At 38.3% G+C, this 134,860-nt stretch overlaps 2 protein-coding genes across 2 annotated transcripts; one reads left to right on the forward strand and one right to left on the reverse strand.

Annotated features, from left to right (window-relative positions):
- The first annotated feature begins 7,055 nt into the window (after nt 1-7,055).
- On the forward strand, nt 7,056-69,677 carry DCDC2 (doublecortin domain containing 2). The gene is made up of 10 exons (XM_035319119.1): nt 7,056-7,735; nt 11,167-11,218; nt 29,990-30,066; nt 30,180-30,311; nt 35,202-35,348; nt 36,494-36,548; nt 39,058-39,259; nt 58,614-58,714; nt 66,574-66,927; nt 68,153-69,677. The coding sequence occupies exons 1-10, from the start codon at nt 7,443-7,445 to the stop codon at nt 68,240-68,242; spliced, it is 1,503 nt and encodes a 500-aa protein (XP_035175010.1). The 5' UTR covers nt 7,056-7,442; the 3' UTR covers nt 68,243-69,677.
- A 9,116-nt stretch (nt 69,678-78,793) lies between these two features.
- NRSN1 (neurensin 1) lies at nt 78,794-85,871 on the reverse strand. The gene is made up of 3 exons (XM_035318580.1): nt 85,715-85,871; nt 81,287-81,484; nt 78,794-80,337 (listed from the first exon to the last, which is right to left on the reverse strand). The coding sequence occupies exons 2-3, from the start codon at nt 81,473-81,475 to the stop codon at nt 79,939-79,941; spliced, it is 588 nt and encodes a 195-aa protein (XP_035174471.1). The 5' UTR covers nt 81,476-81,484; nt 85,715-85,871; the 3' UTR covers nt 78,794-79,938.
- Nucleotides 85,872-134,860: the final 48,989 nt, after the last annotated feature.

A 134,860-nucleotide genomic window follows, 5' to 3' on the forward strand; every position in this document is an offset into this window, starting at 1 on the left:
CAGCGCGCTGCGGAGCATGGGCACGGCGCGGCCCGGCACGGCCCGGAGCGGCCCTGCACGGCCCCAAGCGCCCTCAGCGGCTCGCAGCGCGCAGCCGCGGCGGAGGAGGAGCGGGCGGCGGCGGCGCTGGGCAGGCCCCGGGCAGGCAGCGCGGAGCGCAGGCAGCAGCTCCTGCCGTCATACAGTATTTTTAAACGGCAGCTTTCCCTGCAGAAGGACAGTGCAGGCAGTGGGGGCATCTGCCTTGGTTGGGCCTGCTGAAGCATGTGGATTGGCGTGAATATGAATCCTGGGTTCAGAGCCCTGCGTCGGTGTAGAGTATCAAAATAAAGCGCTCGTTACTCCTTACCGTGGAAGTAAAACTAGTGATTATGAAATGATTCGTGCAGTGTGGCAGCCCCAGCTGGAGTGCACAAATGCAGACACTGTCCTGAACTCTGGTCTCAGTCTCAAAGACGGGCATTGGGGCCAAATTTTCCCTCAGCTGCGCTGGATGTTAAAGGACTTTGATGGAGGTGACCAGAGGACAGACACTGCTCCCTCCGTTTTATCTATCTGTCTATCCATCTATCCATCTATCTAGTTATTTTCTACAGGTCCTGATTCCACCACAGTGTGTGCCTGTACATAAACGTGCGTACACGAGTGTGTGCTTTAAGTGGATTCACGTGGAGTCAGGAGAATGTCTCACGCACACTTTGCACAAAGATAGATGACTTCACGAGGAAGTAATTAAATAAAAATATTCCTTAGTAATTATATATAGCATAAATGTGTAGGCTGAAGCCAACATAGTTCTTCAGTTTTAGGCGTAAGCCTGGCTCAGTGCAAAAATGCCTGCCCCGTTTGCTTGATAAAATAATAATAATAATAATAATAATGAAATCCACTGAAATGAATAGTAGTGTTTCCGATTTGGTTAACCACAGCAGGTGGCAGTATGTACATGACTAATTTAATGCTCTTGGATATGATAGATACTTGAACAAAACAAAATCTGGAAATACCAGACAGCACAGAAAACACTGCAGGAGAGCAGGAAGTTAAGATGTATGATTGTTGGCAACTACTTGCAGCTTCTGTTGACTGTATGTTTAGAATGCAAAAGCTAGGGAAGCATCTGAGGAATATCTGCCAGAAATTTACATTTAATGAATTTGCAGCAAGTCTTACACAGCTGATGCTTCACTCTCCTCAGTAAAAAAGGGGGAAAAGATACTGGTTTGATCTATTTGTTTTTCTTTGTCCATCTGTTATCCTGGCTTCTTATACAACAAAAGTGTTAGAAATAAGATGACATAACTTCACATCAAATATATATCGGTGTGAAGTCTGACATGTATGCAGTAATAGGCAAACGTACCACTAAGTATTGGTATTCTGTCTCATTATATCTGTGTTACGCAGTTATCATCGTAATTGTCTGGAAGGGTGGACAACAGCTCTTATTTTTGGAGTTGAAGGTAACGCATTGGTGTGAATAACTTACCCCTGACAGCCAAGGATAAGTTAGGAAGCACAGATACAACGCCCAATTGTATACTGCTGCTGACAAAAGATAACTGGAGATTCAGAACCGCCATCTATTTGTTGCAGTTCTAAATAGCAATGAGCTGCTTGTTGCTTCTGTTGTAGGCACATTTCAGGTATCTGGTGTCTCCTGCTAACCTTTGGGAGGAATATGCTGTATTTCATCAGAAAAAATAATGGCTCATCTGCTGTTTGTTGGGAGTTGAAGAAGCTCATTGACACAAATAGGCGTGATGGCTATTTTCCGTTTATCTAGAGTGGATAGCTCCTGCACAGCTTTGTTTAGCCATAAAAATGCCATCCAAAACACAAGTCATTTATGAGGATGAATTATGTGAGCAACTAGTTCCTCTGCCAGCCTAATGTCAATGCAGACATGAGCTGATCTGATTGCAGATGGGGTATGTGAAAGAAAAAGAGCAGAAACACCAAAGAAACACAGGCACCAAAGAAAAACACAGAGAAGAACATCAGGTATCATCAGAAAAGACCTGAAAATTCTGTACTGAGAACTTTTGGGTAAAATTATGGTAGAAAAAGATACAGACTTATATCTCCCATTGTTTGATTTGTTCCATGTTCAAGGAAGACAGGATTTGTACATTTAATCAATTTGGAGATTCAGATTTATTTACAAAGATTATTCAGATTTATTTACAAATACGTGCCTGAATCCGTTACCCATTTCTTGTCCTGAAAGAAATAATCAAAGGAGCCCCATTTTGTTCATGTTAAGATAAAAATAACAGATTAATCAAAAAAATAAATTTGCTTCCAGACGGTAGATTCATGTCTGGTAGGTTATAAGTGTAGCTAAATCATAATATGATTACAGAGAGATAAAAGATAAGATCCCATGGAAAAAAAAAAAATACATAATAATCATATTTAGAGTATTTTTTATTATTTTTTATTTTATTTTATTTTATTTTATTTTTTTTTTTTTTTGTGAAAGAATCAGGAATATTCAGCTGATACTCTCAGGTGCCTGTACCAGAGTTAGCTATAATAAGATACTGAGAGGTCTTTGCCTAGAAGGCATGACTTCACTTTCATTACTTTAAAAAAGACACGATGAAAGATATTTTTCACCTTTTTCCCAGCTTAAGATAGCCACCTGGAATTTGTTTCTCCATGGGGAAACTATTTCCTCATTGGTCTCTAAGGGTTCCCAAAGCCCTTTCCCAGGGCAACCCCTTAACATCTGAGCTGTCTCAAGAATACTTTTTAAAGAGACTTGTAGCATCAAAACAAGTAGCTTAAACTGTAATCTTTTAATCTTCTTTACCAAAAATAATTGCTCATAACATGCTAAACATTTTTTGATCTAGCGATTGTATCATATAAGCAGGTTAAATTGCTCTGACACAGGTTTTAAAATGTAAAACTGCATCAGTACTTTATTTCTTCCAGTTAGAGTGTGTGCATGAAAGCTGAACCACCTGGTATTTAGGTATTTAAAACTGTAAGTGCAAACAGTCCAACTTGAATTACAACTGAAAATGCAGTGGCTGCTGTTGCTTAGTCTAAGTTTTAGATAAGCTTCACAAAGGTCTAGTTATTATGTGTGATTCCCAGCTTGTTGTGCAACACAACAAGCTGAATTTAATTCTCTGTGTTTAGAAACTTAATCCTTACCCTTTCTGTACATTGTCAGTCCTTTCTTCTGGACTAGGACACTATGTTTTCAAGACCTCATGTTTTTCAGTCACTGAGCCTTGTTGTCAGGATCACGCAACAAGCTGCAAATTCTTTCCTGGTCCAGGAGCGGCAGAGATTTTGAGGTGTTTTACTGTGGAAAAAGGGACACTGCTTGATGCTGTGTCCCTATGCCACAGCGTTGGAATCATCACTTGCTCCAACATGCACTGGTTATATGACCTCAGGTCCATTGTATGATCCCAATGCACGGCCTGACTGACGTGGCCTCATGCATAGACCTCCAGTAAGATGAGATGTCTGACATTACTCAGTTAAAAACCGATTATGCATCTTTTCACATTTATCTTAATTGTGTGAGGGGGCTGAGCAGCTTGGCTTGTTACTGTTGAGAATGTGATAGGAGACTGCTTAGAAACTGAAACAATAGCAGGAATAAAAGGTCAGGCCCTGGAAAGGCTGGAAGGAGCAGATTCTCATGGATGAAGGCCCTGCTGTCAGAGGCTGCAGTGTTTAAGCTTCTCCTAGCGTTCAGGCAGTGGTCAAGATGGAAAACATGCTGACTTTATACTTAAGGTATTGGGAACACTTTTTTTTTTTTTTTTTTTTTTTTTTTTTTGGTGTGTTTGTGTGTTCCTATTACTGCTATTAAATAAAATGTTCTATTCTAAAAAAAGTTGATGTGAAATGGTGGGCTCTGAAGACCATGATGAACTGGACAGTCATGATTGCTTTTCAGAGACTGAATTTCAAGGTAATAGTAAGAAAATACAGAGATTCCTATGCACTACAAGTAAACAAAAGAGGGCAGAATTGCAACTAGTTGCATTTGAAAGATGGAGTTTTCCGAGGCACACCTATTAGCTAGGTAAAGGTTAAAATACGAGCAACATTCTGCATTGCAATTCCTCAAAGGATTCAGAATCTACTCACAGGTTTGGAAAAAGGTTTTGCCCACCAGTTTTAGCCTTCTTTAAGACCAGCAATGCTATTTCATTGCAATCTGCAACAGTGGTTGTTACTAGCCCGGTCAGATGTAAAGAACAACAGTATTTTGATATAGCAGAAGTGTCAAAATGAGTTTAAGAGTAAAATATTCAGTGGCTTAATCCTACGACAAGGCTGTTGTGTGACTGCAAATTTGGCCCCAAATCACTGAAAGTGATAGAATCTGGCAAAAAATAGTAGATAGTTGACATAGACTACATGACTGCAGAACAGTGTGAAGGTCATCAGCACTTGTTTTTTACGGATAAGTAAAGCATGTTTTCTAATATAAATTTTAATTTCAGGTTGCAATAGATCAGTGTTAAACAGTATTAAAACAAGGCTGGTATATGCTTATTTCTCTTTATTAACTATAAGAAAGCCAGCAGTATCTACAGAAATTTAACTGTTAACCAATAACAGTAGCATATTTGACTTCACTCACCCTGAAATTGCTCCTTTTGTAATGGTTAACTGCCCTGTTGTAACTCACAGCAGGGGGGTAATTTTCCCATCAGAGGAGGTAAGATAAAAGGAAAGAAAAATTCCTGACATCACATGTGTTGAAATCTATTTGGAAAAATCATCATTACAGTACACTAAAAAATTCCAGGCAGGAAGTCCAAAGCAGTTGTCGTCTTGCAACAATTAGTGGGGAAAAGGAGATGTTAAAGGAATTCAGATTTAATTTAAGGCATTTTCTCTTTATTTACTGCCAGGCTTTACGTTTCCTTGTACCCAAGGTGTGGCAACAGTCTGGTAGAGTCTTTGTATTGCATTATGCAGCTTCCTGGACAAAGCAAAACATACAGCATTAGAAAGCAGAGCTTAAAGTCATGCATGCCTAAAGTGTTTTCAGGAAAACAAAACTTATCTGTAGTCAGAAATTGCTTGGATACATGAAAGACTCATCTATTAATTGAGTAAGCCCATGAGATGCATGCTTGTTTAATTTATTATCATTTTTAATCGTCTGAGGAGATAAAACAATCTATTATTCTGGTAATGTAATATCTAAAATTACTTCCAAAATACTGGATAATAAGGAGATCATGTTTGGCTGAAGATGAGCAAGGAAAATACGGCTTCAAGTGGATCATTTGTTTACAAAGTGTTCTAAATAGCTTAAAGTTGAAATTATATCATGATGATTTCATGGTCTATTTATCAGTGAAATCCAAGGGAATCTTTTTATTATATTAGAGGTTGGATCTGGTCCTTAGTATGTATATTAATACAATTATTATATCTGCAATATCATGTTTACTACATAGAACTGTGGAAAATGTTTGACTCAAAAGAATGCAAAATCAACCTAATTTGACTTTATATTACATTCTTTGAATCACAAATTATTTTACTTTTTTGTCTGTTTTATTCTGTTGGTTTATTTGTATAAACATAAATAAATAAATAAATAAATAAATAAATACATACATAAAATTGTGCCCAAGGATATCTTTGTGGTCTTTGGCATTTGAGATTCATTTAGTGAGGTAATCACCCCTGTATCTGATTAACTGATTGCAGGTTTGGGCCAGCGCAGTAGAATTGATATTAACTCTTGCAATAGAGCCCTGATTCTGAAGAGAACAAATTGTATCTGATTTGCTCAACCAAAGAATGATAAAAGTACTGAAAAGCTTTTAAATACTTCTGCAATGCAAATAGCTAAATAAATTTACTCAATTACTAAGAGGGTGTGGTTTAATTTTGTGTTATTTTCAAATTTTGCCCATTCATATAGTAGGTTGGGGGAAAAGCACCCAAATAGTATATGTAACATTTACATATCATCTCAAAGAGACATTCAGAGGGCATCATGTGAGTAGGTTCATTAAAAAAAGAAAATTGACTGACTGTATATATTTGCAATTAATTTGTGAAGTGTGAAAGCCTAATTTCAGCTCTATTTATAGTCTTTTTTTTTTTTTTTTTTTTTTTTTTTTCCACAAATATCAAGGAATACCAAAAAGAAGACACTGCCTTTTGTGAATTTGATCTTGAAGATCTAGTAAAAGTCTGTTTTATTCTTGAGAGGGAAAAAAATGACCACTTAACAGGTAATCCCAGGATGAATTGGTGAGATGTGATCAAAGATGTGTTTTTCACCCGATCTTCTCATGATGTCAAGATTATTTATTTTTTAAAAAAGACAGCAAAGTTTTTCCAGATTTTAGTATTCCAAAATTCTGAGGAGCAACCACGTGGCCATCAAGTTTAAAGCCCAGCCCAAGCTCCCACCATCCCACCCCACAGTGCTGCGGGATGAGTGCCCAGGAGACCTTCGCTTAGGGGTACACCCATGGCAGGGCAGCCCCTCCAACGACTGGCCGTGGGCAGCGGTCACCCGCCAGGACTGGCCACTTACCCCATGCCACCATTTCACAACAGCTCTGCCTTGCGTGGCCTGGCCTGGCCTGGCCGCCCCTCTCCCTGCCCACCGCCCTGGGTGGCTAGTTGCCCCCAGCTTGCTGTGGAGTGCCCCTCCACAAGGGGGTGGCCCAGCCACCGGGGCAGAGAAGCAGGGACTGCCCTCGTCTGTCCTCCTTGGCTCTGCTTGGTCCTGTTCCTTTTGCTGCCAGTGCCTTGTGCCCTCCTGTCCTTCTGCCCGCCTCTGGGCACAACGTCTCTCTCTCCTTCCCCCAGCCACCGCCTGGTGAATAATTCAGCAGGGTTTTGTGCACACTGTACACTGTCCTGCTTGTGGCATGACCGCTGCTTCTGGGCTTAGTCTGCCAGCCGCCTGAGGGGCTCTCGCCTGACGGGGCAGGGAGGAGGAAGAGCAGACATAGGATGAAGTATCCAGAGGGAACTGGCGTGATAGAGGCAAGTTACTTTCCGGGACAGCAAAGCCAGAAGATAAAGACCCTGGGGAGCTATGGGTCCCCAGCAATCCCAGTCTATTATTTCCCTGCTGTTTGGGATCCACTTCCATGTGATGTTTTGTTGCGTGGGTGAGTGCAATCTGTGTGAACCTCCTGTGCACCAGGGAGTAGCAAGACCTGGTTGCCTAGGAGGAGCTGCTCTTTGAGAGGCAGAGCAGAGCCGTGCTGGAAACCCAGGAGAGGCTGAGATCCCTCCCCACAGCTGCCGGCTCCCTCCTTTGCCTCCTGGAGGTGGGCCCTCCTGCTGCAGCCCTGCTGTGGCAGTTCTCAGGGTGAAGCTGAGAGGGGTGCTCAGGTAAGAGCTCTCTCCCAAATAAACAGGTGCAGGCAGTGCTCCACGGTGGATTTGGCTACACAGCAGGTCCCGGGCCACCGAGCATGACTAGTCCTGGCACAAAGGGGTCGTTCCTCTCGCAGCCGATGGTGAAGAGTGTGCTGGTGTATCGCAACGGGGATCCTTTCTTCCCGGGGCGCCGCATTGTCATCAATGAGAAGAAAGTGTCCAACTTTGAGGTCTTCCTGAAAGAAGTGACAGGTGGGGTGAAGGCACCGTTTGGAGCCGTGCGTAACATCTATACGCCCCGGGCTGGGCATCGTGTCCGGCAGCTGGAGGAGCTTCAGAGTGGAGAGCAGTATGTGGCTGGTGGCAGGGAAGCCTTCAAAAAACTGAAGTGAGTGGCTGAAAATTAACTTAAGATTTATATGGAACTTGAAAATCAGCATTTGGAGTTTTGCACTGTGGCAATACTTGAGACCTCCCCCCTTCCCTGCACCCCTTTTATTAGGCATTGCACAAAACAAACCAAAAGGCTGTGTTCCAAGGTAACAAGAAAGTTAGGCATTTGTGACAGAAAATACTACAAAAGAGCTTCAGAGGTGAGCCATAGAAAGCCTGCTGTAATCATTAGTCTCATAGTGCCATCTCCTTGACATGGTAATAGAATTGGAGAAGCAGTCCTTTACCCTGAAGGTCATGCTATATTGGCATGTTGCTGTGATGGATGTGCTTCACGGAGGGATAAGTGTCAGTGTTTGTGCTCAGTGTTAATAGGGAGAAAGCTCTAGAAAGGTGGAGTGTTGACAGTGTTGTAGCAAAGTTGATGAGCCTGGGAATTTAATTCCCATTTTTTCATTTCTTGCTTATTTTTCGAAAGTCTAAAATATTCTACTAAACTATTCACATCTCCATCCATTTATGTTCATTTGGCTTTCTTATGGCCACAATAGCTGAGTACTTCCTGTTCTTTAAAATATGTCTTTGCTTTGTTTTCCCTGTGAAGACACCAAGAATTAAACTGGTATTTTCTGTTTTCTAGTGACTGACTAGGAGAATATCATGGAGCAGATCTGTGCTTTTATGTGTGGTTTCCTCAGTGGCTCTGAATATGATCAGTAATGATTCTTAATTCTGGCAGTGAATTTTGTTGTCTCAACTGCCTAATAACAAGTTTTGTTCAATCTTTGTGTGTGTTATTTGTACAGCTCATTTTAAAAAATAATCTCATAATTAGCAACGCCTTTCTGGGGGTGGTTGGGAATTTATATGATTAAGTACCAGCTCTACAGAACCTTGCTGTCTTGATCATGTAGCATTTTTCTGGAGAGCTCAGTATGTTTTATAATAAAGCTCTGTGTGTAATGAACAGGTTTTCTATCAGCAGCCTTACCATTTTTGTCAGTGTTTCTAAAAAGTTACTGAAGTGTCTTGGGCTTCAGTGGCAAAGTTAGAGAGAAGATCTATGACAGGTTAAACATAATCCCCTTTCCCAGTCTGCTCTTCCATGTCAAATGCAGTGCTCAACTCAAGAACTACTGTATCTTTTGGTATTAAATTTTGTGGTCCTGTGAATGGGTTAAAGCTGTTAGTTGTCAGCTAGTTTCACCTCTCTAAATGTATTTTATGGTCAAGAGACAGTCTAAAAGTAAGTAAGTGTTTGACATTAGCATGCATTGTGTATAGAATTGAGTGCCCTGGATTTATTGTTGGTGGGAAAAGGCATTTATTTCTGTCATTTCATATTTTACAATCAGAGTTTTGTGGTGAGAGCTTTTTGGACTTTTATAATTGCACCATTCAACTGGATACTGAAGTATTTAAGGTCAATGAGGAGAGTACCTTCAGAAAGGCTAACCTAAAGCACTCAGTAAAAGCAGGCTTTTAGATATATATCCCTTGATAGTATGTGATAGTCCTATGCTGCTGGAAGGATAAACTGGATGACTTAAGATCTTTTCTGTTCTTGTGTTCAGAGTTAGGGTTCTTCACTATTAGTATGTATTTATATAGTACTGTAAAAGTAGGGAATACTTTTACAAGCATTATTTAAGGCAGTCTGGATTGTTTAATGTTGATCTTGTTCTTAACTAGATTGTAGACAATGATAATTGTCTTACTTCTTAGCCAGACAGGTCAGAGGAGAGGAGGGGTCAGTTGAAAGGATTGCTTTCTGGAAGAAATTGAAAGAATTAGAGAAATGAATGTACGTTTCTGTATGTGTCATGGACAAAGATAAAGCAGTTGCATCTGTGCGAGACCAGAGCTTCTGTCATAAAGGATCTGCCTCTGGTCTTATAGCAGCAAGAAGTTTGTAAGTTTTTTACTTTTTTTTTTTTTTTTGCAGTGATGCTTGTCAGATTTAATTGTTGTTATGATAGACTAAGCAGGGCTGAACTTTGAACTGATCACTCGTGGCACCCATGCATGGGAGCATAACAGAAAGAATATCCAAGGAAAAGCAGGAGCTGAAATTGTCATTGTTCCACTTCAAGTGGTGCATTTGTTTCTTCACAGATGCCTTATGCTGAGAAGTGAATCTTATTTTTCCCTGTCCTCAGTGAATTCTAAGCTTAACTGCTTTCACCTTTAGCACGTGAACCTCCGTCAATTTTAACATCTTGAGATAGATACTTCTGAGGTGTCTCATTCTACAGCAGTGACAGCTATGAGAACTAGAAACAGCTTGATGTGCCTGTAGCTGCTGCAGTCTGAATTCATGAGAAGACCAGCTCTCAAAGCTTTTAGAGTTCTGACAAGGGAACGGAGTTAGTGTGGTCTGGGTACCTGTCTGTTGGCCAATTTCAGGGTTACTCATGCTTGAAGGCTTACTTAATTCCTTTTCTTTGGAAAGGCAACATACACTTACAATTAATAACTTACTAATATTACTAATTAATAACTTACTAATACTATATATACTATATATACTATTACTACACTTACTAATTAATAACTTACTAATAACTTTAATAAAAGTTATTAATACAATAACTTACAATTAATGTTTTAATTGTAACTTTTGTGTTAATGCAGTGTTGTTGTGGGAATATGTACCCTAATGGAGTGCAGTAATGTTCAAACAGATACATTTTGTTTTCTTGTCCAGTCTTGTATTTTATTTTTTAAATAGTTGTGAATATTCTGTTCTTTCATCACAACCGCAGTAAAATAGAATATACAGTTTTCAGGTGTGTCCAAGTCATGTTGAAACACAAGTGGTACAGATCCTCTTAAACTAGCCAATGTCCTGGTTAAACTTGGATATGGAGGGAGGCTTTAAATATATCAGACTTAAGGTGAGAAACTAAGAGGCAAGATGATGAAACCCTGACAAATTGATAACATGCTGAGGTTTATTGATCCACCTCACAGTATTGCATGAGCTTCTTTCTGACAACTAAGTTACTGACAGTCTGTACTAATCCCCAGTGATGTGAAGTCAGATGGTTATCTCTCCCCCATCTTTTGTAATGGCCCAGAGACAAATGTTTTGCTTGTTACTGAATGGAAATTTTCTTGGCATCTTATGGGTTTTGTGTGGTGACTTATTTTTGTTGGACATATTTTAATGACGGAATGGATCGCCACCCAGCTCTGTATTTTTAATATCTTCAGGTTTTAGTTTACCAACTTTTCATTCTTCTTATAACTGCTACCTTGTAGATTTATATTAACATTCCTTTAAAATCTTGAATTAGTTACTGTTTGTGCTATAATGAGGCATGATAAATTTTAATAACTTCAGTGTCAAAAAAAGTGTAAAAATATTTGTACTGTGTAAGTTAGATGCTTCTGTAAATAATCAATAGTGTTGTCCTTCCACAGCTATTTGGACATAGGAGAAACAAAGAAAAAACCTGCTGAAGTCAACAATGAGGTAGGATATCTGAAATATTTAAGAAATAACCCTGTGGTTAGTATTAGTGACATGCCTGCATTTACACCTGTTTTTTAATATATATTTATTATGTTCAGAAGTAATACAATTATCTAGCATTCTATTTATAATATTTCAATGACTATTACTCTGATTGCTCTGAACATAATGAACTGATTGTCTTCCATTCAGCTTTCTGAATTGCCACATCCACTCATAAGTTTTCAGCAAAGAAAAATTCATCGTGTCATCACTGGTTATTTATTTATTTATTTATTTCATTCAGAAAAGATTATTGGAATTAGAACTTTGGGGGTTTTGGACCAGGAAATTATATTCAAAATGCAGTATTTTCTCTGGGGTGAGACATCTTTGAAAAATCTCACTTAGTTGAAATGTTTCTTCCAGTCACTGCCAGTGTCAGCTGCAAATTTCTAACTAGTTCTAGTCCATGATCTTCCAACTCACCAGTTTTGTATAAATAGCATTACACAATGACCTAATGACACAACTGCAGGTTTCAAAAAACTTGGTGGGTTTAGGTTTTTGAGACACATGACTTTGCCTTATTTTTACTTTTTTTAATTCTATATATGAATAGCAATGATTTCCAACAAACATTTGAATTTCAGCTTCTGCCTGACAAGAAGTATCAGCTCATAAATTTTTCCATTTCTTCAGTCTTGTGCTCTCATGCCATGTTTCTAGCAATTTAATGTTTTGTGTAGCAGGTGTCTTCGGACAGTAGGACACCTTGTAATAGAAGACTCTCAAAATGGAGGGCTTATTGCCATAAGGACATTTCCTGTGATACTCTGACTCTTTTTATTCAGAGGTTCAATAATGAAATATGACGCATGCATTTTAAAAATGATCATAACTTTGTAACCTGTGTTTGTTTGTTTGTTCAAATGGGCACAGTCAACACAAAGATCAAATTCAACAGGAAGTCAGAGATTTGGCCCTGAGTCTCCTTTGATCAAACTTTGTGAATTTTGCTAAAACTGTTTACTCATGATACTGTAAGGTGGACAGACAGAATCAAGTAATTCATCTCATTTTTAATAGTGATCTTAGTAACAGATCATATTTTTTCTTTTCAATGGGAAAAGTTTTGTACAGTAACTGAACTGCATTTATCTGAACCTTCAACACAAAAGATAGTTCTGAACCAAAAGAAACCCCAGCCTTTGGATGTATGACCAGTCTGTACTATTTTTTTTCCGAACATCTAAATGTGTGGCTAGTACCATACTTTATGCTAAAACAGTATCTAGGTGATAGGTATCTAGGAAAAAGAAAATGTATCTAACAAAACTAAATACTAAACAACACTAAATACTAAACAATGCTAAAAATGTATCTATCAAAAAAAAAAAAAAAGTATCTATCTAGGTATCTAGGAAAAATAAAATGATTCCTATATATCCAGGACAATAAAAAGATAACCTGAGACAATTGGTTCTAATTATCTCTAAAAATATGTTGGGTTGTGTTCATTAATTTGTGCAACTCCCATTAATAGTGTGCAATGTGACTGATTCCAAATGCCCCTTGATGAGAAGGTAGTTGTCTTCATCAAAGAACATTAACCAAGTTCTGATATTACCACTTACCAGGATAACCACAAGGCTTGCTACTTTAAGGCTAGTTTTAAATCTGTTGCTTTTGCTGCAAATCCTTAGCAGACTCTGAGGATTATTTTATTATACATACATTATATGTATATACGTATAAAGAGATTCTGAATATAATATAAATTCTTGTCACTTAGATAAGTGTTTGTAGAAGTTGTTTCCATTATTTACAGTTGCGTGTTTGGTAAGAGAGGCTTCTGTTACTTCTGTATTCAGTGCTTCTTGTATCCTGAACACTATCTCAGGGCTTTGAAGTAAACCAGTATAAGCCATTCATTATATCAGATTTATTTCCTCCTTTTTTGACTAATGTCTGCGATCTTCATGGTCTCTGTGACGAATTTAGCTCTCCACATTAAGTTTAATTTATGTAATTGATTTATTTGAAGAGTCCTAAAAATGAAATAAAACATAGTACTGGTCTACAGATTTTTATCTGGGCCTATGAATAACACATTTTTTTTTTCATGCCCTAATGATTTAATTCTAGGAATGAACATTAAGGAGGCTAGTAACAGAAGTTTTAAATACCTAAATATATTTATGTTAAAATGATTTGAGGATGCAAGTTCTCTTTTTACTTTTTTTCTAGCATTCACTTTGAAATCAAAAAGCTATATGTGTTCTAGGACTAGGGCAGCACTATTTCTGCATTTTCATTCTCTTTGATTCCGCCAGATTTGCATCACCAAACAAAAAATCACAATTTTCCATGGAGTCTTGTAGGAATCTTTGATTCTAGCCCTCAAAGATGTGTTGCTTTCATAAGGCATCATTTCAGATTGAATTTCAGAAATAAAATCCTCCCTGTTTGCTTAATTAGAAGAAAAAAATGAATGTATGTGTGAGTGACAATGTATATATATATATATATATATATGGCTCAGTCCTACAAGCACAGCAACAGGTACTTTTAAAGAAGTGAATTTCAATGACTTCAGTAAGAGGAGTACTGTGAAATTATAAATGTACAGAGAAATTTGTAGGTCACATCTGAGTCATAGTGTTCTGGTGGGCTAAGAGGGTGGGGGCAGGCTCACTAATGTCCTCACAGACAACTCCAGGCTAAAATCAGGGTGTGATCTTTGCCAGGACAATTCCTGGTGCTGAAGTATTAACCAGCTTTCCTTCATTAACTCCACTTCTTTTTTCTTTCTTCCTTTTTTTTTTTTTTTTTTTTTTTCCATTTTTTTTCCCCCAAACATTTTTTCAGATGTGGTAGAATTTGCCAGAGCTCTGGACCTCTGGCTATTCACATGATCTCAGTAAAGCTGTGGTTTGTCTGAGCCTTGAGACAGCAGTAACTGCTCTTAAAGCATGCTCCTCAGGGTTGTCTAACACTTTTCTACCTTTCTCACCTGGCAGCTACTCAGGTCGCACAAGAAACTCGTCCTTCTCTGCACATGACCTCAAGCAATCACAGAAATATATATTTTTTTTCTTTTGCCTCTTTATTCCTAGTGGTATGTTCAGAACTGATGATTTTTTAAAAATTATGGATTTTTTTTTTGTTGTTGTTGTTCCTCGTTGGAGGAGATAGTCTTGAAGCTATTAGTGCTGGCTTGCTCTAGACCAAGTTCAGGAATCACACTGAGCCTGGCCTAGTGGTGATGACAGTCATTTTTCTGTACCTGCATAGTACTGTTCATCAATGATCTGGAAGGTTTAAATAGATGGCACAGGATTAGTATTTGGAAAATTCATGATCAATGATTAAGGATTTTATCTTCATGCTTTTGTACAAATGGATGAATTCCGGTTGTATGAAGCACACCTTGGCATTTCTACCTGATAAGCGTTTTTCAGTGTAGGTTTTCCTTCAGTATAACAATTACAAATATCTACTTCCAGTTCTGGTTATTGAAGAGAGAACCAAAAAGAATAAAATCATTAAGCCACTGTACATTGTGTATTTGTATGCAACTGTAGGTTATTAGTTAAACTGCTAAATATTTGACATCTGCTTTTGCAAGTACTTTAATGTTGTTCTTTGAAGGCAGCATCTCACTTAAATTTGCATATAACTAGAAAATGTGTGTCAAAATAGAATTAAAAAGAAGGAATTCTTGTTCAGGATATGATGTAAATACAGTGACCTATATTCAGAAAGAAGAATAAGAAGAATAGATGGGAAATACAAAGCATTAATTTACTAAGCTCTCTTCTAACTTTTCTCATGGAGTGACAAAATAGAATAAGTACTCTATCAGAAATAGGTTTTTCTACTGAAGTCTGTAACTGTGAGTCTGGTCTTCTAGGAAAGTGTTCCTGAGGAAAAAAACAAGCACCACCACCACCAATAAATTAAGGAATCTTCTCTATCTCAGGGCTTCCAAGAGCTTATCTAATGAAATCCCTTAGTGTCCATTCCTGTAAGTTGGTGAGATTTAACATTTAGGAATGGGTTCTGTCCCTGATGAGAGCAGTATTAGTTCTCTCTGTTATGCCCTGTTTCATTTATAGCTGGAGCTTCGCAGATACCATGGTCCTGCCTTTGGCTTACCTGACGTGTTTCGTGGTAATAAGGATGTACAGCTTATAGCTAGTAAGTTAGTGCCTTTTTTTTTTTTTTTTTTTGGTATGTCATTTACAAATGACAAGAGGAGCTTTAGGGAAGGTTTGGTCAAGAAGTTTTTAAAGTAGGTTTATTGTTACAATACATCAATGAACAAATGATGTCACACAATAATTCATTGAACACTATCCATCTATTTAATGTGAAAAGTGGAACATGCAAATAGATGTGATTGTCTTTGAGATGGGTCAATGTTGAAATAGCTTGGGAAAGCACATTTTTTTCTGTCTAAACAGATTTATAGATGAGAGTCTATAACACAAAATGCCTCATTATCATATCATCAGCAGACTTCATGGGCTGTCTTTGGTCAAATAAAAATGAGGTGGAAAGAGTATACTATATATTCCTCACCAGTAGTGAGGCTCAGTCAATGATAAGAGTTGTGTCTTCAAAAATATTTTAACAGTCCACATTTGCTCTACTGATATGAATGCGGGCTTCAATGAAATCATGTCATTATCTGATAGTATGTATATCAATTATAGATTTATTTTATCCAGTGCCTTAAAATATAATTCTTTAGCAGTCTAAAGCCTGCAAATAACTGAAGTATGTAAGTCAAATGTTCAGCTGATGGAAAAATAGTTATTTTTATTCACCAATCTATGCCAGAACCTGAGTGTGCCACTCAGCTCATTTTCACAGTGCTGCACCTTCACTTGAATGGGAGTGTGTGTGATGGTCAGAAAAGTGAGCTGCAGGTAATGAAGAGGGAGGAAGAAAAGAACAAATCAGAAATAAGTCAATGAGCACCAGTAGTAAAGAGAGACAAGCTGTCTGTATGAGTGAATTTTTCTGGTTCAATTTTTTTTACTGAGGTAGTAGTACTCTTTCCCTTCTTTTTTGCTGTTTAGCCCATCAGACAGGCGACAACATATCTTTTGCACTATACCGTGTTGTGGTAGTTAGTCTGCATGGAAGACTGAAGCAAGCTTACTACAAAAAGTTTGATTTCCAATTTCCTTTTGGTCGCTTCTGCAACAAGCAAATCCCCCAGAAGTGTCACATCCCATCTTAGTTTAGACTTTCAGGGGACATTGTGGTGATAGAGAGTAAGTTTGGATTTCTCCCGTCTTCCTCTTTCAACCACAGACACCAGTAAGGATGAAAGAAGACACCTGGCCCATGAGCATGGGAAAATTGTGTGTCACTCAGCAGATGGCAGCCAGGTTCTTGGCCCCTGTCAGAGCCCTAATGCTGTAATAATACGTCTCCAAACTTTTCATTGTTACAGCACTGATAGAGAAAGTAGTAAAAATATTTCATCCTAACCCAAGCTAAAGCTTTGATACAAAATATTCTTCAGATATGTATCTGTCCTTTGTGTTTTTTTTGGCAACTGAGCTTCATGTTTTGAAAGAGAGATTTGTTTTGTAGTGAAGGTGATCTGCAAGTATAAATACATGTTAAATGATGTGCTTGAGGAACTTAACAAATCTCTTGAGGAAGTATGGACCAATACAGTTACCATTTGCTTGTTATAAGCTTAATTGTTTGTAAAAGGTACAGAACATTATTTTCCAATTATAATGTATAAAGAAAGACTGGACATTAATATTTTTTTAGGCACTCTCTCTAATCTAGATGGTTTCTCCTTGTGCCCTCAAAAAGATGAATTGGCCTCGGGGCTAGTTTGTGCTGAAGAATAAAACTGGGCTTTTGGATTTGCAGATTCTGTAGGCAACTATTTGTTTTAAGTTCTGTGTTTGAAACAAATGCATGTGCATCTGAAACCTCCTTTCTTTGTCCGACTTCTTGTTACCAAAAAATTTTGAATATACGGAAGTAAACCATCTTTGCAAGTCATTATTATAAAAGTAAAGAATTGCAGAGTTCATGTACTTTGATATCAAAGAACCAGTCTCTTTCAACAGGAAGAACAAATGAAGATAACAGTATCTCTATGAAACAAGTTTGATTTCTTAAGTTTATAGTAGGCCTGTGTTAAGCTGCATTACTGGCCATATAGATAGATTTGCCCTTGGTTGATAGCAGACAGATTTTCTTAGGTAGTAACAACACAAACTTTTTGCTTGTTCATTTGTTTGTTTGTTTGCACTTTATTTTTTCTCCTGGGCTTATAGGACAGGGTGATTGTGTGGCAAACACTGACACAGGTATCTTTTGTGCAGCTCAGGATTCGTTGTCATTGCACTTGGATCTCTCTTACCAATTTATATTCCAGAAAAAGTTTTATAAAGGTATTTAAGAAAACTTTACATATATTTCTTACTCTACAGAAACCATATCTAGATCTGGATCTATATTATAGAGAAACAAAGATGATGTAGACTCCTTTTCTCAGGTTCACCATTGTATATTATGATGTTTAAACAGTTGGGAAAATGCTATGGAAACATCATGCTCCACACTTTATTTGCCTACTGATAGTGTATTTATAACATTATCACCCTTTGATTGGGAGCAGTAAGTATAGGTAATGAGTATGAAAATAGGCACTCTAAGGGCTGGTTGGTTGTAGGCAAGCATTGGGCTAGTTGAGGAAGGATCTCATTAACCACATTCTTTGAGTGGTGGGTTCATTCTGGAGTGCTGTCATTTAGCATTACAAGTGACTGTGTATGTATGGTCTTGGACTGCCAGATTCAGTGATGCGTGTCAGGGGCCCAGGTGTGAGGGATGCACTAGGGTCTCTCTGTCAACCACCCGCCAGACATTATCCTGCATTTCATAGAATCACAGAATGGTTTGGGTTGGAAGGGACCTTAGAGGTTCCTCCAGGAGGATCTGTTCCATGATCTTCCCAGGCACAGAGGCAAGGCTCACCAATCTGTAGTTCCCTCGGTCTTTCTTTCAACCCTTTTTAAAAATGGGAGTGATGTCTCCCTTTTTCCAGTCACCAGGGACTTTGCCTGACTGCCAGGACTTTTCAAATATGGTGGAGAGAGGCTTGGCAACTACATCAGCCAATTCCCTCAGGACCCTGGGATGCATGGCATTGGGCCCCATAGACGTGTACCTGTTAAGTTCCATCAGGGGGTCTCGAACCTGATCTTTGCTTACAGTGGGTGGGATTTTTCTCCTCCAGCCCTCATCTATGTGTTCAGGGAAACCCACCACCTTTCCACCTCCAGGTTTCTTGCATGATCAGCCTGGGTATCCTTCTGCAATGTTATTGCCTGAAACTTAGTAGCTGTTTCTTGGTCACTTTTTTTCTGTGATTCAATCTTTTTTTTTTCACTGTTTTAAGTAAGCATGTTTTGCTGTTACGTTGCTCTATTTCATTTGCAGATTCTTCTTTTATAGGCTGGTTTAGATGTGGAAGAGTATTTGTAGAATACAACAATCAGCATTCTCACTAATGATTTTTCAGAGGGTTAGTAAAGATTCCTCAAAACTTTAATGCATTTATGACCTGAATATTTGCGTCTGTATGCAATCCCAGAACATCCCTCTGTAGTGAAACAGCTTGATAATTACAAGGATTTGAATAAGTGCTTTAATATATTGAACTTTTTCATTTCCTTTTCTGAAGCAGTGCCTATCAGTCCCTCATGCTGACTGCACTCTGGATGACACAGTCATGTGCTGGAACATGCAGTGGAGTGCATTTGCCTGCTGGGGGACTTCGCAGAGTGTGTCTGGTCCTTTAATGAAATGTGACTGCAGAACAAGATTGTGACTGGCAGAATGTGCCTCCTGCTGGTGGTCTCGAGCTGCAGCACATCAGCTATGGGATCTTATGGGGCAGGCATAGTTTATCAGCGCATCACAGTCTAGGTCAGTTAGATGCTCCATCCTTGGTGGGATACTGTATCAGGAAGGACTCCCTAGCATTGTCCAGCGTCAGTTGAAGAGCCAGGCACCTTGACAGGGCAGTGTGAGATGGAAAATACAATGCCTGAGACTTGATAGATCAGAATTTACCATTAGATTTTTCCTCAAAATGCATCTGAGAAGTTGCTATAAAAATATTTTGAGGAGTTGTCATTTCTGTTTCCCTCTGTTCCTCCCTCCACATTTTAAAATGTAATTTTTGTAGTATCATTTGGCTCAACTATTTCTTCTGTATCCATTACATTCATTTTTCTTGCTACAGTGGAGTCTCCACTCATCTGTGGGCAATTATATGATTGTATGAATCTGGAAATATTGAATTTTTAAAGTTTATAATGTCTTGACTTTACAAATGATTTTGATATATTAATGCTGGATATACCTTGTCTCTAACACACTCATATATTTTTCAAAGTATGCTCTCATGAAAAATCTCAGTACTTGTAATTATTGTTTATTTCAAACCTAACATTTATCATATCCGAGACTTCTAATCATGGGGAAAAAGTGGCTGTTTTTCAGTGAGTGGTCTCTTGATTCATTTTAATTTTTAGCTGTCAATGAGAAACATTTCATCCATATTTTCTCTGTACAGGATACGATTTTCTGAGGGTAGAGTGCCTGGAAATCACAAAATGGTTAAGGTTAGAAATGACCTCTGGAGGGCCTTTGACCCAACCCCCTGCTCAAGCAGGGACACCTAGATCAGGTTGCCCAGGAACATATCCAGGGAGGGAGACTCCACAGTCACTCTGAGGAATCTATTCCAGTGCTCAGTCATCCATTTAGCAAAGCGCTTCCCAGTGTTTGATGGAACTTCCTGTGTTGCAGTTTGTGCCCACTGCCTGTAGCTCTGTCACCAGGCACCACAGAAAAAAAGCCTGGTTCCATCTTCCTCACACCCTCCCCTCTGGTATTTATAGACGTTTATAAGACCCCGCTAATAAGAGCCAGCTCTTCTCCAGGCTAAACTTCAGTCCCAGCTCTCTCAGCCTCTCCTTAAAGGAGAGGTGCTTTAGTCTCCAGCATTGTGGTGACCCTACATTGGACTCTTTCCATTACGTCCATGTGTCTCTCTCGTACTGGGGGGTCAAGAGCCGGACACAGTAATCCATGTGTGGCCTCACCAATGATGAGTAGAATGCTGTCTAATAAATATCTTAGAATTGATCCCAGTGTGTGAAAGCTACAACATTTTGATGCCGAAACAACCTATACTCAACGGAACAAGTTTTTTCCTAACAGTTAGAAAGAAACAAACACAAATTGTGGTACCCAAAATTACTGTATACAGAATATTCACGTCTGGAAACAAACTGTCTATAAAGGTCCACTTTATAATTCTATGCCAGTATAAAAACCCTCTTGGAAGTTCACGTCTGAACAGCTTGATTTCTTCTGCTGCTGGTAGGATACTGAGTGAGGTACTTCTAATTTTTCTGATGCTATATACAATTAGGAGTTCTATAATTAGGAGAATGGGGAATAAGACTATCAAAATGCAAAGATTAAATAATTATGATATACATCTTTAATCTCCTGAGCAGCATCTTTAATAGTTAAACTTTATATTGCATTGTTTGGTATTTAGTATCCTGGTAACATAATTAGCAAAACAAGTCATACCAAACAGACTCTTCCTGAGTTACATCCAGTTAAAACAGAACTGTGTCCTTTTTTCTAACTGGGCCTGCAGATTTATAAAATTACTGTTTGTATAGTTCTGTATACCTGAATTGTAAAATTCTGAACTACCAAATTGCTTACAGATTGGCTTTAGGGGATTTTGGAACAACAGAAAGACTTGCAGAGGACTTGGTTCATGGCACCGGAGATTTCATGGTGTGTATTGCATTTGATATGGAACTTGAAAGTTTGTCATTTCCTCAGTTGGCACAGCTGCTTCGTTCTGTAGGGTTACTGTGAAGAGGGTGGAAGGAAGGGAAGAGATACCAGAACTGAAGCTTTTAATGACGCATGTTGGTTTCATTAAAAACTTTTTGCTGCATGTTAATTTTTCTTGCTGGAAGCATTAACAACTTTTACCTTTGAAAAATTTGATCTTTTTGGAGTTGCTTTTTAGTCTTCAGCTGTCACTGTTCACAGGTACAGGCCCTTTTAATCAACCACGAAAGTCAAAGACTTTCTCTTAGTTTAAATGTGTAAGAAATTCAGGGAAAATACTCAAATCATGAGAGGTAAAAATTGTGACAATTGACAATACTATCTATGTCAGTGACAGAAATAAACGTCAGGATCTATTTTGCTTGGATAAAATACACATTATTGATCCCATCATTGTCTGTGTTGTAAGCAGTGTAGGGTATAGTATCATACAACTAAGAAGAAGAATATGCTATTCTTGGGATCCAAAAGTAACACGGATGTGATATATTTTGGAACACTGCACAGGCTTAGTGCCTGGGCAGATAAGGACATGCAATTGACTAATCTAGGACAACTGAAGATTTGGCCTATTGCACAATGCCCTAAAACTATGACAGATCCTGAATGAAACTTTTCTTTCTAGAGTTTAGCTAGATGGGCCAAAACTTATCCCCCAGATGCACAGGGCGTATATCCTCCACCTCACCTACCATGGCTGAAAAGGAGGGTGGTTTACCTTGGAGGTAAACACAAGGACCCCAGATATTTCTTTTTTAAGAGAGTGACTTTAAACACTTTCGGAGTTCTGTTGGAGCCTTGTAATCTGGAAGTCTCAATGTAAGTGCATTCTGGCATAGTTCATTTCCAGTTCACCTGTTTTTTGTGTGGGCTGAGAAGTTTGTGTACAGCTGTGGTGGTGTGACCTATTTATGTAAACTTGGAAATCCTGGCAGGTAATAGCAGTTTGAGTGGTGCTTTGTATTCATTCGAGAAGAAAAGCTAGTAGTCTCTTGCTCAAGGCTGTTTTGTACTATCCAGTGTACCATCTAGCAATGCAAAGTGGCAAGGGAATAGTAGATTATCCAGGTTTAATACTATGTAAGATAACCAAAATGGTTTTGTACTGACAAAACTCCTCTGTGAATCTGACTCTTCATCTTTATTTAAAGTGTTTAAAAATGCCTGTTTATAAGAAGTCATGTTTCTGTGAAGTAGGTAAGGAATTTCCTATGTTGTAATAGCTTTAGAAAAAGTAACTTTTATCTTTCTAATTAGCTTTTGATCACTGAACCTTGAACATTCCTTTCTTTCACATCACAGGATGGTGATGGTGTGTATAAATGGGGTTTTGGTTCTTTTGACCCCAGTTCTACCCTAAGGGAATGCAAATATTTGCTCTCAATTTTCCTATGCACATTGATTAACAAACAGGCCATTGTAACAAAGTGGTAAAGCCATGGGTCATTGCATGAGCTGATAAATTTGGTATGTAACATTGTGTTGAAATATTTAAAACTTAAGTTAGTTATAGAAGGTTAGTTATGAAGTGACGTGAGTCGTGAGTAGGACGGTAGTAGCACCCAAGGCTATATTAATACACTAGTAAGAAAGGCAAGCTCTTAAACCAGATTTATATCAAACTGGCGCAGAGCACCTAGTTCAGTGAGGTTAGGGTTTTTGGCTGTTGTTTTGCTGCCATCCAGAATGGCTTTACAAATACGTGTAAACCTGTAAATCTTTCAGTTGCTCAGTTTGATGCCTTTGACATGGCTCTCTTCTGGTAAGAAAAGGAAATAAATCAGTTAGTTATACCATTTCCTGTCTAAGGATAACTAGCCCATTTCTTCATGGCAGCCTGTAGAATTGCCACAAGAATTCTGTATTTAGCTTGTCTCTAAGTTTTTGATGTACACTGGAGGGAAAAGCCAAGCTAAGAAAGTCACATTTCTACTTAAAACTATTCTCAAGTGCATTAAAATCACCTTGTTTTTAGAAACTGAATACGCAGCATGGTAACTTCAGAGGACAATTAAAATACTATTTAGTGAACTGTATACATTTCTGGTATAGGATTAATTCGCCAAAGTGTCATACACCTTTTGCAGGTCCTGAGTACCCAGCAGAAATGTTGAATAGTTTGCTAGGTCTGTCCTACCTTCTGGTCTAGGTTTGAGTAGAACAATGAAAAGTACACGGTAACATTCACAGAAGCAAAAACTTTATACATAAGGATAAGCAAACAGCTTTACACAAGACAAAATAAATATATAACATTTTTACCAGTTATTTATGAAGAAGTGTAAACTGTTCTTTTTAATCTGTGTATTTCAAACCAAAATATGGGTTGCTCAGAGACCTTACCTGAATAGCCATTCTCAACGATGATCTTCCTACAGTGCTACACTTCTAACCTTGTCTTCTCTGTAAAACATTTGAGTTAGAAGCACTGCACTGCAATGTATTCTTGATCTTCTGTTGACGGCTGAACCCATCCATAATGCTTGAAAAAAGTAAATTTTTAGCTGATCTTCAGTATTTCACAGCTGAACAAAAACATAATAGAAATTTTTGTATGAAAGGTGTATTAAATTAATCTGTGTGTATGTATGCATATATATACACACAATATAAATGTTTATATGGTAAGTATAGGCATGATAATTCAAAGTGATTTTCATAGAAAAACTATTTTTCATATATGATAGTATACCTGAGGTAATGGTTTGGCTGCTGAGTATTTCTTTTATTTTTTATTTTTGCCAACAGTCAACAGTGGAAGATGTAAGTACCTAAAGTAGATTATGTGGAGTGTGGTATATGTTTGCTAAGTGTGTTTGTTGCATGTGTTAGTTGAATTTTGTGAATATTTAGCATATTTTATAAGGGAAAATATGGTATAGAATGTTGCTATAAAGCAATTTGATTAATTGTCTCTGACTTGCTTAAAGCTTGCTTAAAGTTCCCTCTAAGTTTCAACTAATACGATGCTTTCTTCTTCCTGTTCTAAATTCTTTGTGTTACTGCTATATGTTGTCATTTAGTACCTCAGATGAGTATCTCATCACAAATTATGAAATGTTGGCAACAAATTTGTCAGTAGGATATGGAAGCTGCCCTTGGATGGATCTTTTGAAACAAACTGAAAGTGTACAAAATTTGAAGATAAAATCATAATGGGACCAAACCATTGATTAATGTAAATCTGCCTACAAAAGCTGATGTAAATGTGAATGTGCTGATTTACATCATTTGAGAGCGTAGCTGGTGAAATTAAAAGAAAATAAAGGATTTAGGGGTCTAGTGATACTGTTCTGTTAATGTAAGCACAAACTTTCACCCAAGACCACTTCCTTGTTAATATGTAACTCTGTAGTGCCAGAGGGTCAGGCTATTCCAGACACTGCAATAATGTGGTACCTCCTACAAGAGAAATATGAGCAGTCTGATGAATTCTTTAATTAAACCCTGGATCAGGTCTTCCACTGGGGTGGTTTTGCATAACTCTGTATACTTCAAAGGAGCTATGTTGATTTATAGTAGCTGAGCACTTGGTTTTTTATTAATGTCTACCTCTGTATATTTAAATTATTTGTCTTGCTTTAGAAAATAAAGTTCTTTTCGTACCCTTAAGTATTTTAACATTGGTCACACAAGTTGTTCTAAACAATATGAGGTAGTAACTTGGAGATAGTATAGGAAGAAAAAAGTAAGAAAAATAATAGGGCAGCTAATTAGAAGAATGTTGTATAGGTTGTTTTTGTTTGTTTGTTTTTTACAGTGCAGTACAGATCTAACCAAACTGCTTTTTTATAAATGTGGGTAGAGTAGCTTGTGCTGTGTTTTTGTTTTGTACTTGGAGAGCTTTATATGAAATGCTGTAGACAGAACATACATTGAGCATCTGTAAGAATGATATCTTCAGCATTGTGGAATACTGTTTTATAGTTGCTTGCATATCTGCATGCTTTCTAGTTTAAAAATTGTAAATGTTGTGCATGCCCATGTGCTTTAGCAGGCTTTCCCTTCAGTTTTTTTTTTTTTTCCTCCTACGATTTATATGTTTTTTTCCTCTCAGAGCAGGTGTGGACCTCAAGGAAAGATGCAATATTCTTGCCTTCACTGTTCATGCTGGGTGTGACAAAAGACTATTTGGAGAGTTCTGTACCAATATAGTTCAGTACCTGCTTAATTTACTTTGGGCTACTTTGTTCCAAACTCCTAGAAACAGAGGTGTCATCTATGCAGTGTGCCAAGTACCTGTGAGGTGTTTTAAGCACATTAACGTTGTCAGAGCCATCTTAGCATTTGAGTGTGTTGATTTTTGTGGTCTTACATTAGTGAATTAGCAAATGTTGCATTAACATATGCTTTTTGCTTTTTGATACAGTAAGGGAATTAGACTTAAAGAACCTTTGCAAAGTAGCACAAGTTTGTATTTTGCTCTGGTTTAGACTACGTTTAGGTAGAAAAGGAAACAGTTAAATTTCTGCCCAAGCTGCTCCCATCTTACAGTTCCCTGAGGCTTTCTTATTTAAGACCAGGGCTGTCTTTTAGGCCACAGAAGACTGTCAGAAATATTAATGACTCTTTGAGAGAGTAACCTAAAAGACAGACTTGCAAGCTGATGCCACAGTATCTATTGTTGGCAGAAATACAATCCTCCGAATAATAAATGAGCCCTTAACATCTGTCAGGTTGCTTGTTTTCTCAGGGGCCCAGTGATTGGGCTGTGTGCAATAACATGATGGCCTTCTGAGGAGCCTACATCAAAATTAATGGTTTCATCAGCTCGCAGGAACAAGTAAATAATTGGACGCACCTGGGACTATCCTAAAGGGCTTCTTTATATTTACTGAATGCTTTCTAACTAGTTCCAGTAAAGTGTGGATCATTGAAACTTTAGTGTTGCAGACTGGATCAAAGAACTTGGCTTTACGGTCAGTTTTGAATGCATGTGAGCTTGGGTGTAGGTATCAACTGCAGAACTGAGAATCAGAAATGGATAAAGAATCAGCTTTTAGGAAAAGTTCTGTAAAGCTTTTCTGATGGTGGAGATGTACATGAACAGCAAACCCCAAACTAATCAGCTGATTAGAATCCTAGATCAGCCCAAGTTGGAATAGACCTCAGTAGGCCATCAGATCACAGAATCACAGAATAGGCAGGGTTGGAAGGATCACCTAAAGCACATTGTGCAGGATGACATGCAGGAGGGTTTTGAATATCTCCAGAGAAGGAGGCTCCACAACCTCTCTGGGCAACCTGATCAGTGCTCTGTCACCCTCACAGTAAAGAAGTGTTTTCTCCACATGTTTCATTTTGTGCCTGTTGCCTCTTGATCCATCCTTTCATGGAAAAAGGGAGTGTAGTTGATATTATCTAGTACCCCATCCCTGCTGTCTGTTCCCTGATGGCTAAAGGAACACTGCTTAAACCTTTAGGGCTTTCTTAAAAAAGTTGAGCAATGCCATGTCTTCAGGTTGTAGCTTGTTATCTAAATAGTATTCAGAGGTAAAAGTATTTAGCACAGTAGTTTTGAAACAGTTAAGGCTTTATATAGTGCCTCAGTCACTGGGACCAAAGTGTTAGTTCTTAAATATTACTAGTTCTTAAATATTACTTAGTTCTTAAATCTTGCTATGACAAACATAACATAAGGCAGGAGTTCAAAATTCATTTACAGTGTTACACATGAAAGGTGGGTTATTCTGGGAAAGTAAAGCAGATACCAAAAGAAGGACCAGGAGAGCAAGATGTGACAAGGACCCTTAAGAAGTATCCCTACTGTCCTTAAAGAATTATGAGGTGTACTCAGTATGGGTTTCTTGTGCTGTTGTTTCTGGATATCTTACATTGACCTTGCTGTGGAAGGCTGAAGAATTATTAGATGCTGGTAAACAGAGGAAGAAATTTTAATATGTGCATTGTATCACAGATGGGAAATACTTCCCTTGTTGGAAGTGAGAAGCAAGTTTAGAGGGACAGTGTTTGTACCTGGGAGGCAGTGTGGTATTGAAGATTTGAGTGGGATTTGGGAGGCATAGCCCTGGTTCTTCCCGTGGGTTTCTGTGTCATTATTCCAGTGTTTGTTTCTTTGTCATTAGAGAAATCAGTATCAAGTGCTTTGAGGTTTACTAATGAGAGTACTACGTGAGCAGATTTTTGAAAGGGCTAACAGTCCATCTCCTCTCATTGCTCTTCTGAGGTCTTCAAATGCAGCATTTTGGATTTAAAGAGGAAAAAGTATTCCAGAACTTATTTTCCTTTTACTCTCTAATACCTATGGCTAATGTTGGTTAAGGATTTATGTAGCGATCGTATTATTAGTTAGGTCTGGAATTTCTACAATCGTTGGATCAGTCAGTCTTTTAGCTTTGTAATCTAGTTATATATCAAGTACTTTATAAGGGATAAGCCTGGCAACCTAGCAGCTATACAGGGAGGTGTAGGGGCAGCCTGAGTTAAGTCATTCCCATTTTGGATGTAACCTGTGTTTGGAGCCTAAATATTAGGACCAGATGTAAATCAGTATTACCTTAGCCTTCAATAACATGCGCTTTAGAAAGTTACCTTATTTTTTCAAATTCTGAAGCTTTCTATTAGATTCCTTACAGTGTGCAAATGTCTCAAGCAGCAATAGAAATGTTTTCAGATGTTACAGTTTAAGGTGTGTTTTCTTAGTCTTCTTGTGACCTAGTAAATTTTCATCTCAAATTTTAGTGACCTAAATGACAAGTTATGCCCTGAAAAATATGCTTTAAATATTTCTGCAAGAATGGCTGAGTTCCTCCATTATTTGGCAATCTCCAAAAATATCTTTGCCTCCCATAATTATGAGAAATATAGAATAGAATCATTAAGGTTGCAAAAATATCAAACAACCTTCTTACTCACTTCCAAGCCTGTAGTCATAGGTGTGAATTTTCCAACCAGTTCAGAGCACACTGGAATTAATGTCAAGTCTGGAAACCAAAATTACTTCAGGCATTAGGGCATAGTTTACATACAGACTAATGCAAATGACCTTGTTATATAAGGGCAAGACAAACATGTATCTATGAAACAGATCTTAAGGTGTAAATATGCTTGACGAGTAAAGGGAGGTCCACAGTCATGCCAGGGGCCCGTTTCCTGGACTGGTCCAGAAACAGTGCTTTAACAATGCAGCTATATCTTTCTTTCTGTTTCTCCTCTTGAAGAAGAATCTGACTAAAACGTCCCTTATACTGGTCTTCAGATCACCATGACCCTATGCTGCTGATTGTTTCCATTTAGTTACTTTGCTGTGCGAAGGCTAATTCTACCTTTTTCTGTCCACAACCAGAGCAGGCTTTCAAGTCCTCCAAGACTCAGAAAACGGAGGGTTGGGAGAGCTATAGTGCTTACAAGGGCCTTGGGAAAGGCAAGATACTAAAGTGAATAAGTCAGAATAATAATAAATAATAATAATAATAATATAATATAATTAATAATAATAAAGTGAAAAAGTCAGAATAGAAACACCCCCTTTTTAGCAGAGTAATGGAGAACAGTTTTTGTTCAAAAGGTTTACCTATTGCTGTCTTTTACTTGAAGTGATTGTACATCAAGGAATGCAAATTTTGCTTTTGTTTTCTTGGTTACTTTTCCCTGAGAAAAATACCTAAGCCCTGGAATTTATGTGCTTGATGCAGAATTTGCTGTGTGAGGTTATTTGCATTAAGTGGGATGTCAGATCTGATTATTTTAAAGATCATTTTTAGCCACTTTGGAATATCTACTAGACTGGGCATCTCTTATTGTTTTTGTGTTTGTTTGTTTGTTTTGGTTGGTTTCTTTTTTTATTATTATTATTTTTTATTTAATGGGAAGTATTGGTTAAGTTAGCACAAAATGTGACAAAGCTGTAACAAATCACATCATTAGACTGCTTTACACAGTGATTGGGAACATTGCCAATTTAAATAAACTTTATACTTTATATCTCTATTTTAAAGAATGTCTCTATCTGATCATGCCAGTTATTTAATCCTTTAAGTTTTTATAGTCTTCTGTAGAAATGTTGCCAACTTGTTAATGCATTTACCTTGTGACTTTTGGATGTTTGTTTGGGACTGACACATTACTTTGATTTGCTAATTATGGAGAATTAGGAAATTTTCCTAATTATTTTGGAGTTTGTTTTTATTTTCCCACTTTTTTCTTTTTAAAATTGAAAGCATGCTTATTAATTCCAAAGGGAATCGTATCTAGGCAGTATTGCATAACCTTCTGTTCAATATAATGGGATTAATGTTGAGCAACCTTACTGATCTCAACGCAGTATCTGTACAAAAGGGTACAGGGCATAATGCTGGAATGTTTGTGTTTTATTCTGCAATGCACCTCATTTGAGTTAATTCTGTAAAATGAGGATAGTATTCAGCACCCTTTGTAAATCACTGATGTATTGAGAGGTAAAGACCTATACATGAGTAAAAAAAATACTACATAATAGAAGAAAGATCCAGAGATTGTACTTATATTTAAAAAGATAAGAGTTTAATTGTCTGAGCTATGGTTACAAGCAGTGAAGACTAAGAAAATAACTGTGTTTAGAGGTGTTTCCTTGTGTGCTTAGGAACATTGATGGACAAGTCACAAAAGATGCCCATATAATTCTGATTTCTCACTGGACACTGTACGTTGTAACATGCTGTGGTTGTTATTCAGCAATTATATGAACTTGCAATAGTAATTATATATGCTTTGTAAAAGGTGAAGGTGGAATGGAATAAAATACATGTTTTAAAAACAGGACTTATTTCTCCAGATACCCTGCACTTCTTGCTGGTGGTCAGCTCTATCCCAATGTGAAGACAGAGTAATTTCTAATTCTCTTTGTCCTTACAGGTCAAGCCGGTTACTCATAGTAGAATTACTGCATCAGCGCGGTTTCGAAAGCCACTCCAGGAGCCCTACACTATTTTGTAAGCAGAATTTTATGTTAGTAAAATATCTGTCTTGTTTTATTTCTTTCTTAACTTCAGATGGGTTTTGCTTTAAATACTCTTCCAAATTATTTTACTTTGCTTTATTTCAGCCTGATTGCTAATGGAGATCTAATTAGCCCTGTAGTGCGACTCCTTATTCCTAGGAAAACACTGAATCACTGGGACCATATTCTCGAAATGGTTACAGCAAAAGTTACCCTCAGAAGTGGAGCTGTTCACAGGTATCAGGAAGCTGAATATTTGTGAGATACAGTTGATATGTTTAGATATGTTTTTAATACTCCATAAGTAGCTATAATGGATCCTTCTAGCTTTATGGGAAATTTATAAGAAAATTATCTTAAGAGCTACCTCCCAACTCAAACCATTCTATGATTCTATGAAAATGGAAATACGTTTATTCCAAGTCACTTTCATGTTTCATTGGAACTGCTATTTAAAAAGAAAAAAGCCCCTCAATTTGTTTCAACAGTTATTTATTGATTAAATATTTTATTAACAGATATGGAATAATGCAGTAATAATGCAATATATTTAACGTTAATAATAAAGTTACATGTCAGTATAAAATCAATAACCTCTGTAAAGTCAATAAAATGTTTGGAATGTCCAGTAATGGATGCAGTCCATTTTGACTGACGTTATGGAGGTAAAATATTTTATTCTGACATGTTTTCCTTTAATTTTGATGGCTCTTTAAAGTAATTGGGGCAAACAAGTTCAAGAAAAATGTTTTAGATCCTTTGGTTTTTGAAGACCTGTGCTCAGTGAGTTCAGCCTCCTAATAAGAACCAGGGCCAAAGCTGTAGTTGAGGGTTTTCCTGTTCCAATATTTTCTGCTGGTCTGAATTGCTGTGGTATCCCAAGAGTAGCAGATGACAACTTGGATAGGTAAATTTCAATCACCTTAAGGCCTGCAAATAAGCTCTCTAAAATAAGATCTGATGGCTGTTGCAAGTTTTAGAGCAAAATGATATGCAGTCTCCATGACAAACTTTTGCAGAGTAAATAGTCTGCCAAGGTGTGTACTGGCAAATTACTGACATTCCAGCATTGCCCCATGCAGAGCACATTACAGAAATCCATTCTTCAGACAGGAAAGGGCCTTTTGTTGGAATCATTCTTTACAGCTTACACAATGTCTGATGCTAGTCTTGCAATCTTTTTCTCAAATCAATGAAGATAAAATCTTCATAATCTCTCTCAGTTCTTCTGATTACTTTCCCAGAGCTGATACAGACCATAAAAGGTTAAGCTAATGCTGTCTGCTGACTGTTAGCTCTCATCTGTTTTTTCTTTTCAGACAGGCATTTCCTTACTTGTGTTATCAGGCTACTTAGCACTTTTGCTTCCGTGAAACTAAACTTAAACACATTTTGCAGTTTTCTGGATCTGATTCTCAGCTATCGTAATTCTGAGGTGAACAGAGTAACAGCTGTTCACAACATCATTTTTTTCCTGGTTCCAGGTTGTTTAGGGATTTACAAACCTTTTCTATTTTATTCTCTTTACTTCATATCAGTCCTTGAATGATGTATATGAAAGCATATATAATTATATACATTTTTTAGAATTGATTTTAAGAAGTTCCCTTCTGTATTCAGTTTTAATCCTTTAAAAATAAGATAATGTACATGACTTTTTAAATTATTTAATGTTTTCTTTTTTTCTGGTTTTCTTTTAATGCAGTTTTCATTTTATTTTCCTTAAAATGCTAGGAATGCATATTAAATACTTTAGTAAAGTGATTGTTGTTCTTTAATAAGTTATACATTAATTGCTGGGGTTTATTGAAACTATGTCAGTGTTAGGGGAGGTCTTGTAAGACCACTGATTCTGGGAAGATATAATTTCTCATTATAGAAGGGTAAGTGGAATTACAAGAACCTGCATTAGGTATATGGCAATGTTTCTTTTCTGGGTAATTAAATGTCATACAAAGCTGCCAAGTCTTACATAGTTTCACATATGGCTTTAAAAGAAAAAAAAAAAAAAGGAAAAAAAAGAAAAAAAAAGAAAAAAAAGATCATCCCCATCAGAATAGGGACATAAATAAGAAATATGAGAGAGAAGACAATGAGGAAGTAGCCTTTCTCCTTGCAAAATTGTGCTTGGGGATGGGGTATAGCAACCTGGTTGGCAGGTATCTAGTGTGTGGACAGGCAGGTATTTGGGGATACTAGTTCCACAAGCTGTATCTTTGCTGTCTGCTTTGTTGGTCTGTATAGCTTGCTTTGTTTTGGCTGCCATGTTTTTGGCTTGGACTTGGGAAGGAAAATGGAAGTCTGCTGACAGCCCACAGGACAAACCTTTGATTATCCCCCAGTGACCAGAAGACATGAACGCACGGACACCTTCTGCGTAATACTAACTAGGGGAATATAATCAAACCTAGGCTGTGTTTGAATGGTTCTAACGAGGTGGGTGGGTAAAAGGCTTCAGAAGTGTCGCAAGAATTGTGTGATACTTTTTAAGTCAATAGTTACGTATATATTTCTCTAAAGTTCCTTTTTTTTAAAAAAAAAAAAATATGCATTTTTAATTCCCTTGTCATCTTCAGTGACTGATTATGTTTCATTCAGTTATTATGATTATTATTTTTAGGATGAAATATACATCTAGAGATTGCTAGCTATTTTTCCATTAAAAAAATAGGAGTTGCATTAAGCAAACAACTTTTGTACTTCAAATATAATATTAAAACATAATCAAAGTGAAAGATCAGGTACAAAAACCCACAGTAATGTTTGTAAGTACCTCTATGTACCTGTACATGCAACACTGTACCACTGTACAAATATATAAAACAATACTACAGCACACCGGTTTGCCTTTTTTCAAGGAAGTTCCACAAAGCAAAATATAATCTAGCAAAATACAGTCAGATTAATTCAGAAATGAGCTTTTGCTTATGTTTAGGTGGCTTTTTTTTTTTTTTTTTAATTATAATTGTATGTAACTGATGTTATCTGAATGGTAGTGAAACATATTTTTTTTCTTCAAATTGTTGGGATGTCTGTGAAATGTTTGCACTATAAAGTAAATATGAAATATGAGTAGTACAGATGGAATGCTTCAGAGTTAGTATATGTTTTTTGCAAGGAAACAGCAATATGATTATGATTTTAAAAAGCTGCAATTTCTCCTTTGAGAACATTTGGTCTTTGCACTTAAAAAAATGAAGTACTTCTAGGTGTGGTACTTTTCTAGGTGTAGGATGCACCTAGAAAATCAAAGTGCTTTCATTTGGAGAGCATAAGAAAGGCATGGAGATGGTGGAGCAAGTGTAGCAAAGGGCCATGAAGATGAAGGCCTTGAAGGTGCATGTAACGTGAAAAAGGGCGGAGAGAGCTGGCACTGGTTAGCTGGAGAAGGCCCAGGAAGGATCTTACCAATATGTATAAATATTTATTGGGGATGAGCGAAGAAGTGAGAGACAGGCTTTTAGTGATGTCCAGTGGCAGAACAAGAGACAATGAGAGCAAACTGAAATACAGAAAATTCAAATTAAATAGAAGAGAGAAAGAAATTTACTTTAAGAGTCCTCAAACACTGGAACAGGTTGCCCAGAAAGTTTCTGGAGTCTCCATCCTTGTAGTTTTTCAAAACACAACTGGACACAGCCCTGAGCAACCTGCTATAGTTGCTCTTGCTTTGTACAGGGCACTTGGACTACACAGTCTCTAGCAGTCCTGTCCAAACTCAGCTTTTCTGTGGTTCTCTAGGTGGTTCTACACATTGCATTTTTTTTTCTGTATTTATTCAAGGTCACTATGTGTATGAACTTAAAAGGCAGCTTTTTCTCTGTTAAACTGATGGTTTTTGCATTTTATAAGTAAGGGATGTTCTCAAGGCAGGCTATTTATATTATTCATAAAAGATTCTTAGCATACATGCATGTATCTTATTATATCTCTTTATTATATCTCCTTGCACTATTAAAATTTATGAATAACATATAAAGTAGCTCCTGTAGAAGGCTTAGAGAAAACCATTTAAGATGGCCATTCAACATTCCTCTATTTAAAAGACTTAGAATCATAGAATCATAGAATGGTTTGGGTTGGATGGGACCTTAAGGGTCATCTAAATCCAACGCCCCTGCTATGGGTAGGGACACCTCCCACTAGACCAGGTTGCTCAAAGCCCCATCCAGCCTGGCCTTGAACCATGGGGCACCCACAACTTCTCTGGGCAAATTGTTCTATTGCCTCACCACCCTCAAAGTGAATAATTTCTTCTTTTTCTACTCTTTTTCAGTTTAAAACCATTATTCCTTATCCTATCACTAACCTCCCCGACAAAGAACCCCTCCCCAGCTTTCCTGTAGCCCCCCCTTTAGGCTACAGGAGGTTGCTATGAGGTCTCCGTGGAGCCTTCTCTTTCTCCGGGCTTCTCTTCTCCAAGTCCATTAGCCTGTCTTCATAGGAGAGGTTCTCCAACCCTTGGTCATCCTTGTGATCCTCCTCTAGACTTGTTCTAGTACGTCTACGTCCTTCTTGTGCTGGGGGCCCCAGAATTTTAATGCAAAAGTGTTAATTTTGGCTTTTCAATTTAAACTTAGATATTGTCAAATTTTGGAATGTGCTTCATAGGTAAGAGTTTATTTATTATAGGATGTTTCCTCCTTTCCTTATTGCATTGATCACCCTTAAATAAAATTACAAATTTGACAGAGATCCCGATGAAGTGATTGGGATAGCTTAGAAATAATGTGTTGTCATGCATACTCCCCACACCCCTAAGTCCTTGATGTTTCTTCGTTCTCAGTAAAGTGTGTGAACAGAAATGATTATGGTGAAAATCTGTCTGGTGTTAAAGACCCAAGTACAAAGTAATTGATTCTCCGTACTTATGTAGAAATGGTGAGAGTATTTTATCTGTCATAGTGCTACATATTTTATTAGTTTTAACTATGATTAGTTTAACTGTGCTGTAGGTCATTTTGCTGTCTTTTCTTGTCATTTTTTATGTAGCAACTTATCATTGTATCCACTGTACTTTATTGGGTTTCAAAATGTACATGATTAGATCAGCATAGCTTTCAGTGCTTTTAGTAAACACGATGGACTGATAAGGTTTATTATTTTAAACCTTTCTGTATTTTTCAGACTTTACACTTTAGATGGAAAACTTATTCAGGATGGGTCAGATTTGGAGAATGGGCAATTTTATGTTGCAGTAGGGAGAGAAAAGTTTAAGAAGTTGCCATATGGTGATCTGCTGTTTAGCAAATCCACAATAAGAAGGCCACAGGGGTAAGTTCCATATGTGTGATATGCTTCTTATGCTTGTTTGTGCATATATCAATTTATTTACAAAGTACCACCACTAAAGTACAAAAATCATAATGTCAAAAATGTTCGTAAGGAATGGATGTGTGGGTTTGTATGGATGCAAATTTTTATTGAGCACTTTTAAGAAAGTTGAGATAGAAATCTGTAATAAAAGAGCAAATGTAAATTCAAAGAATTATTTCACCTTGTAAACATGCCATTGAACATGTATCACAAAATTCTTGCCAGATAAAGGTTTATTTTGGCTTGGCTTATTATTATTATTATTATTATTTCCCTGGAATACAAATGAGATTATGAATTATGAGCTGAATATGATTATGTGTAACTACACCTGTTGAAATCTACTCTTATTTGGTTATGTTTTAAGGAATATGTACTCCTTTAAGGATGCTTTAGGTTTGGGTCTTTTTTTATTAGACAGCATTATCGCACAAAGGAGCCCTAAACAGGGTCGCTGTAAGGAAAAACATGGGCTTTTAGTATCTTTGGAAAATACAAAGCTAAATAGGGAGCCATTTCAATGAAATAAATGGAAAGAAATGAATGGAAATTTGTCACACAGATTGCAATAATTTAGGAGATTTGTGCAACAGTCTGCACATAAACTGGGGTGCAATTTATTTATTTATTTGTTTATTTATTTATCTTAGCGACCAACTATAGACAATATGGATAACAAAGTATTTTGGGAAACAACATATACAACAAATGAATTTAAAGACAGTAGGAAGTGTTGCTGAAGATCTGTTGATCAATTGATATAAACAGAATTTTACTGGAATTACTGAAAGTTTTCATGAGATTAGTTTTAAGTATCTTGCACAGTAATTCACTGAATACTGCTCTGTGAATTTACATGTACATGTACATGTACATAAAGTGTGCATTGTGGGGAAATGTAATGCCTTTGTTTGAATAAGTTCATGATTATGCATTTAAATATAGTCTAGTGAGCAGAAATTCCTGATTCTTAGCAAGCTGTGCAATGGATAAAACAACTCTGTTGGCAGAGCTGACTTGGTGTTATCTGATTGGGTTATAGAAGGATATTGTCTATGATAGTGAGAGTGTACAGAATTCTAAGATATGACTTATTTCTACAGTTCCAAAGCATCAGTACTACCTCCAATTTTGGGATCTCGAAAATCTAAAGGCAGTGTAAGTATCAAATGCCATAATAAAGTTTGTTTCTAATTTTGCTTAATTCCAGCAGATGGAAAGACCTTGTCCTTTGGGTTTTAATTAAATATGAAGATAAAAAATCCCCAGCCACCTGGTGTAATGCTTATTAATGCTTGATGTATCTGTAGCTATTTGCAGTGTCAGACCAAAGAAGTCTGAGAAAATATTACTGCAATAAAGGCTATCTTATTTTTTATAAAACCTTCCATAGCAATGATCAACTGTTTCCTTGAGGTCTTTTCTAGAATCCTTTTCAACTTTTTAACTTTTTTTTTTGTTGTTGTTGTTCAAATTATACACCAAAAGGAAAAACACAAGACTTTTTAGAAAACTTATTGCAGAAAATGGTGTTTCTGTATGCTGATTCTGATTAACTCCCTAAAACTGTTTCCTGGCTGATCAGTGTTTTGTCCCTAGCTAACCATCACTATACAGAGCTTGAGTATCCACTGTTTTGTGTCCTGTATAGCTACTTATATGCCCAAAATGAGTCCACTGTAGACTTCAGAAAGTGCCAGATCATAATAGAAGTGTCTGCTTGCACCAGTTACATACAAGTGCAGTTTACTGTACAAGACAGTACAAGACAGCACAGCATCAGACTCGCAGTCTGTCATTTTTCTCATGGCATTTGGTAATATCCAACCACTATTAACAAACTAAAAAAAACTACACCCACCCTAGAGTCACTAAACAAAATAAAGTATACAAGTCTTTGTTCCATTTTGCTGAAATGCAGAAGATAAAATTTCAATAAAGAATATAGTTTCATTTTAAATGTGAGTTTTACAATTCTAACATTCTTAAAAATAACTCATTGTTAACTATTTTAGCTACTTCTTATAGTACTTAATGACATACACAAAAAAAAAAAATTATAATCAGTTATATTCCATAGGGATTGTAACAAAAGACCAGTGCTTGATTATTTGACACACTGATAAGTTTAAAAACTTAAGGAGGTAGGAATATGTCATACTGCTCTTAAATATCTAATGCAATACTTATGCTGATCTGGTATAGATCATGAAATTATTTATTTCTGTTGGGTTTCTACATTTTTTTACTACTATTTCTTGGGAGTAACAGTTCGAATTAGAAGAGGCTGAAATAGTGCTGTGACCTGATTTTTCTTTATATTGACAAGATAAATGGTAGATTCAGTAGTACTGGTAGATAAATGTTTTATTAGATGGTAAAACCTAGGTGGTACTTAAGTAAAATATTTTAAACAGAACTGATTTCTACTGATTATATGTAAATTAGAAGAAACACGTTAAAAAAGAATCATGCATGTGAGTTTTTTTAAGAGATGTAGGACTTTATTCAGGAATTATTTTTCTGAACAATTTTCATTTTATATGGACACTGCCTTTTAACTTCAGCAGTGAGGTGAAAAGAATTGTCCATGACCCTTGCACAATGAAAGGCCTTTCTGGTGTGCAGTTTCTAAAATGGCATAAACTGTTCATGCAGCTACACTAAGTAAAAGAATAAAGCACTGTATACTTGTCTTCCATGATTTAGCTATGTTTATGATAAGGTGAATGGTTCCAGATGCTGGTAAGGTTTTCTATCCTCTGCTCTAGTGTTTTGTTATTATATTGAACATTTTGACAGAACTGGATTAGTAAGAAACTACACATTTGCCTGGCAGAAATAGGAGGCTGACAGCCTCTAATGAGAGGCAACAGTGAGGGTATTCAGTTGGTAAACTCTTAACCCAGCCTAGTATAATATAAACAGCACCCTATAGTGCTACTATGTACAATTAAGATTTTTATATTTCTTGTGAACAGATTTAGACTCAGGAAAAATTATAAGTTAATAAAATATCTTGCTACTAGAATTATTGATAAACTCAGGATCATACATACATCAGACTGAAGAAAATCAGGACCAGGTTTCTGTTCTTTTTTCTAGATACACAACAGAACAAGCAGAGGAACAGGCTGATTTCCTTGGATGTAATTCAGAGGTTACATGCTGACAGACCCATTTCTAAGCATGATCCTGCCACACAAAGACTGTCATCCTCTTCCGGCCATTTTTGACACTTAGCAGATTAATACCCATGTTTCATTTACACAGGCCATGAATTATTCACAAGTTATATATGCTGTATCTACTGACTTTCTACACATACGCATGGATGAGATATAGTTGTATATTATATGTATGCACGTATAGATTTGCCTAGCCATTTCTTTCATCAGATGAAACAATATTTCCTTTTAGTAAACGTGTTGTTTTCTTCTGAGAATTGTTTAGGAGCATTTAATCTGTCAGATCATATAGCAAGTTGATAAAACAGTTATGGTTTTTCAGATTGAATTAGATATCATTCAACTGGACTGATTTTAAATTAATATGATTCTGTAACACCTGATACCAACCCATAGATGTTAAAAAGTTGGAATAAAGTTACGATTTAAAAAAAAAATGTAATTGAATTTATTAGTGGTAATTATGAACACTTTTTCAGGGAAATGATCAGCAGTCTAAATCTACCGTTGGATCCAGTGATCCTGGAGAGAACAGTTGCTCACCTCAGCCTCCAAAAGGGAAGGACAAGAAATGCCATAATCCAGAGGATTCTGTGTCTAGAGGACACTTTTCTAACAAATCTACAAAAGTAAAACAAACAAGAAGAGTAGCAGCCTCCACAGGAGTCCTTCAAGATAATGGTCAGTACCGAGATAAACTCAGTCATAGCATAGTGGCTTTTTATCTTCTGTTAAACCAATGAAATACACTGTTGTCAGTGTATTGTCAGCTTACTCTGGCTGATTTAATTTACATAAATTCTTTTTGCTTAGGAAATGTACCTATGCAAGATATTACAATTCAACAGGTGGCTGTGTACAGTATTTAGGATATCTTGCAAGTGAAATAAACTAATATAATACTTATTCTTTTGATATAAGAATAATAGAAAATATGTTTTGACCACTTTCTTCCACTGTTCTGCACTGCAAAAAAAAGTGAAGACAAGGAGCTGGCCTACTCAAAGGACACTTCACTTTCTGTGAGGATCCCTGGTTAGCAATCTGGTTCGGTATAATAAAAAGACTGGGGAGGGACCCTGTCAGGGAGCGTAGTGAGAAGACAAGGAATAATGGCTTTAAACTAAAAGAGTTTAGATTAGCTATAAGGAAGAACTTCTTTACTCGGAGTGTGGTGAGGCATGGGAACAGGTTGCCCAGAGAAGTTGTGGATTCCCCACTCCGTGGAAGTGTTCAAGACCAGGTTGGATGGGGCTTTGGGCAACCTGGTCTGGTGGGAAGTGTCTCTTCCCATGGCAGGGGTGTTGGACCTGGATGATCTTTAATGTCCTTTCCAACCCAAAACATTATAGGATTCTGTGAAATGAAGTCATCAACATCCTCTTTCATAAACTGTTTTTCTTGTCTTGTGCTTTATATTTACCACCACAACCTATGTTTTTTTATTTAATGGCTAGAAGACTGTCCCCTCACTACAGATACTGCTGACATACTGGAATGGCTATTTCTCCTCATTGATAATAGTTTCAAAAGTAATTAATAAAGGCCAATTAATATCTATCAGTAGAAATAAATTATAATTTTCATAGCATTTGACACCACTTCGTACTGCTGTTTGTGTTCATAATTAAGTGTGCAATAGTTAATCATGGTTGAAAAATTCAGTATACATCATCCAACAACACAATTCTGTTCATTTGCATTTGTCTAGAATCATGAGTTGTAAATTTACTTCCAGTGTCAGGAGCATTCTGTAAATTTGAGTTTTAAAAGAACAGTGAAATACAATCTTTTTGTAAGGTAACAGTCTTTTTTTTTTCAGAGTAAGATTCTTGAATTTCTAGTTCATTTCAGTCTTGAGTTAAATACCATTTTATTCTGTTGTTGATAAGTGGATATAATTTTAGCCAATGCTTTTTTGATCGATTTTTTTTTTTTTTCTTGCTGAAGAAAGGTGATTATATTAAAATGAAAGTGACTGGAAATGTTCATCCCTTATAACTCAGGAAATGAATGAATAGTTCCTTTTGCTTGAAATTATCATGGTGTGTCCCTACTTTTTATGGATTTAGTGATGCATGCTAAAAACATTTAAGAGAGCAAGTAGCAGAGCTGACCTCTCAGAGAGTAACTTGCATGTTTGGCTTACCTGTTTTAAAAGATCAGTGAAAAGCTTTTATATTTAATGGTTATCCACTGTGGATACCTCAAATCATTGATAAGTTTTCAATTTTTAAAAAATTGATGCATTGACCTATGTTGGGAAATAATGCTACAGAATTCTTTACACAGAGCCCCAAATCCATATGTTGTGGTCTATCCTCCTCTTCATAGTACTGAACTTCTCTTAGTAGAGACTTACCACAGAATCACAGTATGGTTAAGGTTGGAAGTGACCTCTGGAGGTCATCTGGTTCAAGCCTCCTGCTCAAGCAGGGGCAACTAGAGCAAAATGTCCAGGACTGTGTCCAAGCGGCAAGGCCATCTAGGCTGTAATTGGGTAGATCTCAGACAGATCTCTTACATTAAGAACAGCCACAGCAGGTAACTTTTCCTGACAGGTATAGTGACATTATATTGATTTTCTATATACATATATATATATAGAAAGATATATTTCTGCCTGCACATTTTGTATGTAAAATTTCTGCAGATGTCTTCTAGAAGCAAGCAGACCACTCTTGCCAAGGCAAGAAAGATGTGCTCTATGCCTTGTGGACCTTGCATTAGTTTAACAGGCTTCTGATTGCTTCCTTTCTATTCCCAATGGTGAAAAGATTACTAGAAGCAGTAATAGGTTTTCCTGTCCTTTCAGCAGGCAGTGACTGAGAGTCGAATCTTACTTTGGAAATATAGTGAGACCTCTCTCTCTCTCTCCATATTTTGCATTATTGCTTCTCAGTATGGGTTGAGAAATAGAGAGTTGTGCAATAAGTTTCTGATGGTGTGCAATCCCTGGTCTCAGCTGATGAGAAGGTGTACTGTTGATGAGAATGGCTTTCTTTTACAAGCACATAAACCAAACCATTTCATCTTCCTGTAAGTCTTTAGGCTGTCGCAAATATTGCAGACTTGTGAACATTTACTTTCTTTTCCTAATTCAGTTCCCCAGTATTTGTTCACTTGGATCAAGTGGAAAACATCCCAGGAATCAGTTGCCTTAAGGTTCTTATTATAAGGCCACTAGTTCAAAATGATTTTCAGCCCTGCTTGTATTTTAACAAGTACATCCTCATTATTTAATTCCTATAGTTCAGCTTAGATGTATTTCTTTGCCAAATGATTCAAACTGAATTTCATGGTGTTTTAATTTTTTTCCCCTCCCTTTCTGGCTCCATTTTTTTTCTGGTACTCTGCAGTAAGTCGGATTTACTGTTTATTATTAATAATATTATTAATAATAACAATAACAATAACACTAATTGTAAACTATTAGTGTGATAGGAGTTTTACAACTGGATTTATTTTCTTGAGCATATTTATTCTTGAGCAACCTACTAGTGGTAGGTTGTACGTTACTCAGATAATAACTTTTCTATGCTTCATGCATGCAGAGAGATATTTTTTTCTCTGTTGAAACCTAGAAATGTAAAAGAGGAGTTAACACACTATGCCCTGCTTGGTAACCAATGTCTATCACTTTGTTTTGCTTTTCACTGTTCTTTTCCATGAAAATGAATAACAGGCCTTTCTCTGTAGAGTCAAAAATACTAGGAAATAAACATCTTTATGTGTGATACAAAGGATTCTTAAATGTATTTTGAACATTTTTGCCCATATTTTTCTGCTTGTGAATGACTCCAGCATTAGCAGACAAAATATGGGGAAGGAGCACAACCCTTGAAAAAACAGAGCAAGTGTCTTTTCACTTAAGTCTGATCCTGTGCAAGAGCTCCACTGCTGTTAGAACATGGGTAGCTTGTAATGACAGTTTAAAGAACGTGTACGATACATGGCCCCAAAGAGTCATCATCTATGCAGGTGTTGTCTCCTGATTGTTTCTTCTAGTCACACATTAAGATGGAGTGACCTGAAGCACAGGCCAGCAAGGCTGTGGGAGCTGAGAGCTGTTAGCTTGGAGTGCTACAACTTCAGTATCCTCCGGCCCAGACAAACCCTCTGTGTCAAAGATTTCCCTTGACAGAAAGCCAATTTCCTGGCATTCTCTCAGCTTAATGTTGGAAATCCTATATGAAAATATAGGATTGCAGAGGTGAACATTATAGCATATTTCTGTTCTCTAGCATTTGGAGTGACTGAACTGCTGTGTGATTTGTGATGATGTTAAACTTACTGCCAAAGGCATAGTGTTTTGTGACCTCATGCCCTGGTTTATATCAAGCTTTCTTCTTTATTTCTCACTAGCTGAATATTTTGCACCCATGGCACTATCTGTTGAGTTAAATATAGTACGGAAGCTTGATTAACTATTTCCACCAAATCATCTATCTATAGATCGTCATGGAAGTTCTTAGTTTGTTGATTTAATGTACATTTTGGATCAGAGATAGGCAGTGAAATAGTCCCCTTCAAAAACTTTCCCTAGAGAGACTCTTCAGCCTAGTGATCATTGTGAGCCTACTGACTGAACTCTGGCAGTGGTGGATCTGAGAAATGACTAGATGTATCAAAGTAAGCAAAATCTGAAACATTCTGTCCTCATCAGTGTTGGTGTTGCTTTATATAGTGCATCATATGAGGGTCACCTGGCTCCATTTTGACCTGTGCAGTCCTTTCTTTTTACCAAAAAGAAGCTCCCAGTGATTAATTCTTACTACATGGTTACTTGCTACCCAAGGAAACAAACCAGCCTCCTTTAAGCAGGCCATGTTGTGGCTGGCTTCTCTGCCTGCTTCTTTTGACATACTAAATTAGCATACCAGTGAAACAGGACAGACAGATGTCAAAAATATGCAAACATTGAAAATATTTTCATACTCAGATGATCTAATGTGTCTGTCATACAGTCTGTTGTTCATGGCTCAGTAGGCTGCTTGGGTTCAACCTGCCTGACCATCCATTGTTCACAGGGACATCTGAATGTACTTCCCACCTTAGTGGGAAAAAAAAAAAAAAAAAAAAGAACAAATATGATGATTGTCATTTTCAGTGTTCTTCAGATGTACTGATGTGGTTTGGCCAGCAGCTCCTTACTCATCCACTCAGGCCTCCTGACATTTTTGATTGACTTCCTTTCTGTTCAGATGCATTACTCTTGAGCTTAAATATTAAGTAGCTTTCTTGTGCCTGTCTTCTCTATAGGTCCTTATCCTTTGTGACTCTTTATGGTCTTTATGGTACGATCTTTAAGGTCCCTTCAACCCAAACCATTCTATGATTCCCTGGTTCTTGCAGGAAAAGATGTAGGATTCTGCAGGAGATAGCATGGAGTACAAAATCAAGATGAACCACTATCAGAGCACGTTTGTTTCTATTTCTTTAGCCATGTGATGCTAATATGCATGCTTCCATTTTTAAGCATGCAGCTTTAGTTCCATTTGTGTCACTGAAACTCTGACGCTTTCTTGTTCAAAAGTAAAACAGTGTGTTCTTGAAAAAACAAAATCTAGTGGTCACATACTTACTGTGTCTTTGTTAGACTTGCACATGTGCTTAAATTTAACCATGGGCATTTGGATTAAGAAGATTAGGATTTACTCGTTGAAGAAGCTATTATCCTAAGCCTAATATATATATTATCCTCCTATATTAACTCCTATGTTTTCCAGATCATGAGTGCATACATATATATATATATATATTAGGCTTAGCACAGGAGTTCATTTAGTCTTATTTTTTAATATTTAATGTCAATTTTTCACACACATTCTATCCTCTGTATCATCATTTAACAGCGTGGATAAAACATTTCATATGACAATTTATAATCTTTGTTACAAGAACACAGCTAAAAGGTTATGATAAAACATCAAGAAAGCATATAATTCCTATACAAATTACTAGTGTGTGGCATATATTTCACAGAGACATATTCCACGTCACATAAATTATTCAGCACATATGTGGTCATTTGAGTATATCTGCATCACAATATTAATTGAAAGAATCTATTCATGTCAGCGATATTGATATATATTATTTTAAAAATCTGTTATAAGCCCTGCCTTATGAAACCCTCTTATCCATACAGTGATCCAGTGTAAACATATGCTCATTTTTACCTTTGTGTTTTATTCTCTTTTTTTTTATTTAGTGAGTAATAATGTTGTTAAGGATGCTTCTGTCCATTGTAAACTGTACAATTTAAAATATAAAATGTACACCTAAATTTTTATGAAATGGCTGTGGAAATATATGAAAATCCTTTTAATAGGGTGGTATGAATGTTCCATTAGTGTAGTATTAGGCTTTCTGTATTTATTTATTGTTCCTTTTGACAGAAATATTTTTAAAAGGACTTACAGGTACTTTATCAGGAATGTAATGATAGAACAAGGAGTAATGGCTTTAACCTCAAAGAAGATAGATTTATATTAGATATAAGGAAGAAATTCTTTACTATGAGGGTGTTGAGGCACTGGAACAAGTTGCCCAGAGAAGCTGTGGATACCCCATCCCTGGAGGTGTTCAGGGCCAGGTTGGATGGGGCTTTGAGCAACCTGGTCTAGTGGGAGGTGTTCGTACTAGGGGATTGATACTGCATGATTTTTAAAGTCCCTTCCAACCCAAACAGTTCATAGAATTGTAGAATCATAGAATATCCCGAGTTGGAAGGGACCCATAAGGATCATCAAGTCCAACTCCTGGCACCACGCAGGTCTACCCAAAAGTTTAGACCATGTGACTAAGTGCACAGTCCAATCTCTTCTTAATTTCAGACAGGCTTGGTGCAGTGACTTCTTCACTGGGGAGCCTGTTCCAGTGTGCAACCACCCTCTTGGTGAAGAACCTCCTCCTGATGTCTAGTCTAAACTTCCCTTGCCTCAGCTTAACCCCGTTCCCGCGGGTCCTATCACTGGTATATATGAAGGTCACCCACCTCTCCACTCCCTCTCGTGAGGAAGTTGTAGACTGTGATGAGGTCTCCCCTCAGACTCCTCTTCTCCAGGCCCAGCGACCTCAGCCACTCCTCATATGTCTTCCCTTCGAAGTTCTATGATTCTAAAACATTGGCATTTCTGTAGTTCCTAGCTAACATTTGAAAATTCTTGATCTGAATTAGACTTACTTAATGGAGAGGATTGAATTTGTCCAGAGCCAGGATCCTGCTTTTTTTTATGGAAAGAGGAAAAACATACAAAGTCCACTAGTATTTATCAGAATTTTGGAGGTTTTTTTAGTTCCAAGTCATTATGAGAGTGTAAAAGATAACTTTCTTCTGACTAATACAAAGTTATTATTTTAAACATGTCCATTAAATGTATGTCCCAATGCTCTTAAAAAAGTTCTTGTCTGAACTTTTCATGGTTGATTTATGCATGATGAGTTGATAAGTTTTTAAAGCAAAAGTAATTTTCTGTACAGGTAGTTCATATTTACAATAATGGAAGGGTTGCGACAAGAACTCGCAAGAACAAATAATATTGGTGGTTTTTTTTTTTTTTTCATTTTAAGTATTCAGTAGATGTTAATGTGAATGCTGCACTACAAATATGAAACAAGAATAAAATCTAACAGAATAGTCAGAAAGGACATACAAAGATCATTGAGACCAGCTGTCAGACTACTTCAGGGCTGATCAAAAGTTAAAGCAATACCATTAAAAGCATTATCCAAATACCTCTTAAACAAGGACAAGCAGGCATGGGGCATCAATAACCTCTATAGGAAGCCTGTTTCAGTGTCTAACTGCCCCCTGCATAAAGAAGTTTTCCCAACGTCTAGTCTGAACCTCCCCTGGTGCAGCCATTCCCACACATCCTGTCACTAGATACCAGGGAGAAAAGATGAGCACCTCCCTCTGAATTTTTAACTCAGTTAAAAGGGGCAGGGGGGGAAACCAACAGGCAAACCCTGGACACATTTTGTTTAAAAAATAAAGAACTATTGTTTAATTTTAAATTAAAAAAAATAGCTAACTACCTCATTGAAGTTAATTAAAAGAGTACAAATGAGTAACTATGGTTTAAACTGGCACCCAGACATGCAGCAGTGTTCTCTTCTTTCATGTGCCTGAATCAGTACTTAACCTGTGCGTGTGTCCTTTATTTGCATCCATTGCACTCCCCTTGGGTGTGAAGGGAACTTACACTGCTGAGGGGATATGATAGGATCCAGGCGGTACATGCGTGTTTCTACAGCTGTTGTTTTTCTTCACTTGTTTTCAGTACTTCTTCAGTTTCTGAAGACCTGAGTTAACATCCACTCCAAAGTGAAAGAGCAGAATATAGGCTGTTTCTCTGTGTATTAATGCAAGCTCTTCCCCTTCTTCTAACCTGTATGCTTTTAGTGCTCTGAAAAGTCTCTCTGTCAATAACCATCTTTTCCACACTCTGTCTTGCTTTGCTAACTTGCCTCTGAGTGTGATGGACTCCTGTAACTGTTGTGTGATGAGTGAGACTGAAGTGGATGATGAAGTTCCTTAAAAGATGGTAATGGGGATGTTTTTTTCTGGTATTAAAGCCCTTGTATTGTCCCTGAAGGTGACTGCTTGAGATACAGCTTTTATGCAGACAACCAGTACCATACATTCAAGTAGTTGTACTATTTTGGCTAGGTTCAGTTAGCAGAAAGGAGCACTGCAGCTTTCTTCCTAGTTCCCCAGTGCTTTTTGAAGCCTCCTTCAAACATGTTTGAGAACCAGAAATTGAGAGGGAAAGGAGCAAGGGTCTCTTGCATTCTCTTCCTACCTTTGCCCACAGATGCAAAGCTGTAAGAACTGCACTTTTGGGGGTTAAGAGCAAAAATAAGAGTGAGTACAAGAACACCAGACTTAGCACATCCATTTTCCATCTGCATTACTGGCTGTTAGCCAAAGTGCTACTTGGGCTAATTGCATTTGAACTCCACATAGCAAGACTAAAATAGGATTATTTGCAAAGACTTCAGCTGTAGTGTACTTGGCCTCACCTTTGTGCCATCCATTCAGAAGGCATGTACAGAAGTTTTGAAAAAGCTTTTTATTTGGAGAGGTATTTGGTCATATCTTTTTCCCTGTGACAGCAAGAAAAGAAAGATGCAGTAAATCCTAAAGGCTTCTTGACCTTGGTAAAGTTTCAGACCTAAGCTGCTCCTGGAAACGTGTTGAGGGCAAGACATGTCTTGCCTACCTCCCATTGTATGAGGGTCTGAGGATTAATTCAAGCTTGTATTCTAGGCTTCAGCCATCCAGGAGAGACAAATGTGACTAGAGATGCCCATTCTCTCAGTTGACAATGAAATTTGAAATCTAGCTTACACTAGATACTGGATTACTGGATGTGATTCCTGCCTTACATTATGACATTATCATTTTCACTTTAGAGAGAAGAATTTTATTCTGAAACAGAGACGGATTTTTGATGGTGAGCTAGAAGACAACTCCTGGTCTTTAGTGATGATGATTGCTCCCAAATATTGTTTTGCAGTATAGCTCTACTCTGAAGGCTTGTTGCAGTTTCTCAGTTGGCTTTGCAGGGTTATTCCAAAAACCTCATTGAAATTCAGAGACTGGACTGAGTAGGGGAAGCATTTATCAGTGGTTTACGGTATATTTTTTTTTTCCTGAAGGACAGTGAAAAAGCCCCTTTGCATTTTATTCAGCTGCATTTGTCTGTCACTGATGTGGGATTAATTTTAATCTGCTACTAATAAACTATAGTGAGTCTGTGTCATAATCCTCTCAAATAAAGATGATTAAAGAATGACTCAATTTTGAAAGCTCTTTGTGAAAATTTTAAAGACACCACTTCTTAGAACAAATTCAGTAGTCTGCAAGCTGGTGCTTCAGTTTTTGTAAACTTTAAGGCTTTAAAGAATATTGAATATATTATATGCAACAGTAATTGCAACTGGAAATATGAGGTTTAGATCTTTGATTAGTGCAGCTGTTTCAGTAGAATTTGGGCTTATAAAAGTGATACCAAAGACATATTTAGTTATCATTATCTTGGTTTAAGATTGAAACAACAACAAAAAACAATACCCTACTAATTTTTTGGTTTGCAGCACTCTGTAAATAGTGCTTTAAGAAACTGAACAGGAAAGTAGTGAATTTAGAAGCATAATAGAAAATTCTTGTAAGGGAGCACCCTCAATTTTATGGCCTATTCCATTCAAATACAGTAGGTTAATTGTGGTCATACTGTTTGCAAATTAACTCCCCATTAAAACTACCAAAAAAGTTATAGATGTAATAGAATGTGAAGTTTTACTTTGGGCTATAATTTGGAAGAGTATTATTGTGGAGATCGGCTGAATCACTTCACCTTTTTTCACATCTAGTTTTGAGTATTATGAGGCCTTAGAAATTAGCAATCATTTTAATTTCTTGGTGTTACTGTTGGCTAAAAAATGGAAGAAAGAGGCCAACCCTTAATTAAAAGGAAAGCTGCACATGACATCAGGTATGGCAGCTGCTCCTGCTGTAATGCTCTGAATTTCTTTCAATAAAATTGTGAACTTGTGAAAGAGTAGAATTCTGGACTACTGAATGTCAGCTGTGCATTGTGAGCTAGAGCTGCTGTTGTCCATGTTGTCCTGCTGACAACCATTCTGACTGAAAAACTGTACTTAAAACAGAGGTGTATAGACCAGATAATTGTTGCTTTGTTGTTAGTGCAGATAATAACTATGCTGAAAAAAGGGAGGTCATCTTTTTTTTTTTTTTTTTTTTTTTTTTTTTTTTTTTTCTGCAGAGATTTTACAGGACCTGAAGGTTTATTCCATGCATAATAGGAGATAGAATTGCAGTCCCTAATAAGAAGTGAGAACCCTTGTTGCTGTTAGTATTTATTGTTATTACAGAATCACAGTAGCCAGAATATGCTGATGCCAGTGGGGAACTGAGGTGATGGTAACCCTTGTGGCCTTCTTCTTCAAGCACATCATGCTTCTTTAGGTTTGCTTTTGCTAAGATGAGTGCATTGAAAAAGTGAGCACATAGTACTGGGCAACAGGTAAGCCATGGTGCCTAACTCACCACAGGATAGACTGTAGTTGTACTGACTCAGTTTGGAGTGACTAGAACAGAACAGACTTCTCAGGGCTTTGCTTTGTGACAGTTAAGACCTTAGGACCAAGCTGTACCCAAGCAAACACTGACTTATGGAATGGACATGGAATTTAAAAAGCTAATGCTAAACAGGATTTGCTTTATTAATTGCAAAATGCAAATGATCTTAATGATATGTCATTTCAATAAATGAATAAATTATGTGCTTAGAAACAAAGAGAATAAATGAGGTGAACAACCAAAGCAGGGGGAAGGAATTAAAAACCTCATATTATGACATGCAGTCCTTTATTTTTGTAGCTGTTTATGTACAAAGATGAATGAGCTTTGCAGCTGACAAAGGCAGCTTTTCCTCTGCACTAACACTACCACATTTCCATCGATAAAGGGAACTGCTGTGTACAAGGTCAAACTCTAGAAGCACCTTTGGTAGTTTCTGTTGTGATATACAGAAGTCTGCAATCTGTAGAAGTGTGAAATGTTACTAGAATTTGAATATTTTCTGCATAGAGAAAATAGCTGCTTAGCAGCTTGAGGCTGCAATATTATCAGGTGAAGAAAAATAATACATATTTTTTAATATTCCCACCATTTTCATATGTATTTTGCTACCAGCTTCTTTTTAATTCTGCTACTTTTTGATGATAGAGGTCACAGGCACACATACAGATCCTGTCACCAGGGTGGTGGCTTTTTGTTGGAAATAGGCCTTGATACTTTGAAAATATAAATAAATAAATAACAGAAAATTATGTTGTAGACAAGCATAAATGCATGTCCTCCCTATTCCTCATAGCAATCTATTCTATTCAATTTAATGAGCCACAGATTTTTTACATTTTGTTTTTAATTTGACTTAACATTTTTATGAGACAGCCTCTGTGGTAAGTCACATTAATTTTTTTATAGTCACATTAACTTTCTTGCTTACATACGGAGCTTGCAGTTAGTAAATGCCTCTGATTTCCATAAAATATTCAGGGCAGGCTATTATTATGATGATTTTTTATCCCTACTGCTAAACTTCAATCAGTTTCAAATTTGAAATGCATTAATGACTGTATAATGTTGTAATTTCTGCTGCAATTTTATAGTTAATGCTGGTTAGGAAAGGAGCTTATACAAGAGCCATTAATTGCTATGTTTAATTATTTAAAATATATAGATTTCTTATGAGTTAGCTCAATGTATAACTCAATTACTATTTAATAAACTCATATTACTTTCTTGTTTATCAAAGAATACAAGATGATTCCAGCTGAAATACTGAATGGCATTAGACACAAGATGTTTGTGTTGTAGCCAAGGTTTGCTCAAATTATATTTGCACCAATTCATTGCTTATTTCTCTACATATTAAACTGAACAACTGCACAAGACAGTGAACATCTGTTTATGTAGTCAGTTGACAATATGTATCATGTAAAATGTTGTTGGTCAAAATGTTTGGGGCATTTTAATTTTACCATTGCTGATTAATGTGCTCTGTACCTACTGGGGGATTAGCCAGAAATATAAAATATCTAGAAAATGGCCCTGATCAGCCAGTGGTGGACTTCCTTTTCACACAAGTGAATTCTCAGGTGCTACAGTCAGTATAGCTGGCATGGGTCGGGGAACTGGACAGAGTCGGAAACTGCATATGAAGATCTTTTTCTATTAGAGCTAATACCTTCTATTTTATTGGTTTTATTTTCTTGTTTACAACTAAGTAATGGAGGTGGAAAAGTAATGTCAGTAATACAGTTCCACCTGTTCCAAACTTTGCTGAAATCAACTGAGGACCAAGGCACCTACTGTGTGATATAGACCTTAAACCATACGGTAGGTGCCAGTATTTCAACAGCCATATCAACTGACTTTGTTTAGGGCAGCTTCACCACTACTTTGAAACACTTGCCACCTTTCTTCAGTAGAGCTGTTATCAGGCTCCAGGTGTTCACTTTCCCATTAACACTCACAAGGCTTTGGGGAATTCAGAGCTTAAAGCAGTCTGGATTCTCTTGAGATTTCATAGGTCTTTCTCTCTGTGCAATTATGAAGCTGGAGAAGAGGTAAGGCAGAGCACAACTCTTGAAGAAGCTCCATAGGAACACACTCACAGTTAAAGTTTTCATTTACTCCTTCAGCTTGAATTAAAAACTAAATATTCTATGAATTAATTTCCCAGAGTTTTACTAATTGTAGGAAAAACAATAATAATGAGAAGAAATCAAGAAAAATACTTGCCTGAGAAAAGTGAGTTTGTTTTTTTTTTTTTTTTTTTCATTGTTGCTATTTGCAGCACCTCTGTCACAAACGGGTATGTATGGGAGCATCTGAACATACAAATTCATTTGCAGATAGGTACTAGGAAAATGTCATTCCTTTTCTTAGGATTTCCTGAAGGAAAATTCCTTTAAGATGTTTAAATTGGTATGGGTACCTGCTGTTTTGTTCTTTCCTCTCCTCTAATTCTTTCAAGTTTCTATTCTTCCACTGCACATAACCTGTTTATTTATTTATTTATTTATTATTTTTATTTATTCCTGACAGTGTGTTGCATCCCATTTCTTCACTTAACTTCCACCAGTGCTTCCTCATCTTCCTGTTTGCTCTTGCATAGTTCCTCATCCTGCATGTTCCTTCTCAGGTTATTCTGCATTCATATTTTCTTTCAGGGTTCATAACCTCAAGCCTCTGTATATCCTCTCTATCAAGTTGACTGCTCCTCCTGAATTCCTTTTTCCTCTTATGATCCACTCTGTGCCCTTCTGTGGATTCTTCTTTCTCCATCTTGCCTGATTACTGAACATGACCCTGCTTTAAAATAATCAGAAATAATGGGATATGACATTGGTGTTTGTTTAGGTTGTCTCACTTCTCTCTGTACAGGATACAGAGATACAGGAAATCTTGGTTTCTAAATTAAGGCAGTCTGTTTTCAGATACTTACTGGCAAAATCTTTAAAATTCCAGTATCTTCTCATTGTCTGGACACAGAATCGCAGAATGGTTGAGGTTGGAAGTCATCTGAAGGTCGTCTGGTCCAACACCTCTGCTCAGGCAGGGACACCTAGAGCAGGTTGCCCAGGACCATGTCCAGACAGTGTTTGAAGGTCTCGAAGGAGAGAGACTCCACAGGTTCTCTGAGCAGCCTGTTTTATTGCCATGGAAAGCACCATGGAAAAAATATCCTTGTAGAAAATCAGGAGCCTCTCAGTAATGTTTTGCTTGGCCTATTGTTTGAAGCAGCACTTAGTTTGGCATAGGGAGAACTAAGAACCTAAATGGAAATAAATCCTCTAATTTATACTTGGCAGCAGGCAAAGCAGTAGGGAGATATTTGAGTCTTAAAGTGACCTTTAATTCCTTGCTACTATCATCTTCTGCTCGACTTGGAGCAAATTGGTAGAGTATGTCACAGCTTGACTGTAGGCTTGGACCTATCTTCTTTTCTTACCTCCTTCTAGAGCAGCATTGCCAGGACCCTGACTTTTGCCACCTCCATCTTTGAAATTTCCAATTAGTTTGAGGCACAGGAAGCTGGAACTAGCTCTTGCATGAGGAGCATGTTTAACCTACAAGATTTTATTAACCATTTGGGGTAGACATAACTGTTCTATCTAATGGAAGTGATGGGAATTCTCTTTTCAGTGAGATATACTACTTATTTCTAATGTTAGCAGAGGTTGTAATATAAGCTTAGAACAGAACAGAATGATGATTTACAAAAATGTTATTTCATGTGATTTATAGTGGTTGGTAGAATGCCTTGTTTTTTTCTTCCCTTAGAGAAGTGTGTAGAAACTGACTAATGATTTGGAGACAGAGATGTAAAATATTGCATCAATAATATATATATTTTTAACCAAAAAGCATTTCTGAAATATTGTCTATAAAATATGATGTAAAAATATCCAGCACAGCACATATACATAACATAATTGCTTTTGAGGAGCTGAGTAACTCACGGAACTGGTAATAGCGATTAATATGATCTGCAAATACCTGCAAACAAGATCTTGACACAGAAACACATAAACAAGGAATGCATTGGCCTTTTAACTTCCCTCCTCCAGATATTTTAGATTCACATGCAAAAAGTGTAAATACTTCTGTCCAAAACAGACTAGCAACATTAATAATGTTTATTCTTTGAGCTATTTTCTTAACGTTCTCTTTATTCAAGCTAAATATTTTTACTTTATTTTACAGATTTTGTATTTCTTTTCACTTCTGAAAAGAAAGGTATGTGTCCCAGTGTAAGCCTAATCTCATTCCTTGCTATTTTCTTTAGAATTTTGGATTTGTTCCACTGTTACAACTTTCCAATTTTTCAGTTAATGGCATTTTTAGTTCACACATTTTGGCACATTTCAGGCCTAAGTGTTTTTTTTTTCCTTCCCTGACTATTAATGGTACATGTGTTTTAGACATTTGTCTTCCATACTCTTAATGTTTGCACAGAGATAAATAATTCATTTCTCTTTGGTTGCTGATTTTCAAACTTCCTTATATATTTTTGTCTTTTCTGAAACCAACTAATGATATCTTCTGTTGTATGCAATTGAAATATGCTATCGTTTTAACTACTTGTTTTCTTTAGAGAACACAGCTGTTCTGAAAATAGTATGATTTTCTATTTTGCCTGAAAACACCATTCTTGAACTTTTTCAGTGATTTTTGTGACACTTTCTAATTTTTTAGCATCTACCACAAGCAACTCTATGGAAAAGTGGGAATGGTATTTCACTTTAGCGTGCTTTCTATGCAAGACAGTAATGTCCTGACAGTGATGTCCTTGAGAGCTGCTAGAAGATTGTGCAGGGCTCTTTTCAACTAATGTATTCTAATTTATCACCAGCTTTCTGAGCACACACTTGTTAGAAAATGCTCAGTGGAAATCACATTAAGTTTTCAGTTTTTGTTTGTTGAATCCCCCTGTTATGAGTTTCTTGGAAACACTCGTCAGAATGGGAAAGTCAGTTGCATGACTCAGGTAGAAAATGATTGTCTTCTCCTTTCCTACAGATTGTCTGTTGTATGGATATTAGTTTCAGGGTTATTCAGCATAGCCCTGAGGCTCCTCTGCTTCTCAAAGGAGAGGTGCTCTAAAATTAAAACCCCTCAACACTTGAGATGAGTTGTGTAGATTTGGTCTCCATGGCCAACATATGTTCATTTCCCTTGTACCTCTTCTCTTGCCCTGCCTGAGAAGAGCCTCAGCACTAAAGTCCTTTTATATGTAGAGGACAGATCCCCATTTTTGGTTAAAATAACTGGAGAACTTGAAGATAAAGAGTGTGAAGTGGATTATGATGATATTAAAGGCAGTTCTCAGATGCTTTTACTTCTTGTAGTTCAGTGAGCCAAGGAATCTAGAGCAAGCCACTGAGGTTATTTTCTCAAGATTCTTAAGAGAAGGCCTTGAGTTAGAAGGGTCATCAATGGTGGCTTTTAAGGAACATGTTACATTTTCCTCTCAGAATATGGTTGTGATATATATCTCAATGTAATGTCTATGATGAGAGACAATAATAACAACATAGAATAGAAGAACTTCAGTTGGAAGAGACCAACAAAGATCATTGAGTCCAACTGTCAGACTATTTCAGGGCCAACCCCAAATTCAAACATACAATTTAGAGAGTTACTCAGATGTCCTTTACGCAAGGATAGGAAGGCACGGGGTGAGGCATCAACTGCCTCTCTAGGAACCCTGTGTCTGACTACTCTCTCAGTAAAAAAGTTTTTCATCATGTCTGGTCTGAAACTCTCCTGGTGCAAATTTGAGCCATTTTCACACATAATTTAACTAGACACCAGGGAGAAAAGATCAGTACCTTCCCCTCCTCTTCTCCTCCTCATATAAGATCACCCCTCAACCTTCTTTTGTCTACGCTTAACAAACTTTGTGTTCTCAGTGTATCCTCATAGGATATGCTTTCCAGACCTTTTAACAGCTTTGTTGCCATCTTCTGGATCCTTTCAGGCATCTTAAGATCCTTTTTATATTGCGGAGCCCACAAATGCACACAATAATCAAGGTGAGGCTGCACTAGTACTAAATACAGTGGGAGAATTACCTCTTTTGACTGGCTGGCTATGTTGGATTCAATGTGCCCCAGAATATGGTTTGCCCTCTTGCCTGCCAGGGCACACTGCTGAGTTATTTTGAGCCTATTGTTGACCAGTATCAACAGTGCTGCATCCTGTCTGTACCTGTGTCCAGCATTACTTACCATATCCTGGACTAAATCAAAAGAAGCTTGGCCAGCAGGTTGAGGGTGGTTGTTCTCCCCCTCTGCTCTGCTTTCATGAGACCCCATCTAGAGTCCTGAGTTCAGCTTTGGGGCTCCCAGCACAAGAAGAAAACAGACCCATTAGAACAAGTCCAGAGAAGGGCCACAAAGATGATCAAGGGGCTGGAGCACCTCTTCTGTGAAGATAGGCTGAGGGAGCTGGGGTTGTTCAGCCTGGAGAAGAGAAGGCTCTGGGGTGACCTTATTGTGGCCTTCCAGTGCCTAAAGGGGGCCTACAGGAAAGCTAGGAAGGGACTCTGTTAGGGAGTGGAGTGGGAGGATAAGGAGTAATGGCTTTAAACTAAAAGAGGATAGATTTAGATTAGCTACAAGGAAGAAATTCTTTACTTAGAGGGCGGTGAGGCACTGGAACAGGTTGCCCAGAGAAGTTGTGGATGTCCCCCTCCGTGGAAGTGTTTAAGGCCAGGCTGGATGGGGCTTTGAGCAGCCTGGTTTAGTGGGATGTGTCCCTACCCATGGCAAGGGTGTTGGACTTAGATGATCTTTAAGGTCCCTTCCAATCCATGACATTGTATGATTCTATGATTTGTTCTTGTTAAATTTCATGCCATTGCTGATGGCCCAGTGCTTGAATCTATCTAGATCCCTCTGCAAGGCCTCTCATCCCTCTGAAGTGTCAACAGCACCTCCCAGTTTAATATCATCAGTAAAAGTACAAAGGATGCATTTCACTCCTGCATCCAGATCATTGATAAAAATGTTTAACAGAACTGGCCCCAAGTTTTAGCCTTGTGGAACTCCACTAGTGATTGACTACCAGCCAGATGTAGTCCCATTCACTATAACTCTTTGAGCCCTATCATTCAGCCATTTCTTCACTGTGTACCTGTTCATCTTACAACTGGACAGTTTGTTCAGAAGGATACAGTGCAGGACAGTTTCAAAAGCCTTGAAAAATCCTGAAAAGCTACATCCACTGCCTTCCCTTCATCCACTAAGCAGGTGATCTTAACATAAAAGGATATCAAATTAGTGTTTTTCTTTCATGAATCCATATTGGCTGGGTCTGATGATTGTGTTATCCTTCAAGTGGCTTTCAGTGGTGCCCAGGATAATATCCATAATATCAGGTAAGAGCAACAGAGCCTTAAGTCCCTTAGCTCACAAAAAAATGAGAAATGTATGTATTATTTAGGAAACTACAAGCAGCACCCATTCAGGTGTGTTTTGTTGCTGCTCTGAACCACTACAAGTTCTTACTGCTAGATTTGCTGAAAATCCCCAAAGGGGATCTGTAATGAGACATGTGCATGTATGTTGTCAAAGGTTTACTGTACTGCCAGTGAATACTGTATGCTCTTAGTTGTCTCTGATGGAACATAAAACAACAGGTGTGTTATATTTAATAATCCACTAAAAAAAGGAAAAAAATAAAGTGAAGAAAAGAAAATGGCTATTTCCATGAAAAGTATGAAGATAGGAAGAAGGACCTTTTTCAAGTTGTATGAGATATTTAGGATAAGAATTCAGCCTGTGATGCCCTGTGGTATTCTATATTCTGGTACTTTCAGAGGACAAGTATTATAGGCTGGGTGGGAAGTTCCAGCAGGACTAACTCCAGGTACTCGGGCTATTGTGTCCATCACAAAATCTCTCCCCTAGTATTCCCAGTCTGGAATATCACTGTGGATATTTCTGCCTCTTAATTTCAAACTGTGACAATACCTTACATTTCTGGTACTTTGGTCAGTGGTTTGACAACAGACATATAGGGCATAATTTGGCACTTTCCCCTGCAGTTATCCATTTTCAGTGGTATAGTATCTCCAAATGAAATAGATGAAGACAGAGGGAGGTGACTTAGACTAACCCCTGTGTTTTTAATTTCTGGTTTGGAGGGAGGGAAGAAAGGAATGTGTGTAACTTGGAAATTGGTTGTTTTCTGTATGTACTTGTCTTACTTTGCTAGTTAGCTGATAGAGAAAGACCCACGTTAGAAACCTCCTAGACCCCTAGTTGTTACTTACACTTTAAAAAACAAAACAAAACAAAAAGCCACACACCCCTAAATGGTGTACAATATTTGCAGTATTGAATATTGTAACCATCAACCTTGTTAGCCAAGTATGAGCTTTTAGTATGAGCTTTTTAAAAGCAGATGTGGAGTTTTAGCTATAACTCTTCTTGTACAGGCTCAAGGGTTGGGGGCAGCATGAATCCCAACTGTCTTTGTTTATCTTTTACTCCTGTCTTGGTTCGCTGTGTTTGTTGTTGATTCAGAGCCTGAGATTTTTGTTAGATGTGTGTTATTATGCTAATTTCATGAGGGTGCTATCACCAACTATAGAACTAGAACTAATATTATTATCGTAACATATTAAGTTCAGCTCTACTCCCAACCTCTCCTAAAACTGAAGGGACTTGAGATCCAGGTTTTGCCTAATCAGTTTCCTTTCCCTTCCCCAAATGATGTAGCATGTAATTACTTGTTATTAAAAAGGAAAGGAAAACAATTTGAGAGTAATGGGACATTAAAACCATTAAAAAACTATATAGAGAATGGTGGGTCAGCTCAGAAACCTGCTCTAAGCAAAACCAAGTGCAGTTCAGTAGTTGTGCCACACAGTGTCATAGTTGGACTTCACTTCCTTCCACTCTGCATCTTTTCCCATTGTAGGTGATGGGATTTACAAAGTTAGAGAAGAGCAGTCTGAAATGTGGGGGGCAGCTGAAGTGCAGGAAGATGAAGACACTCATGTAGAAGTTCCTCTGGACCAGGTATTGATCAAATTTAAATAAATGTTTTGTGTTTGTTTGTTTTACAGGTTGCACATGTTGTTTATTCTTTCCCCGGTTTCTTTCAGGAGCACAGCAGCATTTTGTGGGGGGTGATTATAACTGCTCAACAATACAGTTTCACTTATGGGAACTTTAGCAAATGTGAATTTCTCTGTTAATGTCAAACATCAGTTACCTTTTTATCATACATCTGTTTCAAAACTGATCTGAGAGCCTTTAGAGGGTCTCAGGATTATTTACCAACTAGATGAACCTTTTATACCAGTGTAACAGCACGAAGGGACTATGGCATAGGATCATTGTCAGAATTCTCTCAGTCTTGAGCCAAAAACAGGCATGGATTTATCAGATTTTTATTCAAGTTGCCAGCACTGTCTTCTGTTGAAACAACCCAGTACTTAATTGGCTATCAAGACTGTTCTGGTTCTTGACATAAGGAATACTGCAGCTGTGTGTGTCTTTTCCCAGTGAATACCTGCCCTGGCCTCAGAGAGTTGTGTGCTAAGCACCATTGGGATTATCAGCCCTGTTAATTGCAGTTGTCCTTATGAGGTGTTGTGATAATTAGGGTGTGTTGGATTGTACTGGTAGTACTGAAACTGGGGAAGAACATACTGCCTGTCCTCTTAATCTTTGTTCCTTATGACATCATGAAGCACATTGTGCCCTGGGCTTAATGTGCAATAATTGAATTGAGAAATGATTAGACTGTTTATTGGCCTCTGAAGGCGTGTACAGAATTCCTTGGGGTAGTGTAAAGCATTTGATAGTAAAAATTGGGTCCTCAGGTCTTAGTTTTTAGGCTGAATGTGATTCTTATGAAATCCAGAGGCCCTGGAAACACAGCTGTACTCCTCCACAGAGATGCTAGAGCGTAGTCAAGAGCTTTGCCCACTCTACTGACAGTCTTGCCAGTTTGCCTCAATTACAGGATGGTTACAGTCACTGGAGAATTGTCTGCTGCCTCTTCTGTACTTGGCAGTGGGAGCTGTGGTTGTTGATACATTTGCCAGTGAGCATCCGTTGTGCTGATAAGCTTGCAATGCTAGGCAATTGCTTAATACCTCTAAGTTCATGTTCTGAAGCCAATGAGTAGTCCACAGATGGAAATATTTTTCAGTTGCTACCAACTGATTTTGATACCTGGACAAGGAACTATCATCTCTGGAAGCAGGTATGGGTATGAGGGAGGGAAAAAAAAAAAAAAAAAAAAAAAAAAAAAAAAAAAAAAAAAGGCATGCACACTATTAATCTGTTTTTTATGTTTTCAGAAAAGCAAAACAGAGCACCAAAATTTATTGAGAACCCAAGTCATAGTTTATTTCACATTTTAAAACTGCATGTTTCCTAGGTAATCTGGCAAGAAGCCAGGTTCTTCTGAGTAGCACTGAGTACTCTTTATTCCCAGATAACTGAGGTTACTCAGCTCTTGGAAACATATAGCATTTTAAATGTTCAGATTCTTATTAATGAACATTTTAAATTGTTTTTAATTCTGTGATATAAAGCCTTATATCTTTTTCTTATCTGAAACGCACTTTCTGTTATGTGCTAGAAGTATGGAAAAGGACAGGCAGACAGGTCTTGACTATCTTGCATAATGCATAAATATTTACATGCCAGTTTTCACTAAAATGCTGACACTTCTGATATGCTATCATTTTTCCATCAGCCACATAAACGAGGTGGTGAGGATAGAGCTTAGTTTTTTTTTTTTTTAATTATTATTATTATTTTTATGCACCTTCTCTGTCTTGCCATTTGAAGTACACAGTTGAACAAATGCCAGATTAGCCATTAACTAAACTTAGTGTAATACTGGCTAGACACCCGCTTATGTCCTGTTCTGTAAAATGCTGTCTGCCAGCTGAGAACACATTGAAAGAACAGGATTTGCTTTATTCCAGACTAGCTGACAGTTGTAATTGAACATCAAGGAGGAAAAATCAGTGTTTTGCCTAAAACCAAACCATAGCATTCTGTTCTGTATTCTGTACCAAGACTTCAGCTTCCAAATACAAAATGGATAGTTTCATCTTTTGACATGGAGACTTACTCCAGGTTGGTTATTTACATCACTCTGTCAACATCTACGGGAACTGATGACAGACTACGAAATCAGCTGTGCAAATAACAAGGGAACAATGTGGTTCTATTGTAGTTCTTGGTAAGAATGAAGCAAAGAACGTTTTATATTTGAAATGCTAATTAAATATATTACTTTGAGTTTGCTGTCCCTAATATAGATATATTTAAAGTAGCTTTTTCTGAGAGATAAAATTTTCCAACTAATGAAGTTTTGGAACAGACTACTACTTTTTATGTAAGCTGTGAAATACAAAAACAGCATTTGATACTAATACTACTGAAATAACACTGGAAATTTCCATTGATTTATCTATTTCCATAAGTCTGGTTGTTGTTCTCCTGCACTGAGCCCTTGGGAAGTGGGGTAAGCATGAGAGTTACAAGATACGAAATTGTCCACTGCATGATCCCTACAAGGAATTCAGGCATGTTCCTGTGCCAGCCTTCTTTGCCTTGGGGGATATGATACCGACTATTAAGATCTAAGTGATGCAGAATGAATCTGAACTCTGTTTTTTTCCCCTCGAGATTCATCATCCCCATCTCCCTCTCTATGTCTGTGTTTATTTGTAAAAATCACTGAATGTTAAATTTGTTTAATGGGCATTGATTTGGGGATCTGTTGCTGATGTTCACGCTCCTGGTTCTTTCACTAGCTATTTGCTTTCCATTATTCCAGATGTGTCCACTGATTAATGCAGTCCTTGATGCCACTCATTATTTTCCATTTCCTGGGCTGTGATGTGAAATTGTGGAGCTCTCTTAGGTGCTCTCTCTCTAGGTGGAACATATAACCAGTAGCAGAAAATTTGCACCTTTCATTGGCAGTTTTCATTATGGAGTATATGTTTTGCTTTGGAGACCCAAGATTCACCTCAGTGTACAGAACACAATGTTTATATTCCATGTTGCTGAAGGCAAAATGTTGAAGTTTGCATTGATTAAACACTAAAACAGACTGACTGCTTACAGAGATGTTCCATGATTAAAAGGCTAGAACTTTTCATGAGGAAACATTTTGTATTACATTCATAAGGATTTGGAAATGGCATTTGGAAAAAATACACAAAATCTTTTTAAGCTGAAGTTTTGCTACAAGTGATGCCACTGTAATTTAAAATTTCTGGATTTTGAGTGCTGACAAACCAGCAGATAATACACTTCTCTGCCTGTTTTTCTTCCAGCTCCACAAATTTCACTAATTTACAGTTAGCTTTTTTTTTTTTTTTTTTTTTTTTTTTTAAATTGTCTGTGCATGAGATACGGAAACCTATTCTGGTTGGTTACTTACAGCTCAGAGTGAGAACAGAGATCTTCCCTAGTTTTCTGCATTAGATAATTGTGACTTCTGAAGCTGTAACAGGCCTGATCTTTTCTTTATAGACCTGTCCAGCCAACTGTTGGAGGGCCTAGATTCCTCAGAGCGAAGACTGCAAATACAGTTCTATTATAAAATTAGTGTTGATAGCACTTTGAAAGAAGTTTGCTCTTTCCATGTGCACCTGTCTGGAAAAAAAAAAATAATAATATCTATCAATCTTAGAGCAGACAGTTTTTCAAATTGCTTAACTTTCAGGGTGGTTTTCATTCATTAGAACAGTCTGTTTAGTAGAACAGTCTGTTTATGGGAAGTATATCTGCAACCTTTGTAGGGCTTCTTTTGAAATGCTTTTAAATTTTCTCATTGTCTATAGGGGTGAAGGTATGAAGTTTAGGCAAGTTTTAATGTACTCCTGGAAAATGTTGTTATGGAAAAACTAAACATGACTATCAATGCCATAGATGGAGAAAAATACTCTTGGCTTAGGTACATCTTAGAAAATTAAGGATCTGATCAGACGTTTTCTCTCTTCCATGGCCTTCTACCGATTAGGGAGCTGTGCCCACTTCCAGTTAACACACAGTGAAACTGAGGAATGGATTTTGAAAACCTGTTTTCAGTATGCTTCAAGTTACATCGCTTCCATTCATTCAGGTTAGGCTTCTGGGTGCTATGACCTTACAAAAATTAGACTCTATGGACTCAGGTGTTGAATTTGTTGTAAAAATAACACATCCGACCCATAAAGAGGTTGGAGTTTAAAGTTTGTTGTGGTGATAAAGACATTTTTTGCCTCCAGGAACAACAGCACATTTAGTATGTGAGAAGTGTAAGACTGATGAACCTTAACTATTCATTTGCTTGTTTTTAAGTGCTTGGGTTTTGTAAATGATGTGGAAGAGAAGAGGGCTGCTGTCACTTAGCAACCCTGCCTGGTTCAGGAACAAAATGTTTTGCTGCTGGAATCTGTGCAGTGCAGCTACAAAGCATTCCTGGCTGGGTGGGAGCCGGTAGCTCTGTTCTGGAGACAATTGCTGCAATCAAAGTTAAGTGTTCCTGATACTTCATTTGTGAGATGCATTCATGCTGATATATTTGTGACCATTAAGATTTTTGTTGTCTATCTCATTGTTTGTCTGTTGTGACCATTAGCCAAGTAAACATTTACAAATGGTCTCAATAAAGGAAAATCATATTTTACATTGATGGTATAAAATAATTTCTACCTTAAATGATTTGTGATACTGCACTTTTCAGTATTCTAGTATCAGTCATGTACAAACCTACTGAGAGATTACATTAGCATCCCTCGAGGAAAAGAAGCCAAATGCTTCAATGTCTAAAGATTTCCTGACTTATTGCTTTTGAACGATGATGGCATTTGGTAATGTAGCTCTTAATGAATGATAGCATGATGAGTGTAATTAGAATACATCTTTCTTTTTTAAACACTGTGTTTTTGTTGAGATTAAAAATACCATCAAGCAATCATACTTCTTGAATGCAAAATGAAGTTCACTCTGTTCCTCATCAACCTGCTAGTAAATCAGCAGGTTTCCAGAAGGCGAGCTGGGGCCATGTTGTCAGCACGAAGTTGAGATTGATTTCAGTTGTTCCTTGTGCCTTTGGTTGACTATACCTTTGAATATATGCAATTCTTTTTTTGGTGAGTCTTTTTAGTGGTAGTCTATGACAAGCAAAGAATTGTGCTTACAATCATGGAGATATGGTTTGAAAAATAGTTAACTAGTGTAAAAACAACGAACAAACAAACAAAAAAAAAATACACAAAACACCCTAATGTAAAATAAATAAATAAACAAAAGCTAGTGTTATAAAAGAAAAAAAAATCCAAAAACCTCAACTGGGTGACTGCAAAAGCATTGTCTTCACTTAAGGAATGCAGTCAGCTGCAAAAGGAAGAATGTTACTTCATATTTTCCTGCAACCATACAGAAGGCAAAATATAACCCTTATTATGAATAGCAGGAAGAATGAATATAGTCCATCACAGTCACTGAAAAAGTTTCCTGCCCTAGAAGTCACTTAGTCCTCTATGATTATTACCCCAAGGAATAAGAATGTAATCAGCTCATGCTTCTCCAGTCCTAGGTTTATTGCTGTTGGGTTCAGGTTGTCCCATGTCCACATCACAAAGAACAGCAGCATAGTAACACAGGAATACTTTTTCTCTACTTCGTTGCAGTATACTTGTTTAGTTACCTTCGGCTAGATCTGGCTGCGTGCTTCCAACATAAATTTTAAAAGTGCCATTTGCTTTCTATTGTCATCCTGGAATCTCTCATGTTAACACGTTGATATTAATATTTGTTATTCATGTTTCTTTAGTTGAAGTAGTAGACCTTAGTCACTCAAGTCTGGAGATATAGTTCTGGAGATAGCAATATAATATTTTAGATCACTGCAAGAGCTGACTGAGAAAGCATGGGTTTATTTTTATTATTTTTTAATGCTGTCTTTTCATTTGATGGTTGTAATGTTGTAGCAAGCAGGTAAAATTAGGCAAAACCAAAAATGCTTTTAGCTGGAAGTGTCCAAAGTGTTCAATTTGTCCAGTCCTCCCCTGCTCTGGTCAGAATCCAAAGTTGCTAATTTCCATAGCAGATTGAAAATAAATTAGTAGGTCACATGTTGTGTAGTAGGTGGACTAGATCTACAGATTCTTTCCTGTCTTTATGTGCTGGTAGTTACAAGAGTTTGCTCAAGTTTGCTTTGCTTGGTAGCTTCTTTGAAGGTGTCTGTAAAGACTTGGCTTGTTGAATTTCTATTTTAGTATTAACAAGGCCAGTTTGATGTTACCAAGTGAAAGTAAATTAGGAAAATAAATAGTTCTAATAATAATAGTTTAATAAAATAAATAGTTTCTAATCAGACAGAGACCACTGCACTTCAAAAAGTACTTCTGGAGCCATTATTTATCCGATCAGGTGACTATGTAATATTTCTAGTAATTTGTCATGCTATGGATCATCACAATGGAATAACTTGTCCTTTTTGGTACTGTGTCAATGGGGTGTTTTGCATTGGCATTGTACAGGTGCCTTACATTGCTACTTAAATATCAAAGCATAGGCAGGGTGGTTCATCAAGAGGCTCCAGTCAGTTAGTGGTACTGTTGAACTGGCTCTTACAAATATGCCAAAGATGATGAGAGATTTCTTTTGAAATGTTGCAATTAGTGAGGTAAAGAGGTTTTTAAGACAGACCTTACAGATTGTAGGAGATTCCTGTCTCCTTAAAGGATCTGCTAATGATAGTAGAATTCCAAACATTTTTGATTAAGTGAGAATCTGTCTTTTGGTCTCAGCTTGTTTGCTTTTGATTTAGGCTGATGAGGCTGTGTGAGAGGTAGACACACTTACTATCCTGTGGGATTTTTACTCTTCATTTTGATTAAAACATGAGCACAAGTACATAAGTCAATTTGGCAGTAGGGGCAATGGTTCACTGAGCAGTCAGGTGAATCTTGAAAGCTGAAACTAGAAGACAAATGACAAAAACTAGATAGCGTGCACATCAGCCTTACAGGTTGTCATGAAATGATACTACTAGCAGCATTATCTGTAGTGAGTTTCTTCTTAGTCTTCTTCAATATGGGACAAGATCCTATTCCTCCCATCTGATGATCTGCTGATGTAAGAAAGATGAATTGCTAAATGTCAAACAAATCCTAACTATGCAAACCTACACAGGTGTTTTGGGTGAAGAGGAATGATGTTATCTAAGTGACCAGTAGGTCTACCTCATCTCTCTTGCTACTTTTCTGTGTATGCAAAAATGACAGGTTGCAACCAGAGTGATTGGTATGGCATGGTCTGGTCCATACATAAAACTGGGGAACAGTTTGTGGAAAATAACAATGAGGTTATTTTATTTTACAACAATATTTTATTGTGCCAGGAGTTCATAGAAAAATATGTACCAGATGCCAGAATGTTGGAAAACCTGGAATAACTAGAAGAAAATAGCAGCTTCTGGAATAATGAAGTCACAGAATCAGAGAATGATTAGGGTTGGAAGGGACCTCTGAATATCATCTCCCTACCATCATCAGTCCAACCTCCCTGCTGAGCAGGATCACCTAGAGCATATTGCGCAGGACGGTATCAAGTCGGGTTGTGGATATCTCCAGGGAAGGAGACTCCACAACCTCTCCAGGCAGCCTGTTCCAGTGCTCTGTCACCCTCACAGTGAAGAAGTGTTTTCTCATGTTCAGCTGGATCTTCCTGTGCTTCAGTTTGTACCCATTGCCTCTTGCCCTGTTGCTGGGCACCACTGAAAAGAGACTGGCCCCATACTCTTCACACCCTTCCTTCAGATAAGATGATACTGATTCAGATATTTCTGAACTGTTTGGTGTATTCTGTTCAAAAATGGCTGGTAATGCTGCTGTGTTTCCTTTCATCAGAGGCCAGCAGAAACTGTAGATGAAGAGGAAAATGCAGAAGAGGAAGATGACAGGGAAGAAGAGGAAGCATATAAACTAAAAGAAGAATATCCAGAAATGAATGGAGAGGAAAACAGGGAAATTGTTAAAAAAAGAAATAAAGTGGAAGAAAATGAGAAGAAACTAAATGAGAATTATAAACACAATGCAGAAGAAACAGAGAATGTTGACCAAGCAGAGGAAGAGGAACTCACCCATTTAAATTCCAAGATAAATGAGGAAAACGGTGAGGGAATTGAGCAGTTGAACAGCCAAGGTAATTTTCAGTCTAAAGAGGACGTAAAAGAAAAGGAGTATTTTGACAGTCAGAACCAGGTAAATGTTTATTTTTTCTGTTTGTTTTTCTTAAGTTACTGTTCCTCATTTGCATCTGCTTTAGGCTTCTTCTCAGCTTGTCTCTAGGTATCTTACTACTGATAAGTCTCTGAGTGTCCTTAATAGAACTATGTGGGAAAAGCTATTTCCCATTAATATAGATTTGTTATATCAGTAATTACATTATATGCCCTCCAACTGAGAAAGCAGATGTTTCTCACTGTTCGATGAAACTGCATGTCCTGCTTCCTGAGTATGTTAGACTTTGAAAAAAAAAAGAAAAATCTTGAAATTTCCAGAAAAGCATAATCATTATATATTTTCACACTTTATTGTCCTTTAGGACAGAGGAGAAAGATGTGTTCATGAAAACACAATGCTTTATTGACTATATGAGTTAACTTTCACAGAAGTTGTATTTCATAAAGGGTTCTTGCCATTGCTTTGTGGAAGCTTAATGTCTTTTTCTCAGAAATCTGAAGAGACAATGGAGATGATCAATGTCTCGAAAGAAAAGGGCTTTATTCAGCTTTAAATCAAATGTCCTGTTAATTTAGGATTGCTGGTAACATGCTGTTGGCTTAGATGGAGTTATGCAGCCCAGAAAAATCAAGTGAACTACCTTGAATGTCAGAATGTGGGAAACAAAGTGCTTGATAGGAGGAATCCAGCTTTTCCTAGAGCTGGATCAAGTGTTAGAAGCAGAACAACTTGCTGCATATAACCTGCATATAGACTGCTGAAAACCAGACTCTGCCTCTTGGGATACTGGGAATGGTTTCTTGCTTCCTTGCTACTGTGCTTGCTTCTGTTCCTGTATTACACACAAGAACATTTTTTGAGGAAGTTAAAGAGAGCTGATTAACATGATGTTTTCTTCGACCCAGAATTTATTTTGTGCTTGATATATCAATGGATATTTTTGTTCGTTTTTAGAAAAGCTGAAGTTATTTATGGAAAGGGAGAAAGTGAGTGAGCATTCACTTAAATAGATGTGTGAGTAACTGGGTATTTGATGAATTGGGAGGAAAACCTCTCATTTGAGTACTTTCTCCTTTGGAAGGTATATAGTTAAACAAAAATGTTAATGTGATCACTCTCAGAAAACATTTTTTAATGTTAAGAATTCCCTGTGGAAATGTTAGTACAAAATAACAATCTGTTGAAATGAAGTGAAATCTTTGTTACCTGATGAAGTTAACAATACCTCTTCTTTTTTTTCTAGGTTGATTCCCATATTGAAAAAACATCCAGAAATCCAAGAGTGACAATCACCAGCCCACAGGAAAATGGAAAAAAAGGACCAGAACAATGACTATGCTGCAGTTGCATAGATATAAAAAATGTAATGAGTGGAAAAAGAAATACTACAATACTTTAAAACATTTTTTTTTGTGATTGATAACTTAAAATGGGAAGATAAGTTGAGTACCCATGTGTTGCATCTTGAGATGATAATGCCATATGGAATGATAGAGAAAATAAATGTTAGTAGGTATTATAAAAGAGCATTGAATTATTTTTTACAACATATGACTTTCTGATGGAATTTGAGAGGGAAAATGTAAGACTGTTCTATATTAATATTAGAAATAAGTGAACTATTCTGTGATATAAAATGGTTAGCAGTAGCAGAGTCAAACATATATATGATATTTTTGTTCCAGAAAAAGGATAAATAAACAAGTTAAACGTCGTAACATCTTTGCAGACTTGTTTAAAAAAAAGAAAAATAATTTGTGACTTTTAATTAGGACATATGTAGTTTTTCCTTTAAAATTCCATGATATACATGATTCCCAGGCATAACAGTAAGATATGAACAGAATACATTCCTCAGTTATAGGACACGAAACATGGTGTACTATAATGAGGAGCCAGTCCTAATATTATTGAATAGTGGAATTTCAGTATATTAATTTGATCATTAGGTTTTGCGTTCTTAAACAGCACTTATTTGGCATTGTGAAGATATTGACAACCTACAATACAGCAGTTTCTTCACACTTGCAGCAACAATTTTGTTGATTGTCCTGCACCGATTTACTAAACAGTGAGTTGTTGTAGTGAAAAAAGAATAAGGGAAGGGTATGTAGCAGATCAGTTCATTTCTGTTTCAGTCCTTGTGAAATTTAATTTATTATTGAAAAAGATGAAGAGCCTAGATTCAGACTGAAATTCCGTTGCTATCAACGGAACCATTTTAACATTAGGATAACACACTGTTTTTCTGTAACACTCAGAAGCTATTGTTGTATTTATGAATCTTTTAGATGCCCTTAATGCATGAAAGTATATTACTATATTTTTGAGTAAGATGGTTCCTGATAGGCTGTGGCTTAATTTGCATTAGTAAATAAGTCATTGATCCACGGTATTAGTTCTCTTAATGACACCAATCCCATTACTCTTATTGTTTCTCTGTTAGCGATAACTTGTAGTTCATGAAATACAGCCCTGAGCATAATTTCATTAATTATACAAAAGAAATAGTGAGTTTCCTTATCATTAATGCCGGTAAATTATTACTATGAGAAATTAAATGTCACTTTTGTTGATTTCATGCCATTAAGACAAAAATTACATTCATGAACAAATTGAACTTGAAGCACTGTTTGAAGAATGTGTAGAACCACTTGTCATGACTGAAACTCACACAGATATCTTTGCTTTTCTACTAACTAGAAATGGAGTAGTTATTCCAATGGAGTAAAATATGCAGAGTATTGGCAATGGAAGTGTAAAAAAAATGTAACGTTAAAAACCATAGGAACAGGGTTAGAGTGGTATGCCTATGGTAACTCTGAAATGCCTATGATTTGTGTGTCCTTTGTTGATCTGTTGAAGGTCAAAGGGAATATTACATCCGTGGTTCAAAACAAGCTGCTAATTTAGGCAAGCTCTTAAGCAAATATGTATGCTTCTTTTAGTTGATGCAGCAATTGAGCCTATGCTCAGATGTCTTTGATTTCATTGGGATTTAAGAAGACACTTACAAATAAGCAGAAGTAAAACCAACCAACCAACAATGTAAACCCCCAAACTGTATGAATAAAATAACTCTAAGTGCTAATGAAGAAAATGACACACAGCAATCGTCTAGGTAACTTTGTAGCTAATACTGCAGTGAAACAATGTACACAGCAGCATAGAAATCCATCAAACAATGCTAAACTGTCCAGATCAGGCAGCTCTATTTCAGAGTACCTGCCAAACTTTCTGTGCAAAGACCACCAAGGAAAATGGCTAACACTGCATCTTTGCTCACTTAGAGCTGAATAGCTCATGTGGTTAACAGTAAGCATGGTCTAAAATATTCTGCTGAATCAAAACAAATGACAGTGAGCTTGTATTTACCTTACTATGAATTAGCTCTTTGCTAGAAGTTAATGGTGTACCCAAATACAGGACTTGTTGCCACTATATCGCAGATTAAGACTTGAACAACCTCTGAGATGTTCTTCATCCTCAGAAGTTTGAAATTGAATTGACATCCAAAAATATCTAATGGAGATACTTAATTAGGAGAACATTTACTTCAAAATGTAGTACTTAGAAAAAATATTGAGAAGAAACAGGGATTTGTATAGTGACTCTCTCATTGCTTTATATTTGTAGCTTCTGTCTGCCAATGGTTTTTATAATTTCTTCCTTTTTCCCCCAAAGTTCGGTGTCTTTCATGCTTAAAGAACTACAAACATCAGTAAGAATTATTTAAATGCTTAAACTAAATTCTAGAGAACTGTGATATTGTAATTGTCTTTAATAGGAACATGAAAGTCCCTATGAGTGGTATTCTGCCTTTAAAATGTTTCCCCTCTGTTGTTTATCTTGAGAGAAAGACAGAATATTTTTCTTCAGAATAGCAAACTGGACTTTCTGAAAATGGAGATATAACCATTTTATCATTCGTTCTTACAGTACTGAAAACATGTATTTTTAATTGGATTCTCTTATACAGAAAAAAAAAATAACTTATGCATAACAATTCTGATGTGAATATAGTAATTAAGCATTCAGATTATCTTGCTAATGTTTTGTGTGTGTGTGTGAATTTGCTGTGTGGTAGCTTACATCAGCTTTACATGAGAAATATGTTATTTTGTTAAGCTTATAAAATATTATCTTCTTAAGCTTCTAATATTCCTAAGTTTTCTTTTTTTTTTTTTCTTTTTTCTTTTTTTAAAGAATTGTTTTCTTGTTTTGATGTTATTTTTAAAAACAATTTGCTATTAAAAAGAACTAGCATACAGACACTCCCGTTTTTGTTTCATACCAAGGCCAGTTTGACATTAAGTCTATGTTTGGATGAGTGATATTATTTATAAACCTGGTGATATTTTTAGCTGTTCTAGGTACTTCCATACCTAGAACTTAAATAAATAAATAAATAAGATTTGTTAGTTATGGTATTGCAACTGTGAAAGAAAATATGCTGACAATTTGGCTATTATATAGTCTACAAATCTAAGAATTAATTCCTAATTTTCAGCACAACACTAAAGCATATACTTAAATCCCATAAGGCTGCAGTTTTCATTACATTTTATTTAATGCTTCAGTGCTCTAACATGTCAGAGCCAAAATAAAGTTAATTTGTCGAAAGAAATGGGTGAAAATAAGGAAAATGTGTTCCTCCCTCAGTCTCATTTAAAGTAAAACTAAATAAATCTGCACAAATAAGAAAAAGAAATAATAAATGCAACTATTTGGGTTATTTGAAAATCCTGAAAAAAGGAGCGTTTCTTGCGTATTTTGATGGATTATCTCAAAGGTACATTAAAGTAAGTATTAGATAATAAATGTAAGTACAAAATGTAGTATCTTGAGGAAGAATATATTTATTAAATGGTAACAATCAGAATGATTTAATGAGATGCATCTCAAGGACGTATTGTTTTGGGTGGTTGATAGTCTTCAATCTATATTTTAATCAAACAAATTGCTTTAGACATGACAGTAGACATCGAAGCCATCCAATGTATTTGGGTTATTCTGTATGCACATATTTGCATGCATTAACTTAAAGGAGTGTGTATGAACATGGTAACTGAGTGCATTTTTGTGTGCTCACACATACTGCACACACAAATAATTTGCATATACAATAACCTTGAAGTGGGGAAAAATACTATTAATTGTAGCTGAAATTTCCTATACTTATACCAGAAAAATATCAGTAAATCTAGCAAACTTTATAAAAGGGTGATATTTTTTAACATTATGTGTGTACTTTGGTTCTTTGCTGAGACAGGTTTCAGAATACTCGATGCCCTGAAGTAAAATGGAAATAGCAGCCTAAAATTCCCTGGGAGGTAGACGAGTCATAAGGAATTGGAAAGGAGCTGTAAAATTCAAGGAAAAAAAATAGAAAACTTTGCTACAGAATGTAACACTAAAACATTCAAAGTTCTTTAGTACTAACCTACTCCATAGATAACTTCTATTTTAAGCAACAGGATACTTTTGAACAGTAGGCAGACATCCAGCAACCTGTGCAGTTACTATGAATGCTTTCAAATGTTCATGTTTTCCTTGCAGTCATCTACAGCTATTTGCCAGGCTCCAAAAACAAAACACAAAAATGAGAAAGTAATTAAAAAATGTTCAAGGCTAAATTCCTCTCCAGAACACCCAATTCCTAACAAGAGTGATTTCCAGGAGAGTGGCCCTGCTCTGCTCCAGAATTCCAAGTGTACAAAAAGCACCAGCCAGATAATTAAACCACCTAATTCAACACATTCAACCTCGGTGGTTATACTAGTATACTAGCTCAGTTTCTCTAGGCTGTCCAGTTTGTGACTGGAGGAAAATTGCCCTCCAGAGGATGGTACGTAATACCTGAGGTCCTGGCTGAATCACCTGTAATGGACTGTCTGTTTCAGCAAGCAGCTTAAGAATTAGCCTAAAATTAGATGATGTTGAAGAATAAAGTCCACTTGGGATCCACTTAAAAATATTTAACATCCATGTCTTAATTTCAAGCAGATGACTTTCACAGGAAAGAGAAACTTTGGTTGGCACATGCAAAAGGCAGTCCTGCTTAAATAGCATAATTTAGCTCCCTTTGCCACAGTCAGATTTTTATTTTTTTAAACAAGCATGAAATAAAGTATAGCTTGCAAAGGTTGTGTGTAAATTGAAACCTGTGCAAAACCTGTGCTGTAAAATGGCAGAATGCTGTTAACAGAAAGCACAAAACTATAATGAGAGTTGTGTTTTCATTTGTAGTGGCACTTTTGGTTTGGGGTTTTCTCCTTCAGCTTCTTCACAAAGGAGCATTGGGTACATGAGGCCTACCAAAAATAGAAGCGTGAAAAAAAAAATTAGAAACTGACTGCTGGATACTTGATTGTGGCAGCTAGGGAAGGTGCCAAATATAGAGGTGGAGCCTAACACCACGAATCTGAATGTTTCTGAAGTCAGTGGAAGTCAGGCGTCACAGCTGTGGAGGCTGTACCTGAGTGAGAAGTGTCATCAGGGAGGCTGTGTGCATAAAGAGATACAGAATTAATGCAGGTGTTACAGATCATATCAGTGCTCTCACTGTAAATGACAAATGGTTCCCTCCCTCAATCAGCCCCTCACCTGAACTGTGACCCTATATCTAAAACACTTCAAGCCTCACCATTCAGAGTACAATAATGTTCTCCCAATAGTGGGAGAGCGTGTTGAGACTTCGAACAAAAGGCTTTGTAAGAAAATTTAAAGGGAAGTTATATTCCTTAAGACTCACTACATTGCTTTCAAATCTTGCAACCTTAGGGCCACTTCTCTCTTTTTACTCATCCTGTCTATATCAAAAACTATAAAAAACAGTTCAGCTTTCAAATGTGAAAACATTTGAGTTTCTCTGTCCTTCAAAAACTGCTTAACTCTGCAGAATGAAAAAGCATTGCTCTGACTCCAAACCAAATATTATCTAGTAGGATAAATCCTGTCAAGATGTTGGAGAAAAAATAGATAATTTTAAAGGGTTCTATTCTTACAGAAATTAGTCATTAAGACCTCCTGACTGCTCCCAACCTTCCCTTTCCCCTGTAGCTGAGCAAGACTCGCCCACACTGTGACTATGCCTGGTGCATACTAGTAGCTGGTCCAGCTGCTTACCAGATAAAACTTTTGATGAGACAAACATAGCTAGCAGGAGCATGGGATCAAGTTTGATGCTTGCAGCTCAGCCATCACCACTCACTTTGTCACAGTGAGTCACAGTCAGCCTTATTTCTCTCCCTTCCAGGGAAGAAGCAGTAGCTGTATATGTTGTGGAGTAGTGGTGGACATCTGAGCCCTCATCCTCATTTTGGTTCACCTTCCCATCCCAGGTGAACTGGTCAGAGGGGCTGAGGTTCCCTCTTGCTCAGTTGCAGCTGAGCTGGCTGGAGGGATCTGCTGCTGCTCAGCTGGAAATAATCCTGGTGGGACTCTCTGGGACACCTAGGAGATGGGTCCCATCTCTTTGACGCTTTCATGTGCCATTGCTTTTTTCTCCTGCTCTTGAGGAAAGAAAATATATTCATGCCTCACCACTCACTGATATGCAGATTCTTCTGCTTGTCTCAGTAGGGAAGGACTGCTGATTTCACTTGAGGTCTGATTTAAATTTCCTCTGCCCCAGTGATGAAATGTTGGTCTAGAGATGAGCAGTCATAATGTGCTCCAGACACCCAGCCTGGTATCCTCATGCAGAAGTTAACCTTGTTTCCTCTCCTGCCATGGGTCACGGTTTCATTACCACACACCATCTCTCTGTTTCTCTGCTGCATTTGTTTCTTCCACTTTGGCTGTGAGAAATCATCTTTCTGAAAACAGTGCCTGTGCTCTGCAGTATTTGTGGGTTAGAGATTGTTGGTGCAAAGTGAGTGTCCTAGGAAAAAACTGAGCTTTGCACCTTCCTCTGCCATTCTCATGTTGCTCCCTTAGAGTTCGCAAGAAACAGGAATTAACTTGGTGAGCCAAGATCTAGGATTTGTGCCCACTGGATAAAAGTAGTCACTATCCATAGAGAAGGAGAAATGAGTGAAGATTTATCTTTTCATGAAACACAAGGCCTAGTTCAAGGTGACCAAAGGGTTCATTGTTAAAAGTCTGCTGACCATGTGGCTTATCCCAGGACAAGGAAGTTAAGGTAACGAAACCTCTTGAGTGCTTCTGGCTGGGGATTTCATCTTCAAGGACATCTCTTCCACAGCCCTGCTGCTGTGGCTGGAAATAGATGCCGGGCTTAGGAAAGTAATAGCAGGGCATGAGGCTGCTGAAGAAGATGAGGAGAGAAAGGGCAGCAGGTGCTGAAGTTGTTATGAAAGTAGGCATGGAGAAATAATGATGCTCCATAGAGGGTTTGCTCCATCTCATTCTCATATCCTTAAATTGGAGACTGTCTTTAGCTAGACAACAGCCTGAAGTTGCAAGTGATTACTAGAGCAGCATATCTGGTGTACCATTAAATTGACTGGCTTATTAGGAGTGTTTAAAAATTATCTTCCATCTTTATTTGCAAAAACCCATAAATGGTAAATAATGGAAAAAGTAGGCCTTCGAAGACCAGCTGCAAATGATTAGATAAAACAATAAAGCCAGTTGCTTGCTTTCTGTTTCTTCTGTTTGCATGGCCATGAGAAATGTTTGCCTGACTTATTGTTAATATGCAGAGATTATTTTCATAACAGTCCCTCTGTAAATTATCTGAGAGCAAAACTGAGCTTTGCCCTGCTTAATGTACATCAAGAGAACTAATACAGGAAACACATGCTGTGTGGTCTGCCTTGTGTCCAGATAAGAGCTGAGGAAAATGAGGGTGTGGGCGGATTGTTTGCCCAGGCATCAGGAGGCTCCATAAGGAGCAGACAGAGTCTCTAAATATTGGAAACAGGAGGATCCTACATGGGTCTCCTCATACATGATGATGCTCCCTGGCGGATAACTATGCTGTGGGGATGAACTGGCAAAACCCATGTCATTTCTGTAATGATGTGTGGACATTAACCCTAAGCAGTTGGAGCAGTTTAATGCTCCCTAAAAATGCCACTAAAAACACTGCTAAGAGAGCAGTGGAAGTGGTGGAATGAGGAGGGGGCAAGGTTGTGCCTCCGGAGCCCATTCAAGGAGCATCATGTTGTCTTGCTAACCCTGTTGGGCAGTGTGTGAGCTTAGAAAGCAGCCTGCTGTGTAATGGCAGAATCACCAGTTGGTGCTGAGTGAGCTCAAGTGCTAATTCCTTTATTTTAGCCCTTTGATAGAAGGCTACCTGCAAAGTGCATCCAACTTTGGCTCTTGCAGCCTTTTGCAAGGGCTTTCAGATCCCTGGGGAGACGAGAACCCCTCCCTCCCCCCCTCCCCCCCACTTGAGTGCAGGCTCTGTGTGCTGCACTCTCCTTGCCAACCCTCTTTCTCCTCTGGCTGCTGGTCAGGATGCTGCTGCTGCTGCTGCTCTCACGAAGAGCTGTTTGCTTGCACTTGTGCATAATTGCAAACCTCATACTTGGAAATGGCAGGCAGAGGCTGTAGCAGAAACTGGAGAATTAAATGTGCTTATAGGCAGCTCAGGAGGAGAGAACACTTCTGCTTCTCTGCTTTAGCTTGTGATTCACTGTGCATTGGGAACAAATGGAAAATAGAGGGGTCAAGGCAGCCTGGAGCGGGGAGGAAAGAACAGATGTGAAGAGGAGCTTTTGCACAGTGTGGTAGTGGATGCAGACCTAATGATCGGGAGAGCATGTATTAATCAAAACTAATTATCAGTCAGACTGAAAAATGTGATTTCTTTCACCACAAAATGGTGTTGGGCTAAAAGGGGTTTCATAATTTTAAGCCAAATAAGGCTAGAAGGGCAAGAAATAGGGTGAGCATGAAGAAACTGACAGAAACCTGTTTAGCAGGAGGTCAGTGGGTGGGGAAAAAAAAAGGTCTCTGCTGTTCAAGTCATGATTTATTTGCCCTAGTTAATCCAGTAATATGTCCTTTGGAAAGGTGATGGCAACCAATGTCAGGAGGTGAAGTCCTAGGCAGTCCTGGAGTGGAGGGCATGCTCTATGATTCAGTGGACATGGGAGAAGGGAAAATATATATGGCAGGGAAAAGATATGAGCAAGGATAGACTGTCCTTAGCCTCACTGGAAAGTTCTCAGAGAGCTGGGCTGCCTGCCCTTCATTGCTCCCCACCTGGAGGACTTATCACCAGCATTTTCTGTGGGAATAGCAGAAAGCACATCACCGCTGCTTTTTTGCCGACACTTCAGTTCCTGCACCAAAGGCCGAAGGTGCTAAAACATTACAAGGAATCAAATCTCAAAAATGTTTCTAATGTGCCTTAAACTTTCTGGTGTATGACTTCTTAATATAAACAAAATAATTTTATGCTCCGTATTTCCGGAAAAGCCCTGTGTGGAACAGAAACTCTTGTTGTGAAGGATTTCAGCCTTTAGAGGTGTCAAAAAAATCTGCTGTAAAATCTGTAATCAAGTGAAACAAGGGTTTAAGACGAAATGTGTGTGGCACCATTAGCTGTTACAGCCCCAGCAGCTTTGCTGCTGCTAAATCCCTGACACATTTCCTATCCCAGCAAGCTTCAGTAAGATCCTTGAGGGTTTTTCTTTTCCTTAGCACCTGAGTAATGCCGTGAAGGACTCATCCTTTCTCACAATGTCAATGACGTTCAGTTCTGCAGGAGCGATGCACTGTGGGACCAAACGCCTGTTGGCTGTTTCAGCTCCATTCACTGTCAGGTCATCTGTCCTATGAATAAAAATTTAGCAGTACTTCTATGTATTTATGCATGGAGTGTGTTTAAAGAACTGTATTCCCATATAGCTACGTTGGGTAAACAAGCTGAACCCGTGCTTTCTTTTCCAACTGGATTTTCAGTCCAACTTCCAGTACAGCATTAACTAAATTTACATGGAGAGATGCACTCAGTAATAGCTACAGGAGCTATCATTCTAGTCTCCTTCAGTGAACTTCACTGTAAAACTTAAAATGTCACATCTCCTCCATGCACAATTTTTAATTAAAACTGCATTGAAAAGGTCAGGACAGCTTGACTCGCTGCTGCCCACATACTGATAACCCAACAGCAGTGAAAGCAAGTAGTAGTAAACAAAATTCTTCTCAGCTTGAAAAGAAACTGATAAGGACTCTCTCCACCTGGAGTAACTAACAAACAGCACTGGCAATGGCTCTTTTCCATGTACCACTCATAAGTAATCACTACTGCTCATCCCTGATAATGAAATTCTTGCTGGCTTTCCTTTAAAATAATACACAGCTCCTCATCTTATCACTCTCCTCATCTTTAGCACTATTTTCATGTGCTTCTACCCTGAGATTACAATCTTATATTTAAGCATTGGGTCCAATGTGCTTTTGGACTTGTAATGTATGGGTGTCAATAAATTGTCAGCAGCACCAACACCTACTTCATTTCATTCCGTGTAATTACGTGCTTATGACAAGCTCTTAGTTGTGCATCTTTTTAGTGCTAACATTTGGAGACTGCACTTGCATTGCTTAGATAGGCAGTTTTAATTTCTTTCAGAGGAAAATTTTTCTTCTGATGCTATTGTCAGCTATGGTAATTACTACAGATTCAGCTGAAACTTTCCTACACATGTATTCGGTTTATTTATGCCATGAAGGTCTGAACTGAGTAATGGAACGGGACATGCTTTATCATCAAGGACAGGAGCATAGCTGTTACACATAGCATTACCACATTGGAACTTTTTGATTCAGCACCAAAGTGATTTCCTCACGTAAGAAAGCTGAAACACAGACTGCATTTGAGTTTTGACTACCAATTCCTCCTTTCCAAGTAAAATATTAGATTTATAGAGAAACTTGCCTGACTAGAAAGAGATTTTTCACAAAATTCATGATTGGCTCACGCCTAGAATTTTATTCAATCCATTCAAAAAATAGACAGAACTATAAGGTGGCACATATCGTCAGAGAATACAAATGTCACATCCTCCTTTAAACAGTTTAATTTAAATCCATAGATTAAGACAGTGAAATAATTGCCCCAGGTCAGAAAATAATCAAGGGTCTTCAATGAAAGTATAAGTCTTCAGGAAAGCATTTACACAAATGTATCTGGTAAGCATAACTTTTTCTATCATCTATAAAAATATAAACAGCATTTCAAAATGTCTTTAGATAAGTATGTTAAAGTCATCTAACATGGCGTTAACGTACTGACATAAAACAGGGCCTGGGCATGTCAAACTGCACCTAGTAATCCATACCCAGCCAAAACTGAAACGATCTGTATGCGTTTCAAACATAATACAACGTAACAGTAGAAACAATTTCAAACCAAAGATAGACGCGTGTTATGTTCCTCCTTTCATATGAATTCCTTCTTTTTTTTTTTTTATTATTATTATTACTATGACAATGATTAAGAAAAAAGTGTCAGTTCTGCAAACAAATACAATTTGCCTTTCCCAGAAAGTAACCTTACTGAGAAGCAAACTGTGCCAGAATCCAACTAAGGACACTCCAATGTCATGTATGTTTTACTTGTGCATTATTACTTCGATGAGGACTGTAGCATGTGATAGGAGGACAAGTGCACACTACAAGGGCAGAACCTTGGCTCTCTAGACAGCAGAACCAGGCAGAGTAAAGAGTATTTTAAAGACAAGAAAAAACAAAACACCAACTCATCTAAACTTTAAACAGTGCAATGTAAGGTATTCCTGGTACAGCTGTCATAAATGCACCTTGTATTTTCTAGGGATGCAATCTGGTAAGCTAGACACCTAATCATTGTTGATAGGACTTACTGGTTCAACACAGATTAAAATGTTTGAATACACTGCATATATTGGTCACAGGTCTAATCACATAATTTCACTTCTCCCAGTCCTAAATTTGCACTGGAACAGCTTCCCAATCAGCTGTGAATTTGTATAGCAGAGCATTTGATGTTGTAATTGACTAGCACGTATGCCAACAACAGCTGATATTTTCCAGTAAAGTGATCTACAAGTGAGAAACAAAACCAAAGGGTCAGGTTTCAGGTAAAGGTTGGACATTTTGAACTTTGGACAAAGTGACAGGTATCTTTGATTCTCCTGGTGCTGGCGCTTTTGTGACTGGGGTTGCATGGGCTTTTACATCTGCTATTCTCTCTTTAAATCTTTGCTGGAGGTACTTTTCTTCTTTGGAGTAACTTTTAGCAAAAGCAGACATCAACAGACATGCTGACATGGCGGTCCCTCCAATGCAAAACAAGATTGCTCCCGCCAGCTTGCATATATCAAGGGACCCATTAAACTGAATGGCACGAGTATCCACCACAACAAAATCATCTTTCCCAAGAGCTTCGATTTTTGGTGGCACAAGAAAACCCACTACAAGAACTGTTAAACCGATCAGCATAAAAGCCGTCCCAGAGATGAGTCCGACCTAGAAAACAAAGAAAATCAAACAATGAATACGGCCTTCTAGTTTTCTGTTAGTAAGCGGTTCCACAGAACATTTATCTTTTACAGTGCCTTGCAGATACATTTTTTTGTTGTAAGCGAAGGCTGATGTTTTCCTTTTGGGTGGCTCTACTAGATCTAGAATATACGGAGGAACTATCTTTTTACAACTCATATAATTCAATAGTGACAGTTCTGGAAACACCAGAATACACATCTATACATCTACATAGCATCTCATGTCCAAAGGCCTGTCACAGAAAGGATCAGTTTAACCCCAGTACTGTGTGACTGATTATTTCTTTATCTTGAGGTGGTGCTTAGCACAACTGTTCAGGCCCCGATGATAGTCTGTGTCATATCCATCACTTGCCATGAAGAATTCACAGAATACTCCTGGCACAATTCCCGTTAGTGTAAAAATTGATTCACACAGAGTGGGCTACCATCAGAGCAGTAGGTTTGGATTAGATGACCTCCACAGACCTCTTCCAACCTCTGGTATTCTCAGATTCTCTGAAGTTCCCTGATCTTAATGGAGATCTTACTGTTCTTAATCCCCAGGTCACATAGTTCCACTGTTAACCTACCAGTGAGTGTCATTTGTAATTCTCTTATAGGACTATTAAGCTCTTGAATTTGGAAAACCCTGCCCATAACAAGACTTTGAGGTTTCAGTCATGTGGCTACCTGTGACAGAGAACCTAGAGGATCCCCAAACCCCAGAACTCCCCTGGAAGCTGATGTATATTGGTTTAAAGAAAAATAAAAACCAACAACAACAACAAAACACACATACACTTTTGTGTTAAGACAGATGGTTACTCAGTCATCTCAGTGAAACCTGAGCAACTGAATCCCTAAGATCGTTAGTTAGTTAGAATATCTTGACACAGGAGTTTCTCTCTCCAGTACCCAGCAATGGGTAGTACCTTCCAGAACGTAGAGCTCCACCTGCTAGGCGATCTCTGGATCTGAAAATCATCCTCATACTCCCATATTGAAGCTGTGCAGTCCTCATAAAACTGATGCAGGTAAGACCGAACTCCATAGCGTTGGTAACCTCCCTCAGTGCTGCCCTGCGTGTGCTTGGTCCCGCAGATGTCAGCATAGGAGCTCATCCTTCCTACCTGCAATGAGAGGTTTCATGCAAAGCAGATCTAATTATTGACGTGGCAGGAGATGAAAGCTAGCTACACACGCTCCAGGTGACATGAAGAAAAACAGCCTTGGTAATGAGCCTGGTAATGTGTGCAATGACTCAGCTGAAGCAAACCCAGGGCACTGAGCATTTTGGTGCAGCACAGCCTAAAGATGCTGCATGAACACTCCCTCCCATATGTAGGGTGCCTGGTCCCCATCCTTCACGCTAGTGTGCTACTCAGTTTCCGTGGAGATAGAAAAAAAGCAGAAGATGGCAGGTAACAAAAACCATCATCCCTCAAAGGCTCAAACTGCCTCTGATGCAGACTCTAGTTCTATCAGTTCACTATAGAGAGTTTGCAACCTTATAAACTTTCGAATTGCTGGATGAGGTTTTTTGTTTGTTTGTTTTATAAATGTTTTCACCTGAGCTTTTGAACTTTAAGACTATGTGCTGATATAACATTCATCGCCATAAGAAACGCAGGCAAAGTAAGTCCTAACCAGACTGAAACCCTACATATCCTGCACAGATAGTTTAAAATGAAAAAGATGGAATGGCACAGCAGCACTGGTGTGCTCACCTAAGAATGAAATGCAAATACTGAATTTGTGGCAAATCACTGCTCCCTTGGAGAATTCAATATCCAAGCTCCTGCTGACTTTAATGAAATAAGAATTTTGCCTGCTATGGAAACTGCTAACAAAATTCTCTGTTTTTTCTTCCACTTCACTGAAGTTATCCTAACTTAGAAAATTAGTATTTAACTATGCAGGTCTGAACTTGCACAGGTATGATGCTAGTGAATTCATTAAAGTAATACCAGCCCCTCAAAAACTTGAGCAATAGGTCAGTATTATTTAAGCTGAATGGCTTCTCTTTAAAGAGTTCAGAAAGTCTTAGTCCAAAGGGAACTGTTAATTCGTACCCAAATCTGAATGTCACAACTCAATTTATCAACTTCAAACAGCTTCAACGGGTTCACCTGATTGCCACAGCTACTGCAATTTTACTTGGAGGGAGGGAAGGAAGGAAGGTTTGATGTGCCCATTGCAGCTAGGACCTCTGTTTTACAGCCTTGCAGTCGCTTTGCCCTTCAGTAAGGTCTGATCTTGCTGGGTACGAAATACCTGTTTATGTGAGGAAAAAAATAGATACTGCTGCATTTAACTTCAGCAGAAGCCAGAACGTGCCAACAGGTAATGGCAGCCAGCTGAAGCTCTTGGCTGGTTCTGAAATCAGCACTGGTATGATGAGGACCTTCTAAATTTTTGGAATTTGGTTGCATTCTTGGCCCAGTGAGAGAGGGCTTCACTGCTTCCTCTTTATTGCTAACCATCTTGGCTTTTATTTACTTTGTATATTTGATATGTATTTAGTTTGGGATTTCCATGATCTAAATATCTTACGATTGCAAGGTTCTCTACTGTGATTCAAGGCAAGATTTCAAGGCTCTCAGACAAGTTATGGCAAAGGTGACATTGATAAAAGAGCTTGAAAAAACTATTTTTTTCAATGCTCTAAACTTTTGATCCATAGCTCTTTTTGATACAGTAACAACAAAATAGTGACAAGGATATGTGTGACATTGTCACATGCATATAATCTCCACCCTTATGGGGAAACTCTGGAAATTATTCTGGAAATTATTTCTTCAATATCTAGCTAGCTGCCAATTTCCACAGGACAAGCACTGAAGAGAGCTCTGTCTACTCACTACAGATAAAAGAAGAGAATACCTCAGGGTAAAAGGAGAGCATGGCAAGCTCATCTATATGCAGAGTCCTCCAAGTTGACAAGAGACAATAAAGTACCTTTTGAGTGTTTCCATGAGAAATAATAGAAAACTGCACCATTCAAAGGAAAAGTAGCAAATGATATTCAATAAAAATGATAAGTGGCTTAACCTAGAAAAATAGTGTTCTGAACTCCTAGTTAACTCCTAAATACTTCACGGACAGTAAAAAGTCATCTGAGTTATCATGTACCCACTATCTGTGCCTATTCAAAGAATGAGGGGAGTTACGTTTGCCATATGCCAAAAATCATTCCAAACTGGTGCTGAACCTAGAACCGAACCCAGAAAGCACTGTACCTAATCTCAATGTAGGACTGCACATCACAACAAATCCACAGTGTATTTTACCACAACTGCCTCAATTGTCACACACAGGCTCGTGCAGCCTATACCTCAATATCACATAGGACCATATACCTGAACCTACCTTTTCTTATTGGTAAGCAAACACTGCATCTCCCATACTACAAAGAAAAGAAAATAAAGAGGTCAACCAAGCTCCACAGAGAATCATGCTCTCAGGTCCTTACTCTGCTCTTCATTCTCATATCAAAGCTACCTCCTTAAATTATACATGCAACTGGCTGCCAATTTAATGTACTCAGGTGAGCGTATTTAGTGTCACACAATGAGCAGAATGGGAGGCACTTTTCCTGGATGTAATTGACTTGACAAGGTCAAGGCAGGGTAGTACCAGACCCAGCTGCCACCAGGAAACAATTTTAGAACATTTTTTTCCTTCCAGAATTCTGGAAAGAAGGTGGAAAACATTGATGAATTTGGATTTTCTTAAATTAATGTTACTGTAGGAAACTGAAGTTGCTGATTCAATGCAATGTGACAGAAACCCGTACAAATATATTTTTCTTGAATTCACTGCACTGTCTCTATGTTTATCTGTTGAGAAACATATAGGGAGGATTGGTGTTTCTAATGACGAATTACCTGCAAGAACCCCAGAACCTGTAATAATCACTTATCTTACACAGATTCTTTTTCTGTAGCAATCTCAAATGCTAATAGGTGGTTTTGGTCAGGCATATGAGCAAAATAATAAATAAGAGCTTGGGAGGTTGAATACTAGACAAAAGAAAATGATATTTTGTCTGAAAGAGCTGTGACAGCATCGAGTACTATGACCTTTTAAAATGGAAAAAAAAAACAAAAAACCAACAACAACAAAAAACACTTGCCTAGATCTAGTTGGCATCATTAGCCCTTTTCAAGCGCTGCATAATACAAGTGCTACTGCACCTTTTATTTACTTATCATAAATGGAAGAGTCTGAACATAATCTCCTACCTTTTGGAAAAATCTCATCCCTTAGAGAGGAGAAAAGAGAAGGCTTACCAGCCCTATATGACTCACTGAAGCAGTCTGGTAATTTGGCCTAAGATGGTCTCTTTTCTCAGCTGCAGTGTAAACATTATGTTCTTGCTATGTACTGATGAGGCAGAGGAACTGAAACAGTCAGAGCATGGTGGGAAAAAGCAGCTTTACATAAATGTTAGTGCCTGCATCGATTTACGCTGGGTGAATAAATGCTGCAGTAGATATGTCCTCTTGCTTGTTGATGTCTATTTGCATGTCTCACCTTCATGGCTGAGAAACTAAATGCTGAGATGTTGGGAAACTTGCTGGAAAGAAAGACTGACTGTTACTCAAATCTGCATTAAGCATGAGCCCAGAACATGCACCCAGGCCACAGGAAGTCATTTATCTTTACCAGATTTTCAGTGTCTAAACCCAAGATGTCTAGGAACATGTGGGATAGATGACCGCAGCTTCAGTGCACGCCACTGCGTAGCAGCAACCCATCCCCTAGCAACTTTTGTTTCCATGGCAAAAGCTGTCCTGTTTACGTTGAGCTTTACTATTCCCCACTGATCCAGAGATGTAACCGGACTGGCGAGCAGGCAGGTAAAAAAAGATGAGCATGATCCATGAAAAATTACCCGATACATTTATCCAGCTCCTTCGGATTACTTCCCACTGAAGGGTTGGTCACATTTTCAAAGCCGTAAGGGATGAAGAAGGCAGAGCAAATTCGGGGGTGCCACTTCTGCACCCCGCACAGCCAACGCGGACCCCCGGCTCCGGGGGGTCCTGCCAGAAGACCCCTCTCTCCTGTCCCCTCCGCAGTCGCGCCCCCCGGCTGCCCTTCCCTGCCCAATTTCACCGCGCTGACGGGAAGGCAGAGCCCTGCGGGGGGCGAGCACCGCATCGCGAACCCGGTGGCGCCGGGCAGGGCCCCCCCGACAGCCCCGGCCCCGCCGCTGCCCGCGGGGCCGCTCGCTGAGGGACCCCGACCGGCCGCGGGCTCGCAGGAAAGGCTCTGCGGGGCTCTCGGTGCCCCCCGCGGCCAGCCCCGCTCCGCGCCCCCCGCCCGGCCGAGCCCCACATCTCCGCTGGGTTTACCTGTTCTCCCGCCGCGGCGGCGCTAGCTGCGGCTCGCCCGGCCCGGCCCCGTCCCCATCCCGCTCGGCGCCGCCCCGCACGGCCCCAGCACGCAGCGCCCGCCGCGCCCTGCCTCGGCGCTGCAACACCGCCCACGGCCGGGACGGGCCGGGCTGGGCTGGGCCCGCAGGGAGAGGGAGCCGAGGGCGGCCGCCCCCTGAGCCCGGAGCTCCCCGAGGCCCTGCCCGGCTTCAGGCGGATGTCGGTGGGCAAGGCGTTGGTGTCCTGGGTCAGCCCCGATAACGAGGGGTTGTGGGGTCAGCAGGAGGGGGCTGCAAGGCAGGGAGTTTGGGGGAATAGGGAACGGAGCGAGGGAAGAGTTGGAGGGCATGACGAGACACTGAAGGTGTATCCCACAGAGAGGCAACGTGCGATTCTCCTGGAAAATAAATCCGTGGAAAGAACGCTAAAGAGTCATTTTAATATCCCACGCTGAAATATATACAAAAAATAGAGTGTCATTGCATGCAGGAAATATGGAAGTGCATTAAAGCAAAATGAGGTAGTAATAATGGAAGGAAAAATGAGTGGTTTATTATTATTATTTTTAATGATTGAATCACTATAGTATGTGAAGAAAATAAAATTAATGGTAGTTTAATTAATAACAATGTCCAAGCTCCTTTAAAACAAACAAACTGCTCTTGATGACAAAAATGAACAAAAACAGTGTTGGACAATTGCGAACTAGGAATCTTAATAGCTATGAAAAGTGCAAGTAAGGGAGAACATTCAGAGGAAAAAATGCTCATTTAGGTGGGTTCCATCCTCTCCTTCCAAAGCTGACGTGCCCTTTTCATTTCATGAGTAGTGACAAATGTGGTTGTCCTAACCTGAGCACAGCTCCTTCCAGAGCAGCACACTAATCAGTGAGTAGTATTAGCATGCCCTAGCCCAAGGCAATTAACAAGGCATTAAACTGACAATTATTTGTGAAAAAATCCAGAAAATACAGTGAAGCCATAAATGAACGAGTAACTGGACAGAATATCAGAACTGATTTTGTTTATTTGTCCTGTAAGGACAGCTAACACCTGTTTTTACAGGTAGTATCACTGTTAGGATTGAATGCTGCTTTAAGCCAAATCAAGGGGATGTATTCTATAGAAAATGTAATTAATCTACATGAGCTGTCCTCTACTCACAAACATAGCTTTTGATTATTTACATAGTCACAAGGGAGATAATTACAAGATTAAATACATGTGTTAACTGATACAATTTTCTTTTCTTACACAGAAAAAATATGCTCAGCAAACTATGACAAATTAGCATTGTAGCAATAGGGACATTTTCAGTAAAGCTAAAAATGAGCTGTTAACTCCAAACTAACAACCTTTAAGATTCGCCATTGCTAATCTCAGAAGTTGCTTGTAGTGTACATCTGGATGCAGCCACGGTTGGCTGGGAGGGGGGGAAGGTGGGTTTTAGACATACAACCATGGCTGTGTTGTGTCAATAAAGGACAATATTGTTTGCTATTGATGGACTTTGAGTTCCCTCCTGCCTGCGCTTAGCACTAGCGGTAAACAGCTAGTGGCAGCTGTTGAAGTTGCTAGGTTCACAGCTCCCATCTCTGTTCTCAAGGACAAAGCACACACAGCTGAGCTGGAAGATGGCAGTGTGATAGCTGGACACCACCTGAAACTAATAAATGAAGCAGGGAAAGGGGAGAAGGTATGTCTGCAGAAGGTTTTGGAGGAAGCTACAGATGTTCCTTGGGAAGGCATAAACTCCATCTGAGATTGGAACTGAGCTTGAAGTATAAGTGAACGTGGCTATGAGAGACGTTGAACAGAGCAGTATAAATGTCCCATTTAACCAAGAAATTAGTAACATCAATGTAAAGATATTTTTTTTTAGAATACTAGCACATGTAAGTCATACCTATGACTCATGATGTGAGCTGTTGTTATAGGAAAGAATTTCCAAATCTAAGTTCTTCCTCAGTTTGCAGCTTTCACAAAACTTAGGCTATGTTTATACTGAAGGTTTTAGTTGGGAGTGACGTGGAGAGCGAGCTTAATGTCACTGTCTCTCAAATTGTATAACTTGTTAACTTGATTTCTTTCACTTTTGGAGAAGGAAGCTTTCTGTAGTTTCCATGTGTTGTGCTAGAGGTATGTGATGGACAATAGTGAACATTCAGAGGAAAAAATCCTGTACTGTCAAGAACTTCTGTAGGTGTTGGTTGCCACAGAATTTATAAGCTTCTCCCTTGCTGAGAGGTGAAGTGATCGTGACAGCCAGCTTGCTGAACACAGCTTTAGTTAACTTCTGGGAGCCTGTGCTGAATAGGAGGAATTACAGCTTCTGGGAAACATGCATTTCTCTTGTAGCAAAATACTGCAATTGGTATGAGGGTTGTGTTCACTGAGTAGCAGATGTCTGTCCATATTTGCTTAGCAGCCTTGGCAAGCTTCCAGAGACTGTTCTTCAGTTTCATGTGCTGCAGAAAACCTTGGCCTGAATAATTCTGCGATAGTGACATTATTGGCACATTTGCCTTTCTTTTCCTAGTGTCTGGCTCACTTTCACCTGGAGAACAAGGCCCTGTGATGCTTCCACTTTCCGGAAAAACTTCAGTTAACCTGAGAAGTTTAAAGTAATTTTTTGTTTTGTTTTGTTTATTTTATTCGTCTCTGTGCAAAATGATTTGATGTTACGTAAAAAGAAAAAAACAAATAAGTCAGAGGCCCAGAATAAAGGAGAGCTGTTTAGGGAAGGATACCTCCAGGTGTTTATGGGGAATCCAGAGCTTCAAGTCCTGGCCATATCCACCCTCAATTGGTTTCCATGTTTGGCTGCAACATGACTCTCTGTTCATGGAATTCCTTGACACCTCTCTTCCTCTCAGATGGCCTTCAGTAATATATCGGGGTAGCTTTATGAGACTTGTCCACGCAGAGCCACAAAGAGCACTCAGGTATCTAAAGGTGATCCCACCCTTCGCTGTAAAGGAACAGCAGGAGAGAGGTGGGAGAGCTCCTTCCACTGCAGAAGTAGCTGATGGGGGCCATGTGGAGCAAGGGCTAATAGCTGTCATTCTGCCCTTCTGTCTTTGCATCTCTGCAAGGGGCTGTTGCTGCTGTTTAGATGGTATCTCTAATTGGGAAGAAGTACTGGGGAAGAATGTGGCAAAAAAGGTAGAGGACAGATCAGGTCTGTAATGCTTCTCTCTTTTCATTTCTGCGGCCTCTCTGGCAGTTCAAAGAGGCTGTGAGGAGAAAGGTGCCAGTTTTGCATCCCGTTCTGTTGTCTCTCCCATGTGACATTAAGACCAGATGCTGCTCTTATGATGTCCTGCATCCACACTATTTTCCAATAGCAGAGGACAAACCTGGAGGACAAATTTGCACAAGTGCAAATTGAACATGCAGAGCTACCTTGGGAGACATGAATACCTCTTTGAACGTGTTGGGTTCTTGCCTGCCTTTCTCCTGCCTGAAAAGGGATTGGTGTCATCTTCCAACTGCTTTGGACCAGTATCTGGTGAGACAGGCTAGTTCTGTGGGGGGTAGCCATTGCCATTCACCCTGCATACTGACTTGAATCCAGGATCCAGAGCAGCTGTCATGTTCTTTTCAGTAGCAATATGAAACTACCATTCTGATGGCCTATGTTGATATCTGGAAGGGCTCTTCAGAGGGTTTCCATAGGCCTGTGCTACATTCCACTCCACCAAGTCACATCTTTTTGTTGTTTCTTTTAAATAGTACTTATAAAACTTCTGATGTGGAGGGTAATTTACAAATTCAAGGCAATTTTTTATTATATTTTTTATTTTTTATCAGATTCTAGATAGATTACTACCAGCTGCTCCATTCCTGTTTTATCTGAGGTGATTTGGCTATTGATATTGCATAAAAATTTATGCTTAGCTTCTTGCTTTTCAAATATTGCTGTATTTCTCAGAGCTTTCTTGAAAATGCTCTATCTAGCAAAAATATTCTGCCATCATCTTTTTATATGAGTTTGTCCCCGTTCCCTGAGCTGGTAACAGGAGAGGCTTTCTTGAGAATCCACACCATTTATCTAGGTGCTTTTTTTCTGTTTTACCCTGAAAATATTTGGGATAGAAATTGTTAGTTCTCTTTCACTCTTGTTGTTCCTGGTGATTTTGAATATTCTGATACCAAGCGATAGTTTGGAGCTGACTAATCCAAAACATGAGTAGACAAGTGATTAAAGACTTGAAAATAACAGAGAGTTTGTATGATGGAGTGAACATTTACCTGTGAGGGCACAGAGGGATAAGAACCAGGAGTTAGAAGTATTTCAATGACCATCTTTACTCAAAAACTTCTTCCGTTCATGATGTTTGTGTTTCCACAGTTCAACATGAAATCTACTTGCTCTTTGACCTAGTTGTTTCCAAATAAACTTTGCAGATGCAGTGTGTTGAGGGGGTTTAAAGGCAAAAAGCCTCTAAATTTAGATCTAAATGAATGTCAAAAATGTCATTGTCCAGAAGTGTCAAGTGTTTGACAGCAAAAATATGCAGCAGTGAGCATTTTATTTGCATCAGCTAGTACTACCACTAGACAGCTGTGTTGTTTTAAAATACACTGCATATGAAGATCAGTGACTTTGGTTAATTTATAAAATTTGGTTTCTCAAGGGAAGTGTAATTCAAAGAGAAGGGCTGGTGTGGGGAAAACTATGTAGAATCAGTTTAAGAAATTCTACCTGCTCAGTTTTCTTGAAAGGAGATGTGTAAGATGCATTGAAATACTGAGCATCCCCATCAAGAGCAGATTTAGGAGAGTACTCAGCTCCCAGTGGGACAGCTACTTAGAGGGCTGAGTTTTCAGGTGTTCTGAAGTGTGGCTGCCACGTGTGGGATTTACTGTGGTTGAACGAGTTAGGCCAAATCAGATGAGTTTCTGTCTCTACTGTGTTCCTACCTCCTGTGCATAAGAGGTAAAACGTGTGAAGCAAAGCTTCTTTCAGTTATTCTTTTATGTCTGTCCTTTCTGTTTGCATATGTGAGGTTTCTAATGATGCTCAGCATGTCATACTCTGAATTCTTTTGTGTTTTGGTGCCCACATAGAAATGGCAGTGTCTGAAAATTTGACCACTATGAGTGTTGAGAGCCATGAAGGTAACATTACTAACCACTGTCAAAATGTCTCGGAGTTTTAGTATTTTATCCGTCTGATTGCTATTCCAGAAGTCATTATGCCATTTCCTATCAGCTTTTGATAAAGTGGATGGCATTTATAATGCAGTCATTATAAATTGATAATGTAATTACTCTGTGGTTGATCTGTCATATAACTTTATGCATAATCTGAATGTTAACGCAGCAGAGTGAAGGTACTTCACAGTCTAATCAATATTAGTGGAGTTTTAAAAGTTATATTGTTATTATAAGGCCAAAGATGGGACAGATAGCATTGCAATACTGTTATTGTCCTTGTATACTGACAGTCACTGTAACTGTTAATCAGATGGGATTTGCATTGTGTGAAACATACTGCACAAACTTCTGTGCAAAGGTACCTTATAATTCAAATAATTGTTTATTGTCTAAACCAGTGTAATCACCATAGCTGTAATACCACTACATCAAGTAGTCACTGTATTAAGTGCCAATTGTTAGTCTGTCATTGTCTATTAGTCTATGTATCTTCAGAAAACACTGCTAGATTTTAACAATGAATGTCTGTCTCCAAACAGTTGTTTCTCTGAAAGAAGTGAGGAGGAATAGATTAACAGTCGCAGCTCTTGTAACCAGCTATATAATTACTTTAAAGAGAACACATCAAATTGCAGCCCAAAGAAAGTGCCTATGCTGTTACAAGACTTTCTGGAACTTTTAACCTTTATTTATAAGAAAAAGCCCCAAACCATCTGAGGAGAGCATGCACTGATTATTTGCATGATTTATAGATGTTATGACAAAATAAACATGTCAAATGTATCCAAGGTATTTGAAAAAAGACAAGAGGGAAATGTTATTTTATTTTTAGTCAGCTCAGTAAGAATTGTGTTCTGCCTTTGACTCTGTTGAATTTTGGAGAGCATGGGACCAGTGGGATTACAGGCCGGCACCATCAAGAGAGCAGAATGCAAGCTGTTATTTCTGGGCTAAAAAAATAACTGACATTCTGTAGTGGCATTTTCTACCTTAATTAACCGATGATGCTCAAAAGCAAACAGGCAACAATCACAGGCAGCCCAGTTCCACTCTCGTAACCTGAGAGTGGAAGGAATAATGTGTATTCTTTGATTTATAAAATAGCAAGGGTACAGTGTGAATATCATCCTTTTGACATTACCTCCAAGTTGTCCATAGGATACTTAAAACATTGCTGCCTTTGCAAAGATGTCCCAAAGACAATTTGGTTGATGTAAATCTTCTCCTTGTGGCTATAGAGTTTTAAAATCCTTTTGATTCTAAAACCATATTTTACAGGGATTGTGGTGTTCTGCACTTGGTAGAGGTAATTGAGTGTAGACCCTTTTCTAAAGTTGCTTTTTGCATTGCCACACACACAAGGTTTTTTTGTTGCTCCCCAAAGATGATTTACCCGCACTTAGCTAATAGTTTTTTCACTTAGCATAACAATAACAGATTCACAGAAAGGTTGAGGTTGGAAGGGACCTTTGGAGGTCATCTTGTCCAATTCCTCTGCTCAAGCGGGGACATCTAAAGCAGGTTGCCCAGGACCATGTCCAGATGGCTTTTAAAGATCTCCAGGGAGGAAGAATCCACAGCCATTCTGGACAACCTGTGCCAGTGCTCAGTTATCCTCACAGCAAAGATGTGTTTATTGATGTTCAGATGAAACATTCTATGTTCCAGTTTGTGTCCAATGCTTCTTGTCCTGGCACTAAGCACCATTGAAAACAGCAAGGCTGTCATTGTTGCACCTGCCCTTCAGGTTTTTATACATTGATGAGAACCCCCCGATTCTCCTCTTTAGGCTGAACAGTCCCAACTCTCTTAGCCTTCCCTCAAATGAGAGGTGATCCATCATCTGGGTGGCCCTTATTACTTGTATATTTAAACACAGTAGAAAAACTGTTGTGTGAAGACTTCATGAGAAAGCAACATATGTGTTCCCTAACAAAATCTGTTTCACATTCTCCTCCCTGCTGTTCACTTGCTTGCTATTCATAGAATGGTTTGGGTTGAAAGACACCCTGAAGGATAATCTAGTTCCAACCCCCCTGCCATGGACAGGGACACCTCCCACTAGACCAGGTTGCTTAAAGCCCCATCCAACCTGGCCTTAAATACTTCCAGGGATGGGGCATCCACGACTCCTCTGGGTAACCTGCTCCAGTGTCTCACCACCCTAAAATTAAAGAATTTCTTCCTTATATCCAATTTAAATCTACCCTCTTTTAGTTTAAAGCCATTACCCTGTTACCAAAGTATCTCAGATAAAACCCTTAATGTCAATGTAATGTTAAGAAGCAGACATTCTTTATTATGGTTTCGGATGCATGCAGGATTGTTCCACCAATCATCCATGCCAGTTGAGTGATGCAGGTAGGTTATATTAATGTTGCTTGATACATATTCATTTTTTTCTTGGAATTATTATACATATTCATCACTTTCCGAAAAAGTACTTACATAGGCTCCTCCTGCTTGTGAATGCGTCACAACCCTGGGCAAGGGTCTCCAAGTGTCTTTAAAGACCCCTGGGGGTCACAGTCGTGTGTTTGCTGATCCTCCTTGTAGCATGGAGGTGTGTGCAGTCTCATCTTTCTTCTCAAGATTCTCCATTGTGCTGTTTCAGCAGATAAGAAGAAAGAAGCAGTCTGTTTCATGCAGGCAGTTCCATATATTCCCACTGCAAAGCTTCTGTTATCTTATGCTTAGGCAGGTGCTTTAAAGTTAAGTGAGCATCGCACAATTGTTCAGCTTTGAGCTCAAATATTTACAGTTATGATGAAGAGTCTGTTAGTGGTAACAACCCCTTGTCCTATCCCTACACTCCCTGACAAAGAGTCTCTCTCCAGCTTTCCTGTAGGCCCACTTTAGGCACTGGAAGGTGGCAGTAAGGTCTCCCCGGAGCCTTCTGTTCTCCAGGCTGAACAACCCCAGCTCCCTCAGCCTGTCTTCATAGGAGAGGTGCTCCAGCCCATTGATCATACTCATGGCCCACCTCTGGACTTGCTCCAACATGTCCCACCTCTGGACTTGCTCCAACATGTCCATGCCCTTCTTAGGTTGGAGGCCCCAGGGCTGAATGCAGCACTCCACATGGTGTCTGTCTCACAAGAGCAAAGCAGAGGGGGAGAATCACCTCCCCTGACCTGCTGGCCACACTTGTTTTGATGCAGCCCAGGATGTATTTGGCTTTCTGGGCTGCAAGTGCAAATTGACACAAGTGCTCTCAATCCATTCTCCACCCAACCTATATTTGTGCTTGGGATTGCCCCAACCCAAGTGCAGGACCTTGCTCTTGGCCTTGTTGAACCTGATGAGGTTTGCACAGGCCTACCTCTCAAGCCTGTCCAGGTCCCTCTTGATGGTATTCCTTCTCTCCAGCACGTTGCCCTCAACGCACAACTTGGTGTCATCTGCAGACTTGCTGAGGGTGCACTAAATCCCACTGTCCATGTCACCAACAAAGTTGTGAAATAATGCCAGTCCCAATACTAACCCCTGAGGAACACCACTCATTACTGATCTCCGCATGGACATTGAGCCATTGACCACGATTCTTTCAGTGTGACCATCCAGCCAATTCCTTATCCACCAAGTTGTCCAACTGTCAAATCCATGTATCTCCAATTTGGAGCTATTGTATGCCATTACGTTCCAGCAACCCACAGGACTGAAAGAAGAATAATTCCTCTGAAGTCAGAGATCAGATAAGAGTACTGGGCAGTCCTGTGGTCCTGAATCCACCTGTTTCTGATGGTGGCCAACAGCAAGCACGTACAAAAATTCTAATAGGTAAATCATAGGAGTTACTCTAACCTCCTAGGTTCTGGAAGTTTGTACCCTAGGGACTTCTGGACTAGAGGAAGTCATAGCCACTCTTTCATATTTAATAGCCGTTAAAGATTTTTTGCTTGTGAACTCATGAATCTTATTGCTGTTTCAATCCATTTATGCTTTTGGCAACTGCAGGAATGGGTTGTGGCCCTAAATCAGTGTGAAAGGGAATCACATTCCAGCTATCTATGAAGAATGAGTTTTTAACTGGGAAGTATGTCACTTTTTATTTCTATGCCTTATAGATAATAGCATGCTCAGGACAGGTACTTGTTCCGAATATTTTTTGAAGTTAAAACGGAACACCAAGGCTCAGAGCTTCAAATCTGCTTTGAGATCTCATTCAAGCAACATTATATTACTGATTTTGAAGGGAACTAAGCACTGAAGAACCAGTGAGATAGATACAGTTAGCTAAATAGTACAGCTCAGTACTTTATTTATTTAAACCTGAGGATTTTAATATGTATGGTAAAATAAAATACATTACAGGACATTAATGTACCAACTGTTTTTGCTTGGTGATAAGTTGATCATGATGGCATTGGCGTGGTTCAGTGGATACTGATAGCTTAGAACTTTAATTGGGACACCAAATATGCCTTTTTAGTTAGCTAGTTTTAGGGCTTTTGAATCCAATCCAAATGCTCTACAGAAGTGGAAAAACTAGCATCTTCTATTCATGACTGATATGCCTGACATTCAAAGAAAAATCTTTAATTATGTTTGCTTAGGGTATCAATTTCAAGGCTGAAAGATACCATTACAGTTTTCTGTTCAACATCTTTCATAACCAAGAACACTAATTCCATTCTCTAAACCTTTCCTCAACTTTTGGAATAATTTTTACCTATTACATAAATGAACACACAATTTTATTCTGACAGATTGTAAATCCACTGAGAAAAATGACGTTTTGTATGGGTGGGAAGAGGAGCTATTTTTTATTGTGTTCAGTGGAGAAAGAACTGAAAAATGGAAGGAGAAAGGAAAGATTTTGAAAAAATGTTTTAATAAAACACTGTTCAAAATGGAATATTTCAGGTCTAGTTTTGAAATGCCAAATGGTTCTATTCTGAAACTTAGTCCTTTGACTCTTTCATTTAATATAGTGGTTTTGTTTTGTTTAATAAATGGACCAGGATAGAGAGAGAGAGAAAAGGTGTGACAAGGAAAAGGAAAATAAATAAATAAATAAATAATACTCAAAAATGAAACAAAACCTCTCATCTAGTGCCAGTTTGAAATAAATGTTTATGGTTTGGCAACCAAACCAATCATCACATTGTTTCTGTGTGTCTAGCAGAGATAATGACTTTCTTGGTTACTTATTCTAATGGTTAAATGGCTTTTCTTTTGTAGTGGTACATCTTGGTCATTATCTGTTTAATGACATTGAACTAGACTATGACTTTTGTAGGGTAGGCTTTTTAGTTGATTTGTAACACCTTCACTGCTGTAATCAACATTGGCTATTGTAGTAGAGGCAATCTCTGATAGCTAATGACTGTAATCTAAGAGAAAATAAAGTGTTGTGATAAAGGAGTTCAAAGCTAATGCAAGTGCTAATGCAGACTAGAAATAAGGAACGTTATTCTAACTGTAAGGTTAAGTAATTGTTTTAACAATATGGCTAGGATTATACTAGGTTCTTCCTCATTCTATTTCTTTACCAAGATGGTCTCTCTTTTTGGAAGATGCCTCAATCCAGGAAATAATAGGCTTCATTCAGAAATTGTCAGAAATCTTATAGTTTGAGTTATGCAGAAGATAACAGGAGAATTGTGTGCTTTTCAGGATTGTCTAAAAAGAGAGTAATATGTCTTATTATTTGTTGGGCAATGGGGCAGCACTTTTGAATTTGATGAGAAAATTTTCTATGATTTCAGTAGAGTTCATATTTTACCACTGGCTCAGTAGTAGGTATTTTCTCAGTTTAAGTGTCTGTGTGGAATAAAATCTGAGTTTCTTTTAGTCTGAAACTTAATTGCATGAGTGGGGTTGATCAAAGTGCTTTGCTAAGATGTTTGACTTCCTTCATGGTTGTGGCAACAATGGCATTCAAATGCAATTTCAGTGCAGTTACATGAAATAATAGTCACTCCTGAGCTTCAAATTTCTTCAGGCCTGGTGCCAGGGGCACTTTCAAATGCCTCTAATGCCTGCTGTACTGAGTCAGGTTACCATGTTTAGAATTACTACACATAGTTGAAGTGCTGCAAGGAGTTCTTCTAGACTTTATTTCTTTCTTTGGCAGAGGGGTTAGCTAGTTTCTTCATACATTTTACATTATTCAGAGTTTTTTTTTTTTTTTTTTTTAAATTAAGCTCATGCTAAATAATGAATTAGCATTTCAAAATAAGGCTATTTAATTTCTTCATGATAAATCACAAAGGAATAATTGGCTCAACAGAAAAGCCAATTAAAACCTGCTGCTACATTGGCTCAAGGGCCTCCTGAATGCATGATTAACACTGTTGTGCCCTTTGACTTCCAATTAATAGGTATTTAATCTATTACCCTAATTAAACACATTTTCAGGAGTACATTATGAGGTTCTTCTCTTAGACCTGTTTCCTAGGCTACAAAGAGAAGCAAAGCTTCTGTCCTGGTAAGGTCAATACAAAGGTTATAGAGCTGCAAATTGATGAGTGTGAAATAATGCTAGTAGTAAATCTTTCAGTTCTTCTGTCCTACTCTATCCCCCTCCTTCTTTGGCGTGTGTTATAGTTAGTAAGTAGTTTCTCAAGCCTCAGTTTAAACTGCATACTGCAAAATAGAAATACAGTTAGTTTTAAAGATAAGCTTTGTCCCTGGGAGAGCCACCTGATCTACTTGGCATTGGAAGGAAGGAAGTTCATTTGCTAGCTGTGTGTCAGCTATAATTTCATGTGCTTTTATATTGAGCGCATGCACTTGACAATGGTATCCCTTGAGAGGTAATGCTTGCATTGTAAGCTGACGATTATATACATATGCTCATAGCTCTGAATAAAAATTTCTTCGGAAGTGCCAGAGGAGAGAACTGGGTCTTGCCAGCATCTTTAATGATTACTGCTGTCTCCGTCTGCTGCTGCTCAGTTTTCCCCTCTTGAGATTCTGTTTGTTTTGACCCTTGTTCCCCTTGTATATTAACTAAATTCATGCTGTCCTCATCTTGATATAGATAGGCCAGCAAGGAACTCACTGTTATGTGTGTCTGTTTGCTTTAGTAATGTATAGGCATTCTTCGATTTTTATTATTGTGCATGTTTCTTTGTGATCCTGATCTTGGAAGTTATAAAATCTCTACTGGAATCCATTAGTACCAAGACAAACTTGTTTTTGCTATCAGATGTTTAATTGGACCAGATATTTTATAAACTCCAGGTGTCTTCATTCTCTAGAACATACTATCCTTTGGTTTGCATCCCTTTACCTGAGAAGGCTTACATGAAGTGGGTGCTGATGACTGAAAAAAGAGCATGTTGTTCTTGACTTTTGATCTAATGATTGTTTCAATTGCTTTGTTTATGAAGGTCATTTATTTGAGGTAGTGGTTCCTTGTACCCGGTGTTGTTTCTTCTTGGAACATCCAGAGCCCCAGGAGGCACTGAGGTAACCTAATGTACTTCCCAAGAAGGAATAGACCTTACCAACAGCATATTCATATCTCATAGTAGACAATTAGCTCAATGAGTAACTCTGGATAATGTACTCAGAGACTTAGGAGTAAAAAAATGGGGAGAAAAACAAAAAAAAGCAGTCAAGTGGTCTTATTTTTAAGTCTGGTAGGTAATCTGGGACACGTTCTTCAAAAATCCATTCCATCCTTCTGCACTGCAATCATTTGGCATGTAAGTATGTTCAGCGTCTGATATATTTTGAGTGAGTGACTGGAAATGGATAGAGAGGTGAGGATGGAGATAGGGCTAAAGTGGCTTGACATTTGATGAAGATTTCCAGACCCATGGATTTGGAGACCTGAATCAACCTATTATAATTTGCTAAATTATCTGTTTGTTTGCCTTTGTATACTGTAGTGATTTCTCATTGCATATTAGTAGCTGTACTTTTTTTATGGTAAGTTAAAAACTATATCCTTAAGGAATAAGAAACAATATCTGATATTGAAGGCTCAAGTACTTTAGAAAGGGATGGAAATTTCTGTAGATTTTCACATTCTTGGACCAGATGATGAGTTTTAAGGAATGGAATATATCTGACAGCTTCATCAAGATTACCTGAAGTGGTGGTTATTGTAGATGGTATGATTTATGCTCAACATTATGTAGGCTTACTCTGTTCTTAAAATCATATACTCTTCTACTTAGTACATGAATATTACAGAAAAATTAAGTAAACTACACTTCTGTTCAAACCTGTTGCTCTATTCTAGTGAGACACAGTAGTTTAAAAAGTATTTAGAGTGCTCTTAGAAATGAGTTTCATCTTATGTTATGACATACATTTTTTCTGGTACTGATGTTCAAAAAGCATTTCTACAATCATTGCTTTAGGGTCTGGAAGTTATGAGAGAAAAAGGAATCTTGATCCCAGACTCTTTGTTGTTAGTTCTTATAATCATCGTAGTATTTTTATTTTTATTTATTTATTTATTTATCATGGATATTTTATCAGGAAGGACTCCAGAAGTACTTATTTACATCCTGTTCTTCTATGGACTAAATTGATACAGCTCTGCTTGAAGCTGGTAGAACTGTGATGAATTTTCTTTTCTTGAACTATGTCCATAAAGCCAGAAATTCTCTGACACATGATTTGTACTGCAATACTTTTCATCTTACATAGAGGTTGGTGTTTTAAGGTGACTGGATTTTATGAATATTGGTGAAGCATAAGGTGGCAAGCTAGGGACAGGCTGTTTGACTGTTATGGAACTGTTAAGTTTCACAACACTGAAATATAGTCAACAATTAGAATAGACCTGTAGTCTAACAAAATTTTCTGCACTCATTGTTGGTACTGAGCAGCGTATGTAATACTAAGTATTGCGTGTCTGCAGTGCCTTTCCAAGACATCTTTGCTAGGGAAAGCTCAAAATGAGATGATTTTAGTAGAGACCTATCTAAATCTGGTTGGAGTCTAACAATATAATAAGGCAGATAGCTGCCTATTTGGTCACAGTTTGTCCCTGTTCCAACTGGATACTGCACAGCAACCACATCAGAAAGTTGGCCAAGTAACTGTTGTGGAGGTCATCTCCTCAACTGGTTAATTGGTACTGCCAGATACTTTTCTAGATGATGCTGATTCCAAGAAAAATACTCTGACACCAGCAGGTATTATATTGTCACTTATCTTTTGGACAGTGAGCTGGTGGTGAAAGTGGGAAGCTGTTTGCCATCACTAAGTGTGTACTCTCCAACTGATCTAGATGGAGAGCTAGGACTTCCAATTTGGACTTCAATCCCAAATACTACAGGATTTCCAGTCCTGGAAGAGCCCTTTCCCTCACCATCCTATCATGGTGGTTGTGTCCTGTAGCCTCCTTTTTATTCTCTACAGTATTATGCCTCTCTTCCGGTGCAAAGAACCCTCTTCCTCCTACTCTTTGTGGAGATAAATATGCCTTTGCCAGGAACTGTGGAGCTGGCCTGTAGCCTGTTTCTTCAGCCTTCTGTGGGAATGTAGAGGAGTTGTAGTACTGGTATACTGCCCATTGCTAACAGATGCTCAGTTGAAAGTTTCTCCAATATTTTGTATCAGGCAAAATACTGTTTTCTCTTGCTCATTGCTGGAATGGCTCAGGGATCTTTAAAGAATAGCTGACAATAGGCAGTGCTGTCTGGCTGACTGGGCTCATCACAAGCGATATATTGCTGTGATCTGCATGACGGAAAATTCCTGATCATATTTTCTTCTTGCTGTGTTCTCTTGGATAAGGAGCTATATTTGGAATCTGCCTTTCTTATCTGCTGACTCATCTGTGTCAAAAATAAAAAGAATGTTAGTCTTTCTTTTTATTTTTTTGACCAAGGAGGAAAGAGTTATCATTCTTACAATACGTGGAATTTCTTGAAAATGGAATCAGTTGTCTCTGTAACTCAGTACTTCCATAAAGTACATGTATATCAGTAAATAAAACAGGCCAGGTTCTTCACTGTGGTCTTAGGGGTGATTTGGCATGGCATGACTTCATCCATAGGGCTGCATGACTGTTTGTTCCCAATTCCTCCATTCTCCATGCTGCATATAAGAAACGTGCTTTGTCCTGTTTTCTTGCCTATAACCATGTCCTGACGTTGTCTGGCACAGTGCTAGGTGGCATGGACCAAAACTGCATCAGGCAGTGTGCCAACAAGCAGTGTCCTGAGATAGCCAGGACGCAGGTATGAGTACTAGTTTGCTAGTGTAGACATGGTGGTAAGGGACAGTAAAAATACAAAGGCTGAAACTGAGCTTAGTCAGGATTAAGACTGTCTTCAGTACTTCTGTGTGATGTGAATTGCATTCACATCTTGGGACTGCACTAGGGCATCTGTCCTTGAATATAGCTCTTTGATGTTTCTACAATAGTATAGTGCTAGATGATGTTTTTATAATTTTTTTTTTTTTTTTTTTTTTTTTTTTTTGAAAGGCAGGACTAAAGCAAATTAGTTCAAATTGGTATGTGTTCATTCTGGGATGTTTAAAGAGTGAGCCAAAGCAGGTCTGGTACCATTAGTAGCTACTTCTTAAGGACTGTTACAGGATGGGCATCACCTCAGAACAGGGAAAGGGTAAATGTGAGGCACAATTTTCAGTTATTGAAGAAAACTGTAGGGAAAGGAGAAATAGAGGACCTGGAAGAAAGCTAAAGTACTTTTTTAAAGTAGCAACTGAAGTTGGTGCATAAGATTTCAAGAGTGCTATGGAAATGGGATTACCAGATGTCCACTAATGCTGCATAGAACAAGACTTACTGTGCAGCAAGAAGAGTTTTGGTCTTGATAATAGAGACTCTTTCCTCACTGTGAAGTCAGCTGTACAGTTAAATACAGGTGTTCTTAAAATTACCATCCCAAAGAAGTTCCTTAAGATAAACCACCTCTGTCAGGTTTGATTCTATAATTAGTCCTATCCTACATTTTATATTACTAACTCCCACAGGAGCCAATGGGAGAAAAGTATGCTTGAAAATCCCCTACATTACACATCGAGGTGCTGATCTGTGAAAGCCCCTACATGATAGTGGGATTTAAATCCCTAAAATACCCTTGAGAAATCTGAACGAGTCCTTCCAAGGTTTTAAAAAGATGACTTGAAGAGATGTGAATTTGAGAATAAATTGTTCCTATATTTTCTAAAATGGGATTCATAAGGTGTTGAATCTCTCTCTCAGGGTGCTCTAGCCCCTTGAGATCTGTCTCCTCAGACACTGTCCTTCCTGTGACATGGTTGCCTGAACGTGTCTGATATGTCAGCTTATGCTAGTATATTGGACTGAAAACTGCAGATAAGCTATGGCATGTATAAAAGTGGACATCCATTGATTCTCGCACTTAAAAGGTGCCTTCTGGAAATGTTTTCTCACATGCTTCTTGGAGTGGATGTTAGCAGGTCTGGCAAGGGCACTGCAACTGCTGATCAAACTGCTGTTTTTGGAAATTCCCAAAAGAACAGTTCAGTTGAAAGGGACCTACAAAGATTGAGTCCAAATGCCTGACCACTTCAGGGCTAACCAAAAGTTAAAGCATATTATTGAGGACATTGTTCAAATACTTCTTGAACACTGTATGGCATGGGGCATCAACCACCTTGCTAGGAAGCCTGTTCCAGGGTTTGACCACCTGCACAGTAAATACATTTTTCCTAATGTCCAGTCTGAACCTCCTCTGGCACAGCTTTGTGCCATTCCCATGCATTCTGTCACTGGTTACCAGGGAGAAGAGTCCAGGACCTCCCTCTCCACTTCCCCTCCTCTTGGAGGTGTAGAGAATAGTGAGGCTGCCTCTCAGCCTCCTTTTCTCCAGACCAGACAACCCAGGTGTCCTCAGCCTCTCCTCATAGGATGTGCCTTCCAGTCCTGTCACCATCCTCTGGATGCTTTCCAGGACCTTAACAATCTTTTTGTTTTGTAGAGCCCAGAACTGCACAAAGTATTCAAAGTGATGCTGCAGCAGTGCTAAATATAGTGGGGGGAATCATCTCCTTTGACCATCTGGATGTGCTGTGTTTAATTCAACCCAAAATATTATTTGCCCTGTTCACTGCCAGGGAGTGCTGCTGGCTGATGTTGAATCTACTGTTGACCAGCACCCCCTATCCTTTTCTGCTCAGCTGCTCTCTAGCCATTCGCCTCCCAGTCTGTACCTGTGTCTGCCCCAGGTGCACACTCTGGCATTTGTTCTTGTTAAACTTTATGCCACTGCTGACTCACAGTGCTCCAATCTATCTGCCTCTGTAAGGCCACATGTTCCTCAAGAGAGTCAACAGCACCTCCCTGTTTAGTATCATCAGAAACTCTAAGGATGCATTCCCCTCCTGCATCCAGATAAACCACATGCAGTTTGCTAGGAGATGGTCATCCTGTTGTGCTGGTTAGCAAGCTTTTAGAAACATTGTTCCTTCAGTGAGATCATATGTCTCTTCCCTTCTCAATTCTCTTGAGCAGATTGATACTCAAGTATGTTAATACTTAATATTTGGATATTGTGACTTTTGCTTCTTTTTTTTTTTTTTTTTTTTTTCCTTCCATTGCCTCATTAACAACTATACTCAATACTACGATTGTCCTCCTAGTACCACAAACTCTGCATTTCAGTACATGTCTTGTTATTTTGTTAGAGCAAATAGCTAGCTGTGTTTGCTTAATGCCCTACCCTAGTGCAGTGTTTTTATCTCTGTTGCTCTCATCAAGTTCAGTGAGTGCTGGTCAGTTCCCCTTTGTTAAAGGTAATAATAGGGTTTCTTTATTCTGCATGCAACTTGCTCAGCTGTTCTATATAAAGTTTGTTGACCATTCCTGCTACTCTGCATCAGCAGATTACGGATTTCTAGTAGAGAATGAATAGTTTCCAGTTCTGCAAACAGAGTGATGTGGGGAAGGGACTTGGGAGGAATCTTAAGCTAGCAAGAATGCTCCTCTCCCCTCTCTGCCCTCTCTTCATCATACACATTATAAAGTTTAAACTCAATTCCTTCCTTGTACTGATTTCTTATAAGTGAATATTCAGTTTGGGAGTAGGATTGATTTTTGACCTCAGAAGCCTCTAGTGTAAGAAATTAAGTTGCACAGAACTTCATTGTGTAACAAGTGAGGTGTTTGGTGCCCACTGGACCTGGAGAATGCTAGATGATGACCTGATACCACTCCATGACATTTTGCACACTGAGTGCACATGAAGAAGGTAGTTGTGCCTTACTCTGGTCCTTATCTGTGAGACATCTAGAACCATGTAAGTGAAATCTAGAATCAGGCCTTGAAAAGATCCACTGACAGAAGGCTGCCTTTCAATGGTCCCTGCTTTGCTTTATATGCAATAAGCAACTGGATTTCCATTTCTCCAGTAGGTGACAGAGGAATGACAGGAATTCAAATCCATAGAAGTGGATATAAAACTATGCCTTTATTTGAATTTAAAGATTGGCACCAGAATCTGGTGAATTGAATCTGAATTGGCATTGCTCTGATTGCTGTGATGACAACTTTAAGAGATTAATTTTAAAAGAGAAGTGGGAACCTAGTTTTCCTCAAAGGAAATGAAAGGCACTGCCTTTGTGGGTGTTCTACAACTAAATTGCATTTGGAATAAGAGAGACCAAAAATCAAGTAATGAATGTTTTGATGATAGTAAATGCTACAAATACTTCAGGTCAGAATGTTCCTTTGGGCCATGGAAATAGTAGACAGAGCTTAGTCTGAACTGCTTTGTGTCTGGGTGTAAACATTCTCATACAATGATGCTGCCACTCTGTACCATAAGCCATGCTGTCTCCTTCCCTGGCAGTTTGCAGCATTGTGCAACTCAGCTGTAAGAAGTGTGCGTGCCCCCCATCAAAGTCATTCATGCTGGTGGTTCCTTTCATGATTCATCAGTCTTACATGTACCTGAGTGAGACTCAACCCCTGACTGTTTCTATCAAAGGTGCTTTTAATGGCAGAAAAAGGAAAGGTAAAAGGAAAGGTGCTAACTTGGAATTTCATATTTCAAAAGTCAAATGGGCAGGTGTTCCTGCTGCATTCACTGGAAAGAAAATTAAGAAGGTAACCAAAATTAATTATTCATGTGATAGCTGCTCCCTGATTTCAATGTTAAGTAGGCAGATTTCTAAATTTAGTAAACATACATGGAACCTGAAGTTTTGGAAAGGGCTGCAAACTCTTGCAGGCTATGCACACGTATAACTTGAAATTTTCTTTGTTTGCATAAACTAATGCTTAGCATTTTTTACCAGTTGGACTTTGATTCTTTGTAGGTTCAGTGTTTGTCTTTATATTTATTTGTTTTAGGAGTTGTGTTCTCAACTGCTTTTGAGAAGGAATCTCCCATAATCACAGTCTCATTCCAAGGATGTTTGTGGTGGTTTCACCCTGATGGGCAGCTGAACTCCACCAAAACTGTTCTTTCACTCCCCCTCCTCAAAGGAAGAGGGGGAGAAAATACAATAAAAAAAAGGCTCGAGGATAGGGATAAGGACGGTTAGGTGGCTCACCAGTTACCATCATGGGCAAACCAGACTCAGCATAAGGGAGATTAATATAATTTATTGCCTATTACTAACAGACTAGAGCAGTGAGAAATTAAAAGGAAACTAAAAACACCTTTCCCCCCACATCTACCCTCTTCTATCTCTTCCCCCATGAGCGGCACAGGGGAACAGGGAAATGGGGGTTTGCATTCAGTCCATAGTCCATAACCCTTTGCTGTTGCTGCTCCTTTGTGGTCACTCTCTTCCCCTTCTGCAGCGTGGGGTCCCTCCCATGGGATGCCATCCTTTCCGAACTGATCCTGCATGGGCTTCTTTGAGAACTGCTCCCACACGGCTCTGTACCATGGGGTCCATCCCCCAGGAGCAAACTGCCCCAGCACAGGTCCCCCACAGGCAGCAGCTCCCCCCAGACCCCCTGCTCCTGTGTGGGCTCCTCTCCACGGGCTGCAGCTCCGGCCTGGGGCCTGCTCCTGCAGGGGCTCTCCATGGGCCGCAGCCTCCTCCAGGCCACATCCACCTGCTCCACCGGGGGCTCCTCCACGGGCTGCAGCGTGGAGATCTGCTCCATGTGGGACCCATGGGCTGCAGGGGGACAGCCTGCTCCACCAGGGGCCTCTCCACAGGCCGAAGGGGAACTTCTACTGCGTGTCTGCAGCATCTCCTGTACTCCTTCATTGACCTTGGTGTTTGTGGGATTGTTTTTCATTACATTTTTTCATTCTTGTCTCCCAGCTGCTGTTGCACAGCAGTATTTTCCTTTCTTAAATTTGATCTCACAGAAATGCATCCAGCATCACTGACAGGCTCAGGTTTGGCCACCAGCAGGCCCCTTCTGGAGTTGATGGGAGCTGACTCTTATCTGACGTGGGGCAGCTGCTGGACTCCTCACAAAAGCCACCCCTGCAGCGCCCACACTATCAAAACCTTGCCACAAAAATCCAATACAGTACTGTTTTTAGAGAAACCCAGAGAGACCAGTACTTTTTGTATACATATTTTGGGGATATTTAAATCATTAGGCTAACTTGCTAGTTTTGAGAAATATAATAATGAAGCCTTCTCCCTCAAGTACTACAATGGCATTCTCAATTTCCCTTTGTTGCTAGTTTCTGTTCTTGGGAATGGTAGCATACAGAATTAATTTCTGTCTTGATGTTCCTGCTTTGTTACTTAGTGAAAATCTTTCTCATCTGCCTGGGTAGGTTTTGTTCCTCAAAATCCTAAGAGACAAGTTTCTTAGAAAAGCATGAAAGTGAGATTTTAATTATATCCTTTAAATTGTACTTGGGTATTAACCCCCTTTAACTCCTAAAAAAATATGTTCTTCAAGTCTTTAGGCTACATCAGGCAAATTGCTGCAGTAACATCAAGCTTTGTGAAAAGGTTCAGATTCTTTATGCAGACAATAATTATTGAAGTGCTAGAAGCTACAGATATACTACTTTTTGCAGTTCAATTGATGTTACTGGTTCTACAACTATTTCTGGGATGGTGATTTAGTCAATTAGTGGAACTGCTAAGAACAACTGGGAACTGATTTTAGTAAAAGTAGTAGAACACCATGCTATATTTATAAAACTTCTCTCTCTCTTTTTTTTTTTTTTTTTTCAAATCTAATGTCTTTATTGATTAATATGAATAGTGACAGGATAATAGAGATGCTGTATAAAATATTTGCTGTCTTGTTTCAGTAATATAAATGCAATCTAAGAATCAAAGAAAAAGATAAAAAATATTCCAAGGCAAAACATCTCTGCCACTCTATGAAGAATCCACTTAGTAAGCAGCTTAGATTTGTATATCATGCTGTCCATTGGACTATCATTAGTAAATTTAATATATGTGCTATTAAAAACAAAACAAAAACCTGCTTGGTTGGGCATGAAGGGCAATTTTCTGGGACAATACTTAGGACTTAAAATTTGGGTGATGGACTCCCCATACCTCTTTGTTCTTGGCTGTCGGGTTTTTTAGGTTTTTGTGTCTATTTAAGCAGGATGTTACCTCTCACACCACTCTCAAAAGAAGGCATGTCTTGTTCTGAGGCATGTGTCTACTTTGAAGGATAGCAGGAACAGGCCTAGTGCCCATAAGTCATGTTTGGCAAGCTGCTGCCAAAGGCACTGGCTGTGGTGGTGCTTAACTCATGGTCTGGGCATTTAGTGGAAACCAACATGTCTTATGGTAAGCTTGCAAGTTGAGAGGGTGACATGGTTAGGACCAGTGTGCTCAGGCTCTGCTTTCTTTCCTCTCACGCTTCTGGGAGTGGTGAATGAAGAAGTTATATGTAGTCTATCTCAGTGAGTCAGACAATTAGCAGTGACTTGGAGGAAAAATACTCAAGAAAAACATATTGCCTAACAAAGAATAGTTCTGTGACTTCATAGGAGTGTAGAGGCTCACTGAATCTATGAAGGACTAATAATATGAGTGAAGCTATTTTCCTGCTCTGCTATTGCAGTCCTCTGTGTCAGTTCACGTTCATGTTAAACTCTGCTGGCACATTGGTCTGCAAGGGAGCAGACCACCTTTCTGAGGTGTGATGTGTTAGAATTTTTCACACCAAAATTAGAAGCTGTATGTGCTACTGGATGGCGTCCCTGCCTATGGCAGGGGAATTGGAAATGGATGATCTTTGAGGTCCCTTCCAACCCAAGCTGTTCTGTGATTCTGTTAATTTCTGATTCTATTAAAAATGCAGCGAGAGAATGAGTTTCTCTTTCAAAGTGAGACCAGATACTGTGGATAGGGATAGTCAAAACAATTGTACCTTTTTTTTTCTGTGTGACTGAAATTCATTTGATTCCTGCTACAGCCTGAGATGGAACCTTCTGCCTCCCACAATGCCACATGATGTATGGTATTTCCCTACTTGGTGTTCAGTTGGTTCTGATCCTTTCTCTGTCCCTATGAACCTGAGGAAGCTTCAAGAGGCTGCCATGAGTAAATACAATTTGGAAGCTGATAACACTACCATAGTTTAGACTGACTGAGGTAATAAGCCTCTTAACTGGATATGTGAGAGGAGGAACAGGCAGCTTCTGGAGTTCAGAATGGGACTTGGAAAGAAGTTAATATTAACTTGGGATGTTGGAGGTGAAGGACTGAATTCCCCTCTTAAAAAAAAAAAAAAAAAAAGACTGTAAGACTGCTGTTTGTCATATGGATATAATTACGTAGATATCGGTAAGTCTATACAACCCTGTATAATAAGTATGCTCTGATGGGAAGATGTTGGCTTAGGTGTGTGTGCATGTGTGTGGGTGTTATACTGGTATGGTAGCAGCAGTTTAAATTCATATATTGGGTTATACAGAAGACATTCCCTTTTGATGACATAAAAACACATTTTGAAAGCTGAAGATAAAGCATCACAACTATCAGTGGTATTATCAATTATGATAATAAACTTCTTGTTTTGGTAAGCAATTCCATATAAAGAAATAAGAAAATACTGCCATTAGCAAATCTCCATGGTAGAAAGTTTTGTACAAGGTTTGGTGCATCCACAGGCTTATAGCTTGGAAATTGACAGGAATTTGAAAAGGAAAAGATTTGCACAGGTGATCAAGCATTCCAATAGTGGAAAACATTCTGATAAAAATATCACCTAAAGGCAAGGGCTGTTAAGAAATGAACAAAAATGAACCTGATTGTTACATAGGGGATGTGAATCTTTGTGCTCTGGGGCATAAGCTATATTATGTTGGTTGAGGGGGAGAAAAAGTTTAAGTAGTTGAGTATCACATGACAGCCAGGTATGGAGTTTTTTGCACCTCTCTCTAGAGTGCATATATTTCTACGTGGGTCTAGAAGGACTACTTATGTGCTGCACACTGAGATTTTTTCTGTCCTTGTATGGAACCACTTGACGGCATGCATATTTGTCTTGTAAATCTTCCATTCTGAACGTAGTTTGGCTACTTTAAATATAAGCCTGGATCTACTACTCATTCTGATTCATCACTGTAGATTTAGTCATTTGACATTCTCAGTAAAAAGACTTTTTGGGAGGCACTCAATTCTTATCTTAGAAGTGACTACAGGATTCTAAGCTATTATCATTAATCTTGGGGGATTTGATTTTGCCACTCCCCATTAAAATCTCACACAAAAGTATTAAACAAACAAACAAATAACAAAATGCACAAACACCACACAAACCAAACCAATCACTCCCCACCAAACCCAGAAGTCATCCCCCCAAATGCTGAAAAATTTAAATATTCAGTCTGCATCTTCAAAAATTTCCAATTATTATTATTATTTTTTAAATATTTCTTTCAGCAGGAAGCAGACAGTGTGTTGTACATCTTTACTGTATCCTTGATAGGGATATTCCCCATATGTTTGTCTGTAAATTGGAGTGACTTGGATTTTATTAATGGACCACTTGGTGGATAAGGAATTGCCTGGATGGTCACACTCAAAGAATTGTGGTCACTGGCTCAATGTCCATGTGGAGATCACTAATGAGTGGTTTTCCTCAGGGGTCAGTATTGGGACTGGCATTATTTCACAGCTTTGTTGGTGACATGGACAGTGGGATTTAGTGCACCCTCAGCAAGTCTGCAGATGACACCAAGTTGTGCGTTGAGGGCAACGTGCTGGAGAGAAGGAATACCATCAAGAGGGACCTGGACAGGCTTGAGAGGTAGGCCTGTGCAAACCTCATCAGGTTCAACAAGGCCAAGAGCAAGGTCCTGCACTTGGGTTGGGGCAATCCCAAGCACAAATATAGGTTGGGTGGAGAATGGATTGAGAGCACTTGTGTCAATTTGCACTTGCAGCCCAGAAAGCCAAATACATCCTGGGCTGCATCAAAACAAGTGTGGCCAGCAGGTCAAGGGAGGTGATTCTCCCCCTCTGCTTTGCTCTTGTGAGACAGACACCATGTGGATTGCTGCATTCAGCCCTGGGGCCTCCAACCTAAGAAGGGCATGGACATGTTGGAGCAAGTCCAGAGGTGGGCCATGAGTATGATCAATGGGCTGGAGCACCTCTCCTATGAAGACAGGCTGAGGGAGCTGGGGTTGTTCACCCTGGAGAACAGAAGGCTCCGGGGAGACCTTACTGCCACCTTCCAGTGCCTAAAGGGGGCCTACAGGAAAGAGGGTAGATTTGGATTAGATATAAGGAAGAAATCTTTACTCAAAGGGTGTTGAGGCACTGGAACAGGTTTCCCAGGGAATTTGTCGATGTCTCCTCCCTGGAGGTGTTCAAGGACAGGTTGGATGGTGCTTTGAGCAAATAAGATGTCTCTGCACATGGCAGGAGGGCTGGAATTAGATGATCTTTAAGGTCTCTTCCAGCCCAAAATGATTCTATGCTTTACCACAAGTGCATCTTTGACAGCATGGTAATTCAAGTATTATTTGATGGCTAATGTGAAGCTGTCTTTTCAGTTGAATTTATGTTCCTAGTAGCTGTGAACATGTCAATAAGGTGCATCCATACACTTATAAATGTAAAAAGCCGGAGGTTTACTGTTTGCAGGAGGTTTACAGAAGGTTTACTGTTTGCACAGATTGCTCTGGATACCACAATGTGTCAAGCGTGTACAAAAGAATAAGTGTTGTTATGCTTTTTGCTTCTGTGTCATATCTTATTATATTTGTGATAAATATTGGCAGGTTTCCATGGTCAGGGAGCTGTTCATGGCCACTGTCTAGCCAGCTGCTATTTCTATGGATGTTACCATGGGCACTGATGGACGAAAATTCATATTGAACAGAAAACAGTCATGGAAAAAAAAAAGCAGGAGGCAAAAAAGACTGTATTATTGTGTTAGGGTTCAGGATGGTCTTGTAACTGAGGACACAGCTATGATGGTCTTGTAACTGGTAATACAGCTATGGAGCTGTATCATCATATGATACAGAAATATTCAGCATATATGCTGCAACTATGAAGGGTGGTAGGAAACAATAAGGCTCCCACCCTAAGAGCAAACCTATGGCTGTCATCTTATTAATTTCAGAGCTTTGACTCTTAAGCTCAGTGTTAGAGTAAAATTTCATTCTCCCTAGACAATACAGTGTGTGTGTGTGTGTATCTAATTTGGTCCTTTAGGAAGCATTTTGTTTATATACATAATCACATTTGTGTGCAGTATGGAACATGTCATCTCAGAAACACTATAACACCCAGGCAGTTTTACTGATGTGAGCAGTTGTCCTCATTGAGATGAGGACAGCACAGTTGAATAAAAATATAAAAAAGTAGCATCAAACTGTTTTTGTGTTCTTTTGATTCAGGTTCTGCTGTGAAATGTTGATTCCCTGATACAACCTAGATACCATGTAGCTCTGCTAGTATTTGGGGTACATAAGGTGTAGAAACTTTATGGCCATGGATCTTGGCAACTCCGTTATGCAAAGGTGATCCTCTGCTAGCTGAGTATTTTGAGAGGATCCAGGCCACTGACTAATATTTCTGATGTGCTCATTTTCAAGGGTAGAAGCTCATGGTAGTTCTCATTCCAAACTACCCCAGTGTTTTTGTAGCCAGCATCTTCTGTCTTTCATTCTGCCTTCAGTTTTTCCACTTTTACATTCCTGTTTTCACCATTTCCTGACTCAAAAGCTCTGCTTTTTCATGATGTGCCAAAGCTACTGTTAGCATTTCCTTCTTTGTTTTGAGTTGAGTTCTTGCAAAGAGCACAAGCTATTCAGAAGAGAACATTGGAAGCACCTCCTGAAGTGAAGCTCTCACTTGTATGTAACAAGAAGCTAATAAGAGAGGTACAGAAACTGTTTACTGGGGGGATTTTTAAAAGTACATGTGTGTGGGAGAGAGGTGGCAGATGACAATTCTTCATCCTCATGCATTTTCATTCTTCATCCACCTTCCTTCTTTTCACTACTGAGCAACCTAAATGGTGTCCTGACTTTTGTCTTCCTTCTGAGCAGCTTAAACATGTGAGGAAAGAGACATGTATAGGCTGCTGTCGTCTGTTATGCCTACTAGAGCCATTGTCTCATGTCTCTCAAGCCTACTGAGAAAGGCTTGATGAAAGAGTTTGGGGAAAAATGATTCCCAGTTGTCTAAAATGTAATCCCATGAGTTTCAGAGTTTTTCAATCTCTTCATGAATATGTCAAAAGTATTTCCTTAGATTATCAGCCTTTCTCCTTCTCTAGAAAGGGAAACAGAAATGTGAAAGTAACAATACTAATTGTAGGTCTCTGACTCTCAAGAAAAAAAGTATGTGTATAATTTTTACATTTATTCAGTTTCCCATCTTTAAACTAAATCTTTATCATGCCACACAAACTCCTTCCTCCTTCCTCCCCTCTGCTCTCCTCCCTAAATTAAACCTTCTTTTTTTTTTTTTTTTTTTTTCTTTTTTCTTTTTTTTTTTTTCCCTCCATGAGGTTAGTTCTAGATCTGTTCATTATGTCACTTATGCCTTACCTGGTTCTTTGTGGTACTTTGTCTTCTATGAAAATCCCTATAAGTTGCAATTGCATTTTATAATGATGTTTTACATCCGTCTTACACCTGTGTAACTTCAACATTCCCCAAGGCAATGGTGGATAAGCTTCAGTAGCTTTAATAACGATACAATGCTTCTGCTTTAAGAAATATTGTTTTAATCTGAAAGTTTAAGGTTTTAATCTTAAAATATTTCAGAACATTTTTTACGCCTTTCAATGTAGCATCTTTTTTTTTTTTTTTTTTTTTTTTTTTTTTTTTTTACCTCTTAAATCTTGATGAGAAGTAGTTGTAACATACTGTCCTTTTTATTAAAATTTCTGATAACAGGAAATATTCAGCGTGGACAAGTGCAGTGCTTTCCCGATTAAGTCAATTGAGTCAGTACTACTTTTTTTTTTTTTTTTTTCCCCACAGTTTTTTCTTTAATATATTTTGAAGAAAATAACTGGGGAGGAAAAAAAAAAAAGACTTGTTCTAGGTGTTAATTTTATAGTGGAATCTTACTAGACTGAAGGAGAGCACTACCCACAATATCATTCATGTTTACTTTTCTTGTGTGGGCTTTGTGAGAAATAATAATAAGATTTAGTGCCCCTTTTTATATGTCGAACATATAAAAATACTTCTGACAGCCCTTTGGGGAAAGAAAGGCCTGTTTTGCCACGTTTCAGTATGAAGGAAATTGGGGAAAGTGAACAATTCTGCCTTTAGAAGTGTGGAATGTCACTGTAAAAAGCTTTATAATATCTGGTGTAAGATGGGGCAGCTGTTCTCAAGATTATTTTCAGGAGAACTGGAGACTTCTCATGTGAAATGTTTCTTTTGTTTTGCTGACTTTTACTTTACCTTTTCTTGCTTTATTGCTTCTTGTTTTCCTGTTAGGTATGTTCATCACCTCTTGTATAACCTTGAGGTCAAGCTGCAGTCCTCATTAATCATAAAAATGTGTAGAAAGAGAAAAGAGCCTAGGCATGTATGACTGTGTATGTGCTGGAGTGCAGAAGTGACACTTTTATGATTCCTTTTCAGACCAGGATGCTTTTATATCTGCAGCTCAGGAAGGGCTGAGGGCACTAAATCTCTACCTTCACACTGGGATCCTAGAAGATGGAGGGTGGAGGCTCAGTGCCCAGTATGTGCAAATTCACTGGATGTTCACAATCCATCGTTTCCTACCACACTCAAATCAGTTTGTTTCTCCTGTGGTAAAGTCTATGGAAAGGTTGTATATTGAGGGCAAGAAAATAGAAAACATGGAAGGGAGATAAAATACTGTAGCTGAGAGCAAATGAATGTGAAGTCGAAAGAATTAGAGTTTACATTGGTTGCGTCACTTAGGACCACAGCAAAGGGAAGAAAACTCCCCCAGGGAGAGCAGCAGGAGAAGAGAGTCAGGCTACCTGATGCTGTTTAATTTCTCATTGGTTCTCTGAATACCTTTGCATTATATTTCAGGAAGTTCAGCAAAACCTCTAAAAGATACCCCCAGAACAGGAGACTGACTTCTGTGCACAGAAGGAAGGGAAGCATCCAACAGCTTGACGGAAGCTTAGGGTAACTGGCAGTCAGATTTGTCATCTGTCTGTGAAGAATGTAGGGTGGTTCCCACTGTGGCTGCCAGATCAGGAAATAGGGTTGATAACAGCAGGTGTCTTAGATGGCTTTTGTCCTGAAGGGTTGGGAAAGGCAGAGAGTATGCTCACTGCAGATGGCTCCTTTGGATATGGGACCCTTACAATTCCTCTGTTTTCTCTATGTTTTATACTACAGAACTAGCTATATCACCTTTTTCACTCGTTAGCCCATGGAAGCACTCAAAATAGACATTTCACAGTTGATCTGTGCTGTATGAAGCAGCCACAACCTCATGGGACTTGAGCCATGGGCATCTGAGAACACTTCTGCTCACCCTCACCACTTTTTGCAGTTCACCTCTTAAGGCTGGATGGAAGTTCTGGTGATTTACAACTTGTTATGGAAAACTATAACAGTAAACATATATTATACTGTACGTTATATCAGTTTTCTAAAGAAGTAGACTGCATGAGGAGGGGCTGCGCTCTCTCTCCTCCAGCTCTCATGAGGGCACTTTCCTCTTTGGTAAGGTGAGGCTCTGCAACTCAGAAGGAATTGATGGACTTACTAGGATGACGTTGGAGGTGAGAATTTTTATTGTATAAGCATATTTGCTTCCTGTACAGCTTCCAAGAACCTCTTTTGATAGTAAGGGCCTCTGACATGAGGGTACATACCACTTCTGTAATGTTCCTCCCTGTCACATGTGGGAATAGTGGGAACCTGTGTTTCACCCTGGTCACTATATGTTGGGCAGTGCCCCACAAAGCAGTTGTCCAGTCTGTACAGAGGTTCTAATTCATGATTTCCCTACCCAGGCAAAATTGTTTTGAAAACTATGCTTCCAGAACTTAACCCAGGCCACAACTTCTTTAAAGTATTTTTGTTGTTGTTATTTTTTTCCTTTTTAAATTTTCATTTAATTACTTATTTAAATGAGGCTTAAAATGTAACAAGAAGAGGTAGGACTCACCCAAGAGTGTGACCCAAGTTTCTGGAACTGTCTCATTAAGGGCTTTAATTTTTATATGTTTTTTCCTGGTTTGTTGCTATGAAGAACAAACGTTGGAATGTTATTGAATCTTTGCATTGTATCTGGTCAATTAAATGACTCTTGGTATCATAACTGCAGTAATAGTTGATTAGAGATCTATATTATGTGTGATTCCTCTTTTTCCTGTTTGGATATATGATGGCCATAGTTGTTTTAGCCAGCAATGAAATATGGTCTGCCTCTGGGTCTATGTTTTCATCACATTCAACAGAGTGAACTGTACTATAAAAATGTGCCATCTCTATCTCTAGAAGGGGTGGTAAATTTGTAGAGATTTCCTGTCAGTAGTGGAAATATAAGCAAACACTTTTTTTTTTTTTTTTTCTTTAACTGAATCTGTAAGAGTGGTGCCATATTTTGCCCATTTTCTGAGTTAATTAGAGCATCATGGTGTTTCCTGGCTAATGAGGCAAACACCCTCCCTTAGGTTCATATGTGGAAAGGTTTCCATCAGGACATATTTTCTTTTTTGTTGTTACACAGCAGCAATAGTAGTTGATGCACATGACCAGTACACGAAGCTGCATTAAGAACAACAGTTATGCAGGGTGATAAACAGACCTAATTGAGCATTAGAAGCTTTATAAACCCAAAACCACTTAGTTGGTGGTGCATTACTCTTACTGGAATGAGACTTTTTCATGGATCTTCATGTGGATCTGTAGTTTTTGTGTACAGGATATTCCAAACACAGATGCTCCAGATTTAAGGCATCTTGAATTCATCAGGTGAGGTAAAAGTTTGCAGAAGTACTTCCTTTCCTACTTGCTTCTCAAGTACTCTTGAGCTCCTTGGGAAGGGGCCCTTTCTTCTCACGTAATAGTCTGAGGTCAACTGCAGTGACCAGAGATGGCATCTAAATTGTGATTTATTAATACAGTCCAGTTTGCAAAGGACACACAACAGAAACTCTGCCTCATATCACAGTTAATGGAGGCAGTGAGATGTGTTGTGTTCTTACTGGGAGGACCTGAGGTTTTTCTTTTTCTTTTGTTTACTGCCTCCCAGCCCCTCCTTCAGTTCTGCCCAGGACAATAGTTTTGGGAAAATCATTTTGCTTTCCTTTGCCATTAAATCATCAATATTTTCTTTGTAAGATGTCTTAGTAAAATATTTTGCTTGTGACTGCATTGTTCTACTTGGGGCCACACTCTGGTGCTTTCTGCGCTATGGGCCAGGAGAAGTGCTAATAGCTTCCGATCCCACAACATACTGTTTTGTGAGAATCATCTGTACCACTGTTAGTAATTTCTACACCTCAGGATGTGTTTTACCAACTTCCTGGCCCTTCTAGTGCAAAGCATGCCTAGAGCTATAAAGACATGTAACTTGAAAAACAGAATATAAATACTGAAGGATTTATTTTTTTGAGGCAGGTTTCCAATACACAATTATTTATTTTGATTAGTTAATATAATTATATACTCTCTGTAGCATGCCTCTGTCCTACTCCTGGCACAGTATATGCCCCAGAAAAGTCTGGCAAAGTTTACCCATTGAAGCAAGGGTTTTGGAGCCCTCATAGAAGAGGACTCACAGCTCTATGGAAAACAGAAATGCAGGAGTGCCTGCAGAGTTAACAAATGTTGGAAAAAAAAGGAAGCACAGTCTGCAAATCCATTTTGTGGTGCCGTGAGCCTGGCCTAAAAATAAATGACCGTAGTGAATGCAACCCCCCTCAGTGAACAAGTATGGTGGCCATGCTTCTCTGCGGCTGTGTCTGCACGGTGCTGTGAGGTATGGTCACCTTGGGAAGGTCACTCTGCCTGAGCATGGTGTGCTGCTGTGGCTGCATTGTCCCGAGTAAGCTTTATACGTGAGTTGTCTAAGTGTTAGGTGACTGCTTGAGTTTTGATAATGGAAGATGAATGTCTCTGCATGTGCAAAGTTTAGCTTAGTGCCAAATAACTGCACTTACGGGCTCTTGGTTATCAGCCTCCTCCTGTGACTTTAGACCAGCCTTAATCTTGCTGATTTAACTCTGTATTTTGTTCAGTGCAGGTAGTTTTCATGGCTGCATGGTCTACTTGTATATGTTATCGCTGTCAGATCAAGCGATATGTGGCACTAGCAGGCTTCTTGTGCCTTTGGAGGTGCTGGTTGGCTCAAATGCATCAAAAAAATATGGTTGGTGGGGGAATCTGTATCCCCTTCTGCCACGAGAAATAGAAGGCAGCTTCCAAAGAGGTCTTGTCCTTCCCTGCACCCCTCAGTCACAATGAGCAGAAGACACATAAACTAGTGAAAAATACAGTTAACTGGGGAGAGTTATAGGCTTGTTAGTGGGAATGTTTCTTAATTTAAAATGTCATTGTATTCCCTGAAGGGAGACATTACTTCTTGTTGAAGCCTTAATTGGAGTGGACTAATTTTCAATGCTGGGACTACTAATAAAAAAATCCTTCAGTCTTGACCATGAAGAGAGCCATTTAGATTTCACAAGCTGTAAAAGTGTCAGGAACACTGTTTTTTAGCTTTTTCTCCTGAGGCCAAAGAGGAGATTGAAAAGTGAATAGCAGCAATGGGAATGTAGTTTTCTTCCAGTGTTTTGCCTAAAGCCAACTTGGGAATGTTTTATTTTTTATTTTTTATTTTTTTTATTTTTTTTTTTCCATTCACTTAAACAGTAATTATAGCATTTTCATACTGAAATTACTTCAAATCTGTATACAGTGATAGATTGCAATGTTAATGACCACACACTGCATAAAACAGGTCTTTCTAGAAATGAAATTGTGTGCTTGTATGCAGAATAATTGTTAGAGTTATTAATTTTCTTTCTTTTGAAATATCACCAAGTGCCAATGTTTGCAACTAGGCAATGCCAATGGAAGTGCTCTATATGTGATTTTAAATTCCTGTATCTGTTTGGATGGCGTAACAGAATCTTGCCCAATATTTCTTCTAAGGAGCTCACCAAATCCCTTCCTCCTATTTTATATATTTCCTTCTTACTATTTATTGTATCAGGAAAGAGCAACATAAAGAGATGTATGATTCTGGAGTAGCCTCTAAAATAAAGGCATGGCTGCAACAGAAAAAAAGGAATAATTATTCTCTGTTAGGTGGTGATTTGTACCTGTAGACATGATGTAAAAACATCTGAAGTCTTCCTGATGCTTTTTAATGGGATAATGCATAAGAAGTACTTAGGCAGCTAGCAGCAACGTTGTACAGAGCAGTCCTCCTAATAGGAAATATTAGGCTATTCTACGCTGCTCTTGAGTGGTGGGACTCTTGCTAGTGAAGAGCTTCCTGGTGGCCATGTTCAGGTTTTTTAGGCTCCAGACACCAGTAGAGGTTAAAACAGCTCACCAAGGTTCCCAGTATCAGGAAAATGGGAACCGAGAAGCAATCCCTCCTAATGCATCGATGAGGGGAGAACAGTAGATGTTGTCTACCTGGACTTCATTAAGGCCTTTTATATTGTCCTCCAGAAGATCCTCATTGAGAAGCTGTTGATGTGGGGGTTGGATGAGTAGGCAGTGAGGTGTATCAAAAGCTGACTGAATGGATAGGCCAAAGTTGTGCTGATCAGTGGTGCAAAGTCTACTTGGAGGCCAGTAATTAACAGAGTACTCCAGGGGTCAATAGTGGGTCCAGTCCTGCATCTTTGTTAATGATCTGGGTGATGGGGTAGGGTACACCTTCAGATGGCCTTGGGAAAAACAGATGGTCAGTTAGGTTCCACTTAGGTGGAATGTCTTCTTACCCCTCTTTCAACCTTTTTGTTGTTTAACTACTTTTTTTTATAAAAACTTTATTTTTATTTTTTTATTTTTTATTTTTATTTTTAGCACCTTATGAGCTGTGTCACTGAATTGCCTCTATAAATGGCTCTCTCATAAGAATGAGAAGCCATAGGGAATTGTGTTTCACTTTCCTTCCAGTGGAAATGAATTCTTGTTAATTGGTTAGGACTTCCTAATATGTGCACTAACCCCCTATCTGGCACAGAAGGGCAGTAGTGTCTATAATTACTGCTATGTAATACTAATTAAGCAGTAAGACATGACTTTAGAAACCTCTGTGTGCATGAGAATGTCAGGTGGTGTAAGATTTTTAGTCAAGTGTAGTAAGCCAAAAAAAATTCACTTCCTCAGCCTTCCTGTAACTGGAAGTGCCAGGCAGGGCTAAACATGCTCCAGTCTGACCAGCAGCCACCTGCCCAGACAGGGGGGCCATAGGCCCATGGGAACTGGGGTGGGCAAGGGACCATGAGGGACGCAAGGAGGATCTTGGCTGGGAGCAGGGCGGGGGTGGTGGTATGAGATTTCCATGGCAACGAGGTGTCTGAGCACGGGTCATCTGTGACTACAGTGCAGAAATAACTCCTCAAGCCTTCTGTAAATAAATGTGCCTAGAGCTTGATCCTTCACTCTGATATAGGTTCAGACTTGTGTGGTTGCTTTTGATGTATATGACTCATGCTGTGAACATACAGCTTGTGGAAAAGGACAAAATAATTCACAGTTCCTTAATACTTTCCTATATTTTAGGAAATAGGTCTTTTTTTTTCCTTTTTTTTTTTTTTTTTTTTTTTTTTCTTTTTAAATGAGCTGAAGTAATCTGACACAATGCATATGAAGGACTCTATCATAAAACAGTTACATGCTATAAAAGCTTGGAAGTCATTTCCGGATTTTGCATCAGATATGCCCTGAACAGCTTTAATTTGACGTTGTGTAATAGACAAGAATATTTAGGATTCCCCAAAAAGCAAATGTGTTCCATACAAACGTAGGTTCCTGAAAGTATAATAATTTATAACATCTAAGTTTGGTTTATGAAGTCTGCCATGGCAGTTATGAAAAATCTTCCATAAGTTAGAGTTTATGAAAACAAAGATGGAAGCACCTTAAATGTGTTTAATGTAAAAATCCTAAATTCTGGGGAGCATTCTCAAAATCAAACGCTATTTTGCATTATGTGTGATGCTTTTAAAAGGCCCAGATCCACTGCTTTGGAATTAGAAGGTCTCTTGTTGTGTAAGCTAATTTATGTTTGGAAATAAAAGTAGGACAATCATTGCAAAGTGATGCTGACAGTCAAACCAGTTGATGTGCATAAAACTGACCTAAATAAATAAATAAATAAATCAGAGGGAATAAAGGAAAAAAAAAATCCTACCTAGTTCTTTTTTTTTTTTTTTTTCTGTTCTAAGACTCTGGTAGATGTTAACTAACTTGTGGCGCCATTCTTTTCATGTCAAACAATTTTATTTGCTAAGCTTTTCAGTGTCCTAAATGGTATGTATTAGCCTCATCCCTTTGGTTTCCCTGGCAACTGAGGCAATCAATTCAATGACAGTTTCAATGCCAGGGAAAAGAATCAGCTTCTACATTTATGGATGGAAGTACAAAAAACAGGTAGACTGAAATCTGTTTGTTTGCAGAACAGCTTTATTTCTTTCTCTGGTCCATTCTGTTTTGTTATGTCCAAGACAAATGATTAAGCACAAATTTCTTCATACTGTGCCATGCTTGTGCATCAGTGATCCTTAATGCTGACTCTGAAAGATCCTTAGATTCACTTACCCCAGCTATGAGAAGCTTGATTTTTGACTTTTAGAGCCAGGGTCCCTACATAATATTCATATTCTGGATTGTGTGTGTGTGCATGTAAACAAACATATGAATATAAACAAGTTTAGTCCAGAGCAATAGCTAGGAACTGACATCATCACAGTCATGTCTGATTTGTTCAGTGGGCAGAGAAGAGGCACTTGGTTGCTACTCCTTAAAATCTTTTCCAATGCAAAGGGACATTGTGCATTTTGAGTTTTCTGTCACTCACAACTTCCTGAAGAAGGAATTCAGAAAGACAATAGAAATGGTTAATGTCCATAAGTCATCCTTATCCTCATCATCCTTCCTCTGAAGGAAGATGATTAAGCTAGGAGATATATTTCTTTTATATGTCTGTCATATATATATACATATATATATATTTAAGGGGCTTCTTTAGAGTCCTACTGAAGTTCCAAGTCAACTTCATAAGTCCATTTCTGCCTGCAGATAGGCTTACTTCTCTTAATTTGCACTGCATTGTCAGTACCAAAATACTATCAAGGAGTGTAGTAGTGGTATGGGGGTGAGTTATTTGTGAAGTGTTCAGTTCTTTACAGGAGAATGCCTATTCCCTTCAAGTTTTTTTTTTTTTTTTTTTTTTTTTTTTTTTTTTTATGTGACAACTAGATGCACTTTCCAGCAACCACCTTATATGCTGTATTTTTTTCATTCCTGAAAACATGACTGTGTCAAACACTGTCACTGAAGCATAGTTGGAACAGCTGTTTTGAAGCTCATGTTCCTTTAGATCTTTGAAAAAGTAAAAAATAAAAATCAAAGGCCTTTTCTCAAGCCTCTTGAAGTGAGTGCAGAAAGTCCCTCAGGTTCCTGTGGGCACTGACCCAGAGAGCATGAAAATTCAGAAAACTATAAATACAATGTATGCTTTACTTAGTTGTGGAGACTGAAGCTGCAGAACTCGAACAGTGTCTGTATTAGCTCTACTTGTCTCTAAGCCTGTGAGCATTGCAACCATGAATAAGATTTCTTGCAGGCTTCTGAGTTCAGCATTGGAAAAAATTGGGTTGACAAGTCAGGCTTGCTCACTGTCATGAGTGCTGGTTATAGTATTTACTCCTCTGAAATAACAGAAGACTGAATGAATCACAGGCTTTTTTGGGACTCTGCTTTCCCCTGGATGCTTCATGATTCAGTTCCTATATTTGCCGTGAAGGAGTTGTGAAAGAAACTCAGACTGATGATCAAGAACCTTTATATTGCAATGTAACTGAGGCCTGGAGCGTATTTTAAATGTATTATACAGATACCCTAGCTGCCAGCACAATTTGATGGGTGCTCCTAATTAACTCCTATTCATGAGTTAAAATGGATCTTGACCTTCAGTGCAATCCATATGCTCACCTTTTAATTGTCAACACAAATAGTGGGTGAAAATGGGAGCTGCGTAACAGCAAATGACTCATTATTTGATCAGCTGACATGAGATTGTGTGTATACCTTTAAGATAAAGACTGCAGAAATACAATTTGTAAACAAAATCATTGTGATCTATTGTTTTCTGTGCTATTAAAGATATCCTTCGTGAAGCAATCGCACTACTTATGGCTTCTGATAATATTAAGAACAAACCATCATATTATGGTTTTTCTGTTACTTTTGGGTACCTAGCGACCAGTAGATCCAAGCAATAATGAAATTAAAGGACCTTTATAGCAAGATAGCTGAGACTTTCAGAAATGGCTACGGGAACAGTCATGACAAGTTCAAGTATGATGGTCCCACCTCTAAAATGCTTTTGGAAAATGAGAGAAATGTTCTGTTTGAGAATTTTATGTGAGCGCTCTTCCATTTTCATTATTAATGCCTAAAATTTTCTTCATTGTAGTAGCTATGTATAATCTTTAATTTCATTTCACCTTGTAAATGTTATATAAGTGATGGTGATGTAAAATTAAGATGTATGCATCAAATTGGTGATATCAAGTGATTTTTATTTTTCCCATTTTCAGGTGGATTCCCCACAAGAAAATGAAAATAGAGTAATCTTATTAGACCACTGAAGTGGTATCAAGTGTGCAAGGAGCAGAAGAATTGGGGGAATATTAGCTAATCTCACATGTGAAGTCTTTACTTCATCAATTAATCTGCAAGAGTAGTTATATTTGCTTTAGATAGAGTGTTGTGTGAAAACATCATATTTCTGAGGAATACCTACAGCATCAAGAGAAGTAATTGGACTCTCAGAAAGAGAGAACTGCTGATACAAGGTTTGATGTCTTGTTCCACTCTGCTAACCTTTGCAAGCCTTTCCCCCCAACCCCTCCAGAACAATGTTAAATCTCAAACACAGTGTGGCACTCCCTGTTTCAACCACCTCACTATAGATTGTGTTAACACAACATCCTCTTAAGTGCTCTGAGCAGTCATCCTTATTGTGAGAGGCTCTGTTAACTATACTGTGAAATGAGCTTGTTGGAGGAAAACAGTCTGGAACAGGGAAAGTGTGAGCTGCCTAACGCTGGTCCTCCTTTGACAACTCATTCAGATTGCATTCTAGTCTGGCAAGAAATATACAGCTTGTTTGTCTAAAAGCATTCACAGCCACCACTTTTAACAAAGAGCTCTGTTGGGAAAGAGATCTCATTGGCAGATGAGAATTTATTAAAAAAAAAATAAAAAATAAAATATGGGGAGCAGCAGGAGCAGCATCAGAAAACTTTTTTTTTTTTTTTTTTTTTTTTTTTTTTTTTAGGATGTTAATACCTGAAAAAAATGGAGCTAGTGCATTTCTGTTGAGAACAGCCTTAAATGTGCTCTGCTAGTGGGTGAATAAGCTGTCCCCAGCTACCCATGGACAAATTTTGGGGGTAAGGTGTTATTCTGGGGGTAAATTGTTTATTCAGGCACTGGTCTTTTGTCAGCAGCTGAAGTACCAAGACCCACTCCAAGGGGGCACATCTGGAGCCAAGCAGAGGATGAGTGCTGGCAGGACTAACTTTGGAATTTATCCTTCTTTGAATAATTTTTTACACTCAGTAAGCATTCACCTCTCTCGCTTGCAGGAGCTTGCAGGATTGGCTAGAGTTGTGAAATGGTTGAAATCTGCCTTTTTTATTGTCTTTGCAATTTGTCACTTGGGGCTACCCTTTGTGTTCTGGGTAATCGCTCTAAAAATACTGGTGAAAGTTCATCTAGCTGTGTCCTCACAGCTCTGTTAGTTTGTTTGTTGCTGATTCAGAGACAGGTTAGTAGAGTTGGCAGTTGTGAAACTCCTTCTTAATGCTACAGCAGAAAAGGTAAAATTGGGTGATTGCCCATATACTGCAGACTAAGTAGTCTAAAGAAAAAGTGTGATACTAGAAATTTTTGAACCTTAAAACCTGCACACTGAATCATAGAATGGTTTGGGTTGGAAGGGACCATAAAGATCCATCCAGTTCCAACCCCCTCTGCCATGGGCAGGGACACCTCCCACCAGACCAGGTTGCCCAAAGTCCCATCCAGCCTGACCTTGAACGCTTCCAGGGATGGGGCATTCACAACTTCTTTGGGCAACCTGTTCCAGTGCCTCAACACCCTCTGAATAAATAATTTCTTCCTAATATCTAATCTAGATATATCCCCTTCCAGTTTAAAGCCATTACCCCTTGTCCTGTCACTCCACTCCCTGACAAAGAGTCCCTCCCCAGCTTTTCTGTAGGCCACCTTTAGGTACTGCAAGGTGGCAATAAGGTCTCCCCAGAACCTTCTCTTCTCCAGGCTGAACAACCCCACCTCCCACAGCCTGTCTTTGTAGGTGCTTCAGCCCTCTGATCATCCTTGTGGCTCTCCTCTGGACTTGTTCTAATACTTCCATGTCCTTGTGTTGGGGGCCCCAGAGATGAACACAGCACTCACTCCAGGTGGGGTATCACAAGAGCATAGTGGAGGGGGAGAATCTAATTTGGCACATAAAAACTGAGCCAGGAAACTTTCCTTATAAAATATTTGCCAAAAATATGAAATTGATGGAACATTTAAGTTGCTCATCCACTAATTAGTCATTGCAATGTTCAATTTTGGAAATTTGGTTTCAGAGCCTTTTTTTTTTTTTTTTTTATATAGTGAGTGGTAAATTTAGCATTCAGTTTATCAGTTCCTTTTCTCATTCACCTTCAACATAGCGAAATAATATTGCCATCTCACAGGTTGTTTGACATTATGAAACAGCTAAAAGATCAATTTTCCAGAGCAGGTATTTCTAATTTTGGATCACTAATTACTGCAGTACATAATATGCTGATGCGAAAGCATCAAACCATAGAAGCCATTATTTATTTAACAGAGATATAACCTGCAACTTCTACAGGAATTTTTGCTCCCTTTTTAAAATAGGATTTCAAAAAAGATGGGTATTGACCTTTAGAAACAATCATGGTAGTGTTTAAAGAGGTACATTTTTGGGGGGGTTGGCTGGGGAAGCTGTCTTACTCTGGGTATTAGATCCAGGAAGACCACTGTAAGTTTGATGTTGCTACTGTACAGACAGCCTGAGAACACAGTGCTCCTGCTCAGACTGTGTCTGGGTTCATTCATGCTTGTGAACATCAGAGAGATAGTTTGCAGAGTAACTTCTGAATGAAAAGAGGTATTTTCCAACAGAGCTTCCTAACAGTCCTTTCTGAAATAAGTAGAATGATGTCTCTGATTGAGACATGATGTGTTTTAGATGTAATGATGATGTTTTTTTCCTTTGTTTTCTATTACAAAGTATCATCAGTATTAAAATATTTTGTCCAGAAACAAATGACAAATGTCTAGAACACTGTTTAATCTCCCCACCCTCCCCAGGAATCATGTATTTGTTGTGATTGTAAAGACTGATGGTTGGACCGGCTGATTCGCATAAACGTTTTTAGATTAGTGGGAAGAAACTTGCTTATTGATGGTACTTGAGTAGCTTTTCCTGCACAAGCCAAGATGTTTCTACTTGGAAACATTTTGTGAGGGTAATACACATTTATACAAGCAAGAATTGTTAGATATTCCTCAGCAATTTTGTTTCATAGTGTTTAATTCATTCTCTAACCTCAAGTCAATATAAAAGCATTTCTCAAGAGCATTAAACCTTGTAAGCAATTGCATAAATGCATCATTTGAATAATGACATCTGCCATTTGTTTATGCATGACTGTACAGCTGTAGCAATCGAAAGACAAAGGTGTCCCTTGAGGTTTTGTGACAGTGCACTGCAATGAGCATGTACAAACATGATGAATTGATTGTGCATTTCCAGTTCATACCAGATCCAATGCCAGAGTATGAAGAATGAAGGCTTTTTTGTCAGTACACAGATTGTTTTTGTAACAATTGTTGGAGATCCTACAGATTATTCTGTTAGCTTTTAGCATTCTCTTACAGACAAATTTACTAGGTTTTATAGAAATGGTATAAAATTAAACCCAAAAGCTCTGATTCCATTGAACCACAAGTTTGAGTTACAAATGACTTCCACATAGTTCTTATATGAAGTATGTATGCATGTGTGCATTTTATATCAAATTTATAACCAGGAAAGAAACACAAGGAAGAATACAAAACAAAGGAAAAATACAAAACAGTATCTACTATAGGGAATGGCACTCCCTTGATTCAGAGAGTGACCATACTATCATATTACTATCATATTACTATCATATACTATCATACTACACCATTGAACAAAATGGTGTACGTCAATGAGAATCTTTCTCAACATCAAAGTTAAGTATAATAGGACTGATGTCTGTGGTTAAGTATTTTAATATCTACTCATGAAAAAAATGAGATAATGCATAAACTGCTATAAAACTTTGGAGTGAAATCATGACTCAAAATATAGGTGTTTCATTTACCTCATGCTTTCTGAGTACCTATGCTCTGTTGAGGCATAACCTTCTTTAAAGGAATATGTGTGATAAATCATTAGGTACAAAAATAAATTTTACCGTTCTGAACTTATTTTTCCATTAGTTCAAGCACCTAGTAAACACACAAAATGTATTCATGAAAAAATGAGTTCTTGGAAATTTTCATGTTGCATCCAAGAGGCTTGTACTTTATTTCAGAAAGGGTCTGCAAATTGCATTTTCCCAGGCTAAAACAAAAAGAGACCTTTTATGACTTTTTCTTTGATGCAAAAAATGTTGTTAAATCTTCTTAAAGAGTATTTTTACTCAATTTCAGAATAAACAGATCTTGATCTCTCAGTATGATGTAGTTTTTCTAAAAGCATGGGAGGATTGAAATAGAATGATTTTGTCCCAGCACACTGAAATTGGAATTCAAAGTTATTATGCACTCACAAATGAGTGATATGGAAAGAGAGTCATCGTGTTTTTATCAGAAGTCTTGGCTGACCTAAGCCCTTATTTCTTTACAGGCGGTAGGAATGCAGTCCACTCTTAATGTTCATCCTGTGGATTGTTGTGTCTGCCGTGTAAGCTAGAAATAGGTGAAATCATGTGCAGCTGAATAGCTTTTTAAAAAGCACAGCTGCACAGGAATGTAGGAAGACTATCTGGGAGTAAAGTATCTTGTCTATTAGGGATATTAGGGGAAAAAAATTAGATGGAACATTTTTATAATAAGCCTTTCTTCAGGGCTTTTATAAAGCCGTAGTAAACAAGTTAAGTGTGACATATAAAATCACAGCTGATGTCAGATTGTTTGTATAGGATCCCCTAACAAACACAAACCTGAAATGCCGGTGGATGCTTTAAAAACTAACAAATCCTCCTAAAAGTTTTGCTGCTATGTAGAGTTACCTTCTCTCTACAGTAATATTTAAACCCATTGCACTTAAGTAGTGTGACAAATAGAGATATCTAAGTAGATTTTCTAATTGTCTGGATAAGGATGTATGATATTAAGAATTCAGATATTCAAAGAAGAGCAGTACTTGGTGGGAATGACACTGCCTGTGGGATTGGTAGCAAAATAGAAATCTGCTGTGGATATATATTTCAGGGCTAATTAAATGTTAATTCATGTTAAGGTAGAGGACAGTTTATTTTTGGATCATAAATCTGCACAGTTTCTGATTTATTCTGACTTAGGTCTGAGAGTGCTTCCTTCTTGCCTTTTTTTTTTTTTTTTTTGGGGGGGGGGGGGGGGGGAGGGTTGGGGAGGGGGGGTGTTGCTGATCCATTTTCCAGATCATGGTTATGCTAAAACAAGTCGTAATCCATTTGCTAGGCAGGATTCGATTTACAAATTAGATCTGGAAGATATGTAAGTTCTGATCATCTTAATGAGATTCCTTTATATTAATGCAGACCTGCTGCATGTTACCAGCCTGTACTTCAGTAGTTTAATATACGACAGTTAGGATCCACTACCTCTTATGAAGCAGACTTAGAATATTACCTCAGCTGATCACAGTCTGAACAGAACTTCAATCAAATCATCCAATGCCTGATAAAATTTCACAGTACATTGGAAAGCTTTTATTTTATTTTATTTTATTTTTGTTTTGCATGTTCTCTTCACTGCTTAGCACTGGCAATACTGTAAGACTTTAAGCTAGGAAACTATTTCAGTTATTTTTGGGAGCATTTTAGGTCCTATATAAAGGAAGACATAGAATTGCTAGATTCATTATAGCATATCTTTTCCTATCAGAAATACTGGAATAGTATCCAGAAAATAGGATATTTCTGCCAGCACACATTTTGAACTAGGAAACTATCAGGACACAGGAAAAGAGTGGAAGATGATACCTAATTTTTAAACATGTAAGACTTTCTGCTAGGCACTAGTAATAATATCTTCATGATTCATATTTTTTTCTTCAGCATTTAAGTTTCCTTTCCCTTCTCTACTTCCATGTTTTCTGAACATGCTGCTTTCATCAGAAATCTGTCATATGCAAGTAGCTTTTTTTTAATGTATTTTTACTGCTCAGATTTCCAAAAGTGATTAATTTTATTGTCCAGATCCTCAGCTCTTTCCCTGGTCTCAGAGGACTTGGATATTTTTAGTTTGTTTGTTTGTTTATTTCATTAAGCACTATGTTCAGATGACTCAGGGACTGAAGAGAATCTTGCAACATTGTTCAATAAAAAAGGATCTGGATATTCTACTTCATTTTGAATAATTAATTAGCAGTAATTTTATGAGGATTTGTTTCCATAAACAGACTTCAGGATTTTCATATCTGTCTTTTAGGGTGGTATCTTTTTAAGCATATCCAGTGCTCTACTGTCTATTAGCTCTACCCAAGTGTTCTTTCTTTAGTCCCAGCCCAGTCTACAAGCATTATTGCATTAATGAAAGTGTAATAATTTCTGATTGCTAGCTCTATAGAATTAATAAGATGTTGACATGCCCATTCTGTAAATGGCAGCACGGATATAGCAGTTCAGATGATCGTGTTGAGTGGGAGAGTTTGGATGACTAGGTAACACTGAACAGATATATCTTGGATTAAAGTAGGTTTCTACGTGTTTAGCTCAGGAAGTCATGATTTCTGTATTAGTTGTCTGAATTTTGGAGGTCAGATTAATACTGTTCTTTAGATGGAACAGGTTAATCTGTATCCTCTCAAATGGAAAATGTCTAACTTTTCTAAACAATTTTTTTCTTGTGAGGGAATTTTTCCACAGTGTTTTTTTTTTTTTTTTTTTTTTTTTTTTTTTTTTTTTGGGTTGGGGGTGTTGGGGGAGTGGTGTGGAATCTGTTGGGCTTGGATACTGCATTCTGTTGTTGTTGTTTTAAGTTTGCCATGAAAACTGTTAATTGTCCAAATAAAATTTCATGGGAGAAGTCCAGATATAGTATGTTGTTTCCTATTTTTTTTTTTTTTTTTAGCTCGTCTAGCTCTAATTATTAGATGTGAAAGGGAAATGAGGAAAATGGGATACTGAAGTCTGTGAACTACTTTTTAGAGGTTGTTCTCTGTGCATGGGGTTTCCAGTGCCCTATTCAGAGGGGACTTGTTTCTTTGTTGTTTATTTCAATAGGCATTAGGTCAGCTCCAGAGTTTACACTGGTCTCAGGGAAATTCCTGCTGAAATTAATGATGTTAGTTGGTAGAGAGCTGGTGTTCCTTTCCTGTTCTTTCTTCTGATCTGAAGAGAGGTTGAGCACAACCCAGCATCTCCTATGTGGGTGGGGAACCATTCCAACTCCGTGCTCAAAGGGCAGTAGGGGTATTTGGACACCAGGAAAATCCAAATTCTGCAGGAGAACAAGACATGATAGTGCAAGGTCATCTTTGGTACCTAATTTTTACTGTATTAGGAATAATCCGTTTATTAGTCCTCCATTTTTTATCAGCTCTTATATGTAGTGTTCTGAGAAGATCACAAGCTGAAAAATTGGCCGTGGAACTGAAGGGCAGGTGTAGGTGTGTTTTAGGTGTGTTTTTTTGTTTGTTTTTACAAAGTCAGTTTTACACTCATAATTCCTGATTAGAAGTGTGCATACACAGAATAATATGATAAACTGCAAATTATGGGACAAGTTGACGACTCTTCTGGTAGCAACCCTCCTCAGGACAAGTTAAAATATGTGTACAGATAGTATTATTTTCCTCCAGACAGGCCCATAGCTGACTGATACAGTAGTCTGTAGATCTGAAATTGTCAGATCTAGTGTCCTTTTAGGCTGGCTATACACTAGTAGTGTGCTAGTAGAGTGCTATCAACTTCTCAGGAAACTGAATCAGTAAAAATCTGTTTTACATGTAAAATTTCTACTGCTACCCAAAGAAAAGCATCTATTTGGGCTACTTTGTCCCAGTTTGTTGATAAACTATTTCTAGCTCTGTGTGTACTCTATTTCTTGTCATAAAAACCTTGTGTTTAGACAAGCCAAGAAATACAAAGTAACTCAATTTTGTTCTAATGAGAGTCATGAGGTGTGATGAGGTGTGCTTATGTCTTATGGTCTAAGACCTGCTAGTAATGATGTAATTTCCTCTTCCATCCAAAAAGATGCAAGCGAGGTTTGTTAACTCTTATGTACAGTATGGGGGCTAGAGTCCCGCTTCAATATAAATAGCAGAGTTACGATACAACTTACCTCATAAAATGAGAAAGGAACTCCATTTTAGCTACCTAGTGCCACAATCTGCAATTTTAGCACATCCCTGCAAGCATCTCAGAAGCACTACTATTGACTTCAACTCTTGTGTGGGGAACTTGCCTGTCTTGTTGGAACAATTGTGTTTCCTTTCCTCACCTGCATAATATGTGCAGGAAAAGTTGTGAATTGATCTGTGTTGAACTAGAAGGGGAAGTTTTTCATTAAAAAGTGGAAGAAAAAAAAGGGAAAAAAAAACCTCATGTTTTCCTTACTTTGTTTGTTTTCTCACTGTCTCTGTCTGAATGGAATAAAGGCACTAGCTGCAGGAAGAATTGGGGATTTCTAGGCATGTTATACCAGCTGATCTCATGATGCTGTTCTAATAGTCTATGTGACTTTAATAGTCTAGCCAGCTCAGACTGTGTAAAATCATCAATTATTTATTTCTAAGTTTTGTGCAGTGCCAGTCTAGGGAGATCATTAAGTCTGGATGAAAAATTACTGTGGAAAGGTGGTGCTTTGGCTCTCTTGCAACATCATTAAAAATATTCAAGTAAAGATTGTAAACAAAGATGTTTCCCCCAGAGCAATTGCAATCTGAACATTTAAGAGACGATTCCTCATTTTATATTCTGTGCTTGTTCTCTTCCTCTCAAGCTTACCTAGCCAAACTGCCATGCTTCCTGTCGCAGTTGAAAAGAGCTAAGTTCATACTAATTTAAAATTGTGTCTTAGTTTCCTTAATGATTCTTCCCTACTATTACACAAAATCATGTTACTTGGCTATGACTCACTGGATTTCTGTTCACATGTCATTTTGCAATTAGAAACAAAATAAGATCAAAGGGAGCTTTCTTTCTCCCATCCTCTGCTCTAGATATTATTATGATCTTCATTTTTAAAGAGAGAATGATTTGGAGGATTTTTTTTTATTCTTCTTATTTTTTTAATTCTGATAGTGATTTTGCAGTTACAGCTATATGTTTGAGGCAACATATGTAGAGGTACTACCCATTACTACGCATTTATTAGCTAATTGGTGCAGTTAGTAAAAAAACAGTACTCATTCTATGTGTACAAGAGGTCTTTCCACGAAGTCCACAAAATCTTGCTTTTTTTTTTTTTTTTTTTTTTTTCTGTTTGTGGTACCTTTGCAACTTAACATCCAAAGGGGATCTTGTGATCTCACTAACCTTTTGGTTAACCAATTGGTTATAGTAGCTGCAGAGTTTACTTTTGACAAGAAAATTGAGGGAAACCTGGTTCCTCTGAAGTGAGATTCATATGTGTATAAAGTGTATAATGTGTATAATATGTTCTTTGTCTGTAGTTCTTTTCTAGATATTTTAACTTTTAACAGAAACTCTCTCATGTAGGAGAAGTTTAATCCCACTCTGATAAAATGAGGACCCATAAGTGTTCAATTGTTCAAATGACTATACCAAGTCTGTATCAGATTATTACAGCTAGGTCTTCATAAATACACCCTCGTGTCTGCCACAGGATTGTCTTTTTGCGTTATTTCTTGTTTTTAGTCTGCCATCTGTCAATGAGATTTGTATTATGGTAGGTAAAAATACAGAAGAACCTTAAAATGATTCTCACAGAGTTTCAGGATGGCTCTAAGGCTAAACTTCAGTAATATAATCCTGTGCAATAAAGGCAGATTAAAAAAAATAATAATAAATCCCCAAATATGAGAACTGCCTATTTTTCTACTGCATCCAAGATGGACACTTGTTACTTGTTACATTGGTAACTCAAGCATTAGACAGTCTTTTCTTAGTTTTGGAACCAAACTCAGTTTCCGTTACATAGCATTAAAATGATACTTTGCATATGCTGCCTGTGGGTGTTTGTAGAAAAGAAGCTGTCTAGAGGATTTTATAGTACCCTGAGACTTGGAGGTGTCTAAATAGTGGTTTGTGACTGATGGGTTTGAAGTATGACAATATCTGATCTGTAAATTTCTCAAAGGCAATAGCATTACCCATTTCACATTAACTACTCCTGAAGGGAAAAGGTTCCACTCTCTCCAGGAACTTCACAATACCGGTCAGGCTTTGCTAGGGAAGTTGCTCAGTATTGTGCTGGGTGAGTGACAATTGTAAGGGATTTCAGTCTTACCTCTGTGTTTTGACGTGAGGTGCTTGACTTTCCAAATTTAATGTTGACTCAGTGCTGGGAGGTTTTTTCACATAGAATAAATCTCACAGTTTCTTCCCCGGTCCCCTTTAATTTATTCAGGTGAACTAAAAGCAATTTACATTTGGGAGAAGCTGAGAAACAGTCATCAAAACTGATGTTCCCCAAACAAAGAGAATTACTTTGGAAAATTAGGACAAATTGTTGATGAGAGCAAGAAGAGCTATTTAATTTCAAAGTATGTGCTTTTTCTCCAAGCCCATGCAGTGACAAAAGCTCATCAAAATGTGCATAATCAAATACTTTCAATGAATCATCAAATGCAATGTAATGTTGTCACAAAAAATTGTTCATGGAACACTCGCTGAAAACATTCTGCCTGCAGACTTCCACTGCTAGGCATAACTTTAGACAGAAACATGAAGTGGAGTTGTGGAAAATGGAATTCTACCTAGTGGGAAATTAGCTTCCCCTCTTTTAAATCTACTAAATTATGGCTGACTACCATAAAGAAGACTCTGCTGTCGAAGAGACTGATTCTTTCACTCTGCATCACTGACCATCCAGAAAAGTTGGAGCAAGATCCCAGAATGGGATCTTAAGCAGATTTCACTGTAGGGACAAGTTGACTTTTAAAACTTTTGCCCTGATATAAGCTTGATGTCTCGTGCTTATGATACAGATGAGTAAGTTGTTGCTGAAAAGACATAAGATCACTTATTAGCAAACCATAAAGTAAAACATTATTACATTGATTTGTAAAGAACTATCTGTAATTTCTTGCAATAATACCCATAAAATCATGTTTAAGATCAGCCAGTATTCCTTCTGTGGTATTTTACAATGTGTGCAATTTCTATTCTGGGACTCTGCTAAGACTCACTATTTAAGTCACCTTTTGCTTGATTATAACTCAGACTCACTCTATTGCACAATTCCTGATTTTTCTTCTACAAGAAGCACAAAACCCCAATCCTTTCTTTTTTCTATGCAGGAGGATAAGATGACTGGTAGAGGTGATAGGGTCTCCTAGAGACCCCAAGGGGGAGGGCTGAGCAGGTACCAATCAGTATGTTGGTGGACCGAGCAATAAGGAGGGTAGCTTTGAAGGCTGACTTGTCTTGGGAGTCATTTGTACATTTCGGTTTGAAGGAGTATGCAATATGTAACCTAGCCAAAAGACTAAGTTGAAGGAGCACTGAGGAATAAGTCAGAAGGGAGGAAATGTGATGATGACCACTTGGGCCAGTGTATGCAAAAATGCCATGTTTCACACGACTTTGCTACTCAAATTCCTCATCTTGCTTTCTTTGGTCTTTTGTATTCCTGCATTACAAGCACAAAACATTTGGCTGTGCTTTCCAATGTTGTCAAGCCTTTCACAGTACTACATATTTACAGGATGTAGTTCCACCAGTGCTGTAGTATGACACCAATGCAAAGTTGTGAAAGGAGAATAGGAAGCAGCCTAAGGACTTTTTTTCATTCTTATCCACCTACAGCTGCTTTGTACCTAGAGTAAATAAGAGTACCAATGAGGATATTTCTAGCTGAATCCTGATCTGGAAGCTGTTAATCCTGGTTTGGTTTTGACACATGCATTTTTTTTTATTTTTTTTTTGGCATGGTGGACTGGAAAATGAAGATTAGTACACAAACTATTATTATTATTTTTCTCTCTCACACTAAGAAGATCATTCAACAAGTGATACTCC

The sequence above is a fragment of the Oxyura jamaicensis genome, chromosome 2 (genome assembly GCF_011077185.1).
Source record: "Oxyura jamaicensis isolate SHBP4307 breed ruddy duck chromosome 2, BPBGC_Ojam_1.0, whole genome shotgun sequence".
Lineage (NCBI taxonomy): Eukaryota > Metazoa > Chordata > Aves > Anseriformes > Anatidae > Oxyura > Oxyura jamaicensis.

What these genes read in the sequence shown, in the direction of transcription:
- DCDC2 (XM_035319119.1), top strand. Translation starts at nt 7,443, where the DNA reads ATGACTAGTCCTGGCACAAAGGGGTCGTTCCTCTCGCAGCCGATGGTG. An exon ending in CTGCTGAAGTCAACAATGAG is followed by an intron (nt 11,219 to 29,989) that starts GTAGGATATCTG and finishes TTGTCCTTACAG; the next exon opens with GTCAAGCCGGTTACTCATAG. An exon ending in CAGGAGCCCTACACTATTTT is followed by an intron (nt 30,067 to 30,179) that starts GTAAGCAGAATT and finishes GCTTTATTTCAG; the next exon opens with CCTGATTGCTAATGGAGATC.
- NRSN1 (XM_035318580.1), bottom strand. Translation starts at nt 81,475, where the DNA reads ATGAGCTCCTATGCTGACATCTGCGGGACCAAGCACACGCAGGGCAGC. An exon ending in GGAGCTCTACGTTCTGGAAG is followed by an intron (nt 80,338 to 81,286) that starts GTACTACCCATT and finishes TTTGTTTTCTAG; the next exon opens with GTCGGACTCATCTCTGGGAC.